The sequence below is a fragment of the Neovison vison genome, chromosome 13, assembly GCF_020171115.1.
Source record: "Neovison vison isolate M4711 chromosome 13, ASM_NN_V1, whole genome shotgun sequence".
Taxonomy (NCBI): domain Eukaryota; kingdom Metazoa; phylum Chordata; class Mammalia; order Carnivora; family Mustelidae; genus Neogale; species Neogale vison.
The window spans coordinates 83,936,023-84,066,762 of NC_058103.1; the positions used below are offsets into that span (position 1 = coordinate 83,936,023).

General features: G+C 45.0%; 4 protein-coding genes across 18 annotated transcripts; 2 read left to right on the forward strand and 2 right to left on the reverse strand.

The window, feature by feature from the left end:
- Positions 1-8,581: 8,581 nt before the first annotated feature.
- On the forward strand, positions 8,582-24,472 carry STRC (stereocilin). Its single transcript, XM_044232367.1, has 29 exons — positions 8,582-8,627; positions 9,363-10,145; positions 10,233-10,257; positions 10,989-12,243; positions 13,190-13,252; positions 13,331-13,441; positions 13,609-13,775; positions 13,972-14,158; positions 14,283-14,398; positions 14,662-14,794; positions 15,151-15,333; positions 15,623-15,661; positions 15,821-15,988; positions 16,137-16,202; positions 16,620-16,745; positions 17,056-17,114; positions 17,891-18,014; positions 18,128-18,240; positions 19,793-19,928; positions 20,343-20,539; positions 20,739-20,829; positions 21,041-21,197; positions 21,835-22,004; positions 22,565-22,720; positions 23,099-23,241; positions 23,435-23,583; positions 23,831-23,928; positions 24,024-24,171; positions 24,366-24,472. The coding sequence occupies exons 1-29, from the start codon at positions 8,582-8,584 to the stop codon at positions 24,470-24,472; spliced, it is 5,316 nt and encodes a 1,771-aa protein (XP_044088302.1).
- Positions 24,473-24,716: 244 nt separating this feature from the next.
- On the reverse strand, positions 24,717-30,891 carry CKMT1A (creatine kinase, mitochondrial 1A). Its single transcript, XM_044232240.1, has 10 exons — positions 30,598-30,891; positions 29,454-29,765; positions 28,625-28,823; positions 28,325-28,420; positions 27,711-27,932; positions 27,499-27,584; positions 27,255-27,378; positions 25,485-25,619; positions 25,160-25,285; positions 24,717-24,959 (listed from the first exon to the last, which is right to left on the reverse strand). The coding sequence occupies exons 2-10, from the start codon at positions 29,600-29,602 to the stop codon at positions 24,843-24,845; spliced, it is 1,254 nt and encodes a 417-aa protein (XP_044088175.1). The 5' UTR covers positions 29,603-29,765; positions 30,598-30,891; the 3' UTR covers positions 24,717-24,842.
- Positions 29,878-78,890, forward strand: PPIP5K1 (diphosphoinositol pentakisphosphate kinase 1). Of its 14 annotated transcripts, none has more exons than XM_044232228.1 (32): positions 29,878-29,900; positions 36,751-36,846; positions 37,309-37,483; positions 37,945-38,140; positions 38,563-38,653; positions 38,880-38,965; positions 39,296-39,450; positions 39,581-39,682; positions 40,127-40,288; positions 40,402-40,523; positions 41,787-41,888; positions 42,136-42,222; positions 42,340-42,415; positions 42,561-42,670; positions 42,756-42,838; positions 43,009-43,140; positions 43,307-43,428; positions 43,728-43,910; positions 47,370-47,511; positions 47,900-48,123; positions 48,436-48,563; positions 48,777-48,891; positions 49,054-49,161; positions 49,840-49,956; positions 50,112-50,276; positions 52,089-52,238; positions 52,859-52,949; positions 55,768-55,893; positions 56,608-56,670; positions 61,230-61,367; positions 72,368-72,481; positions 76,895-78,890. In XM_044232228.1, exons 3-32 carry the CDS (start codon positions 37,337-37,339, stop codon positions 77,839-77,841), a joined length of 4,584 nt encoding a protein of 1,527 aa, XP_044088163.1. In that variant the 5' UTR covers positions 29,878-29,900; positions 36,751-36,846; positions 37,309-37,336; the 3' UTR covers positions 77,842-78,890. The 14 variants fall into 14 exon arrangements, with proteins under 14 accessions (XP_044088163.1, XP_044088160.1, XP_044088174.1 ...); XM_044232225.1 differs by lacking the exon at positions 29,878-29,900 and adding an exon at positions 32,475-32,573; XM_044232239.1 differs by lacking the exons at positions 29,878-29,900; positions 52,089-52,238 and adding exons at positions 32,475-32,573; positions 59,545-59,727.
- A 952-nt stretch (positions 78,891-79,842) lies between these two features.
- On the reverse strand, positions 79,843-99,968 carry MAP1A (microtubule associated protein 1A). Of its 2 annotated transcripts, XM_044232223.1 has the most exons (7): positions 99,701-99,968; positions 98,642-98,743; positions 90,796-90,878; positions 90,390-90,530; positions 81,992-90,152; positions 81,621-81,841; positions 79,843-81,421 (listed from the first exon to the last, which is right to left on the reverse strand). In XM_044232223.1, exons 1-7 carry the CDS (start codon positions 99,936-99,938, stop codon positions 81,266-81,268), a joined length of 9,102 nt encoding a protein of 3,033 aa, XP_044088158.1. In that variant the 5' UTR covers positions 99,939-99,968; the 3' UTR covers positions 79,843-81,265. The 2 variants fall into 2 exon arrangements, with proteins under 2 accessions (XP_044088158.1, XP_044088159.1); XM_044232224.1 differs by lacking the exons at positions 98,642-98,743; positions 99,701-99,968 and adding an exon at positions 93,835-93,844.
- Between the last annotated feature and the right edge of the window lie 30,772 nt (positions 99,969-130,740).

Sequence of the window (130,740 nt, forward strand, 5' to 3'; positions counted from 1 at the left end):
TTCTACCAGAATGGAACTTTATTCAACAAATATTTGTTGAGTTCCTATGTTCCAGACACCGTTCTAGGTATTAGTATACATCAACGAATGAACAGGACAGAAATCCCTGCCCATCCTAACTGGGTCCTCGTAAGATCACTAGGTAATAAATGAAGACTGACTTTACTTCTTCTCATTTCCCCCAAATTATCCTTCTAGCAGCCCAGAGCCGTGTGATAATAGCTGTACAAAACCAAAAATGAGCAAAATCTTTTCTGACTAAAGACAAATATTCTTAGGTTGAAAAACCAAGCCCCACTGGTAATGAAGCCATTACTCCTCTCCCTCCCTCTTTATCCTCGCCCTGAGTATCCCTTCTGTAGGAATACCCTGCTATTCCAAAGGAAGAGATTGAAGCTCTATGCCAAATAATAATGAGCATTCATCAGGAACTTTTTGCAAGTGAAGTTACAACTTAGATATTGCTGTGATATAACAAAATTAAAATTTTTTCATATATGGTTTGTATTAAGCTTTTATTTTATAACATAGTTTCTCCCTTTGATCTCTTACATCTTCAAATACCATATTGGAACTCAAGCCAATGCATTGCCACTTGGAAACAGAAAAATTAATATTTGCTTTATCATAAGGTATATAAAAAATAAATCAAGGAAAGAAAAGTTTATAATAACAGTACAGCTTCTATCTACTGTATTACTGTAATAACTTTGACTTTCACTTTTTTAATGTTCAACGTGGATTTTTAGTTATGAACCTACATTAATTTTGTTTTATTATAATTCTCTATATTGTCACTGTGTCTTAAATTTAATATGAATGTTTTAAATTAAAAAAAGTTTTTATTATATTTTCAAAGGTTTAAAACGTCAGAGAATCAGTAGGTCTCAATCCATCTCTTTCTTGTGACTTTGTACTAGTTGGCCTAATGTTCACAAAAGCATTTGTTTTTTAACAAGTGTTTTTTAAATATTTTTTCTTTAAAGATTTTATTTATTTATTTGTCAGAGAGAGAGGGAGAGAGCACAAGCAGGCAGAGTGGCAGGCAAAGGCAGAGAGAGAAGCAAGCTCCCCACTGAGCAAGGAGCCTGATGCAGGACTCTATCCCAGAACCCTGGGATCATGACCCAAGCCAAAGGTAGCTGTCCAACCAACTGAACCTCCCAGGCATCCCATCAACAAAAGTTTTAAATTTCCTTATGTCCCGGCCATGATGTTCAGTTTTAAGGATAGAAAAACTGTTCAGGGGGCACCTGGGTGGCTCAGGGGGTTAAAGCCTCTGCCTTCAGCTCAGGTCATGATCCCAGGGTCCTGGGATCAAGCCCCACGTCAGGCTCTCTGCTCAGCAGGGAGACTGCTTCCCTTCCTCTCTCTCTCTCTGCCTGCCTCTCTGCCTACTTGTGATCTCTGTCTGTCAAATAAAGAAATAAAATCTAAAAAAAAAAAGAACTGTATAGTATATGAATGCAAACCTTTTTATAAGTCACTTTTGGAGAGATTTCTGTTTTTTACTATGACAAGTAGAAATCTTCACAATGTTTTACATTTGTATTTTTCCTATTTAGGTGACTTAGGGTAGAATAAACATTTTTAACTTTTTTATTTTTAATTTTTAAGAGAGATTGAGAGAGCACACACTCATGAGCTGGAGTGGGGGCAGGAGAGGGCTAAGGGAGAGGGAGAGAGAGAATCTTAAGCAGACTCCACACTCAGTGCAAAGCCTAACACAGGGCTTGATCTCACAACCTTGAGATCATGACCTGAGCCAAAATCAAGAATTGGATACTTAACTGACTGAGCCACCCAGGTGTCCCAAACATTTTTTAACTTTTTATTTTAAGGTAATTTGAGATTCACAGAAGAGATGCGAAGATATTTCCTAGGTACCTGTCACCCAGCTTTCTCTAATATTAACACCTTACATAACCAAGATATAATGGTCAAAATTAATAAATTAACATTGGTAATATGCTATCAATTTAGGTACAGACTTTACTAGGATTTAATCAGTTTTTCCACTAATGTCTTTTTTCTGTTCTCAGTTCCAGACCAAGATTCAACATTGCATTTAGTTGTCATATCTCCTTAATCTCCTCTGGTTTCAATAGTTACCTTAGTCTCTTCTTATCTTTCAAGACCTTGATATATTTGAGGAATTCTGGTCAGGTATTTTGTAGAATGGGTTCTTCTGATGTTTTCTCATGATTATATTGAGGTTATGAACTTTTAGGGAAATACCAGTGAGATGAAGTGGCCTTGCCAGACCACATCAGGAGGTACATCATAGTGATATAGGTCATAACTGGTGAGGCTAACCTTGATCGTTTCATTAAGGTGATGGCAACCAGCCTTCTCCACTGTGAAGTTAACTCTTTTCCCCCTTCATCAGTAATAAATACTTGGAAGGAGATACTGTGAGGTTATGCAAATTTCTCATTTCTTCTTAAAACTTTACCCCAATAATTATAGCTCATCAGTGAATCTTGTTTGCAGTAATTACTAAAGTGGTGTTCTATTTCTCTTGTTCCTTCTATATTTATTAGTTGGAATTCTTTTTTTTTTTAAAGAATTTTCCCTACTCTGAGGTGAACATTTTAAGTCTTTATCTTAGTGGAAGTAGCAATCTCATCACCATGGTAGCCCCTATAATATAGGTCAGGAATGTGTGTGGTAGAATGAATTTATATATTTAACAATGCTTTTTATTTATATATAAATAAAAAGTTAAATATTGTTATAAATAAAAAATTGTTAAATATTGTTAAAAATTGTTAAATATTGTTTATATATATATAAACAATATATATTATATATATATAACAATATTTATTTATATATATATAAAACAATATTTAAAAATTGCTTAATACTATGTGCCAGTAACTGTTAGGCATTTGGGGTACAACAGGTGTAGTCTCTGCTCAAGACTTTATATTCTAGTCTAGCATAAGATGATACTTAGATTTCTGTATTGAAGACTGGTTTCCGCTGAACATATAACATATGACCCCACAAAAGCCTCCATAGGACCAAATAATACTTTATCTGACTGACTGATGTCCTTATTTTTAATATTCTCTTCAATGAGGACAAAACTGGACTTCGTCCCCTCAACCTTTGTGTCTCCCCCTCAACACTTCTAAATGAAAGTCTTCACTGCTTCACCTCCCCCACCTGAATCTCATACAAGTTTCTCTTGTTGGCCAACCATCACATGGAGCCATACAGGGAAAGGAATTCTGGGAAATCAGTTCCAGTTTAGCTAAACTGACAAAGTTCAAAGCCACTATAGATCATTTGACCATTGTACCTTCATTGAAAATTTCTCCTCCTTTGACTTCCTGACAGCACTCCCTTCAGGTTTTCCTTTGGATTTCTTCCCTTCCATTTTTGTTGCTAGCCATCTTCTTCCCAAGCTTTAAATGTGTGGTCCGCTGTTTTTGCTTCAAACTCCACAAATTCTCACTAACTAGTTTTGTCCACTTTTATGGTTTCCACTACTGTTTGTAATGCTAATGACGTCTAATTCCATTTCAACCCAGACCTCTCTTAGAAACTCCAGGAAAAATAATCATTTGTCTATCCTTAGGCATTTCATTTGTCTATTCTTTGGTGCTTCATTTCTAATATGTTCAAAATTGAATTATTACCATCCCTTCAAAACTGTTCTTCCTCTTCTAACCCCAATAAGGCCTGCCAAGCAATTTTCTTGGATTGGGGGAGTCCTCAATGACCCCCTCCCTACTTTACTCAACTAGTTCTCTTAAAACACTGCTTCTTGGGACACCTGGGTGGCTCAGTCAGTTGGGCATCTGCCTTCGGCTCTGGTCATGATCCCATGGTTCTGGGATCAAGCCCCTGGGATCCATTCCTGGGGAGGACCCTGCTTCTCTCTCTGCCTCTGCAGCTCACCCTGCTGTGCTCTCTCTCTGTATCTCTCAAATAAATAAAATCTTAAAGAAAAAAAAGCACTGCTTCTCATACCAATTTTGGTATTAAGATTCTTAGTGGCAAAAAAATTTATTTTAAGCTAGTCTAATCGTAGTAGTAGTAACATTTAGTGGATTTGTACCAGTGCCTGGCACATTATAGGCACTTTAAAATGCAAGGGCACCTGGGTGGCTCAGTTTGGTTAGGTGTCTGACTCTTGGTTTCAGCTTGGGTCCTGGTCTTGGGGTTGTGGGATCAAGCCCCTCCCCCCATCCAGCACTGTGCTCAGAGCAGAATCTGCCTGAGATTCCCCCTCTCCCTCTTCCCCTCCTCCTGCTCATGCATGCACATGCTCACTTGGTTTCTCTCTCTCAAATAAGTAAATAAATCTTCAAAATGCAAGGGAATTAATATAATTGGATTGATGAGTAATATCTCCATTTTACAGATGGGTGAATTATATAGACACTTCTGATTACAGAGGTAATAAATATCAAATTGCAAACATAATTTTAAAAAGTATCTTAATCAAGGGAAGCCTGGGTGGCTCAGTTGGTTAAGTATCTGCCTTCTACTCAGGTCATGATCCCAGGGTGCTGGGATGGAGTCCCTCATCAGGCTCCTTGCTCAGCAGGGAATCTGCTCCCCTGCTTCTCCCTCTGCCTGCCGCTCCTGTGGCTTGTGCTATCTCTCTCTCTCTCTCTGGCAAATAAATAAATAAAATCTTTTTTTAAAAAATGTCTTAATCAGGAAAGTCAAAGACTATACTGCAAAAACAAATTAATCCCAAAACCTTAGTGGCTTAACACAAGAAAGGTTTATTTCTCACTCACTGGGCAACTAACTCTTCAAAACAACTACTGTTGATTTTTATTACTTGCAATAGTTATGTTCTATAAAGAAACTCTGAATTAACAAATACTAAACCATTGCTCTTAGGGAAGATATGAGGTTAGGTTCCTACAAACCTCTGGTCACAGCATTTTCCTCAGTAGATGGATATATAACCTTGCTTTGTATATTGTGTTTTATATAAGGTGTTTCTGTTTGAAGACTCCTTATTTAATGTATGTTGTTGATTCATTAGTACTGGCTTCTTTTTGTCAGCAGCACTGCAACTCACGCCTGAATAAAGTTCATATTTTCTCTGTAAGTCACATCACAGGTTTCCTGTGCTTAGGAGCACTAGAAAGAACCTGAGCATTAAGCGTGAGGGCCATTTTAAACAGCAAAATCACCAACAAAAAGAACAAAAATGCGAAACTTGTGGCTCTAAACCGATCATGAAAAGGACATGGATTTCTAGTATGAGAAGGCAGTGGAGTATTGCCTTGAGTAATCTCAGCTGGGAACACGCACATCAGGGGACTCAAAGTTTTCACCACTCTGCCTACATCTGTGAGTGATTATGAAAAAACCCAGAAGTTTTTATTTAGGTTCACAAATTTTAATGAGTAGGCTAATTCACAAATACAGAACTCATAAATAATGAGAATTGATTATACATGTTCTGTGATAATTTGGAGCTTGAGGCTAGTTGGTCTTGTGACACTGCCATCTCAGCTTGCAGTTTCTAGGAAGAGATTACCAGAGTAACATTCACTAACTCTTAAGTTCTTTGGTCATTTACTAGTCACTGGCCAAAACTAGTCACCTGCCCCTACCCAACTAAAAGACATCTGGAAAATGTGGGTGGGAACTTCTTGGATATCTAGTGAACAACATATAACTCAGTTACAAAAGGCAAATCAAAAAGGGAGAAAAATAATTGTAATTTTCAAAGGGAGGAATGTGTTTTTATCAGACAGAGTACCATAGGACAGGTTTGGGGCAGTGAGGATGTTTCAGATTTCCCAACTTCTCTGGTTCCTTCTGGGTACCTCCATTTCAGTTGCCAGATTACAGAGCACTCCAGTCATCCCCACCAATCTTATCCATTTCACTTTAGCAAGATACGTTAATTTCCTATTCTGGACCTCTGTAATTTCAGTTTGTTTCCGTTTTTCTCTCTTTCTGTTTGATCATTCATAGATTGGAACTCTTCTCACTCTTGTCACCAGAACACAGCTGACTCTTGAACAACATGGGTTTGAACTGTGCAGTCTACCATTGTTTGGTTTGTTTGTTTGTTTAGATAAATATAGTACTGTAAGTGTATTTTCTCTTCCTCATTATTTTGTTAATAATATTTTCTTTGCTCTAGCTTATTAGAAGAATATGGTATATTATATATACAATATATAAAATATACATTAATTGATGGTTTATGTCGTTGGTAAGGCTTCCAGTTAACAGTGGGCTATTAGTAGTTAAGTTTAGGGGTAGTTAAGATTTTTAACTGCACGGTGGGTTGGGGGATGGTGCCCCTAATTACCTACCTTTTCAAGGGTCAACTGTATAAGCAGTAACCTGCTTATATCAAATAGTTTGATACATTAGCTATAAACCCCAAACACTTTACCCTCAGTTGGCACATAGTCTGAATCCTTGGTGGCAACAGGATTGCTTAACTGATTACTTGCTCCATCATCATATGGACTGCCAAGAATTTCCCAACCTGGGTTGAGGGAGTACTCATTGTTCCTCTCTCTGTTTGAGCCAACTAGTTTCATACCTGTTCTCAAGGTCTTTCAGTCAAGACACTACTTCCTGGTAAGAATCTCTGTATTAATTAGGGCTCTTTAGTTTCAAATAAAATAATTAATAATGAGTTAGTCTGATAACAATAGTAGCAACATTTAGTGAATGTTTATTTTGTACCAGTGCCTGGCACATGAAAGGTGCTTATTCTTTGTTGGACGAATGCCACATACTGTGCTAAGTATATTAAGTGCATTATCTAATTTAATCCTCTCAATAAGTCTATACTAGTATCTCTCCTTTTTATGGAAAAGAACACTATGACACAGAGAGGTTAGAAATTGCCCACAGGCGTGCCTGGGTGGCTCAGTGGGTTAAAGCCTCTGCCTTCGGCTCAGGTCATGATCCCAGGGTCCTGGGATCGAGCCCCGAGTTGGGCTCTCTGCTCCTCGGGGACCCTGCTTCCTCCTCTCTCTCTCTGCCTGCCTCTCTGCCTACTTGTGATCTCTGTCAAGTAAATAAATAAAATCTTAAAAAAGAAAAGAAAAGAAACTGCCCACAGCACACAGCTAGTAAACATTGGAGCCAGGATTTGAACCCAAGCCATTTCAGTTTTGGGGCTATGTTAGCAAAAAAGGAGAATTTATCATAAGAGGGTTGTTATACAACCAAGGGCAGAAATTCAGATGGATTGCGGGATGGGCTGGAACCAGGAGATAGAAAGCTATTGGGAATCCAGGTCTTATTCTTTGATTCTCCTCTCTGCTTTCCAGACTGGATGTGGTAACTTTGATGGGTAAAGGGAAGAGATCAGCTAAGGGGTACAATAGATCATTTCACTAATCCTGAATTTTTATTTGTCTTGGAAAATTCTAGCACTATCCTCAACTTTGGAGGCCTGCCCAAGTCATTCCATTTTGTGTGGGGGGGAGGGAGGGGTCTCAATTTCCTCATTTACAGAATGAGAAGTTTTTACCACAGGATTCCCTCAGGTCCCTTCCAGTTCTAAAATTCTATGATCCTAAGTGAACCTCCTAGGGCAGAAGCTCATTAATAATAGATTTGAATATGTGGGTTTGGGGGATAGAATAGAAGAGGGTTCTGAGGAAAGAGGGACAGAATAATTGTTTAAGTGGAGCCTCAATGTTGAATTACTATTTAGAGTTGGTATCAGGTAAAAGCCTTTGGGCTTTTAAATGGAGGACAGAAAAGACTTCTTGCCTTGACCAGACCCAATTATTCTGAATGGGATCTCTCTGATCTATGAGCAGTACTCTCTCTTTCTGTGTGTGTGAGCCTGCCTGAGTGTGTGCATTCCTGTATGTGTGAGTGTGTGAAGTAGCCCCCTTGCACAGTGATGTAATCTGGCTTATATCCCTCTTCTCAACTCAGAATTTTCTACAGGGCTTTAACCTAGGCCACAGGAAGAGAGCCAGAACGCAAACCCAAACATTTGAATGGCCCCTTGAGCAAGTCGCACATCCATAAACTGAGAGGTTTTGTCTATGTAACCTCTGAAGTCCTGCCCCATTCTGAGCATTTTGTGGTTCTTGGACTGAATTGAAAGCAGCTTTCCTCTTCCTAAATGTTATGTCCTTGGACCAAACCTTGGTCTTTATTCCTCTTCTCTGTTTATACCTGGCTGCCCAGTTTCTTTTTCTGGGTCCCCTTTCTTCCTTGACTCCTCTGAATCCTACTTGCTTTATAACTCCTTTGGATCTTCTTTTTTTTCTTACATTTTTCTGCAGAATGCCACCCCCCTACAAGATTACACCCTTATCTGCATCCTGGCTCTCAACTGAGGCTGTCTCCTTAGGCTCCACCAAGGGCCCCCTGGGATCCCCTATAACTGGTCCCTTTCACAGAAGCACACCTTTTTCCAAAGCCAGAGGATCAGGTATTCAGAGGCTCAGGTGACAAACCTGTCAGGTTACAGATATTGTTTCCTGAAAGACCACACTATAGTGTCAGTGGCAACTCGGGCTGCCTGTGGTGCTCTGCCCTTACCTGGCTATCCCACGCAAGGTGAGAATAACCAGAACTCACCTCTTACCGGTGCTCACCTGGAAACATGGCTCTGAGCCTCTGGCCTCTGCTGTTGCCGCTATCCTGTGCAGGTGAGAGGAACAGCGAGCAGGGCTGGGGATGAGAGGGATGGTTGCTAAAAAGAGACTTAAGAATGCAGAGATTAACTGGTTTCTATAAAAGACAAAGGAAGGCGTACCTGGGAGGCTCAGTCAGTTAAGCATCTGCCTTATGCTCAGGTCATGATCCCAGGGTCCTGGGATGGAGTCTGCATTGGCATTGGCAATTGCTAACTAAGCAAGGAAGCCTGCTTCTCCTTCTCCCTCTGCCACTCCCCCTGCTTGTGGCTATCCTGTTCTTTCTCTGTCAAATAAATACTAAAATCTTTAAAAAAAAAAAAAAAAAAAAAAAAGGAAGATGGGCAGAGACTGGAGCTAGGGAGAAAGCGAAGGTTAAGAAAGCAGGTCAAGGGGCACCTGGGTGGTGAGCCTTTGGCTCAGGTCATGATCGCAGGGTCCTGGGATTGAGCCCCACATCAGGCTCCCTGCTCAGTGGAGAGCCTGCTTCTCCCTCTTCCTCTGCCTGCCACTCTGCCTACTTGTATTCTCTATCTCTGTGTCAAATAAATAAAACCTTAAAAAAAAAAAAGAAAAGAAGAAGAAGAAAAGGAAGCAGGTCAAGACTTCCTGTAGGCTGATTCAGTAAAGGGACTCAGCTCACCAAACCCTGAGCTTCATCTTCAGATCTAAGCTAGGGCTGGGTTCCAGGGCAAGGCTGAATTGGGTTCTAGGCTCTTCCCCTTGAGTGAACTGTTTCTCTCTTTACAGTGACTCTGGTCCCTACTGGGATTCAGTCCCTGGACCCTGGGCTCTCCCTCCTGAAGTCATTGCTCTCCACCATGGACCAGGCTCCCCCCGGGTCCCTCAGCCGCTCACAGTTCTCTGCACTCCTAGCCAACATTTCTTCTTCCTTTGAGCCTGGGAGAATGGGGGAGGGACCCGTGGGGGAGCCCCCACCTCTCCAGCCCCCTTCCCTCCGGCTCCATGATTTCCTAGTGACACTGAGAGGCAGCCCAGACTGGGAGCCAATGCTTGGGCTGCTAGGGGATGTGCTGGCACTGCTGGGACAGGAGCAGACCCCCCGGGACTTCCTGGGGCACCAGGCAGGTGTGCTGGGTGGACTCGCAGAGGCGCTGCTAGGAGCCTTAGTTCCTGTGGGACCCCCTACCCCTACCCGCCCCCCATGCACCCGTGATGGGCCCTCTGACTGTGTCCTCGTGGCTGACTGGTTGCCTTCTCTGCTGCTGCTGTTAGAAGGTACACGCTGGCAGACCCTGGTGCAGGTGCAGCCCAGCGTAGACCCCACCAATGCCACAGGCCTTGATGGGAGGGAGCAAGCCCCCCACTTTTTGCAGGGTCTGTTGGGTTTGCTCACCCCAGTGGAACTGGGCTCTGAGGAGGCTCTTTGGGGAGGCCTGCTGCGCACAGTGGGGGCCCCCCTCTATGCTGCCTTCCAGGAGGGGCTGCTCCGTGTCACCAACTCCCTACAGGATGAGGTCTTTTCTATCCTGGGGCAACCAGAGCCTGATGCCAATGGGCAGTGCCAGGGAGGTGAGTGCTGTCAGGTCTGCTGGGCTGTGGCAGGGCAAAGAAGGGGTGAGACTGAGAGAGTTCTCTTCCTTATTGTTTCCCTCCTAGGCAACCTTCAGCAGCTGCTTTTATGGTAAGTAACTCTCTTCCCAGGAAAGGAGTTCTGATTGGGCCTGGGAAGTCATCAGTCTCCAGGGTGGAGGAGAGAACTGACGGGAGGGGTATTGTTTAGTGGCTTTAGAACGTGACTGACTAGGTTGGTGTCCCAGCTCTACCTTTACCTAGCCATGTGACCTTGAGGAGATTACATTCTCATTCTATGCCTCAGTTTCCCTACTTATAAAATATAGATAGTATTAGCCACCATAGAGTGAGATTGAATGGGTTGATACTGTACGTATAAGCCACTTAGAACTGTGCCTCGCACACGTTTCATAAATTTTACCCCGTAGAGATGGGATATGGGAAGAAAGGACAAGACTGGATTCCTCCATCGCTTACTATTTCAGCACAACAATGCCAGAGCATGGTCAGATTTCCTCAGTTGCTCGGCAGACTTCCTGAAATGAGGCCAACCAAGGGTTGAACCTAAGCTACCTAAAAGCATATGAAGAAAGGAGAAAGAAAGAAGCCAGGTGGACAGAAGGGACTCCAACTGGGGCTCCTCCTAGATGATTTCGTACCTTGGCAGGACAGATCTCTCTCCCATTTCCACCTAAACCAGTAACATCTATGGTCCCTGGGACCTTTTGGAAAAGCCTATGCTTGCTGCCCTCCTTGCAGGGCTCTGGGCCAGGGTCAGAATGTTCAGCTGGAGGAAATGTAAACTGACCAGATGCTGCCTGCTCCTCCCTCTACACCCAGGGGCATCCGGCACAACCTTTCCTGGGATGTCCAGGCGCTGGGGTTTCTGTCTGGATCACCACCCCCACCCCCTGCCCTCCTCCACTGCCTGAGCACGGGTGTGCCTCTGCCCAGGGCTTCCCAGCCCTCAGCCCACATCAGCCCTCGCCAACGGCGAGCCATCTCTGTGGAGGCGCTCTGCGAGAACCACTCAGGCCCAGCACCACCCTACAGCATTTCCAACTTCTCCATCCACTTGCTCTGCCAACACGCCAAGCCGGCCACCCCGCGGCCCCCTCCCAGCCCCGCTGCCATCTGCCAGACAGCTGTGTGGTATGCAGTCTCGTGGGCACCAGGTGCCCAGGCTTGGCTCCAGGCTTGCCATGACCAGCTTCCCGATCAGTTCCTGGAGGCAATATGTAGCAACCTCTCCTTTTCAGCCCTGTCTGGCCCCAACCGCCGCCTGGTGAAGCAGCTATGTGCTGGCCTGCTCCCACCCCCCACCAGCTGTCCTGAAGGCCTGCCCCCTGTGCCCCTCACCCCAGAGATCTTCTGGGGCTGCTTCTTGGAGAATGAGACTCTGTGGGCTGAGCGGCTGTGTGGAGAGGCAGGTCTGCAGGCTGTCCCCCCCAGCAATCAGGCCTGGGTTCAGCATGTGTGCCAGGGCCCCACCCCAGATGTCACTGCCTTCCCACCCTGCCACGTTGGACCTTGTGGGGAGCGCTGCCCAGATGGGGGAAGCTTCCTGATGATGGTCTGTGTCAACGACACCATGTATGAAGCCCTGGCACCCTTCTGGCCTTGGCTCGCAGGCCAGTGCAGGATAAGTCGTGGGGGTAATGACACTTGCTTCCTAGAGGGGCTCCTGGGCCCTCTTCTGCCCTCCCTGCCGCCACTGGGACCATCCCCATTGTGCCTGGCCCCAGCTCCCTTCCTGCTTGGCATGCTATCCCAGTTGCCACGCTGTCAGTCCTCTGTACCAGCCCTTGCCCATTCCACACGCCTACACTATCTCCTGCGCCTGCTGACCTTTCTCCTGGGTCCAGGGGCCGGGGGCACTGAGGCCCAGGGAATGCTGGGGCAGGCCCTGATGCTCTCCAGTCTCCCAGACAACTGTTCCTTCTGGGATGCCTTCCGCCCAGAGGGCCGGCGCAGCGTGCTGCGGACGGTCGGGAAGTACCTGGAAGAGGAGGAACTGCCAACCCCGCTGGGCTTCGAACCCACTGAAAGCGCCAGCTCTGTTACAAACAAGATGGAGCTGCTGGCTTGCTTCAGTGTGAGTGATCTGCCAAGGTGAAGGCCCTGGGAACAGAGGGAAGGACCTCCAAATGATTTCTCTAATGCTGAGAGGATAATAGTATAGTATACTCTAGTGGTTTAAGCACATAGCTCTGGAGTCAGTCAGGCTTGGGTTCACATCTGAGTTCTGTGATCGACCTTGGACAAGTTACTTAACCTCTCTGGGCAATACTTTTTTTTTTTTTAATCTATAAAGGAGGGTGAATACTCATGCCAATTTTTTGGTAGGGTGGCTGTAAGGATTACATAAGATAAGACATAAGACATGTTGTGGGTTATGTATATAGCAAGATACAGAAACATGCAATAAATGTATCTCATTATTCTGACTCTGACTCTCCCCCTTTCTGCTCCAGAAGGGAAAGGGATCATGTTGGAGGGCCCTCATTTTGTCCCTAGAGAGTGAGACTCGGAGGCTGGCAAAATAGAGGAAGATTAGGCAGAAATAAGAAAAATTCAGGGCAACTACAGATCGGAAGACTTGGGTTCTGGGGTCAACTATGTTACAAATTAGGGTGGTGTTAGGCAAATAATTTAATTTAGGTTTTCTGGGCTTCTGTTTCTTCTCTGTAGAGTGAGGGGACTAGAATACATAAATACCATAATTCCTTACTCCACGTTGGGGTCCACCTTTCTCAAGCCCTGCATCCAGTGAAATGATTTTAGACAGATTCTTAGCAATTTGGTTCTGATCTCCAAGTATTTATTTATTTATTGAGCCAGCAATGGGCCTGGCATGGAAAGGGATACAGGAGAAGTTAGAGAAATTGTCCCTGGCCTAAAAGAATTCAATATCTGAGGAGACACACATCCTAGCTTCAGACGAAGGACAAGCATCCTAGGAAGAGGAGTTGGAGTGCCTGGGGAAGCTTTAGGAGGGACAGAGGAAATATCTCTTGGTATCCTATCTGTCTCCCCACCAGCCTGTTCTATGGGATCTGCTCCAGAGGGAGAAGAGTGTTTGGGCCTTGCAGATTCTAGTGCAGGTAACTGTTGGAGAGGCACATGGGTGGTCTGGGTCACAACCCCGTGAGGCTGTGTCTACCATAACCTCCCACTCCTAGGCATACCTGCACATGCCGCCGGAAAATCTCCAGCAGTTGGTGCTTTCAGCAGAGAGGGAGGCTGCTCAGGGCTTCCTGACACTCATGCACCGTTCCTGGGCCCAGCTGCAGGTGGGTATTGAGAGAGGGGAACCAGGGTGGAGGGAGAAATCTAGGAATCAAGGGCACTTAGAACCCAGTGTGCAGAGGGCTTGCCTAGTGGAAGGAGGATCTCGAGAGGAGATCGCAGGGATACTGAGCATTTCCAGAGCCAGCATCCATTCCTGTGCCCCCCACAGGTACCACCGTCGGAAGAGCAGGCCCTGGGTCGCCTGACAGCCTTGCTACTCCAGCGGTACCCACGACTCACCTCCCAACTCTTCATTGACCTGTCACCACTCATCCCCTTCTTGGCTGTCTCTGACCTGATGCGCTTCCCACCATCCTTGTTGGCCAACGACAGTGTGTGAGGACCCCGCACCACCCCTCCTGATCCTCCTGGGGTCAGGCTGACCCCACTAGCCTAGGGCAACTCCTTTCTGAGATCCTCTCTGGTAAAATTAGGGAGAGTCTCCTTCTTGCCTATGATTGTAGGGCTGCAGAGAACTAGGGGACAACTGTTTGGAACAGGGCCAAGGGTTGAGAGCCATTTCTCTCCCCAGCCTGGCTGCCATCCGGGATTACAGCCCAGGAATGAAGCCTGAACAGAAGGAGGCTCTTGCAAAGCGCCTGCTGGCCCCTGAGCTTTTCGGGGAAGTGCCTGCCTGGTCCCAAGAACTTCTGTGGGCCGCGCTGCCCCTGCTCCCCCACCTCCCTCTGGAAAACTTTCTGCAGCTCAGCCCTCACCAGGTAGGACATGACCCTCTTAACTTGACCAGCCCATCTTGTGCTAGGTGGGACAGGAGTCCTGGTCGGCTCCTCCCCACAAGAGTCCCACAGTGACCCCAATACAAGCTGCCCCTCCTCATCTCAGATCCAGGCCCTGGAGGATAGCTGGCCAGCAGCAGGTCTTGGGCCAGGGCACGCTCGACATGTGCTACGCAGCCTGGTGAACCAAAGCGTCCAGGATGGAGAGGAGCAGGTGCGCAGGTGAGTGGTTGTGGGGTCGGTGATCAAGGTCACATTGGGAGAGCGGCGAGGATGGCTACTGGATAGGTTGGGGTCCTAGGAAGGCAGGGGCAAGAAAATAGGCAAGGGACACAGGCAGTATTGGATTCCGGGACAGAGTCCTATCTATGGCACCCGTATTTCCTAGTTGAGTGGTCAGAACGCCCACTCGCTGTACCCACGTGGTCCCCACCTTAGTGCCAGCTTCCGTGACCACATGAAGGCCAGCTTTGTGCCTTTCTTAGGCTGGGGTCCCTCGCCTGTTTCCTGAGCCCTGAGGAGCTGCAGAGCCTGGTACCCTTGAGTGATCCAATGGGGCCGGTGGAACGGGGGCTGCTGGAATGTGCTGCCAACGGGACTCTCAGCCCACAAGGACGGGTGAGCCCCTTGGCACAGGCCTACAAGACCCCAGGCTTTTCTTGAGTCAGTGTGGAGGGCTCACCCAGTCATCTCAACCACACGTGAGCACAATAGTGCCAGCCCTCCTGGACCTATGCCACCTCTGTTCCTTTATCCATGGTCATTCTTATCTGTTACCACCTCTTCCAGACCTATGCCATTTGGTTTATGAGACCCCACACATACCCTCTGAGATCTTCAACCCAATCTGTTCCTATCCCAGCCCTGGTTCTAAGTCCCAGACCAGGCCCTAGGAAATCCAAATGCGGGATCAGACAGGAAGCTTAAAGTTCACTTATCTTTCCTCTCCAGTCCCAAAACTTTTTTGGTTACAGGTGGCGTATGAGCTTCTGGGAGTGTTGCGCTCTTCCGGAGGGGCTGTGCTGAGCCCCCGGGACCTGCGAGTCTGGGCCCCTCTCTTCCCTCAGCTGGGCCTCCGCTTCCTGCAGGAGCTGTCAGAGCCCCAGCTAAGAGCCATGCTTCCTGCCCTGCAGGGAACCAGTGTCACACCCGCCCAGGTGGGCCTGTCTTGCTCTCTGGTGTCTACCCTCCAGCCCTGGGAACACCAGTCAAGAGAATTACGGTCAGGGATACCATTAGTTCCTCTAGAGCCTCCTCCTTTTTCTCTGTCCCAAGGAGGGCCCCCTCATACCCCCTTCTTCAGATCAAGAAGATCCATGGCCAGGCTAGTCAGTGGGGGTGGTAGAGAGGGAGCTAAAAGTTTTAGAGGGTAGGCCCTCGGGACTTGTTTCAAACCTGGCTGCCAGGACCTGAAAAGCTGCTGTTTCCTGTCTCCTCCCACCTTAGGCTGTTTTACTGCTTGGACGGCTCCTCCCCAGACATGATGTGAGTAGCAGCCCCTTCTCAACATCCTCCAGAGGTCCTTGTCCCCTTTTCCCTGCCTCCTGCATCTGCCCCTTTCTTCCCTCCATGCTTCCTCACCTGCCACTTACTGTACTGGGTTTGCTGCTCTTCTTCAGGACTCTTGTCTCTCTTGCTCCCCAGCTGTCCCTGGAGGAACTCTGCTCCTTGCACCCTCTGCTGCCAGGTCTCAGCTCCCAGACACTCCAGGCCATCCCTAGGCGAGTTCTGATTGGGGCCTGCTCCTGCCTAGCCCCCGAACTATCACGCCTCTCAGCCTGCCAGACCGCAGCATTGTTGCAGACCTTTCGGGTATGAGAGTGGCAGGGAGGATGAGGCCCTTAAGGATGTGGGCTCTGGGGAAGGAGCAGGGAATCTTCCCTTTGGCCAGGGAAGGTCTCCCACACTTCCCCACTTTCTTACACACACACACACACACACACTGCCAATTCTCACGCAGGGGAAAGATGGAGTTAAAAACATAGGTACGACAGGTGCCGGTGCAGCTGTGTGTATCCCTGGTCAGGTACGTGTGGCATCTCCCAACTAAACTCCTCTCCCCGTCCAAGGGCGGTTTCATACGGCTGGTGCTGCTTCACACACTCCCCCCAAGAGTCCAGGCTGGCTCTGTGCCCCCCTCCAAGACATTAGTTGCCCTCCCCAGTTCCAGAGAACAGGAAAGCATGATCCACACTAGCCTAGAATGTCAAGGCCAACCACCCTGCTTTCAGATAAAGAGACCAAAGCTCAGAGAGGACTTTAGTCCACCAGGTGCCCAAATAGCAGCAAGACTTGCCCGCAGCTGCCTTGAGGTGAGGGCTCTCAGGCGTGCACCTCTCTAGTGGCACAGATCATCCAGTCTTATCCTAGCTGTGGTCCCTTCCTGCCCCCATGGCTCCCTTTACCTACTGCTGCACTGCAACACTCACATGGCCACTGGCAGCCTATCCCCACCACCTGGCCAGACTGCCTGCTTCCCCTGCTCCCACTGAAGCTGCTGCAGCTGGACACCGCGGCTCTTCTGGCTAACCGGAGGCGTTACCGCCAGCTGCCCTGGTCTGAGCAGCAGGTAATTCTCTCCACTTAGCCCAGGACTACCCACTGTGTCCCACCTCTTTTACCCAGCAGCCCTATATTGGGCACTTTAGCCTGAGCATCCTTTATATTTTATAATGTGACTTGCTTGGCTCATTTCTTCTCCCTCCTCCCTAATCCTCCATTTCTCTGTCTCTGTCTCTCTGTCGCAGAGGAATGTGCATTTGGGAGAGCAGGAGGCTAATGGGATCTACACGGTGGGGAGGCAAGACTGGGTCCAAAGCATCTTAAGTTCTTAGGCAACTATCTCTGCTGGGGTGCTGCTCCTCTTTTTTCTCTTGTAGGCACAGTTTCTCTGGAAGAAGATGCAGGTGCCCACCAACCTGACACTCAGGAATCTGCAGTGAGTAACCTGTGTTGCGCAGTGAGTTTAATTCGACTAACAATTTTTGAGCACTTACCATGTGCCAGATACCATGTGATGTGTTGGGAGATATAGGGATGAATGACACATCGTGCCAGCCTGTGGTCCCCCTCTTGGCTCTTTCTCCCTTTACCCTCCTGCCCTCCCACAGGACCACAACTACCCTGATGAGTCTATCTGAATCTACCCAGATTCAGAAAACCTGGGTTCATGTCCCAGCCCTGACATGTATTTGCGATCTTGGGCAAGTCACTTAACCTCTCTAAGCTTCAGTTTTTTCCTTCTATAGAATGAGAATTAAAATAGTACCTACCTCATAGGATGTGGTTATAAGGATTAAATGAGATAAGGCATGTAAGGGACTTAATAGAGTTGCTGGCCCTGTGCAAGCTCCCAATAGACATTTGCTGTTGTTAGTTTGATCCGGTTAGTTAATGAGAACCACTGGCCAAGGAGAATAAACAGGAATAAGTAAGTAGAAGAATCATGGTCTTCAGAATCTAAAGACTTAGCTCTAGGCTCAGTTTAGCATGTTTGTAGGAGAATAATGTGGGGAACTTCGCTCGACCTCTGTGAATGTTTATTTTCCTCTCTGATAAACAGTGATGATGTGGGGAGCCAATGAGAACATCCGTGGAAAATCATATCTCAAACTATAAGTTACTGTAAATGAGCATCTGTACTTGTGTTGATACAATGAGCAGACAGACCATGGCATGTGATGAATGAGCATCTGTCCACTCACACACCTACAGGGCTCTGGGCACCTTGGCGGGGGGCATGTCGTGTGAGTTTCTGCAGCAGATCAACTCGATGGCAGACTTCCTTGAAGTTGTGCACATGATCTATCAGCTGCCCACTGGGGTTCGAGGGAGCCTGGTGAGAGGGGGTGCTTAGGCATTAGTTGGAACAGGGAGGCAAGGACCCTTGATACAGAATCCGGTTCCCAAACTTAAGTCTGTCCTGACATGTTTCCCTACCCTGTCCTACAGAGGGCTTGTATCTGGGCAGAGCTACAGCGGAGGATGACCATGCCAGAGCCAGAGTTGGCAACCCTGGGGCCAGAACTGAGTGGGCTAGATGCAAAGCTACTCCTGGATTTACCGTAAGTGCTCTGACTAGAGAAACTGGCTCCTTAGAAGTCTCAACTTGGGGTAGAAGATCTGCCCTTAGGAAGTGCCCTTAAGGTGGTGGGTTGTTTTTTTTTTTTCTGATTGTTCCCTGATACCAGTTATAGCCCAAAGTGGAGGATTCTATTCAAAGTTGCTCTATGTCTTGACTGGTTCCCAGAACATGGTCCCAACATGGGACAGCTGAGGGTGGGTAACACGATGATGTGGCCTTCCAAGCAGTCATAATATAATAGGCTACATTAATAGAGATAGACTATCTAAGCTGAGGGAGGCAATGGTCCAATTCTGCCCTAGAGGATTATAGTCTGTTTAAGCAACCATGTTGTCAGTGTGTCAGTGGAGTACAGAAAGAGAACATGTATGAAACATGCATGATAAATGCCTTCAAATACCCCAAAGGCTATCAAATAGAAAATAAATGGGCATGTTTCTGAAGGGCCATATTGGGCATTGCAAGGACAAAGGAATAAAAATCAGAGTCTTGCAAAATATAAGGAAAATTGATGTAGTGAATTCCCAACATCACAATTCAAGAGGTGTTCAAGCCTAGGCTGGATGGTCCCATAGCAGGAATGTTGTACAGCACATTCAAGTATGGGTAAGGGTCGTGGGGAGAGAAAACTCATGAACCTGAGTCCTCCTAACACAGACTCTGGGAGTTTATGAGTAGCTCTCATAGGCCTCTTTTTCCATTTTACCCCCATCTCTACCCCATTGCCATCTAAACTGTAAGTCAGGGTAGAAAAAGGCTGGTGTTAGCCTTCCTAGGGATGAGGTGGTGGTCAAAGTGGTTGACTCCATCCTTACATTTTTATAGGTCTTTCCACAGATTTTGGCCCTTGTGCTATACAGCCTAGTTCCAGATTTGGCAGCCCTAGAGTATACAATATCACTCCCAATTTGGGGGCAAGAGGGCTTAAAAATAAAGCCATTCAAATCTTTTTAATTTAGATAATTTTAGAATTCCAAAGACCTAGATAAGGTGAAAGATCCTAGACCATGAGCTGGAAGACCTGAGTCCCTCATCTGTGAAAGAGTAAGAAAAATACCTTTCTTACCTCAAAATCTTGTCATAAGGATCAAATGAGAGAACACCCAAAAGAACTTGGTAAACTGTGTAGCATGATACAAATGAGAGAGGACCTCCTCCCAACAGGTAGAGGAAGGGTGATGCTGTAGAAGAGAGGAACTGGGAGTAAGATCCCACCATATCTGGGAACCCGTCTCCTAATCTATCAATGGGGTTGATAACTAAAGATAGTTGATATTTGGTGCTTTGGGTTCCATTAGATGGTAGGATCATTGGTCATTTCTTTTCGGGAATACTAGAAGTATGTCATTCCTTTTGTTCCCTCCCTTTAAACACTATGATGGGAATCGCATCTGGGGCAATTTAATATCAGATCCTGTCAGGGCCATAAGGTTTGTTCTGATGTTACCTCTTTTGTCTGGGCAATGTGGTGTTCTGTGGTCTTTTTTCAACAGAGCTCATTTCTGAGGGCCCCTGTTGTCAAATTGTTATAGGGTCCGGTTGATGGAGAGACTGTCCAATGAATCTATTATGTTGGTGGTGGAGCTGGTACGAGGAGCTCCAGAGCAGCTGCTGGCACTGACCCCACTCCACCGTGTAGCCCTGGCGGAGAGGGCCCTACAAAACTTGGTAAGAGTCCAACCTACCAGACTCAGAGTTCCTGCCTGGATAATTTTTACCTCTCAGACAATGCTTTCTGTCTTCTAGGCCCAGCCCCACACTTTTGATGCCAAACAGGTTCTTGTCCACAAGGCCCTAGCCCCTAGATCTACCTCCAGGTTCTATTCCTTGAGAACCTGCTTCTTATTTCCTATCCACATTCACTGGAGTCCCAGAAATCCTTTGGATTCCATCTCTTAGCCTTTCTGCCTCCACCTATCTGGGCTCCTGATTTAAGAAAGTAAACAATGGCAGTGAACAATATAGGGTTTTGAGTTGGGAGCTTGGAGGGAGAGAAGAATCAAAGGTTTTGGTGTCTTGATCAAAGAGTCTGGTCGTCTGAGTCAGAGATGCATTGTCCCAAGGCCTGATGCCCCTCTCTAGGCTCCAAAGGAGACAACAGTCTCAAGGGAAGTGCTGGAGACATTGGGCCCCTTGGTTGGATTCCTGGGGATAGAGAGTACACGACGGATCCCCCTACCGATCTTCCTGGCCCATCTCAATCAGCTGCAGGGCTTCTGCCTAGGAGAGCCATTTGCCACAGAGCTGGGATGGCTCCTGTCGCAGGAGCCTGTTCTTGGGTATGAACCTTCGGAAACTTCCAATTCTAACTCATCCTACACCCACCCTCTTAACCACCATCATCAGTGGCAGCTCATTTAATACACTCAAGGGTCCTTGGAGCCCTGAGTCCCCAATCCTAGCATGTCCTCTTTCCCCCTTCCTTTCCATCACAGTTCTCTCAGCATCCCAGCCCCTGATCTTCTTCCTGTCCCCCAGGAAGCCAGAGTTGTGGAGCCAGGGTGAAGTAGAACAAGCTGGACGCCTAGTACTCACTCTGTCTACCGAAGCTATTTCCTTGATCCCCAGGGTGAGGTGAAGGAACAAGGGAGGGAGTAAGGGCAGAGAGGGGACTGGTGAGCTGGTTCTGGGGAGCTAACGCCAAGGAGGTGTGGGGCAAGGGTTGTAAAGCCTGAATCTGGGGAAATTGCTAAAAAGAGACAAGACTTTAGAATTAGAGCTGCAGCAGCTGGCCCTGACCTTCCTAGGTCTCTGCACTCTCCATATCACTTCTCACACAGGAAGCCTTGGGACCAGAGACCCTGGAGCGGCTCCTAGAGAAGCAGCGGAGCTGGGAGCAGAGCAGAGTTGGACAGCTATGTGGCGGTCCACAGCTTGCGCCCAAGAAAGCCGCCTTGGTAGCTGGGATTGTACGGCCTACTGCAGAAGATCTCCCAGGTGAAACTACCCAAATATTCTTAAGTCTATTGGAGTGTATAGGAAAGAATATTCAGCAATGGAATCAGAATGTTAGGCTTTAGGTATGATGTGCCCTTTGAGAAGATTTACACACTTTCTGTTCTCTGGGCTTGGTTTTCTAATCTATAAACCAAAGTGGTTAGCGGATGATCGTCAAGGTCTTTTCTAGTTCTAGGGTTCTATAGCCCTAGAAATTTAGAACCCATTGCACTTTGAGCCCAGGGTTTCCCTTTTCCTATTTTCTTATCCCTGTTAACAGTGACCCAGCTTGTAGGCTCGACTCTATGCTAGAGTATGGAGCTGCTGGGAAGATGCTTAGGATGTAGGCAGGAGACCCTCTGGGACCTGAGACCTGGGTTCTGATCTAGACCTGCCATTAAATCCCTAGGCAACCTCCCTCAGTCTTCCATTTATATAATGTGGAGCTTGTCCTCTCTAATCACTTACTTGTTCTAATGTCCTTTGAGTCCTGTAATTCTCACACTAGAGTAATCCTTTGGCCCATAGTGTCCACATTGCCCTTTCCAAAGGTTGGAGGGGTCATTCCATCTATAGATATCTCTCGGGGCATAGTTTAGTTCCACACTGACTCCCTGTGCCTGCCTTACCTCTTCAGAACCTGTGCCAAATTGTGCAGATGTACGGGGGACATTCCCAGCAGCCTGGTCAGCAACCCAGATTGCAGAGATGGAGCTCTCAGACTTTGAGGACTGCCTGGCATTATTTGCGGGAGACCCAGGACTTGGGCCTGAAGAACTACGGGCAGCGATGGGCAAGGCAAAACAGGTTAGGGATGGAGAAGCCAACATGAGGAAGCTGGTTGGGTGCAGTGTGGAACACAAGGAAATGGATAGCCGGGTAAGAGGTGGGAGAAACAGGAGATTAAAGAATTAGAGAGTTTGGATCCTGAGTAGGGAGTCAGAGGAAAGGAAGCTAGTGCAAAGGGGAGAGGGAAGAAAGCAGTGGTTACCAAACTTTACTGTGTATCAAAATTATCCAGGGAGCAGGTTTTTAAAATGCTGATGCAAGGGTCCCATGCCGCTCACTGAAGAATCATCTTAGTGCTATAGGGATCTACATTTTAACAGGCATTCCCAGTGAGTCTGGTGCACATAAACGTTTAGAAATCATGGACTAAGAGTGTGCTATTCTTCCCTACTGAGACTCTAGCATCTTTCAGTAACGGCCTAGTCAGAGGAACCTTAAACCATCCTCATTTTACAGCTGAGGAATCTAAAGACCTAGAGAGGCAAGTGACAGCTAAGGTCAGAGGCGTGACTAAGACCCAGCATTCTGACTCCTAGACCAATGCTTTTCCATTCACATTGTTCTTCTCTTTCTCCTAGTTGTGGGGTCCTCCCCAGGGATTCCGTCCTGAGCAGATCCTGCAGCTGGGTCGGCTCTTAATAGGTCTAGGAGAGCGGGACCTACAGGAGCTGACCCTAGCGGACTGGGGAGTGCTGAGTACCCTGGGACAGATAGATGGCTGGAGCTCTGTCCAGGTAACACCTTCCCTTTTTCTACTACCTTCCAAACATCCATTCCACAGGTCCAGGCTTCTAGGTCACCTAAAGCCCAAGGAATGTTTTCCTGTCACCCTCCCTGGCCATTCTTTCTATTTTTAAATACCCCATACTTGTGGCACTAGAAACTCTGTGATTTATTCACTTCGAGCCCCTGAACAGGTAAAACTCCCTCCTGCCTATTTTCCCTGGCCTTCTACTTTTGGATCCTCAACCTTCCCCATGGCTAGTGGAACTTCTGGTCTTAAGAATATAAGTATATAATCCAGTAGCACTTGTCACTTCCCTAATCACTTCCTCTTCCAAGAATTCCCTATGATTTCTCTCCTTATTCTTTGCCCTCCATCCCCGTATCAGCTCCGGGTTGTGGTCTCCAGTTTCTTGCGGCAGAGTGGCCGGCACGTGAGCCACCTGGACTTCCTTCACCTGACTGCCCTGGGTTATACGCTCTGCGGACTTCGGCCAGAGGAGCTACGGCATATCAGCAGTTGGGAATTTAGGTCACCTGTGGGGGGAGGTGTGGGTGGTGGTGCTGAGGTAAAGGTGGATTCACTGGGGTTGGAAGGCTCATGAGGAGTGAGTGGTCCCAGGGAGGAAGGGACCTCACTTGAAGCAGTCTCTACTCCCATCTCACAACCATGCGCCCTATCACCGTGGCTGAATCTTCCTCTCTTCCACCCCACTCTTCCACAGCCAAGCAGCTCTCTTCCTGGGCAATCTGCATCTCCGGTGCTCTGAGCAGCAGCTGGAAGTTCTGGCCCAGCTCCTTGTGCTGCCTGGTGGTTTTGGTCCCATCAGTAACTGGGGGCCTGAGATCTTCACTGAAATCGGCACCATAGCAGGTAGGGAGGCCAGACCACTGCTGGTTCTGGTTGTCATGGGTTGGTTTCTATACCATGGCTGGACTGGGTGGAGGCCTGCTCTGGAATTCTTAAGGTGGGAGTCTGAGAAGGTATTTAGGTAAGAGGTTGGAGATGTGTTGGGGAAGGTGTATGGTACTTTGGGAGAGGTTGGAGAAGGTCTGTAGGTTTGAAGGAAGGGGGGAGGGCGGTATACAACAGCGTTTGAATGCCCATCCTACTTTAACAGCAGGGATCCCAGACCTGGCTCTTTCAGCACTGCTGCAGGAACAGATCCAGGGCCTTACCCCTCTTGCTATTTCAGTCATCCCTGCTCCTAAATTTGCTGTAAGTATTGATGGGCTGGCGTTTGAGGTGACCATGAAGAGCCAGGGCCCACCAGGGGCTACAGTGGATGCACTGATTCCTGTCCCCACCCCCAGGTGGTGTTCAGCCCCACCCAGCTATCTAGTCTCACAAGTGTTCAGGCTGTGGCTGTCACTCCTGAACAAATGGCCTTTCTGAGTCCTGAGCAGCGACGAGCTGTGGCATGGGCCCAGCACGAGGGGAAGGAGAATCCAGAACAGCAGGGTGAGTTCCCAAATGCACAGCCTGACCTCCAACTCCTGACCCAGAATCTGACCCTGGACTTAGTTCTCTCTGGCTTGTAAGACTCACTCAGGGAGATCCCTGGAATAAAGGGATCTAGGCAGATAGCTGCCATCTATTAGTGGTTCCTGGGGAACAGAGGTATAATATTCCTCCTATTTTCTGTCTCATTATAGGTCGAAGCACAGCCCCGGGCCTTCAGGACTGGTCACAACCCTCCTGGGCCATGGCGTTGACCATCTGCTTCCTTGGCAACCTACTACAAACCTGTCTCTACAGTTAAAGAGAGAGATTGTTGGGAAAGAAACTTTATAATAAAGTGTAAATGGAAATGCATTCTAATTATCTTCAGGAAGCTGATGAGGAATATGGGTAAAATGCTAATGCCTTCCACCCACCTGAGAATCAGTGTTCCTGGCATGCCATATCTGGAGACTTCTTTCCATCATAAATAACCCCACTGCTTCTTTTCCTTTCCTGGAGGCTAGTCCCTTTTCACCCCAACCATGAGAAATAACACAGACAGCTAGAGCACAGCAAGGAGTCTTTACTAGGACAGAAGGGAGTTGGGGGCATCCAAGGCAAGTAGAATGGGCCACGTTAGAACGAGCAGAAGTCTTGGGGATCTTGAGTCATCTTCTGGGGAGGGGGATTTAATGCTTATTGTGGACAAGAGGAGGAGGGATGCGGATATCCTGGCCTCTCTCCAGACGCCGTTCACAATCAATCAAATAGTTCACGCCATCGATGACCAGCTGCACCAGCTCCACCTGAAGGACACTAACCCTTTATCTCTGCTTCCCATAACTTGAGTTTCCTTCTTCAGCACTGATTTGCCTGCTCTAGGAACTCCTTTCCAGTTGCCTCCCCACTCAACCTGAATTTCATTTCAGATTCCTAGGGCCCATTCACCATATTTCAACCCCCACAGACCTATACCTCTCCTCACCCTAATCCCTAAGGATCTCACCTCTGACTTGCCCAGTCGGTCCAAATTAGAGATGTCAAAGACGCTGCCTGTGGCAGCTGTGTCCACTCCTCCAGTACCACGTTTCTGGAGCCTTAAGTTCTCCAGGATCTTTGGGAAGCGGCTATCCTAGAGAGGAAGATATAGGGGTTGGGGGCAGGGTCAATAGGGGCAGAGACTGGTTATGCCTGGAATGAGCTCAGAGCCCTTTCCCCTGACATTTCTAGCCACAATATGCCTGGCACCTTTCCAAAATGCTCACCCCCTCCCAACCACACACAGCCACTGTCCTCACTCATGCTCCACTCTAACCCCACAATTCCTTTACTTTGCTTAGCAGAGGCAGTTTGATGTGCACTCCTGCCCGAAGTCCAGTGCCCAGGTTAGACGGACAGGTCAAGATGTATCCCAAACGCTCATTCCACATGAACTCCCAGCCACGCTCCTGGATCAGCCGCTCCACCTGAGTCCATAAAGGCTCTGTTAGTGAAAAGTCAGGGATATGCGAACCCTCCCTTAGCCAGAGCTACAGGAACTCTATAAGTTTATCTAGAACCAGAAACTTGGGCTGTGAGAGAATGACACTGTGGGGTGTGTGTTTGTGTGCAAATGGTTTGTCATTATCATGCATACAAGGTAATTTTGACGTTGCAAGCCCATAATGGTGTGATTACAGCAAAATATCTTACATGTGAAAGAGGAGAAACTTGGGAGAATGATGCATTTGGGATGATCTAAGGAAATGAGTGGGGGTGGTAGACTGAACTGAGAAAGGGATGATTATTCAATGAGCTCAGCATACATGGATTATCTTTGCTTTGCTAATGAGCCTAGAGTTTGGAAGGGTTCTTTCACACATAAAATGAGGGTGTAGGCTTTGCAACAGGAAGAGGCAAGAAAGCCTTCTGTGAGCTGTGGAAAAAGCACATGTGAGAAGGCAGAGAGAAAGGTGCAAACAGTCCAGAAGAGCCGGACTCATAGTTAAGGGTGTGCGTGAGAGGGTTGGGAGGGAAGTAAGGGAAGGGTATTTTGTTTCACTTGAGCATCCTAATCATGGAGATGGCCATTAGAGTTCAAGACACAGGGGATCTGCCAGGGTACTGGACATGAAAACTACCTGAGTAAAGTGGACCCTATTCATAGTTCAGAAACAAAACAGAACAGAACAGAACAAAACAAAACAATGGTATAGGGGGCATATTTAACAGGCTGGCCAAGGGGAAACCCTTCATCTAAAAAAATAATAATAGGAGCTAACATTCACTGAACATTTATTATGGGCCAAGCATTTTACATGCATTATCTCACTTAATCACCACAATAACATAAAAATGTAGGAAGCCTTATTATCCTAATTTTACAGATGAGACACCTGAGGCATATCATTTGAAAAGTACTTCCCTCCCCACTGACAGAATATGTTATCTGTTATTTGCCAAAAATAATAAAAACTTCCCAGCTAGAATCTAAAAGAAGAGGAGCTGTCTTTACAAGTTCAAAATAGAATTGTATATAGGAAAACATACAATAAGAACTGGGTTTATAGGGATTTTTAATCTAGAATAGAATATGGAGACCTAATCCATATAAGACTAAGGAATTCAGTAGAGCCACACATTCTGGAACTTATGCCATTCCATCTTCCATTTTCCCCAGTCTTCCTCCTGCTCTCAGCTTAAAATCTAGACATGATACTTTAGTGAAAATGACAGAATCCAGAGCCAAGACCTACCTTGGCTCAGAACTGGGTGGTTACATTGGAATCATGGACACACCAATCTTTTACACCCTACCTTGATCCAGGCTCAAACTTTTCCTTATTTGAACACTCCACATATCCCAGGCACTGGGTTACTCCTTTGTCTTATATGGCAACTGCTTTATTTACTACCTTGTACTCATGACATTCTCTCTATTCTTGTGTGACCATATATCCTGGTTTTCCCTCGAGAGAGTCCTGATATATTGTCCTGGAGTGACTGATGATAATCCCCTTTGCTATCAAAAGTGTCCTCAGTTGGTTGATAAATTATATAGTCTAGTCTTTGGTTTTTCCTTATGTCCTCCCACATAGTTCCCTTATATACTCTTCTCCAACCTCTTTGAGGCCTCGACAGAATCTTTCAAACACTTTCTTCATGTTGCCACCCTTCTCCATAGAGATGACCCGTGTATGATCCTCCTCATTCACCCAGATCAAGAAGCTCTTCTCGTTGTTGTGCCTGAGAACGGAAAAGAAGAAAAGACAGGGATAGAGAGGCAGGTCCAGAACTGGAGGAGACAGAGGGGAAAAAACGCACTTAAGGGGCATGGGGACAAAAGAGGTAAGGTAAACCTCATACCAGATCCCACGAGCATCTGGCCAGTCTCGAGCCATTCCTGCTGCAGTCAGCAATGGGGACACAGGCTTATCAAATAGGAAGTGATCCTGAGGCAAGTAAAAGGACTTGGTTTAAGAATCTTCACAGTAGCCTCTAGGCCCTCTGGCCCACCCTCCCCTCGGATTCTTCTTTCCATCTGCTTCTCAACCCTGCTCCTTCTCAAGGCCCCTCACATCAATAAGCTGCTGCTGTTCAGCCTCCGTCATCTCACTGAGCCGATAGTAACGTCCAGCCAGGTCGCCCTTCAGGCCACTCAGTGCATCTACTACAACACGTTCCACCTCTCGTCGCTCTGCCCGAGTGCAGGCTGGAGGAAGACTGAGTCCGCGGATACTTCGGCCAGTTCTGACTCTCGAGGACAATACATACCTCTCATCAAAGTAGCCAGAACGTATCTAGGGAATAAGAGGAATTAAAGTCACAGGAGCACAGTGGAAACTGAGGGCCTTGGGGAAGGAGAGACCTTCAACTGTAAGGATTCTTACTGCATGCATTGGTAGGAGGAGTCCAGTCAGCAAGTACTCCAACGGAAGGGGAAGGGGGCATTAGGAACCCTCCCTCAAACCGCCTACTTTGGGGTATGGTCATTCTCATCCACCCTCTCCTCTCCTCTCCATATCTACCTGCTGCTTCTTAAGATACAATTCCTCCCTGCCCCCCCCCCCATCAAGACAAAAATCTCAACAGTCTAATGACTCCAAGTCAGGAAATGATTAAGGTGAAGGGATTAGAAAACAGAGTGTTTTACAAAAGGCAAAGCAAATCAGAAGGGGAATGTCTGACCTACCTTGCTGGCATCCAGGTCAGTGGTATGTTTCATTGTTCGGGGGTCATATCCATTATGTCGCTCTTGTATCACAGGATCAAACAGCTCAGCAAATACCTGATGAGGAATTAAGAGGGAGAGGGTGGTTAAAGAGAGGGGATCCCTTTCCAGGCTTTAGCTGTGGACTGATTTCACTGGGTCAGAAAACGTGCGTATGGAAGGTCCAGCCTTAAGGGAAAGTGAAGGGTCTGTAGGGGGAAGGAGCTGGGATTACTGGGAAGATGAGTTGGGTCACCAGGGAGACTCTGGGGGGCCCCCTACCTCATAGGTCTCCTCATCTCCAGCTACCATGCCCACAGTCTTGATGAAGGGGTGGCCGGGGTTGTCCACGCCAGTCTGGATACACTGATCTAGCGTCCAACCAGTGGGTGTGGTCTTGTCGCAGAGCCGGGCATAGACTGCTGGGGTCAGGTGACTGGCCATGCAGTTGTTGTGCTTTCGGAGGTCTGGGTACTCAGCGCTAGGGAGGGGGCACCCAGTAACCATGGAGGGAGAGCACAGGGGGCCTAGACCCAGGGCAGTCAGCTGGGAGCTATCCAGTTAGTCATGACTGGCTTTGCTCCTTGGGAGGAGGGGAGATTAGAGGGAGCCTAAACCTTGGTAATCTCTTTACGGACTTTCAGGGTCTATTCTTTCCCAACAGTTCTAGCTTCCTCTTGCTAACCGGCTCAATTCCCCCAGATTTGCTCAGTTCTTTCCTACCATTAACACAACATTAGGGATGGGGGAGGGGAAAGACCAAGGAGGGGAATTCAGGAAATTGGGGGAAACAGCAGGAAAGCGGAAAGGATAGTTCCTGGTTTCTCAATTAGGGATTTGGGCAGAGTGGGTGCAGCCAGAACTCACAGGGCTAGAGCGGGTCTTGGGGGCGGGGACTGCGGGTTACAGGTCCCCAGGAATGCGTTTAGCCTCACGGTTTTGGCCTCAATCCCTAACCCACTGAGGTCTCCAGACTGTACAGCACTCCACTCCAGAGCCTTCGTGATTATAACCCTTCTCTGTTGCCCGGGTCCTCATCTCCATCCCCATCTTCGTTCCCGTCACCATCTACCCCCCCCACCCGACACCCCTGCGCCTCAGACACTGATACCTCGGGGGATACAGCCTTCGTCGTTCACTGGCGGCTCTTACAGGTTCCGGGCGGAGCAGAAACCCAGCGGCCAGGGACCCAGCTCCAGCCAAAGCCAGGAGCCTAAGCCCCGGGCCGGCGGACAGCAGACGAGAGAAGGGACCAGCCATGCCTTGAGGGTCCGGCTACTCAATCCCGGAGAGGGAACTGGCGGAGGGCAGGAACGAGGAGGGAGGATGCAACCCAGAGGATTGAGGACCGGAACTCGATGCGAGGCTGGAGCCGAAATGGGGGCCGGAGTGGAGGCTGGAGATGGAGCGTGTTCCAACCAGGCTGCAGGAGAGGCGCAATGAGCTAGCGGCGGGTGGTGGAGGAGAGGGAGGCCCCAGCCGCAGTCTCCAGGGGTGGGGCTCACGCAGGCTCCGCCTTTCCGCCTGCGACCGTGCTAGGTGTGCGGGGGCAGAAAAGGTAAGCTCCGCCAGGTAGATTAGGGGACCCGAGCTCCCCAACTCTAGGCCAGGGATGCGGGCCCACTTGAGAGGAGGTCGCCCAGATTTCAGCACCAAGTACAGGACAGCACCCGAGGGGACCCGAGAAAGCCGAACACCCTTCCCCCAAGCTTCTCCACTTAATCGGGAACCCGATTCGTCGCTCTGGGTGTGAAAGGGTGACATTGCACAACCCCTTCTCTAGTTTTTGGCCTTCCCCAGTAACCTCTTCATATTCTCAGGGGAGGCGGCCGCTGGAGAAACCGCAGAATAAGTACAGATACCAGAAAAAGACAGGAAGAAAACACACAGAGGCAGACACTGGAAAAGACGCTGGTGGCTCAAGGTCACCTTTTCCTTAGAACCAGGAAGAGGACTAAGGAGCCCTTCTGCCACCCCTGTGCTATTCTTACAAGGTTGTGGAAGCACTCCCTAAGAGGAACCAGAGAAACATTAACTCTCGCCCATTTATATTGTGTTCCCTACCCCCACTCAGCCCCCAAGCCTGAAGCCCTGTCCTGCCTCCACTTCTCATGATCTCCCACTTTTCTCCCCCCCTCTCCTCCCCAACCTCTACTTCACCTTTGATCTTTTAATTCTTCATGCTTTATTCAGGTTCAGAAGTGTTTGCTGCCCATGGGGCTCCCTCTGAGTATTCTCTGCAAGCTTAGGCCTACCTGTTGGTTGCACTGGATATGGAGCTCGGAGTTGGGCTGGGAATCGTTAGTTTCCTCTTTCTCTTCTCCCTTCTCTTCCCTCTTTGTAGCTTCAGTTCCTGGGCTGGAGGAGAGTGTAAGGTGAAGTGAAGGGTGTGGTAAGATGACGAGGTGTAGGAATGGGACAGGCAGGCACAGGTCTCCAACCACCACAAGTGCTACTTTCTTGGCTCCCTAATGCTATTTAATACAGTGTATAAAGGGGAGTGGTGTTCAAGGGCCTAAGGTTGCCAGGGAATCTCTCCCTTCCTACTGGTCCTCTCTCCTCTCTTCTCAAAAGGTGTATATTCTGATTTGAGAGGGTGTGTTCCCACAGTTCAAAGTGTGACTTGACTTAGGTGTGACTTGACCTTTGTTCTGGCAGGAAAGAGAATGAATGCTGGAGCCAAAATAGAGATGTGGGGCTTCAGTATGGAAGTCAGTTAAGGTGGGGTGGGTATGGTGGTGTTAGTCCCTTATCTCAGCTATCTTGGTGTGCCCACAAGATAGTAAGATACTTGGAAATCTTATCTGAGAAAGAGAAATTCCCTTCACAGGGTCCTCTGGCTCCACGGAAGAGACCCTACTGAGATTCCCTTCATTTCTCTCAGGCTTTCCTTGTGTTCCTTTTTCTCCCCTTCTCATTTGCGGGTATCCTTAGAAGCCATCCACCTTTCTTTTGTGTCTGTCATTTAATTTTTTCTTCTGGTAAGAGAGCAAGTATCGGAGAACAGATAGAGTTCTACAGTTAAGAGTCCCTTTTGGAGAGATGGAAAATGTTACCTGTGGGCTCATTGTCTAGGTTAAGGAGTAGTCATGAGCAAGCAAATATAATTACTTGGAATGGTGTATATTTACCCAGATAAAAAAGGGAGATAATTTTCCAGAGTGGTAGGGTTGTTATTTGATTGAGAGGGTGGTTACTATGATTAAAGAGGTAGGAAACAAGAAGAGAGAATTACAGAAGGAAAAATAAGACTTGCCCAGAAGAATAGAGAAAGCACTCAAGTTTGGAGACTAGCCGTTCAAATTTGAATACTAGCTCCACTGAGAAAAGACATGATGTGTGTACTTTTCTTATTCCCTGTGAGCCTCTAACAGTCACATTAAAGCTCACTTTAAAAAATTATCCTATGGCATGCAGGAGGTAATTGATATATATGTATTTGATTTCTTTAATGATAATGATACCAGTACTACTTAACATTTATAAAGCACTTTACAATTATAAAGAATTCTTGTATGTGTTATTTCATTGAATTGGATTGTTCCAATGGATGACCAGGGACTAAGCCTACATTTTTCAGGGTGGGGTGAGAAAGACAAGTTAATTACCTAGAAGATGGTTTAATAACTTGATTGAAGGGTTGGAGTGGTGGAGAGAACACGAGCCTGAGTAGAACTCGGGAGGATTCTATTTCCCTTAGGGATGGTCCTTAGAATCATCCCAATCTCATTCAGGATGCCTTGGGGTCAATATAATGAGGCACCTGACTGAAAAAGTGGTAGGTGAGGTTGCAGAAGAGAAACAGGGAACTTGGAATTGTCTTGGCCAAGGAAACCTAAGTAAGGGTGAAAAGATAAGAATAAAAATGCAAACACATACAAAATGCTTTCATATAACCAGTACTGTATGATTAGTTTTGGTTTTTTTTAAGATTTTATTTATTTATTTCACAGAGCAAGAGAGAGTGTGAGCACAAGCAGTGGGAGTGGCAGACACAAGGAGAGAGAGAAGCAGGCTCCCCATGGAGCAGGGAGCCTGCTGTGCTCCATCCTAGGGTCCTGGGATCATGACCTGAGCCAAAGAAGACACTTAACTGATGGAGCCACCCAGGCGCCCCTGATTAGGTTTTTAAGCCACTCTCTTTCAGATGAAGAAATGGAGGCTGTTGGAAGTTCAGTGGCTTGTCCAAAGCTGCACAGCTATTAAAGGCAAGGCCAGGATTCAAACCCAGGTTTGTCTGGTTCCAAGGCTGGAGGAGGGGTAAAGAACGAGCCCAGTGTGGCGATCAGAACCATCTTGTCCAGTCTTCTCTGTCCATCCATTTTCTTGTCTCCTCCATAATAAGTCTCTTTGTTCCTTTCCTTTCTGATTTGTTTTTCTCTTTGTATCTTTTTGTCTCCAGTCTACTCCTCTATATCTGTTAACATTTATCGGCTAAGTATGTCATATTCCTTTTGTTTAAACAAACAAACAGAAAACCTGCTTTTGTTTTCAAGGACGTGCAGTGGCAGAAAATGTACCTCTTCCTCTGCATCTTGCTTCTTTCCTGCTCTTGGTCTCCCTGTAAAGTTTCTGTCAAAAACCAAGCATCCGGGCTGTGCCGTGCCAACGCAGTTAGAAATCGGAGGAAGGGGAGCATCAGGTTGCATTCCCTCCCCACTGCCGCTAGGGGCCACCCTCCTCCACGCAGAAGTGCGGGCCAACGCAGCCTGACTCTGTTGCCGGTGCGCGCCCTTCGCTGATTGGTGACACCGCAGGGAAGCCGCGCTTTGATTGGGCTGCTGTCAGGTGTCGCTGACGGCAGGTTCGGCTGCGCGAGCGCAGGGAGGCGGGTGAGCGAGGGCCGGGGGCGGTGGGGGAGTGGCTGGGGGCTGGGGGCGGTATCTGAGGGGGTGGGCTGGGTAGAGTGGGCTCGGATGGTGCTGAGGGCAGTGTTTAGTACCCGCTGGGGGCAGCTTCGGAAAGAGGCCGGGCGGAGAGGCCTCAATGTCAGCGTAGGGAGAGTAAGGCGGGGGCGGGCGAAGGCTGGTGGAGTCGCATCGGAGGGAGGTATTCGTGACCGGGAGCTGTGTGAGGAGAGACACCCGAGGGGGTCACCGAGAGAAGAGCCGGGTTTGAGGATTTGCGGGAGGAAGAGGGAGTCCTGCGTGAGGAGCGGAGGCAGCAGTGGAGCGGTTCAGGGTGGGGAGGTCGGCAGGTTCGAAGGGTGGAATGGAGTCGACGCGGGAGAGGATCGCTAGAGGCAGGGGTTGTTGCAGAGAAGAGGGGACCCTGGAGGAAGCTAGTGTGAGGACGGAACGGATCGTAGGCATTCTTTGTGGGGAATCATTGAGGGTTCGATATAGATCTGTTACCAAGGGTAGTGACGACTCTGCGGGTTTCGAGGGCTGCTTAATGCTGGAGAATGACTTGAGTGAGAGGATTAGTTGGATTATTAATTGGATTAGTTGGTCAGTGGTGGGGGGAGGGGCAGCAGTGTTGTGAGTGGTTGGGGGGGTCAATGGAGAGTCATTTTTAGCAAATTAGTGGAAAAAAGAAGTATGATTGGGTTGATAGAACAAGGGCATCGGCACAGTACATCAGTGTCAGAATATGGGTATGTATGAAGTAAGCATTGCAGCTATAGGGAATTTAGGTGGGAAGAAGATCGTGTTGGTGGCCTGAGGAGTTTTACCTTGTTGGAAATACTCTGCCTGAACTGTGTATTAATGTTTCCCCCTTTAGCACTAATGGTGCCCTGTATTAAGTGCGTGTTGATTAAGGAAATTAGAGGACTCCTGCAAACAACCCCGAATTCTAAGGGATAAAGAAGTTAGACAGTTTACCCTCTCTTCTGCTTTTTTGGATCTGATTTAACATCCGTGTTTCTGAGATTACCCATCCGCCTCACCCTTTCTCCTTACCTACCTACCTTCTCCCCACCTCTGACCCTCCCTTCTTTTCCGTCCATTTGCATTGATTCAAGCTGGCGTTAGGCCGCCCTTTAGCCCTTTTGTAGAGCTTGAAGTTTTCTTTTGTTTCGCAACAAAGTATTGAAGGAGAGGGGGATGGGGAGAAGGGCCCAGAAAACGGGAATAGCTCTTGGAATACCACATCAAATCCCAGCCTCTCAGAGGTACATCTAAATAAATCCTGGCTTATATCATAGCTATTTCTGCCAGGCTTCTATCTTTGCTTTGTTAACTATGAATTTAGGCCTTTCCATTTCTCTTTAGCCCCATGCTTGTGAACAGACTCTTCCCATTCTATTACACTCCACCCTGCCCAACCCCATTTTAAAGTTATAATAGAATTTCAGAAAAATGACTCTATACATTCAGTAGAAAACCAGGAAGGACTTAATGGGAAAAAAGGGTGAAGGATTAGGACTCTTAGACATGAGGGAAAACCCCTGCTTCAGATAAAGGATAAAGGGTGCAAAAAAATTCAGCTTACTTAAACTACACAGGGACCTTGGGAATGCCATAGAGCATGGAAGTTGGGTCAGTTCACTAAAAAGGAGTCAAGGAAATAGCGTATTAATCAGGAGGGGGAAGTGTATGTGTAAGACCTGCAAGAGACAACTGGAAATGTGGCAGTGGTGGTGTTTCTTTTAAGATTTTGTTTACCTGAGACAGTGCGTGAGAGAGCATAAGCTGGGTGAGGGAGAGGGAGAAGATGATTCTCCACAGAGCAGGGATCCCTATGGGGGGCTCAGTCCCAGACCCTGGGATCATGACATAGGGCTTGGTCCCAGAATTCTGGGATCATGACCTGAGCTGAAAGCAAACGCTTCACTGCCAGCCACCCAGCCTCCTGAGTACTGGAAATGTTAAGTACTGGAAATGTTAAGTCGAAGGAGCACGTTGTAGTTGAGTAGTGGAGTTAAGCAGATGGTAAAGACTAGAAAGGTCAAGGTCTGCATAAAGGTTAGCTCTAACTTTCTAATTGCAGTGGAACGATTTAAAATAAAAATATAAAGTAATTGTTGAAGACTATTTAAAAAGTCCATAAGATGAAATCCATTTACTTATGGTGTTTGTGGCTTTCATTAGAGTCATTGGTTAGTATTTCTGAGAACTTTTAGAAAATGTGAAAAATTGCTGCTGGGTGACTCCATTATATTTTTGGAAAAAAGCAGTATATACTTATCCCTGCAAGTTAGTATTAACAAATGTTAACCTTTTGTGTATTTGCCTTAGATTTTTTGGACATGTTTCAAAAAATTGAAGTAAACATTACAGATAAATTTGTAAAGTTCCACTCAGTTCCTTCTCACTTCATTTTCCCCTCTCAGAGGTAACTATTACCATGACTTTAATGTCTTTCTTTCCAGTCCATATTTTTAGGCTTTTACTAATTATGCATACAGTCATAAATTTATGTAATATTTTTTACTTATGCAAACTGAATTGTACTGCATGTGTATTTCTGCAGTTTGCATTTGGAAATTGTCCATATTATTACAGCTTTGATTCATTTTTAAAAACTGCTGTTTTAAAAATTGCTGTTATCATTTGTATTACTACACTGTATTTATCCATTCTACTTGTGATCTCTGAATTTTCAGTTCTTCCTGTTACCAGCAGTAAGGTTATGAACATCTTTGCCCATGCCTTGTTAGGTGGAAGAGTTTTTTCCTGCAGAAATTCTCAGCCTTGACACTACTAACATTTTGGATTGGATAATTCTTTGGTGTGGGGGAATATCCTATGCATTTTAAACTGTTAAGCAGCATCCTTGGCCTCTACTCATTAGATGTCAATAGCACCAGTTGTGACAACCAAAAATGCTTCCAATCAAACGTCCCCTGACCAGCATAATCACAATTAGTTAAGAACCACTGTGGCAGGTGTATGTATGGAGGAGTGGAGCTACCACATTGTTCTAACTCAATTGTAAGTTTTAAGATACTCTTACTGATGATGGCTCTAGACAAAATTTTATCCTACTTGAGCTTCTGGTGTAAGGAACTTGGCTTAGAACAGACTTGGGTCTGTAGTACCAGGACATGGTAGAGAGAAAACTGATGTTTTGGTCTAATAATGGGTTAGAGGCTATTGTATGGATGCCTGTATCCTCAACCTCCCAGTCAGCACTAGACCTCTTTCCTTGGCAGATTTTTCTGGACTTGGGCATTTGTCTTTTTAAAGTAGAACACGTGAGGGAGGGACAGAGGTTATAGAGGATTTTAATGTTCTGATATAATGCTAAGGACATAGGGTTCCCTCAATAAATCTTTTTTGAGTTAATCCTTGGTAGGAATGAAGATGGGGCTTAAGGTCAAAAGCAGTTGAGTGCTCACATTCCCTCCGCCCTTTAATTAAATTTCTGAGTTCAGCACTACTGTGGGGAGATGGTAAAGGGATAGGAACATTTTGGAATGAATCCAAAATGTGAAATGTCACTCTAATCTTTTCTTCTGGTAGGAATCAGCAGTAGCCTTCCATGAGGAACTGCCTTTTCCACTTGCTGCTGGAGTTAATGGTGTTTCCTGTTGGCAGAATCGGGGACATGCCAGCACTGTAAGGGTTAACCTGCTTATTCTCTCACCAGTCTCATGGTTGGGAAAAGGAAGACCTTCCTTTTCTCTTAGGCATCTTTAGTCATGTAAAGTCATAGTCTGTCAAGTCATAACTCATGTGCCTCCTTTCCTGTTGCTCCTTCCTTTTTTTTTTTTTTTTTAAGATTTTATTTATTTATTTGACAGAGAGAGATCACAAATAGAGAGGGGTGGGGGAGCAGACTCCTTGCTGAACAGAGAGCCCAGTGTGGGGCTCAATCCCAGGACCCTGAGATCATGACCTTAGCCAAAGGCAGAGGCTTAACCCACTGAGCCACCTAAGCACCCCCCTGTTTCTCCTTCCTATCTTTTGTTTCGTTTCCCCTAGTCTCCTTGTGGTTCCCTCTTTATCACTCCACATGCCCCATTCCCACTACTGTAATGGTGTTTGGATTCTGAGCTAATGGGATACCCTCCATTGCAGAGCGGGATGAGTGGGTGCTCCGGCGGGGATGTGGTCACTGCCGGCCAGTGAGGGCGAGAGTGCCACAGCCCACTTCTTCCTGGGAGCTGGAGATGAGGGCCTGGGCACCCGTGGAATAGGCATGAGGACAGAAGAGAGTGACAGCGAGCTCCTTGAGGATGAGGAAGATGAAGTGGTAAGACTAAGGAAAATGATATAACTTGGTGTTGGGACCCTTTTCATAGAGAGTTGAGATTCCATTGGTTGGAGACACTTCTCTGCTCTCTTGAGATGCATAGGTTTCCTGTTATAAACAGGCCTTATCCCGATTAAGTGGAGAGGCAGTAGAAATTGGTTAGATTACCTCTTTTTCAATCCCCTGCCATTAATGCTCTCATCCTGTTGTATCATTGTTACTGGTTCTCTGGCTCTTTTGCCTGACCACACATTTCCTACCATGGAAAGACTCCTATTCTTTAGGCAGTAGGAATCCCTACATGTACTCCATTCTAGACTGAGTTAGGAGACAACATTTACTCCATAGGTCCAAAGTCCTGACAAGGAACTCTGTGCCCAGAGGAGATGAGATGGGGTTTCTTAATAAGGATGGTCTCAGTGGAAAGTTCTTAAGTTCCTGACAATACTTCTTCTCTATAGCCTCCTGAACCTCAGATCATTGTTGGCATCTGCGCCATGACCAAGAAATCCAAGTCCAAGCCAATGACCCAAATCCTAGAACGACTCTGCAGGTTTGACTACCTAACTGTTATCATACTGGGAGAAGATGTGATCCTCAATGAACCTGTGGAAAACTGGCCATCTTGCCACTGCCTCATCTCTTTCCACTCCAAAGGTTGGAGTCTGAAGGAAAATGGGAGGGAATAGAGTTGGGAATGGTGGACTGGGAAATTACTGTCAAATAGTACAGAGGTCGTCAGCTCTTCCTGACCTACTGGAGAACAGTGCAGAAAGGTTTGCTTTCCCAATATCATGGAAGAGTTGCTGGAGGTGGCTTAAAGGTCTCATGTGAAGCTCAGAATCTAAGTCTCTGAGGGTCTCTGACTGCACTGTGTCTCTGGAAGGACTCTAAAAATAATACCTTTTTCACTTTTTCCTGATATTCTAGACTTGGGAAGTTGGGCAGAAGGACAAGTAGTTGGTTGGATGGGTGGAGGAGCTTAGTGGGAACTTTAACTTTAATACATCTATTTCTCTTGATCTTTTTTCTCTCTCTTTCACATTTTTTCTTTGATCTATTTCCTTTGTCTATCCCAGGATTTCCTCTGGACAAAGCTGTTGCTTACTCCAAGCTTCGAAACCCCTTTCTTATCAATGACCTGGCTATGCAGTATTACATCCAGGATAGGTATAGCTTTCTGTTGATTGGTGGGATGGTTGGCCCTGAGATCATATCCGTTTATAGAGCCCTCTCTGGGAGGAGCAAAGTCAAACAAACATGCCTAATTTTTGTATCATGCCCTCTTGAGTTCTCTACCCTGATATCTACCAGTTCCTCAGCAAATGAAATCCCTAGCCTCTTCCCTTGGTCACCATTGCCCACCTCTCCCAGCTAATTTATTTGGGGGCAACAGGAGGGAGGTTTACCGGATCCTGCAGGAGGAAGGCATTGATCTGCCTCGGTATGCTGTGCTCAACCGGGACCCTGCCCGGCCTGAGGGTGAGTACTTGGCTTTGTCCAGTCCTGCCCTGCCTTGCGTTCTATGACTTAACCCAGTTGTCCATCCTCTAGACATCTCCATATACTACTTATCTCAGTGAGCCTTTGGTTATTGGGTTATGTGAGAGTTAGAGCTATGGGTCTTTTAACAGAGCCTTGGACTTCTTATGTAGGTACTACTATATTTATATGCCACATAATTATTGCTGTACCCATTACTAACATGGTCATAGAAATTGGGGGGTTATGGAGATTAAAACTCAGAGAAATGGGAGTTGGAGGTATTCTACAATTCTCAACCCTGGAAATGACCACATACCTGTCTTTCAGAATGCAGCCTGATAGAAGGTGAAGACCAGGTAGAGGTAAATGGAGCTGTCTTCCCTAAGCCATTTGTGGAGAAGCCAGTGAGTGCAGAGGACCATAATGTTTACATCTACTATCCCAGTTCAGCTGGAGGAGGAAGTCAGCGCCTCTTCCGTAAGGTATGGGAGACATTTGAGCATTTGGGGAAGTCAGATAGGTAGAAGGACAAGAATGTGGTTGTGGGGAGGGAAGCTGGAGGATGTGAGGACAATGTGGAGGCAACACTTTTTCTTCCTTTTCTTCCTGAAGATTGGCAGCCGAAGCAGCGTTTACTCTCCTGAGAGCAGTGTCCGAAAGACAGGATCATACATCTATGAGGAGTTTATGCCAACAGATGGCACAGATGTCAAGGTTATGGTGGATATAGGGATTTAAGAAGTCATAAATGTCTGGGTGGGATGGGGTGCTTGGGAAGCAAGTAGAGGTGTATAGAGAGAGTCATAGAAAATAAAGCATGAATGTGATTTGCTTTTGTATTCGGGTGAAGATAGTGAGAGAAGTGGACCTTTACATGTTACTCTCAGAACAAGGGCAAGGGTAGTGTGGAAAATGGTATAATGGTAAGTTATTTCTTAACGAGGACTAGATAATAGATCTGGAGACCCAAAGAGAAACCTTCATAAAGATATTTTGGTGGGACTCAGTGAGAAAAATGTTGGTCTCCTTGTTCTTTGTACTCAGGGTTTTTTATTTTTGTTTTTACTCTTGAAACTAGTTTTCAGACCTAGTGCTCATATTATCTTCTCATATGCAGGATGAGCGGTGGGCATACTCAGTGATGCTATGTACCTGCAGGTATATACAGTGGGGCCTGATTATGCCCATGCTGAAGCCAGAAAATCTCCAGCTCTGGATGGGAAGGTCGAGCGAGACAGTGAAGGGAAAGAGATTCGATATCCAGTCATGCTGACTGCCATGGAAAAGCTGGTGGCCAGGAAAGTCTGCGTAGCTTTTAAGGTGGAGGAAGGCCCATGGTGGGTGGTGCTGTGGAATGAGGGCACGAGACAGGAGCTGGGGTCTGGGAAGAAAGAGTGGCTCTCTTGTTTTCATCTTGCCTCTTTCCACTGCAGCAAACAGTTTGTGGTTTTGACCTTCTTCGTGCCAATGGTCACTCCTTTGTGTGTGATGTCAATGGCTTCAGTTTTGTCAAGAATTCAATGAAATACTATGATGACTGTGCCAAGATTCTTGGGTAAGGGGCACAGTGGTCTGGACCGGGCAGAATGGGCTTAGAGAAGAGAGTTAGAAAGCTTTTGTTTTATTTTAAATATTGTAAAAAGGACTTACGAGTGAGAAAGGAAAACAGGAAAAGGGCTCCTTACCTTCTTGCCTTCCTAACGTTGCACTCCCCAGTTAAAACTGTAAACAATTTTATACATACCAATGTGTCTTCTTCTCCCATATATAAGCAAACTATATTTATTATACTAAATGTGATCATACTATAATACTGTTTTGAAACTTTTTTTTTAAATTTATCACAAGTTATTTAAAAATATGGAAAGAATGATGAATATGGTGAGTATTCATGTGTTCACTGTCAAGCTTTAGAAATAGAATATTAAGTATTGGGGTACCTGGGTGGCTCAGTTGGTTGAGTGGCTGACTCTTAATTTCTGCTCAGGTCATGATCTCAGGGTCCTGGGGATCGAGCCCTGTTTTGGGCTCCACGCTCTGTGGGGAGTCTGCTTAAGGATTCTCCATCTCTCTGTGCCCCTCCCCCGTTACATTCTTTGTCTCTAAAATAAATAAATAGATTTTTTTAAATAAGATTTTATTTTATTTTGTTTGATAGAGAGAGACACAGTGAGAGAGGGAACACAAGCAGGGGGATGGTGGGAGAAGAGAGAAGCAGGCTTCCTGCCAAGCAGCGAGCCCAATGTGGGGCTCGATCCTAGGACACCGGGATCATGACCAGTGCCAAAGGCAGCCACCTAACATATGAGCCACCCAGGCACCCCTAAATAAATAGATCTTAAAAAAAAAAAGAATATATTTGAGGCCCCTACCGTCCCCTTGCTAGTTACATCCCTTTCCCTCCCACCCAGATATAACCACAATCCTTAATTTGGTGTTTGTCATTCCCATGCATTTTTTTTTTTTTTAAGATTTATTTAATTTAGAGAAAGCGAGAGTGTGAGAGAGAGAAAGTGGGGGAACGGACAGAGGGAGAGAATCTCAAGCAGACTCCCCTGTAAGCACAGAGCCTAATGTGAGGCTCTGTCTCAAGACCCATGAGATCATGACCTGAGCCGAAAGTGTCAGAAACTTAACCAAACAAACTGCCCCTGTCATTCCCGTGCATTTATTAATACTTTACTACATCTTCGGGGAGTTTGGGGGGCATGTTTTTAGACTTTATATAACGTATTCTTCTATAACTTGCTAGTTTTTGTGAGCTTTATTCACATGTGTGGTGCCAGTTCATTCATGCAATTATTCATGTTTCTCCTAGGAACACCATCATGAGGGAGCTTGCTCCACAGTTCCAGATCCCATGGTCCATCCCCACAGAGGCTGAGGACATTCCCATTGTCCCTACCACATCTGGCACTATGTGAGCAAAAGTATAAAATCTGGAGTAACGTACTTAAGGCACCTGAGTCAGACCAGTGGTTACTTTCTGACATTACCATCTGACTAGTGGAGCCTGGGTATCTTCCAGGCATTTTCCTTGACTTTGCCTATATGCCTAATCTCAGATAGTTTTTCCTTTGTTCTTTGACATGTCAAATAAGATGAAATGATGGGAGTTGGCATGGGGTGGGTTAGAGGAGAGGCTCTAACAACATTCCCTATCTTAGGATGGAACTTCGTTGTGTCATTGCAATTATCCGTCATGGGGATCGTACCCCCAAACAGAAAATGAAGATGGAGGTGACACATCCAAGGTAGGAAGAATGTCCTAATTTAGACAGATACATTCTTGTGAAGGAGATGGGGATGGGGCAGCTCCCCAAGGTTTTAACTGTCTCACTCCATACTGAAGCTTTTCCTTATTTCTTCAGATTTTTCAGTCTGTTTGAAAAACATGGTGGCTACAAGACGGGTAAATTAAAGCTGAAGCGGCCTGAGCAGCTACAGGTAATGTGGTGACTCTAGATGGGAAGGAGCAGTACTACAGAAAAGATTGAGAAAATAGGATTGGGTGCCTCAATGAGAGGCCAGGATGGAAGAGTAACTTGCCAGGACTTGGGCTCCTGCATGGATGTCCTGTCATTTCCTCTAGGAGGTGCTGGATATCACAAGGCTGTTGCTGGCTGAACTGGAGAAAGAACCAGGTGGTGAGATCGAGGAGAAGACTGGGAAACTAGAGCAGCTGAAGTCCGTGCTGGAGATGTGAGAAAGGGAATAGGAAAGGGGAGCCGATGACAGTGAGAACAGGATGCTGGGGTACAGAGTAAACTGTGAGTTTATCCTACAGGTATGGTCATTTCTCTGGGATCAACAGGAAGGTGCAGTTGACCTACTATCCTCATGGAGTAAAAGCTACTAATGAGGGGCAAGGTAAGATATAATACCCCCTTCCCATTACCATTCAAGTCTCCTCTTATTCTTAAACCTTTAGATGACTTCTACCTCAAATCACCTTTCTGGGCTCCTCAGAAGTCCTGACATTTAGACATCTCCACTGTTTTCTTTAGATGAGACCTATTCTTTGCCCCTTATTCCTGCAGACCCACAGCAGGAGGCCCTGGCCCCATCTCTACTGCTGGTACTGAAGTGGGGGGGAGAACTGACTCCTGATGGCCGTGTTCAGGCTGAGGAGCTGGGGCGAGCTTTTCGCTGCATGTACCCTGGAGGACAGGGTGAGTATTTTGGAGGTAAATAGCAGGGCCTGGGTAAGATGGTTAGAGAATAAGTTGATGGAATGAACATTTAGAGGCAATGGGGAAGTTAATGGGGGAAAGAGCATTCTTTCTTCCATGTGGGTATTTATAGCAGTCCATTCCTGTTCCTCCCCTTTACCCTCAGGTGACTATGCTGGCTTCCCCGGTTGTGGGCTACTTCGTCTCCATAGCACTTTCCGCCATGATCTCAAGATCTATGCCTCTGATGAGGGCCGTGTCCAGATGACTGCTGCTGCCTTTGCCAAGGTGAACACTTAACAGTTCTCCCACAGTCCCAGCTTCCATTAGGTAGAGAAACCAAGAGTTTAGAGATGTAGTTGGAAAATGTTAGGGTGTTTATGTGCTGTCTCAGAGAAGTTTCTGCTTATGTCTAGCACATTTTGTACTACTGAGAATAAGCTGAGAATAATTAGTGGGGATGGGCCCCTTGACCTATAACCCTCCTCTCCAAGCCAGCTCCCATTTGATCTCTGGGATCTAGGCCTTCTAGGCCTAGAGGAAGTAGTCTGGAAGGAAAACTAATAGATGTCATGCTTCCTCTCCAGGGCCTTCTGGCTCTAGAAGGAGAGCTAACACCCATTTTGGTACAAATGGTGAAGAGTGCCAACATGAATGGGCTCCTAGACAGCGATGGTGATTCCTTGAGCAGCTGCCAGCATCGGGTGAAAGCTCGACTGCACCATATTTTGCAGCAGGATGCACCTTTTGGTCCTGAGGACTACGATCAGGTCAGGCTCTCCCTATTTTTGTGCCCAACCTACCCCCATCCCAAATTCCTAGAATTCTAAGTAGTAGTAATCGATAATGGTAGGCACTGCTTTCTGTACAATATCTCCATTAATCCTTACCCTTTGAGTTAAGTATAGGTCTATAATCTCTTATCTACAATTTCAGAAACAAAAAAAAAGATTGGGCACCAAAACCTGATATGATAAGACTATTTCTAATTCCTGTTTATTTTGTTTAGTGTAAATAGTCATATATTGTGCTGCAGAAATATAAATGTGTTTAGTTATGCCCTAAGCCCTGTTGGAGGTATTATATGTATGTGGCATATGTACTGTATTAATTTCCTAAAGTTTGAAAATTCTCAGTTCTGAAACTCAGCAGGTTACAAAGTTTCTGAATGAAATAATGTTTCAGTTGTTTATTGATGCATAAAAGACTATCCAACTCAATGACTTAAAATAATATCCATTCTATTATCTTACTTATAATCCTAGGCTCAGCTGGTCTTGACTGGGGTGTCCCCTTTAGGGACAATTTTAATTGCCCTGCTATTTAATTGCCCTGCTATTGGCCAGGTTTTGGGGCTGAAACCATCTGAAGGCTCAACTGGGTTGCTAAGATAGCTGGACCATCTCTTTCTTGTTCTCCCTATAGTCTTCTCCTCCTTCTTGCTCTCCCTATAGTCCCTATAGGGGATCAAGCCCCTGTGCTGGGCTCCCTGCTCAGCAGGAAGCCTCTTCTCCCTCTCCCACTCCCTCTGCTTGTGTTCCCTCTCTCACTGTCTCTCTCTGTCAAGGAAAAAAAGAAAAGATCTTTTAAAAAAAAAAGATTTTATTAATTTGTCAGAGAGACAGCACAAGCAGGGGGAGCAACACTCAGAGGAAGAAGTAGGCTCCTCGCTGCACAAGGAGCCTAATGTGGGACTCAATCCTAGGACCCTAGAATCATGCCCTGAGCCAAAGGCAGATGCTTAACCAACTGAAACACCCAGGCATCCCATAGCCAGACTTCTTAAATGGTGGTGTAGGATAGACACCGCAGAAGCAGAAGCTTCCAAGCTGTTTTGTTTTTTTTTAAGGATTTTATTTTTTTAATATTATTTTTAAAATTGTATTTATTTATTTGAGAGAGAAAGCACACATGCACATACTTGGAGGGAGGGGCAGAGGGAGAGGGAGAAAGAGTTTTTTAAGCAGATTCTGTCTGAATGTGGGGCTCAAGCTCACAACCCTGAGATCATGACCCAGCCAGAACCAAGAGTCAGATGCTTAACTGACTGTGCCACCCAGGCGCCCCTATTTTTTTTTTTTAAGATTTTATTTATTTATTTGACAGACAGAGATCACAAGTAGACAGAGAAGCAGGCAGAGGAGGAAGGAAGCAGGCTCCCTGGTGAGCAGAGAGCGCAATGCAGGGCTTGATCCCAGGATCCTGGGATCATGACCTGAGCCGAAGGCAGAGGTTTTAACCCACTGAGCCACCCAGGCGCCCCAAGAAAATACCTTTTTTAAATTGTAGTACCACTTGAATCATTTTTTTAAACGATTCTTTTTTAATTTTTTTTTAAGGTACTCTTTACACTTAACGTAAGGCTTGAAATCACAACCTTGAGATCAAGAGTTGCATGCTCTTTGAGCCAGTGGGCTGCTCCCCACTAGAATCATTTTTAAGCATACAGTTCAGTGACATTAAGTATATTCAGAGTATCACGTAACCATTTCTGATAGGTTCTTCAGTGAGCTAATAGCTGTGCACATTGCCTGGAGAATGTCATCTTTTGTGTTTTTCTCTGAGCAAGACTTGATAAGGGCAGGACCTTGCTCTCTTATGTTCCAATCCATTGCTCAATGTCAAACTCAAAAAGCTAAATCTCCCTTGCTTCTTTTTGCTAGCAAAAAGGACCTGGGTTGAATATGTACATTCTACCCACAAGCCTCTTGTCCCTTCCCCATTCTTCATTGACTATTACTGTCCTGAAAGCTTGAGCTGGAGCCTCACTCTGAGGCAGGGCCTTTGCTCTAGGTCAGGCTAGCATTTCATTAAGAGGAATAAGATTTTATTATCTCTGTTACCCATTAATGAAACATTCTATGGGGATTTTGAAGGGTTTTGGTTTAATCTTTATTCCCCAGCACTTCCCTTCCTTCCTTCCTTCTTTCCTTCCATTCTTTTTTTTAAAAGATTTTATTTATTTATTTGACAGACAGAGATCACAAGCAGGCAGAGAGGCAGGCAGAGAGAGAGGAGGAAGCAGGCTCCCCGCCGAGCAGAGAGCCCAATGCAGGACTTGATCTCAGGACCCTGAGACCATGACCCTAGCCAAAGGCAGAGGCTCAACCCACTGAACCACCCAGGCGCCCCTTTCCTTCCATTCTTAATTTATTCATTTCTTTCTTTCTTTCTTTTGAGAGAAAGAGAGCGCACACAAGCAGGGTTCAGGGGAGGGGCTGAGGGAAAGCAGAGGAAGAATCTCAAGCAGACTCCATGCTCCATGCAGGGCTTCACGTGGGGCTCAGTCTCAAGACCCTGAGATCATAACCTGAGCTGAATTCCAGAGTTGGACACTTAACTGACTGAGCCGCCCAGGTGCCCCTTCCAAGTATTTTCCATGTGTATTTTTTAAATTATTTATATATATGGGGCTCCTGAGTAGCTCAGTGGATTAAAGCCTCTGCCTTCAGCTCGGGTCATGATCTCAGGGTCCTGGGATCAAGCCCCACATTGGGCTCTCTGCTTGGCGGGGAGCCTGCTTCCCTCTCTCTCTCTGCCTGCCTCTCTGCCTACTTGTGATCTCTGTCTGTCAAATAAATAAATAAAATCTTTAAAAAATTATTTATATGTATATTTTTAAAGATATCATTTATTTGTGAGAAAGAGAGGTCGGGGGAGAGAGCAGGAGTGCATGAGTGGAGGGAGGGAAAGGGAGAGAGAATCCCATGCAGGTTCCATGCCCAGTGCAGAGCCCAATGTGGGGCTTAATCTCACCACCACAACTTGACTGCACATCAAACCAAAACCAGGAGTCTGATGCTCAATCAACTGAGCCACCAGGTGCCCTGACTTTAGTTCTTTTACTGGGGGTTCTAAAATACACTTGGGTGGGGGGCACACGTGCTAGACATAGAGCCATGGAGCCTGCTTAAGTTTCTCTCTCTCTGCCCCTCCCCAACGCTCTTTCTCCCTCTCTTAGAAAAAAAAAAGAGAGCCTAGGTCTATTTGATTTCCTCTGAATTCTAAGACTTTTGCCCTCAACCCTTCTTAGATGACCATATGTTAGAGCAGTCCCCTCGTCCTAGAACTGATAGTATGCCCTGTAGCCTAGGAATCTTCACTAGAGTGAACCTACAAAATGGATCTTACTTGCGGGTAGTTTCTGTAATAACCTCACAGGATTCTGGTCAATTTATTACCAGTTTATACAGAGCCTATCTTGCTTTTCATCTCCCTGTTCCCCGTAGCTGGCTCCTACTGGAAGCACTTCCCTCCTCAACTCCATGGCTGTCATCCAGAATCCTGTGAAGGTCTGTGATCAGGTATTTTCCCTGATTGAAAACCTCACTCACCAGATCCGGGAACGGATGCAGGACCCCAAATCTGTAGGTGGGTATTAATAGTACTATCTTCCCTTCAAGGTTTCAGGTATGGATGGGTTCCTCAGGCACTCCTGTGTCCTCTCCTAAATGTCTGAGACAAGGCAGTCTCATCCCTCTGATTTGACTGCAGATTTTTTGGGGTCTTTTTTTTTTTAAGATTTTATTTATTTGGTACACAGATATAGAGGGCACAAGCAGGGAGGAAGGGCAGAGGGAGAGGGAGAAGCAGACTCCCCACTGAGTGGGGAGCCCGATGTGGGGCTCAGTTCCAGAACCCTGGGATCATGATCTGAGCCAAAGGCAGATGCTCAACTGATTGAGCCACCCAGGCTCCCAGGGTCTTTTGTTAAGAAATAAAATCTTCAGATCATTCTGACTGTCCATCTTCCTTCCAGACCTGCAACTCTACCACAGTGAGACACTAGAGCTCATGCTACAACGTTGGAGCAAACTGGAGCGTGACTTTCGACAGAAGAGTGGGCGCTATGATATCAGTAAGATCCCTGACATCTATGACTGTGTGAAGTATGATGTGCAGCACAATGGGAGTCTGGGACTTCAAGGCACAGCAGAGTTGCTCCGTCTCTCTAAGGCATTGGCTGATGTGGTCATTCCCCAGGTGTGTGTCCTAGCTTAGGGGTACGGGCACTGGGAAAGGAAGGGGAGAAAAGCAGAAAGGAGGGATGGTGCGGGGCCCAGGGGCAAGAAACTTAAAGAAAGAATAAGTTGAGTTGCTGTAATTCTCAGGCTCTGCTCTGGCTCTGAGTAAGTCCAAGAGGCTAGCTGAGAAACCTGGAAGAGGGGGAATGTGGTGGATATGAAAGAAACCCTAGACCTGAGGTGAAGAAAAACATCATCTTGGGCCTAGGAATATGAGGCAAGAGGGACACAAGATTCACTGAGGTACTTATTCCTGGCCTGTGGCCCCTAGGAATACGGGATCAGTCGGGAGGAGAAACTGGAAATTGCTGTGGGCTTCTGTCTTCCACTGTTGCGGAAGATACTACTTGACCTGCAGAGAACCCACGAGGATGAGTCTGTCAACAAGCTGCATCCCCTGTGAGGGAGGGCTGGGAGGGGTGCTGGATGGAGGGAGGGGTGTGTCAGGGAGCCCTTGGGGGAATATAGGTTGGGACAGCTTGGGGAAGGAACCAAGAATAGAAGAGATCCTGGGGCAGAAAGGAGAGAAGTATTTGAGATGGGAGGAAGGAGTTTGTGGAAGGGTGGGAAGAGGATTATGTGATGGTGTGAATGACTTAGCTCTTATCTCAGGTACTCCCGAGGGGTGCTCTCCCCAGGCCGCCATGTTCGAACACGTCTCTATTTCACCAGTGAAAGCCATGTCCACTCACTACTCAGTGTCTTCCGTTATGGGGGTCTTCTTGATGTAAGGATCTTTTCTCCAATCTATGAACGCTTTTTCCAGCATTTTTTTACTCTCTTCATGTTTCTCTTTTACTGCAAGCTTTCTGTATTCTCTTTGTCTCCCCGCCCCTTCCTTAACTCCCTTGTCCTTGGGCATTAGTTTTCCTCTTCTTGTGTTCTGTAGGAGACCCAGGATGCACAATGGCAGAGAGCTTTGGCTTATCTCAGTGCCATCTCAGAGCTCAACTATATGACCCAGATTGTCATTATGCTTTATGAGGACAACACACGGGTGAGGAGCTAACAGGGTGGGGTGAGGAGGGTGCCCCCTCTTTCTCCTCCTTCCCATTTTAGAAAGAAACTTTCAAATCCTTATAATTTGTAGAATTCGGTGAGGTTTGATACGGAAGCACAGCATGTCACAGAGAGGAACCTGGAAGTTCCTACTGGAACAGAAAGTATTTGGGGATGTTGAGTTAATATCCATCAATATCCATGAGCCAGAGAGATAACATAACTCTGCATTAGGGAGGGTATAGAATTTGGGTTGATGATATAATGAGTCTTTTTCTTTCAAACATTAACACCTTTTTTAATCTGGCTCCACAAAGATAAGTGTGGTGTTGTATGGATGTGTATGTTGTATGTATGTGTTAAGTGTGCTATTGTGTGTACTGTAGCAAAGCTGAATGACTGTGGGAGATGGATGGAAAGAGTTGTGGAAATGGGGGTTAGAAAGTCATGTGGGGTGGTGGATCTCAAATGGTGGAGGTGAAGGAATGAGGATCCTTTAACACTAGACTATAGTTAAGGGGAAGATATAGTAGATCAGCCCCAGAATGGAGTAAGACATTGAAACCTCAGCCCTGGGAGGATGTATCCTCTGAGTTCCTTTCTGTTGTCCCTGCTTGGTCTTCCACCACCATATCCAACTTTTCCCACTGCCCCTTCATCTGTTGATGCCCCATAGGATCCCTTATCAGAGGAGCGGTTCCATGTGGAGCTACACTTCAGCCCTGGAGTGAAAGGTGTTGAGGAAGAAGGCAGTGCCCCAACTGGCTGTGGATTCCGTCCAGCTTCTTCTGAGGTGGGTTCAAGTGCTGGGATTTCAAATTAGAGGACTTAGGAACCAAGTGATGGGAAACTTGGAAACAGTGTAAGGAACTAAAAGGATTGGGGAGTCTGGGATTAGGAGGCTAGAGGCCATAAACACCTTTCCGATCTGTTCCTGTTTTTGGGTAGAATGAAGAGATGAAAACAGACCAAGGCAGCATGGAGAACCTGTGCCCAGGGAAGTCGTCAGATGAACCAGACCGGGCATTGCAGACTTCACCCCAGCCCCCTGAGGGCCCTGGGCTCCCAAGGAAATCACCCCTCATTCGTAACCGAAAAGCCGGCTCCATGGAGGTAATGGGAGGGGCTTGAGAGAAAGAAGTGGTGGAATTGCTCATAGGGCAATATCCATGAATCCTCTGAATGCCCTTGGGGGATTCTTGGGTCCTTAAGCAGAGTCCTCCTGTCTCTGGTAGACATGTTTTACTTCATTTCTCTTTCACAGCTGGTCTCCCAGTAAAGCTCCTTAAACTGGCTGCTACTTCTGAGATTAAAGAGATGCTAGTGAGTGGTACTTGAGATTAGGATTTTAAAAGATTAGATTGAGGAGGAGGCCTCTGGATGAATGTGAAAATGCTGTTCTTTAAAAGGAAATATAGTAGAAACAGTATGAACTCTGGGCTGAACTCCCAGTCTGATACTTATAAGCTGTGTGACCTTGGACAGGTTACTTATCCAAGCTTCAGTTTTTCATCTATGAAACACAAGCAGTATCTATCATATAGATGCTTAGTATAACAGTAACTATAATAATAAATCAGTAGCTATTAAAGACCAGGCTGTCTCCATCTCTTTATTGCCTTGAGTAAAATTATAGCTCAGATAGGAGCAATTACATGACACTTTAATATCATCCTTTTAGGGTTATCTGTACTCATCCCAGGAAGGGATGTTCTTCCCTCTGTTCTGAGGAGGATGGTTATCGGCCTGGACCTATGTCCACTGTTTTTGGTGTCTGTCTCTAAGACTTGATTCTAGTTCTCTAGCCTAGAAGGAGGAACTATTATAATGTCACATTGTGTCCAGCTAACTCTGCCGATATTTTTGTTCAGGTCTTTTTTCTTGGAAAGATTTTTTTTACCCTCTTTGACTCAGTGACACTCTTTTTGACCCCATGATTTATCCCTGTCTCAGGAAATTTGTCTGATTGGGGTCCTGCTTTGACAGATAAATCTATTCACCTGGCTCTGTACCAGCTCTCTGTCTTAAAGGAATTGGTGTTTCATTTAGGAGTATCTCAGAAGAATCTGTAACTAGCTTATATAGGTTCAGCCAGGTTTACAGTTCAGATTTTGGAGAAAGCTAAGAAGACAAACTACAGTCTGTTTATTCTTTTCTTCCTGATTATTTTAAGTAGGTTTGATGTTATGAATACTTGGAGCTTCTTTAGGAGGGGTAGGCATTGTTTTCTCTTTGAGGTGTAAGTTAACTTAGTATCTGCAGTACAGTAGTCCCCTACTGACTAACGTGGATCAATCAAGTGGACAAGAATGATGTGTAATCTTCCATCAGTAAGCTGCTTCTCCACATCTAAATGTCTTCCCCATTCACATGGTCTGCCAGTCTCTCTGGCACGGTTGTGCTTAACCCTTTTTCTTCCTCTGGTTTAATGAGTCGAGAGACAGGCAAAGCAGAGCTCTCAGACTTGGTGAGTTGGCTTTTGTTCTTTGAAGCCTACAGAAAGCTTCCTGTTGTAATCACATTTCTTCGTCTTTTCGTCTTAGTTCCTTGTGTTGCTTCTACTATGGCTCATCCAGGATGGTGGTTGCCCAAGACATGCTCCTCAGCTTTGCAAGAAAATCTCCTCTCTACTCCTTGGTCACACAGCCTTTTAATATTAATATTTCCTTTTCTTATTCTATAGGTATAGACATTGCTGTTCTTATCCTTATCAACTATAACCCTCCCCCACGCATCCTTTCTCCTCTCGTCACTTCAAATTTTTGGACAGTTTTAGAATACAGAATCTGTGCCTTCAGTTCAGCTGTGCCCTAGGTGATCATCCTCTCCAGACTTAGAACTAGCTCTGCCCAATGGGCACTGGGGCTTTTGGGAGCCTGGGAGTTAAAGGAGCTGTGACCGGCTTTCCACCCGGTCTGATTGCAGGTCATGAACATGCAGTGCACGGGGAACCTGGACCTGATCCCCTTGCGGGGACGGCGCCGCAGGAGGTCAGGAGACCTCCCCAGGCCTTCCCCAGCCATCGGCCTACAGCCCCGGGCTGTGTCCACCACTCACCTGGCATCCTGCACACAGGTGTCCTCCCCCCTACTTCATCTTCCTTTCCTACCTCTGTCTTTGCCTTTTGGGACCTAGGAATTCTGAACACTATCTGGGGGTGGTGGGGTATGTGTGTGTTGTGTTTCGTGTGATTAGGCCCTTGTAGCCTTTTTAGAAATGTCTCCAGACATGGAAGGGAGGGTTTCCTGGTACAGATAAGAAACCGAGTGTGGTTGCCATAACCACAACTGTCCCATGGAAAGAGGAGAAGGTAGCCAGACTTTCCTTCTTATCACGGCTCATTTATTGTGATTGGCTTTCTGAGTCCTGTGGAGGGATACATAAGATTAAGGAACCCTTCTCTGCTGACTACTGAGAATGGTTGAATAATCATTTCTCAGATTTGGGATAGAAGGGCTGTGGGGACAGGCATCTTGGAAATACAAGTGCCATCTGGTATATAGGATTCCCTGGACAGTTCCGTCTGCAAAGTATGCTCTACATTCCCTTTCCATTCTTTCTCCCCATTAAAAAACCTTTGGTTCGTCCAGATTTTCTGACATTGCTTGGCTTTATAGGGGCAGGAATTCGGGACCTGGGTTTTAGACGTCTTGGTTGAGGTGGCAAAATGATAATATAGAGTCCTTTTTCTCCAGGTGCTTTCTGAGACTTCATCTTCGAGGCCTGGTGGCTACCGGCTCTTTTCGTCTGCACGGCCACCAACAGAGATGAAGCAGAGTGGCCTAGGTATGGTTTGCCAGCATTTCAACTGTAGTTGGGAAAGGGTGTCTGTCTGTTCTAAAAGGTTCTATTGTGGGAAACCTTAGTTACGGGTGTTGGGGTCATCTAGTCAATGGAATTTTGGGGTGGGGCTAGGGAGGATGAATTGGGAGAAGCCAAGTTTAGGTGTGAACTTTGATCCCAGGTGATTGTTTCCATTCCAGAAAGGTGTTTGTCTTTCGGTTTTTTACACCCACTTTCTCTGGCTCAAGGGCATTTTTCTGGCTTCCCCTCTCACTCCTTATCTGTCCTCCCGGTCTAGCCCAGACCTTAAGGGACCATGGAGACTCTGAAACTTCAGAGTTATCAGAGACAAAACTATAGAGGTACTTGTGACCTCCTCATAAGTGTCCTGTTGTTCATTTGGAGAACTTGTGCCATGTCTTCCTCTGAGACCTATGTTTATTATATCCCTGCTCTGGCCCCTCCTACCTCCATGCCCTCTCCTTCATCCTCTCCTAATTCTGTAATTTTTTTTCCTTCCTTCCTGAAATTTGAGGGACATATCTGAGACTGGTGTAGTGGCAGAGGCTTCTCTCAGGACTTTGAGGGAATGTCTCTTGATTTTTTTGATTCCTGGAGAGGGGTGGAGAACATCATTCAACCTTTCCTAAGAACACAGACTGCAGGAAGGACCAAGCCTCAGAGGGTATTGTATTCTTTGGGAGTGGGGAGTGGTCCTTGGGAGGGGCTATCTTTGAATACAGGGCCTTGTGAGCCAGTAAGTAAAACTGGCAGTTTGAGACAATTGTGTGGGGTCTGGACTTGGTCCTCTGGCTTCTATCTTGTCCTATTATTCTTTATCTCCTTTCATTTTTCTGTTACTTTTGTCCTTGACACCCAATTTCCTGGCTGCAAAATGGTTAGCTTTTACCAGCAAGGGGGAAAAAGGTTTTTGTAACTTTCCTGGCTAATTATATGGGAGTAGGTTGCCTTCTGGATCCCTGAAATGAGGTAGATGGATTGGGGCATGAAAAATAAATGACAAATATATAGATCTGTGACATGGACTTCTCTTCCCAGAAGTTTCAGTAAAGAATTGGTTTCAGGTAAGCTGAAAATGAGGATAGTTGTGTCTGGTCCAGTTAAGTAGGAATGCTGTCAAGAACGAGACCGAAGTATGAACGTGGGACTGGTTGGCAGAGGTGGTGGTAAGGTAGACACTACTGTCTGAGATGATCCTAGGCCTGGACAGGGCAGGATTGGCAGGACTGCACCAGAAAATTATTTAGTGAGGGAAGTAAATGTAGAACAAAGCTTTGGTCATCTGAGATAAAGCCAGTTAGTTTCAGCTTCTCTGAAGAAAAGTAGACATATTTAACAGTCTTTATTATTCTCTGGAACCCCATTCTAGAGCCAGTTTACATGTGAAAGGTAGGAAAAGTTGCTGCATAGAGCAGTAATCTTGAATTCCAGATTATTAGCCATCAAAGTTTTCTTGATTTCTATAGTGGTCTTGAAATGCTGAGACCCCTGAAACCATGACCTGCCCCTTGTGGGCTCAAAGGAATTTGACCTTCTTTCCATTCTGACCATCTCTGCTATGTTAAGTTCCCAAGCCACACCCAGGTTCTTGGCTAAGATGGATTTGGAAGTAGAGGGCCAAGTCCCATAAACTTGGGTATCAGTCTCATCTCTTCCTCCCACTCTGTCCTCATGACCTAGAGTAGAAGAGAGGACTATAGAGTCCCAACCCTGTTCTCAGTCGTATTTGGAGCATTGACTAGTTTATTTGCTTCAGAGATTTTTAAAGTTTTATTTACTCCTCTGATTGGCAGTATACTCACTTTGCTTTCTTTGAACTTAATGTGTAGGCTTTGAGCACAGGGCTTATAAGGCTTATAACTTTTGAAAGTAGAAAAAACATGGCTTTTTTTTATTGTTTCCTATTTACCAGGACTTCCTCCTTATTAATAGGGCCCTCAGCACATAGTAGGCATGCTCTCCATGTAATCACCGGACTCCTCACATGTCTTCAATTTGTGTCTGTCTTCACTTCTTTCTTCTTGATGAAAAAATAGTTGTTTCTTTTCTGACTGAACACAATTGATCTTCAGAATCAGGAGACCCTGGATTCCAATCTAGTTTAGCTTCTGGGAAACTGTATGAACTTGAGCAAATGAGATCCCTTTTGAATCTCAGTTTCTTTACCTCTAAAATGAGGAAACTGTACTGGATGATCTTTGAGTCCCTTCCCGCTTTAAAAATTCAGTGAGTCTCATACATACTTCTTTTCTTGAGAAAAGTGAAAAAGGCCTGAAGAGAGATAGAAGGAAGGGAATGGAAGGACTTAGGAGGAATTGGAACTTACGTGAATTTGGAATTTGAGTTGAGTGCTCAAAACCTAGTCTCTAGTTTCAATCAAAGTTCTTTCCTTTTAAGTCTATAAGGGGACTATAATTCTAACTTCTTCAAACTCTATATCCAGGTTAAGGAGCACTGAATTAAATCTAGAGAGATCTACCTATTCTTTTCGTATTCCTAAGTTGTACCTGGAGAGCAGAGTCTACCCCTTTCAGTAACTTTGACTCCCCTAATATGACTAACCCTGTATTTGTAGTGACCTCTTGTATCTACCATGTAGATCTTCAGCAGAATCCCTACCTTGCTTGCCCAGTGGAGCTATGGACAGTAGTGAAATCTGTTTGTGGTTATGCGTAGTGGCCACATATGGGTGGTTCTGAGTGACTGTGTGTGTGTCTTCATGTTGGCATGTGAAGTTATGTGTACTTCTGTGTGGTAATTGCAGCTTTGTGTGGCTACTAATGCACTCCCGGCCTTGCAGGCTCACAGTGCACAGGGCTGTTCAGCACCACAGTGCTGGGCGGCTCCTCCAGCGCCCCGAATCTTCAGGACTACGCCCGCAGCCATGGCAAAAAGCTACCACCTGCCAGTCTGAAGCACCGAGATGGTATGTGGGTGGGTTTTGGGGGGCAGCTCTTTTCTTCATTTGTCCCCCAGCACAGATACAGCTCAAGAACCATTCATACTTAAGATGGCACTGACACTGGCCTTATAACAAGTTGCTTCATCAATTATAGAGGGGAGAAGGAACCAAGACCCCATCCACCCCTCCATTTGCATTCCCTCTCAGTGCAATAAATACTACTTATTTACGCTTATCCCTTCATAATCTCCCACATACAGCCCTGCTACATCAATTTACTCCACCTCTATATTCTTTCCTGGATTCTGGCCTGTAGGAGTAAGGACCAAGGATGATGATGATCCATGGTCAGGAAAAATGCAGTGGAGTCTTGACTCAAATCTAGGAAATCAGGGAAGGGGAAGTTGGTCAGTCAAGGCAGGAAAGATGATACGGAAAGAGATTGGGGGAAGGGATGAAAGGTTTTGTACAGATTTTATTTCCAAATGACCAGAAAGAGGATGTGGTGGTGAAATTAGGGTTGTCTGTGGAGCCATATTGTGGTAGAGATGACACACAGATTCCTACAAGAAGATTATTCCAAAGGAGAAGATTGAAATGTGGTAGTCAGGAATCCGAGGGGGGTGTTGGAGCAGGTCATATACTAACTGTAAAGAAAAGAGTATATTGCGGGCAAATTCCAGAGCAGAGGGTGGGGCCAGGAGTGGGTATAATCCCCATGATGTCTTTTCTCCCCAGAGCTCTTGTTTGTCCCGGCCGTAAAACGATTTTCTGTGTCGTTTGCAAAGCATCCGACTAACGGTACGTTTGCTTCTGACTCAATGTCATTCCCCCTCATCATGTCACCTCCAGACACTTAACCTCTGAGTTCTGACACTGACTTTGCCTCTGCCTTCCACTATGTTGACAACGTGCTGTCTCTGAATGAACCGCTCACTACGTGTCCCTCTTGGGGCATACCCTTTGTTGTGACAAACTTTAGTCTTGGCTGCAGCCTGGCTGCCCTATCTGTGTGGCAACTCAGGGACTTATGTCCATGGTCACCATCATCACCATTCTGTCACTTTTTTTAGCATCATCCCCAAAACATTAATTAAACCCTTCCCTTTCCCATCACATGACTGCTGGGTTTTATACAAATTAAACAGTGGTTCTCCTTCATAGGAAGAGAATAGTATTTTCTTTATCATCTCCATGTCTTCATTTTTCCCCTTACTCCTCAGCTTATACAATTTTGATCTTTCTGTTTTTTTCTCCAACTCCTTGTTGGAGTGAATGATTCATTTGTTTCTCTTAAATGGAGCAGTGCTGCTGCAGTTCCCCATTCCCAAACATACCCCTATGGGTACTGGTCTTGAGTTTATGGTTTTCCATCACCATATTCTTAACCACCTATCACTGTGTGTACTTTATGTGGCTTTATGTGGCTCTTGTGCTCCCGACATCTGCTTTAACTTAGGGTCTGGGCCTAGAAAATAGGAGCCCAGATTGATTTGGGATAAAGAAAGACAGGAGTAGGAGGCAGTAGGTAAAGGAAAAAGGGATTGTAACCTGAATTATACAGCCTAAATTACCATACAGTTTCCCTGTAGCCCCAGCCTACCTAAGACACTGGTATTTCAGAGAAGCTTGAAGTGCAAGTTGAAATGTCTCCTGGGAATTTGGGGGGGGGTGCTTGGGAATGAATAATATTTCAAAAATATTGAAGAATTGGTCTAGCCATACTAAGGTATGAGAGTTTAGAGATCTGTGTAAACTAAAGGGCAGTGGTCTCTGTGTAGGGTGTGGCAGGGCTTACTCCCTGTTTTATCCTTTATATTCTTAGTTTCTCTTTGCCTTGTATCTTGTTCTCAAGGTAAATCCAGTTTTCTTATACATGGTTTTCTTCTGTCCAAGTACTAAGTTTCTTCAAAGGAGGTAAAATTAACTTGGCTTCCTGGCTGGAAAAAACTCCTTAGCCAGTGGCAACTGCTAGATTTTAGCCCAATCAGGCCATACCTCTCCACTAGGCACTGCCAAATTTTAAGTTGCCTAACCCCACCCCCCATCCCAGCTCCCATTTGTGCCTGTAATAGGAGCTCCCCTTTCAGAGTGGCGTGGCTGTGCCTCCAGATATAGTTTCAAATTCTTCTGGCCTTCATGTGCCCCAGTCATCGCCAGAGTAGAACCTCATGCACCAGCCCCAGCCCCACAGCTTGGGACTTGGACTTAGGAGAAGTGTTACTTAGAGTATAGAATCTAGTACTGGGAACTTGGGCTCCTGAAATCTGAGTTAAATCACTGATCTTCTAGTTCTTAGGCTTTGTGAGAAAAGATCCAGATTCATAAAACAGATCCTCAAAGCTATTTATCTCCAGTTCCCTGAGGCCTTGATTAGCAGCCTCACCGATTAAAGAAGAGATGAATTAATTCTACCAAAAGGAAGAGAAGAAGAAAGACCTGGATAATTCAGTAGAGTACAGGAGAGTAAATTCAAGATCTCCTCCAACACCCTGCACACTTGCTCAGGGGCCTTCTGGCCATTCTTCTCCTTGTACTTGAGTTTGGAAGCTAAAGTGCTTGAGAAGCCAGAATCTGGGATCTCCCTGCTGGTATCAGGAGAAATGTGGAGCTATTCTGTCACTTGCTGAAGATTACCTAGACTTAATTTGTTCCTAAGGACAATAGGAGGGCTCTATCCCATGGTCAAATCTTGCTTGACTGACCTAGCAGTTACAGAGGGGATGCTCTGTCTGCAAATACTTATGGCACATTAGTGACATATGCACCCTACTGTCCCATTGCCATCATCTCTTTGCTGTGCTGTCTTGCTTTGAAAGAGCAGCTGGAAAACCTGGACCTAGCTTTGGAAAGGAAGCAAGGCAGTGCTGTCTCCTTACCTTAATGACAGAACATCTCTCAGCCATCCCTGCTTCAGTAGTGGATACAGAGTCCCCTGAATCCTGATATTTATATGAACATTTCTTTAAAATCTGTATATTTGGACAACAGTAAAGGCTGATTAGTCAGTATCTTCATTTTCACATACTGATTCTGTTTTTTACATACTCTGTTTTAAAGGACCTTTATACCTGGTGTCCCGTCAATCTCCTTTGCCATTTGCTTAACACCAGCCCTGTTTATGGCTATTGTAGAGTCGTCCAGAAGACCTGGTCTGAGCCTTTTTAGCTTCAAACTTGACCTTAATACCCGATACCATTCTTGACCCTCTTCTCTAAGTGACTTTGAATCTTTGTATCTCTATACCAACTTTATAAATACATTGGTTTGTGAAGCAGGTCATAAGTAGGGTTTCTCTAGGAATGAACAGGGGCTCTAGAGCGCTAATCAAGACTCCAGCTACAAAACTGCCCGCTTACCCCCATCCAGAATGATGTGATTGCTGTCTGTAAGCACTGACTTAATTATGCACAGTGAAAGAGGGGAGGGCCTTGCTGTATGATGATGTCTCACTAGTCCCTTCTTTTAGACTCCTTGTGATGCCGATACTCTTCTTCCCTGCAAGAGATACCCAGTTGTTCTGACCATCTCTGCTTCTCTCTTAGCTCACCTTGGAGCTGAGTGGCCCCACCTCCCAGTAATGCTTGTGCCACTCAGTGCCCCCCTCATTGTCTCTCCCTCTTCTCTTTCTTTATCTTTGTGCTTCCTGCCGTGGTCCTCCCCCATCCCCTCCAGAGCTGCTGGATGACCAGCACCCTGTGGTCCGGTTGCTGCGCAGTTTTTCCTCTGACTGTCCAGGGGGCCGGCCAGTCTCCTTGGATGCCACGCTGGCGCATCACCTGCACCAGTGCTCCTACCACCTGCGCCTCTTCCGGAACTGGCTGCGCTCAGGCCAGGATGATCCCGAGTGCCTCTACGGTACCCCCTGCCACCAAGCTGGCTGCTGTCACTGCCCTGGCTGGGACTGACTGCTTTGCTTATTGCACTTCTGGCAGGAGAGCCCACCTATTCCTTTCTCCTATTTACCCTAAGGTTATGTGACTTGCATTTAGTTGCTTGGATATGGGATTGGAGCCAGACTGCCTGGTAGCTGTAGCATTGGCTGCTCTTCCCCTTACTGTTTTCCTTCCTTATTGCCTCCTAATGTTACCCATTCCCAATTCTGTTCGGTGTAGGAGTAGTCTCTTGCCCTGAAATCTGTTCTTGTCTCTATAACCCGCTGCTAATTACCATTTTCAGATGCAAACGTTTTTCTAGTAACCATGCTGAGGATCTAGAGACTGTACTCCTCTGATGCTCCTGCCACAAGAGTACGGGGGGGTGGGGGTCGGGGCACGGAATTGAGGCACAAAGGTCTTAATTGAATCTTTGAAGCAAACAAGGGCCAGAGTTAGAAGATGGTCAGGTATAATCCTTTCTAATTATAGGTTTTACTCGTTAGTGAACAGGAGGCTATGTCTTACATAGATATTGCTGTCCTGCCTACTATTAGTTTCTTTAAGGAGTTATAAAGAAACATAGGAAAGATTGCAGGCTGAAACAATGCTTAAGATGACAATGCTTCTTGATCCTCCCATGGAAACATTTTTTTTCATCAACACTCTCTGGGATTAGGGTTATATTTAGGTTTACCCTTTACCCTAACCAGACTGGTGAACCTACATTGGGATTGTTAGGTTCAGATAGAGAATCAGGATTTATTCTTCTTCCTAGAGATTTTCCTCATTTTCCTGATGGAATAGAGAAATCCTAGCAAGTTGGGGGTTTTCCAGTGAGAGCAGAAGGGAGAAGCTTTGATGTGATGGAAATGACCAAGAAAGAACTTCCATCCCCCAGCCTGTTCATGCATGTTTTTTCCCTTGGCTGAGCTTCATGTGTATTGCATGCTCTCCAGCTTGCTTCCAGATATTCTAGCCTTTCTACCCATATCCCAAATCTGCATGAATCCTTCTTCAGATTCCATGCCTTCCTCCTTAATCCGGTTCTCTTTACACAATTCCTAAAAGCTACTGTTTCTTCCCAGCTCCATGACCTCCCTGCCTCATTTAGACCTTCAGTTTCACCCCTTACCTCTGGACTTTTGTTTTATTCCCCTAGAAAGAGCAAGAGCAATATAGGTGCTTACCCTATTGGAATTCTGTTGGTTTTTCCATGGGTCATTACAGGCTCTCCATGGGTAGGATGAGAGGTGATTTGATTCACTTGGAGGCCTTAGCAGCTAGATTTCTTAGGATTCTGGAGGTGAGAAACAGACACCTGTAGGGGCTCTAAAGAGTTCCCGCTCCTGAAATCTTGGATACCCCATACTCCAAAAGCCACGGATTCTCCTGATGGCTCTCAGGGACTCTCCATGCTTCCTTGGACAGTTGGGGTATATCTGGCAGGAATAACATTGACTTTGCCCATCTCTTTTCTAATAGGATTTGAAGGGTGTTCCATGGTGCCTACCATCTACCCCTTGGAAACACTGCATAATGCCCTTTCCCTGCGTCAAGTGAGTGAATTCCTAAGTAGAGTCTGCCAGCGCCATACTGATGCTCAAGCACAGGCATCTGCAGGTATGGAGAATACTCTCCTTATCTTGTACCCCTGTCTCTGTTCCTACTCCTGTCCTTCCTAGAATGTGAGTAGTAAATTAAAAAGATAGGTGCTCCAAAAAGACACAGAACTAGCCTTGAAAAATTATTTAATTGCATAGGCCAGTTCAACATCATAACTTCCTAAGTTAATTTATAAATTTAACATGATTCCAACACAAATTGAAAAGTTTTGAAAAGGTGTTTTTTTTAAATTTTTTTTTCATTTGAGAGAGAGAGAGAGTGTGCGCGCGCGCGCGTGCGCGAGCTGGGGAGAGGGGCAGAGGGAGAGGGAGAAGCAGCCTCCCTGCTCAGAGAAGGGACCCAGGGACTGGGTCGATCCCACATGGGGCTCAATCCCACATGGGGCTCGATCCCAGGACCCTCGGATCATGACCTGAGCTGAAGGCAGGCACTTAACCAACTGAGCCACTCAGGTACCCCAGAGTAATGAAAAGCTACTAGCCCTATCAGATTTTATAACATTCCATAAAAATTCTATAACGAGGGGCACCTGGGTGGTTCAGTGGGTTAAGCCTCTGCCTTCAGCTCAGGTCATGATCTCAGGGTCATGGGATCGAGTCCCACATCGGGCTCTCTGCTGGGCAGGGAGCCTGCTTCCTCCTCTCTCTCTGCCTGCCTCTCTGCCTACTTGTGATTCCTGTCTGTCAAATAAATAAATAATCTTAAAAAAAAAGTTCTATAACAAAAACACTGTTGTATTCATACATGAATAGAGAGAGACCAATCAAACAAAATAGAAGACCTAGAAGTAGATTAAGTTAGCATTTCAAAATATTGGGGGAAAGACAGACTTTTTTTTTTTTTTAAGTTTTTATTTGTTTATTTGAGAGAGAGGGAGCGAGCACGAGGGGCAGACCAAGAGGGAGAAGCAGGCTCCCCACTGAGCAGAAATCCTGATGCAGGGCTCAATCCCAGGACCCTGTGATCATGACCTGAGCTGAAGGCAGACACTTAACCAACTGAGCTACCCAGGTACCCCAAAATTTTTCAGTAAGTAAAGTTGGCACAGCTAAGTGGTCATTTGACAAAAATTAAAATTGAATTCATACTTCATGCTATATATTAAGATATTTGTTCATATATATGGAGTTCATATGTTTCAGAAATCTAAATGTAAAAATTAAGCAATAGGTTGCTCCAAGGGTTTGTCCTTCACAGAAACACCAAAAAAATCAGTCAAAAACTATCAGAATCTGCTTTGTCAGACCTCTGGAAAATAATCAAAAGTTTGCAGCAACAAGAAAAATGCTAAATCAAGAAAGAGGCACCCTAAGAATGGCAGGAAGCTTCCTATCATTTTTCTTTCTCTTATCCTACCCTCTCCCCCACCTCAACAGCAGTCTTACAGATAGCAGAGCATGGTGTCAGTGTGAAACTCTGGTCCCTAGTTCCTAAAGGAGCAGAACAGACTTTATTCTCAAAGAATTATGTTTATCTAACTTAGCTACTATAACTTGTCTGACTTGAAGAACTGTTACAAGGTGCTTACCTTTGTTTCATTGAATCAGGGCAGGAAAGTAGCTATGCAGAAAGTGTTCCCTGAAAACATTGTAAGGCAAATGAACAACATACTGCTGCCTGGGACAAAAATTATAATTGAGGCAGACAATAAGTGTGCTGAAAGCCTGGGGTGAAAACTTAGGTAGAGAGTTTCTTTGGAAAATTAAGGCATTCAAGGGATGCCTGGGTGGCTCAGTCAGTTAAGCGTCTGCCTTCAGCTCAGGTCATGATCCTAGGATGAAGTCCCTCATCTGGCTCCTTGATCACCCGGGAGCCTGCTTCTCCCTCTGCCTGCTGCTCTCCCTGCTTGTGCTCACTCTTGCTTGCTCTCTCTCTGACAAAAAATAAATAAAATACATTAAAAAAAGGAAAATTAAGGCATTCAAAAGCCCCCACATATACTAGGGAAGTTAGAAGCCATGTGCATGCCTAGGGAGGGACTCAGGAACAGAAAACACATGAGACTACCCTAAGATTTTTCCTCTGCCCGAATTCTAGACACAGCACAGGCAAGAATTGAAGACTAAGAGGGATTTATAAACAGTCTTGCTAAATGTTGAAGGAATACCTCAACCAAGAACCAATCTGCAAAGACAGAGAATTCCCCTCCCCTCCCTTTGCCTCCTTTCCCCTCATCTTCCACTTCCCTTCTTTTGGTTCTTGGCAGTCAAGGAAATTCTTGTCAGAATACTAGCTGTGGGGCACCTGGGTGGCTCAGTTGATTAAATGTCTGACTTCAGCTCAGATCGTGATCTTGGGGTCCTGGGATCAAGCCCCGTGTCAGGGAGTCTTTGGGGAATCTGCCTCTCACTTTATCCCTCTCTCTGCCCCTCTCTCCCTGCTTGTTCTCTCTCTGTCTCAAATAAATAAAATCTTAAAAAAAAAAAAACAAAAAAACTTAAAAAACACTAGCTGTGAAATAAGCTAAAGGAACAGAGATTTCAGAGACTACATATGACAAAGACAGACTTAACAAAAATAGCTTAGAAAAGTCAATAAACAGCCACAGCCCACAGCAAACAAGCCCTGGCGGAGGCTAGGGGGAATACTCTGATATTCAGAGTTAGCAAAATTACAATGTTCAAAATGTCCAGTTTTCAATAAAATATGCAAAGATACAGTACAGTATGGTTCATTTTCAGAAGAAATGAACAGAAACAGTTGCTAAAGAAGCACAGATGTTAGACTTACTGGAACAAGGAATTTAAATCAGCTATCTTAAATATGTTTAAAGAGCTAAGGGGAATGATAGAGAACTGAATGAAATCAAGAGAATGATGTCTCAGCAAATACAGAATATCATTAAAGATATAGAAAATATAAAAAGAAACCAAACAAATTCTGAGAGTGAAAAGTATAACAGAAATGCAAACTTCACTGGAAGGTGTCTTGGAAGATATGAACAGGCTAAAGAAAGAGTCAGCAAAATTAAAGATAAGTCATTTGAAAATGTCTAGTCTGAAGAGGAGAAAGAAAAAAAGATCAAGAAAAAAAATTAACAGAGCTAAAGAGATCTGTGGGACACCATCAAGAATATGAACATACACAGGTGCCTGGGTAGCTCAGTCAGTTAAGCATATGCCTTTAGCTCAGGTCATGATCCTGGGGTCCTGGAATCAAGCCCCACATCAGGCTCCCTGCTCCTCAGGGCTCCTGCTTCTTCTTCTCCCTCTGCTGCTCCCCCCAGCTCGTGCTCCTTCTCTTTCTCTGTCAAAAAAAAAAACAAAAAAAAAAAAACCCAAAAAACCAACCCAGCATATGCATGATCAGAGTCTCAGAAGGAGAAGACAGAAAGAGGCAGAAAAATATTTGAAGAAATAAGGGCTCTGAAGAGCTCTTTCTCAACTTGGATAAAGACAGAAATCTATACATCCAAATAGTTCAAACACCAACAAGGATAAATTGAAAGAGATCCGCACTGAGATATACTATAATCAGATTGTCAAAAGACAGAAAATCTTGAAAATAGCAAAAGAAAAGTAACTTATCACATACAAGGGATCTTTAATAAGATTAACAATGAATTTTTTTTGTAAGATTTTATTTATTTATTTGACAGGCAGAGTGAGAAGCATGCTCCCTGCTGAGCAAGGAGCCCCATGTGGGGGCTTAATCCCAGGACTCTGGGATCATGACCTGAGCCAGAGGCAGATGCTTAACCCACTGAGCCACCCAGGTGCCCCTAACAACCAATTTCTCATCAGAAATCACAGAGGTGGGGTGCCTGAGTGGCTTAGTGGGTTAAAGCCTCTGCCTTCGGCTCAGGTCATGATCCCAGAGTCCTGGGATCAAGCTCCTCATCAGGCTCTCTGCTCAACAGGGAGCCTGCTTTCCTTCCTCTCTCTGCCTGCCTCTCTGCTTACCTGTGACCTGTGTCTGTCAAATAAATAAATAAAAACCTTTAAAAAAAAAAAAAATCACAGAGCCCAGAAAGCAGTGGGATGACGTATATTAAGTGTTAAAAGAAAAAAAAATGTCAACCAAGAATTCTTTGTCTAGCCAAACTGTTAAGAAATGAAGAAGAAATTAAGACATTACCAGGTAAACAAAAGTTGAAGGAGTTTTTCACAAGTAAAACTGGCTTACAAGAAATGCTGAAAGCTTTTTGGGATGAAATAAAACAATACTAGATAGTTACTTGATACCATACCAAAAAATGAAGAACCCTGGTAAAGGTAATTACATTGGTAAATATAAAAGACAGCATTTCTGTATTTTTGGTTTGTAACTCCTTTTTTTGTTTCATGTATAACTTAACACACAAATGAATAAAATAGTCATTACAAGTCTGTATTAATGGACATGCAATGCATAACGATATAATAATTTGTGACAATATAAGGTGAGGACTGAGCTTTATAGGAGCAGAGTTTTTATGTTACTGAAGCTAAATTTGCTATCAATTCAAACAAGATTATTATAAATTCAGGATATTAATTGTATCTCCATAGTAACCACTATGAAATATCTAAAAAATGTACAGAAAAAGAAATAAGGGAATCAAAATGATACACTAAAAACATCATTTAAACACAAGATGAGGGGTGCCTGGATGGCTCAGTCAGCTGGGTGTTTGCCTTCAGCTCAGGTCATAATATCCAGGTCCTGGGGTTGAACCCTACGTTGGCCTTCCTACTCAGCAAGGAGTCTGCTTCTCTCTTTCTCCCTCTGCTCCTCCTCACTACTTGTTCTCTGTCTCAAATAAATAAAATCTTAAAAAAAACAAAACAAAACACAAAGATGTTAATAATGGAGGAAATGAGGAACAAAATACAGTCTAAGATGTATAAAAAATAGTGAAATGACAGAATTAAGCCCCTTCTTATCATTGACTAGTCTACAATGTAAATGAATAAAACTCTCCAATTAAAAGGCAGAGATTAGCAGAATGGATGGTTTTTTAAGAATGGATTTTTTAAAAGATTTATTTATTTATTTTAGAGACAGAGAAAAACTGAAGATGGGGAGTGGGGAGGGACAGAGGGAGAAGGAGAGAAGTCCCAAGCAGACTCCCCACTGAGGGTAGAGCCTGATGCAGGGCTCAATCCCACCACCCTGAGACCACAACCTGAGCTGAAACCAAGAGCAGGATGCCCAACTGACTACCCCCCAGGCACCCCAGCAGAATGGATTTTTTAAAAAATCATCCAACTGTATGTTGTCTACATAAAACTCCCTTTAGATCCAACAGTACAAATAGGTTGAAAATGAAAGAATAGAAAAAGATATTCCATGCAAATAATAACTAAATGAATGCTGGGATAACTATACTAATGTCAGACAAAATAATCTTTAAGTCAAAAATTGTTCTAAGAGACAGATGTCATTATATATTGATTAAAAGTTTAATTCATCAAGAGCATACAAAAATTACGAACATATATCCACCAAACAACAGAGCCCCCAAATATATGAAGCAGACATTGACAGAATTAAAGGGATAAGTAGATAGTTCTACAATAACAGTTGTAGACTTTAATATCTCACCTTTAGTAATAGAGACGTGCTCGCTTCGGCAGCACATATACTAAAATAGTAATAGAGAAAACAACCAGACAGAAGATCAGTAAGGAAACAGAGTTTCAGTAACACTCTAAACCAGCTAAACCTAAGAGACATAAAGAACATCCTACCACCAACAAAATACAGATTCTTCTTAAGTGCACATGATACACCATATGGTAGGTCACAAAGAAAAATTAAATAATTTTAAAAGATTGAAATCATACAAAATACCCTCTCTAGCACAGTGGAGAATGGCGCTAGAAATCATTAATGGAAGGAAAACGAAAATTCACAAATATGTTGAAATTAAACACATTCTTAACCTTCTTCAGGTCAAGGAAAAAATCACATGGGAAATTAGAATATACTTTGAGATGAATGAAAGTGAAAATGCAACATTCCAGAAGTTATGGAATGCAGCAAAATCCGTGCTAAGAGAGAAATTTACAGCTGTAAACACCTACATTTAAACCCAGGAAAGATCATAAACCAAAAACCTAACTGTATACCTTAAGGAAGTAAGAAAAGAAGAACAAACTAAACCTAAAGCTAATAGAAAGATTGAAATAATAAGGATTAGAACAAAGAAGTAAAGAATAGAAAACAGAATCAGCAAAACCAAAAGTTGGTTCTTTGAAAAAAAATCAACAAAATTGACAAACCTTTAGCAGACTAAGGAAAATTGAGTGTTGATGCAAAATAACCAAAATCAGAAATAAAAGTGGAGACATTGCTACTGACCTTACAGAAATAAAAAGAATTATAAGAGAGCACTATGGGGGCACCTGGGTAGCTCAGTCAGTTAAGAATTTGCCTTCAGCTCAGGTCATGTTCCACACATCTGGCTCCCTGCTCAGTGAGGAATCTGCTTCTCCCTCTCCCTGTCCTCTCCCCCCCCGCCCCGCCCCCACTCATGCATGCATGTGCTCATTTTCACTCTCTCAAATAAATAAATAGATTTTTTTTTTTAAAAGAACACTATGAACAGTTACATGCCAATGAATTACATAACCTAGATAAACAAATTCCTAGAAGCACATAAACTATAAAAATTGACCCAAGAAGAAGTGGAAAATCTGAACATAATCTATAACACAGAAAAAGACTGAATCAGTAGAAAAACTTTTAACAAAGAAAAATCCAGGATAAGATAGCTTCACTGTTGAAATCTACCAAACAGTTCTATGAAGCCAGCATTACCCTGATATGAAAGCCAGACAAAGACACCGTAAGAAAACAAGAATTCCTTATGAATATAGAAGCAAAAATTTCCTGTATTTTTTTGGGTAGGTGCCATGACCAGTGAGGGGCTTGAGCTCATGACACTGAGTTGAAGACCTGAGTTGAGGTCAAGAATCAGATCTTGAACCGACTGAGCCAGCCAAGTGGCCCAGAAGCAAAAGCTCCCAATAAAATACTAGCAAACCGGGGCGCCTGGGTGGCTCAGTGGGTTAAAGCCTCTGCCTTCGGCTCAGGTCATGATCCCAGGGTCCTGGGATCGAGCCCCGCATCGGGCTGTCTGCTCCGCGGAGAGCCTGCCTCCTCCTCTCTCTCTCTCTGCCTGCCTCTCTGCCTACTTGTGATCTCTGTCTGTCAAATAAATAAATAAAATCTTTAAAAAAAAAAAAATACTAGCAAACCAAATCTAAGAGCAAGTTGACAAAGTGAGGTTTATCTCAAGAATGCAAGGGTAGGGGCGCCTGGGTGGCTCAGTGGGTTAAAGCCTCTGCCTTCGGCTCAGGTCATGATCTCAGGGTCCTGGGATCGAGCCCTGCATCAGGCTCTCTGCTCAGTGGGGAGCCTGCTTCTGCCTCTCTCTCTGCCTGCCTCTCTGCCTAATTGTGATCTCTCTGTCTGTCAAATAAATAAATAAAATCTTTAAAAAAAAAAAAAAAGAATGCAAGGGTGATTCAAAATAAGAAAACACTCAGTGTAATATACTATATTAAAAGAACAAAGGGAAAAATGCAAAATCATCTTAATTTGGTAAAATTAAGATTTGATAAAATCTTAATTTGATAAAATCTGCTACCTTTAATTTGATAAACTCTACTACCCTTTCATGATAAAAACAACCAGCAAACTAGGAATGGAAGGGAACTTCCTCAACATAATAAAGGGCATTTATGAACAACCCATAGTGCACATCATACTCACTGGTGAAAGACTGAAAGGTTTTCCCCATGATAGGAACAAGACAAGGATGCCCACATTCACCACTGCTGTTCAACATTGCACTGGTAATTTAGGCAGAACAATTAGGCAAGAAAAAAATTGGCATAGAAATTGGAAAGGAGAAAGTAAAGCTATCTCTATTTGCAGAGGTCATGGTCCTATGTAGAAAATTGCAGAGAATCCTCAAAAAAACTTCCAGAACTAATGAACAAGTTCAGCACAGTTTGCAGGGACAAGATCAACTCACAAAAACCAATTTTGTGTCCCTATACCAGCAATGAAAAGTCCAAAAATGAAATTAAGAAACAATATAATTTATAATAGCATCCACAAAATAAAATACCTGGGAACAAATTTAACCAATAAGTTTATTTAAAGACTTGTACACTGAAAACTACAAAACATTGCTGAAATAAAGATGATCTAAATAAGTAGAAAGACATCCAATGTTCACAACACCCTTCAGTCTTTTTAGACATTCTTTTCCTTAGTAACCTTCCCACAGGAAATTTTAATACCACAAATATACACATATATGTCTGTTTATGGTCCATGGCCATGTGATGGACCACAAACCAATGGGATACGTAAAAAATTTTTTGTCCTCACCAAGAACCAAGTTTGTTGAGAATACATGGTCTAGGGCAAGGAAAGTACAAGGTCATCCTGAGGCATGTTGTAACAGAAGCAAGGAAGCAATCAAGCCTGAAGAGGCTCTTACTGACCACAACTGGAATATTTTACACTTGATCTTAGCCAAAAGGCCAAGAAGTGATACAACTAGAACATTTTAGCATTCAAAATAATAAGTTACTATAATTGACTAAAGGACACTGAAATATAAAAATCCACAAGCTCATAATAAATTATAAGTAAATAATTCTACAAAAAAGAAAGCAAAAATAAAATTTTAAAAATTAATTAATTAATTAATTAAAAATTTAAAAAATCTGCTACATCTGGAAAATACTTTTCACCGCCTCTTTTCTCTGAAAACTAATTAAAAGGAAATAAACACTTATTCTACCTTTTCAGTAGGAACTGCATTTCTGTGTAATCAAATAGCCTCAGAGGGAAAGCTCTTTTTTACAGAAAATATACCAGCTAATAAATGTTGGAGGATTGATAGAATTAGAAAATCACCACTTGGGGTGCCTGGGTGGCTCAGTTGTTGGGTGTCTGCCTTTGGCTCGGGTCATGGTCCCAGGGTTCTGGGATTGAGCCCCATATCAGGCTCTCTGCAAAGCCGGAGGCTTGCTTCTCCTCTCCCACCCGCCCTGCTTGTATTCCCTCTCTCCCTCTCTCTTTCTGTCAAATAAATAAGTGGAATCTTTTAAAAAAAATAGAAAATCATGACAAACCATAAGAGACTCTTAATCTCACAAAACAGAGGGTTGCTGGGGGAAGGGGATAGGGAGAGGGTGGTTGGGTTATGGACATTGGGGAGGGTATGTGATATGGTAAGTGCTGTGAAATGTCTAAGTCTGACAATTCACAGATCTGTACCCCTGGGGGAAATAATATATTATATGTTAATAAAAATAATTTTTTAAAAAATTAAAAAATAGAAAATCACCACTTAAATACTAATGGATACTAACTTAAATACAGTGGATACTAACACAATTAGGCAAGATGTTGGTGGGATTGCTTGGTGCCGAAGGATTACCTCTAATGAGAAGGGGAAAACTTTATGGTGAGATCTTGTGGCTACCAGTTTAACCCAGTTTGTAAACTTAGCTTTACTTAATGGGACAGTGAGACATTATGTTCTTCTAATGTGATATAAAAGTACATGGGATCAGCTATTTGGTATTTTTACCAAAGTTATTTAAATTGAATCATCTAATCAAAACTTTTATGTATAACTTCCATTTTATAAGAAATATAAGCAATAGTGAAACAAGGTAAATGATTCTATGAGGGAGCAATCAGACAAATCCAGAATGTGAGACATGATAGTTCTATGAGACAACTGATCTGTTCTTTTCAAAAAGTCACTCTGAGGGGCATCTGGGTGACTCAATTGGTTAAGCATTCAACTCTTGATTTTGGCTCAGGTCATGATCTCAGGGTCATGGGACCAAGCCCAGCATCAGCTCCATGCTCAGCAGGGAGTCTGCTTGAGATTCTCCCCCTTCTCCCTTTGCCCCTCCCCCTGCTCATGTGCATATGCTTGCTCTCTCTCTCTCTGTTTTTTTAAAGATTTTATTTATTTGACAGAGAGAGATCACAAGTAGGCAGAGAGGCAGGCAGAAAGAGACAGAGGAGGAAGCAGGCTCCCTGCAGAACAAAGAGGCGGATACAGGACTCAAACCCAGGACCCTGAGATCATGACCTGAGCTGAAGGCAGAGGCTTAACCCACAGAGCCACCCAGGCATCCCATGCTTGCTCTCTCTCTTAAATAAATAAATCTTTAAAAAAATCACTTTGAAAAAAAATCACTTTGAGGAAAATAAATGGTGCTGGGGGAGATAATATTCTAGATTAAAAGAGACTTTGGAGATGTGACAAAATGCAATGCATTGTTCATATTTGGATATTACTATAAAAGACATTTGTTGGGGGGGCACCTGGGTGGCTCAGTCGGTTAAGTGTCTGCCTTCAGCTCAGGTCATGATCTGGGATCAAGCCCCATATGGGGCTCCCTGCTCAGCGGGAAGCCTGCTTCTCTCTCTCCCTCTGCTGCTTCCCCTGCTTGTTCTCTCTCTCTGTCAAATAAACAGATAAAATCTTTTAAAAAATAAAAAATAAAAGACATTTGGGAATAATTGTGGGAGATTTAAATATGAATTGGGTATTAGATGATATTAGGGTATTTTAAATTTTGTAATGTTTGTAATGGTGTGTGGCTATGTAGGAAAAATTCCTTATATTTTAGAGCTGCATATTGATGTATTTCAAGGTAAAATGTTTCATAATGTCTGTCATTTTTTAAAAAGAACTTTCTTATGAAGAAATGGGTGAAACAAATATGGCAAAATGTTAACACACTGATGTGGTAAATATAGGAGATGAAGATATCAGTATGGATTGTACTGGTCTTCCAACAACTTTTTTTAAAAAGGGGGAATGGGAAGAGAGCAAAAATTGTTTGAAAATATTCATAATATAAATTTTAAAATATTAAAAACAGTTCATATGAAGGGTCCTTAGGAAATGCTACTTTTCAGCCTGAGAATGTGTAAGTTCGTTTTGACTTATGTTGAGAACGGTGACTCTTGAATGCTTCCTCAAACTCTTTTTTTCCTTCCTTATTTCTCCCCTGTCTATCCAGCCCTCTTTGACTCTATGCACAGCAACCAAGCCTCAGATAGCCTTTTTTCCCCACCCCGTACTCTTCATTCACCCACCCTACAACTCCGGCAGCGCTCCGAGAAGCCCCCTTGGTGTAAGTAATCCTTTTGGAACTGCCTGGAAAAAGGCCAAGAGGGATGGAGGGATTGGTGAGTGAGAGACCTGTCTCATGAGGGAAATAAAGATGAGGGTTGAAAGACCAAGAATAACCAGCAGGGAAACCAGTCTCATCTGTTTCCAAAGTGAGGGAGGATCTGTTTACTCTGTCTCATTATCTCCATTCTCCATGACACCTCTGTTTCATTGGAGAGGCTCCTTAAAGGTAGTGTCCCAGAGGGTACTTTGGGGGAACAAAGGACAGAAACTTCATTCTCCTCAGATTCCCATTTGGTCTCTATACCTTTCTCAAGTACAGATGACTTGAGAGGATACCTGAGTATATAGAAAAGCTGGGAGAAGGAAACTAGAATTTGCTACTACTTTCTACATCCCTTTTCTCAACTTGTCTGTTCTCAGCTGTTAGTTCAAATTGAAGTGCTGCTTTTTCTCATCTCTTCTTTATAACTCTAGCCTATCACAAGGACCCCCTGGGTGGTACAGTTGGTTAAGTATTTGTTGTATTAGGCTCAGGTCACGATCTCAGGGTTGTGAGATCGAGTCTGCTTCAGAGTCTCTCTCTCTCTACCTCTGCCCCTCCCACTAGTGCTCTCTAAATAAATAAATAAATAAACAAATGAACAAATAAAATCTCTAGCCTATCACTAATTTTCCTTGGTAACAGTGTGAATAGTGGAGTCACAGGGACTTCCTAGTGTAATTGTAGGGAAGGGGAGATCCTGGTGACAGAGAGAGGATAAGGACCTGAGACACCAGTGATGGAAAAATCCTTTCCTTATTCAACCTGCCTCCAGAAAATAACTAAAATCAAACATGGCTTTTATTACTTCATTGGATAGGAGTGAAGCAAAGATTCATATTTCAGCATTGGGTTAAACAGTTGCAGACTGGCACCCTGTATGCAGAAGAAACATTCTGTTCCGACACCAAGAGCTCTTCCCCTGAATTTCATATTATCTTACATTCACCTTGTCATTGCTCCTTTTATCTCTCTCCCGGAATGTTTACAGGTTTTGTGCCCCTGGAAATCTTCTTTTTAAATAATACATACATTTTAAAATTTGAGTATAGTTGATATGCAATGTTATACAACATACTAGTTCAACAAGACTATACATTATGCTGTGATCACCACAAGTGTAGCTACCATCTGTCACAATACAATGCTAGTACATTACCATTTACTCTATTCCCCGTGCTGTACCTTTTGTTCCTGTGACTTACTCATTTCATAACTGGAAGCCTGTATCTCCCACTCCCCTTCACCCATTTTGCCTAGCCTCTCACCACCCCTTCACATCAGCTTGTTCTCTGTATTTTAGGTCTGATTCTGCTTTTTATTTGTTAGTTTATTCTTTTTTCTTCTTTTTGGAGTCTGCATATAAGTGAAACCAGTGGTGTTGGTCTTCCTTTATTTCATTTAGCATAATATCTTCTAGGTCCATCCATATGGTCACAAATGGTAAAATCTTTTCCTTTTCATGGTTGAGTTATATTCCTGTGTGTGTGTTTGTGTGTATCTTCTTCTTCTGTTTTTTTTTTAATGCTTCTGCTTTATCTATTCATCTGTTGGTGAACACTTGGGATACTTCCATAACTTGGCTATTGTAAATAATGCTACAATAAACATAGGGATGCATGTATCTTTTGAAGTTAGAGTTTTCATTTTCTTTGGGCAAATACTCAGTAGTGGAGTTATTGGATCATATGGCAGTTCTGTTTTAATTTTTTGAGGAACCTCCATACTGTTTTCTGCAGTGGCTACATCAATTTACATTCCCACCAGCAGTGCACAGACTTTCCCTTTTTTACACATGCTCTCCAGCACTTCCTATTTCTTGTCTTTTTTTTTTAAGTTTTTATTTTAATTCTAGTTAGTTAACATAAAGCGTTCTGTGTTATTTCTTGTCTTTCTGATTCTAGCTGTTCTGACAAGTGTGAGGTGATTTCTCACTGTGGTCTTGATTTGCATTTCCCTGATGATTAGTGATAATGAACATCTTTGCATGTGTCTGTTGGCCATCTGTATGTCGTCTTTGGAAAAATGTCTGTTCAGGTCCTCTACCCAGTTTTTAATTGGATTATTTGGGGTTTTTTGGTGTTGAGTTGTGTAAGTTCTTTACATATTTTAGATGCTAACCATTGGATATAACATATGCAAATATCTTTTATCATTCATTAGGTTGCCTTTTTGTTTTGTTGGTGGTTTCCTTTGTTGTGCAAAAGCTTTTTATTTGAATATAGTATAGTCCCAGTAGTTTATTTTTGCTTTTGTTTCCCTTAGCCTCAGAAGACATGTCTAAAAAAATGTTGCTACCGCTGATGTCAGAGAGATTACTGCCTGTGCTTGCTTCTAGGATTTTTATGGTTTCAAGTCTCACATTTAGGTCCTTGATCCATTTTGAGTTTATTTTTGTGTATGGTGTCAGAAAGTGGTTCAATTTCATTCTTTTGCATGTAGCTATCCAGATTTTCCAGCACCATTTACTAAAGACTGCTTTTCCCCCTGCTATATTCTTACCTCCTTTGTCATAGATTAACTGACCATATGAGCATGGGTCTCTATTCTGTTCCATTGATCTATGAGTCTGTTTTTGTGTCAGTACTGTTTGATTACTACAGTTTTATAGTATATCTTGAAATCTGGAATTGTGATACCTCCAGCTTTGTTCTTCTTTCTCAAGATTGCTTTGACTGCCTCTGGAAACTTTATCTTTCTCCTGCTTCTGCTTTTTTCTTTCTTTGAGAGGGAGAGAGAGAGAAAGCATGAGGTGGGAGAGGCAGAGGGAGAAGCAGACCCCCTGCTGAGCAGGGAGTCCCATGTGGCGCTCCATCCCCGGACCTGAGATCATGACCTGAGCAAGAGGCAGATACTTAACTGACTGAGCCACCCAGGTGCCCTTCCTGCTTCTGCTTCTGTCTGACCTCTTTGATTTGCCTGAATCAAACCACTAAGTGAATATTAAGGCTACTTCTATCCTTGGGTAACTCTTTCTTTTTCTTCTTGTTCTTAATCTACTATCACATCTTTGACTCAGTATGAGGTATGAAGCTTCATTGGTAAATATTTTCTTTAGGGTTTGTCTGCCGTAAATAGGCCCTGTTGGCCCAAACCATGTTCCTTTTTCTTCTGCTTGAAGCATGCCACCTGTGGCCCTTTATAGAAGAGAGAAAACTGGCATGCCCTAAACTCAATGGCTGATTCAGCCTTTGCAGGCTCAGGCTTGCTAGCTTTCCCAGGTTCTCTTTGATGACAAGATATTCAGGTGCCCCCTATACCAAATTCGATCATTATTTATATTAGAATACTTTGAATATAAAATTAGAATACCATTAATAAATACATTTATAAAATGAAAAGTAGATTAGTCCCCTGCTAGAGGTCATTGAAGTAGTAGAGATTGGGGTAGGAATTGTACCCCAGTGTAATTGAGCCCTTCATTTTATTACTGTCAATATGGGATAATTAATTTCTGTGTTATATATATCTGTCACATCCACAAGCCTCTAACATTGTGTGTCCCAAGACTTAGAAGGTCTTGACCTTGGATCCATGGATGGATTTCAGGGTAAAGTCTTTGAACCCCAGGAATTATTTGTGAAGATTAGTACGAATATCCATATGTATATTTTTCTGGGAAGATTGCCCATGACTGTCATTAGAGTTTCAAAGGGTTCAATGACCCCCCCCCCAGGAAGATTAATTAAGAAACTTTGCTGTTTAGAGATTCCATGGAAGTCTTCAATCTTTAGGTAATTTTCCTTCCTGCTGTTTTCATTCACAAGATTTTTCTACATTCTCCTGCTTAACTGCCTCTTGGGCTATAAACAATGATTACCTTTGCCCCAGAAATACATCGATTGCTTTAAAAAAATAATTCTTTACAAAAGATGTACCTAGGATTTAATTGGGAGTATTTCAACAGAATTTAATTGGGAGTATCTCAACAAAAAACAAAAGGCCATTAGACCTCATTCCCTCTCCACCCCTCATGTTTACCCTAAACCTACAGAATTAGAATCTCTATAGATGGAACCTTGAAATTCATATTTTTAAAAATTACCTCATTATGAACCACTGGGATACAGCTTGGTGTGCTTCCAAAGTAAGAAGTAGACCATGTGAATTCAGAGTTGGGTTGGGAGTATATTTTTTAAAGAACTGGATGAAGTGGGCCTTATCACTCTCTCCTGAAGTCTTAGATGTACCTTAGCACTCCTGCGTACTCCTGTAGTGTACATTAGGTCAGAGTAACAGTTCCTGAGCTGGGCTAATTGAGCAATCTCTGCATAGCTTGGGAAGAATTCACTCTAGCATTTAAATTGCATACACAGAATAGAGCCTACTCTTCCAAGTTGCCTGACTTGGTCTCCTGACTTTGTTTTACAGACAGCAGTGGCCCTTCCAGCACTGTGTCCAGTGCTGGTCCTTCCTCCCCGACTGCAGTGGATGGTAACTGCCCTTTTAGCTTTAGTGATCAACCTTCTGTAAGTTCACACATGATTGAAGAACATCAGAGCCTTGGGATGCTCCCTAGGAATGGAGAACAAGAGTTCCCCACTGAAGGGGTGCAAGAGCCTTTTGAACCAAGCCAGTCTTCACAGGAACCACCTGTGGAAACCAGCCAGCCATGCCAGGAGGTTGCTGAGGTGATCAGCCAGCCCTGCCAAGAGGTTCCTGACATCAGCCAGTCATGCCAGGACATCCCTGAAGAGGTCAGCCAGCCATGCCAGGAGGTTCCTGACATCAGCCAGCCATGCCAAGAGAGCCATGACAACGTTGACCAGATATGTCAGAAGGTTCCTCAGATCCACCAGCCATGCCAGAAGGCGAGCCACCCGTGCCAGAAAATCTCTGATGAAGCTTGCCAGCTTTGCTTGGAGAACCCTGAGGTCAGCCATCCATCCCAGGAGGTCCCTGTGGAAGTTGGCAGGCTGGCCCATGGGTTCCCTCGAGGTGTTGGTGACCTAGTCCAGGAAATCCATATGGAAGTTGGCAAGCCAACCCAAGAGACCCCTGAGGAGCTCAGCCAGCCATGCCAAGAGTTCTTTGCAGAGGTTAGCAGGCTGACCCAAGAAGCTTCTGCAATCAATCTTTTGTCTCAGGACATTCTTGAGGCTGATAAACCATCCCAAGAGTTCCCTGGAAAGGATGATCTGCAGGTCCAGGAAGTCCCTGAGGCTAATCGGAAGTCCTGGGTGGCCTCTGAAGTGATTGACCAGCTGCCTGGAGAGGATATTCCCCAAGCCCAGTATCCATCTAGTGATCCAAACCCTCAGAGCCAGTCTTTAGCCCATGACCAGTACTCAGCCCTCCCACCAGCAACATGTGATTAATCATGTTCTCATTAATGGTATCACACTATACCAGCTATTTGAGCTAGCAACTTCTTCTGTTGGCTAACTCACCTGCCAGTGTAAGACCTTGGATCTCACCAGAGGTGTCTGAGGAAGCAGCCCTCTTGGCCTGAAGCCAAGAACTGTGCCAGAGCTGGGCTTGAGAAGGAGTCGGTTTGATGCTCAAAGCAGCCATTGACTCCTCACTTGACCATTAGACTGGAATAGGATTTCCGTCAAGGGGTGGGCTGATCTATCATTACCCAGCCTCCTCTGAGCATCCCAGGAAATTCCAGATTGTTAAAGGAAATGCCATTTAACTGCTGAAGACACCATCCAGGGACAGCAAGTGCAGAAGAGGGCTTCAAGGTCTCCACTTTTCTGGGGAAATATTCACAACTTCACAAGGTACCCTTAGACCATATGTTCAGGAGGACTCTTGTGTTTGCTAGCACTCCTCTGGTGGGCCCAGCACGTCTGTCTGAAATGTCTGGGAAAAAAAGAGAGTCCCCTTCCCAACAAACATCCACTGTGGCCACTGATCTTTAGATTGGGCTTATGGGTGTTTTGTTTATCATCCCAAATTGCCCCTCTGCCCCAGACCTGTCCCAATAGCTCCAGGGAATAGTAGGTATTAGATTCCTGTGAAAATTTAAGAATAACTACTTAAAATGCTCTCGGGGTTCTTGGCCAATCTGTGAAGCTGGGCCTCTTTTTGTTGTGGGGCTACTTGGCTTAAAAGATGATGTAGTAGAGAAAATCAGGTTCTATTTTAAGCAATCTGCAGAGATCAATATTGTACAGACATGAGCAGAGATTATATATATATTTCTGTAGTGGTGCCAGGGACAGACTGGCCAAAGACCAAACACTCCAGGGTCCCCAAGAGGTATTTCCTTTTGTCATTGTGTCTTTAGGGTCAGATGTGATTATGAAGCTTTTCCCAAAGATATGGGGATGGGAATGGGTGTGGGTAGGAGGAGTAATGCAGTCACTGGAGTGGGGTGGCCGGAACATTATGAGTGCTCAATAAATATGAAATAATAAGAGTGGTGATGGTGGTGATGATGTCCTTTTGAGTTCAAGAATATAAATCCATCCTGTCTGTGACTGAGTTAATCAGAACCACTCAAAAACTGTTGTAGTTGAGTGGAAAGGGACCATAAGATAAAGAGATCAGGCATCCTAGAAGGTCCAGAGGTCTCTGTGGCAGTCAGCCCACCATCCCAAAATGTCATCTGAGTGGTGGTGTCAGAGGAGAGTTTCTATCTCTATGAAGCACCACTGAGTACTTGCCTTCTCACCAGACCCTTGGAATCACCCTCTTAGTTTTTCACTCTGATGCTTTGGAGTGTCTGGAGGAGTTGATATAAAGGGGTTATGGTCTTTCTGTGTCTCCTTGACATATTTATATTGGGAGAGCCCAGAATACTGGGAGGACTGCAATATCCCCTTTCCCATATATTTACATTCTCAACCTGGCCTCTCCTGACATACCCAGGACTATGAAGGGTTTCCCTGCAGGGCAAAATTCAGCCTTGACTCAGTACAAGTCCTAACTGCACAGGTAAGTGCTCTTTACAACCTCATTAGACTCTGGATCTCTTAGGGCTTCTCAACTGTTTGCCTGTTTGGTGTTCCCTTATCCAGGGTATTTAATGGTGGTTATTCAGTCCTTGGCTCTTGACCCCAAAGTAGGTAGATCCTCTTCCTAGAACCCCTGCCCCTCTTCCCTCCCCCAAACCAAATGTATCTCCCCATCCTAGGCCCCTCTTACTCATACTCTGGTGTTCTCATTTTCAGAAATTAGCTGGCTCCCATATCTTTTTCTCCCTTTGTCTACCCTATGTTCTCTGGCCTCCCTGGGTCCTGGAGCTGCTTTCAGTTATCAAAGACATTGAGATAAATGACAGTGGTGGGAGAAGCAGAGAGGTAGAAGCCAAGGGCTAGCAACTAAGCAATGTATACAGTCAGAAAAAGCCTAAGCAGCACTACAGCATCTGTAATGAACTTGATTTTATTGTTAGAATTGGAGGTGGCTCCATTACAGCAGCTGGGAACTATAGCAGGGAAGTGTGGGGAGGAGCAGAGCACAGCAGCACAGGGAGGGTGGGAGCTAGGAAGAACACAGGCCGGCTCATTTTGGTTTCCACACAGTCATTTGGCAGAGAGCGCCCTGGCGAGTGTCTGGATTTCTCAGTCCGGCAGTAGTCTGGCAGGGCTGCTCATTGGCTTGCTTGGGGAGAGGTCCTCTCCTGGGGTGTTTTGTGTTTTTTTGTTTTTTTTTTTTTTTTAGCCAGTTTTCATCTTATTCAGTAGGAGTTCAGCTTTAGCTCAGCTTCGTCTCCTTTCCTTCCTCCCTCTCATCTTCCCCAATTTCTCTGGCATGGCCTCAACCTCCCAGATCCTCTGTTCAAGAGTTTGGGGCTGGAAAGGCAACCAGTGTTCCCATTTCAGCTGCAGGATGGCATAGTGGAATGTTGGGGGAGTCACACATTGCTGGGGTGTCAAATGTTGGGGTGTCAGGCAGTGGTTTATTTTTAACCCATTACACACCAGGCCACAGCAGATGACCACATGCAGAGAAGCCAAGCAGGGGACGAAAAGGGATGAGGATAACTGGAATGGGTGGGTGAAAACTTCAAAAGGTCAGGGAGCTTGGACGAATTCAGGGATTGGGGCTGGACTCTCCTTGCCCCTTTGTGCTGCCCAATAGGCCTGGTCTGAGCACAGCTCTGGGATGTGAATGGTATGAAGCAGGGACTGGGAGGATAAGCAACTTTCTTCTCTCACCAGTCTATTGGTCAAAAGAGCTTCAAGTTTTGGACTGAGACATTCAGATATGGAGGGAAGCAGTGGGACAGAGTAGCAGCGGTGGACCCCTGGACCCCTGCTGGAACCTAGACCCTGGTGGGTAGGGGAATGGGAGATGGAGGAAAGAGCGCAGCTCTGGGCACCTCACTGACAGAATCCTGCCCCCCAGGTCACATACATTACTACTGGAGATCCTTCCTTAAGATGCTAAATAAATAGAGATAAAGAGGTCCCCGGGTCTGGGGATATGATCTCACTCCATGAGGGAGGAGGTTGCTGAGATCCACCCTTCCTCCCCCCCGCAATACAAACTCTTGGTAGTGTTAAGAGAAGGGGTACTCCGGGTTCTCAGGCATCGGATGATCTCCTATCCTAATTTTTACCCTCCTTCTACCCTCTCCCTGTTGCCTTTGGTTTTGAAATTCCTTTCAGGTATGGATGAGGGGGAGGGACAACCCTTCCACTTAGCCCAGCCCAAGTTCCCACAATAAGACATCCTGTCCCATCTCTCCCACCCCAGCTCCCACGTCCCTCAACCCCAAAGGACTCAGCAATAGCCATTCTCTAAGGGAGCTGGGGGAGCAGATCCTTGGGGAAAGGAAAGTAGTTCTCAGAACTCAATCTTGCAGGCTGGGAAGGACTCATCCTGCATGACCACGGTGCTGCTGCTAGCCAGGACCAGGACGTTCAATTGTTGCTGCTGCTCATGAGTCTGCTGGTACCACTCACGAGTCACCTCTGTGTCATGAGTAGGGATCAGAGTCACCTAGGAAGGAGACAAGAAGTGCCTGATGTGACAATGTGAAGAGAAGTGAGGAGGATGGGTCATCATGCCTGATGGTCTAGGAAGTAGTCCCACTGTCCACAGAAAGGGCTCAGTCCTTTTATGAATAGAGACTGTGTTCCACTATTGCCTCTGAGTAAGCTTCGACCAGACCTCCTCTTCAGCATCCCTTGCCACTCACCTGAAGATTCTCCCCCCACTGGGCCTTGCCCTCCAGCAACGCATCCAGCACAGCCCGGCTCGGCTCTCCATTGACAGGGTCATTCCCACTGACCACATAGTAGGATGCACGCACTCGACGGAAGAAGTCAAGGTCAGCAGTCTTGCCACTGCAATGATTTGGGATATAGGCGAGATCCACGTACACAGGGGGGCCAGAGCCTCCTTTGGAACCCAAGGCGGCTGTAGAGATAAGCCAGGACTCATTGGAGAGGTAAAGTAGAAAACTTTTATCAATCTTCTTCCTCCCACAGTCCCTCTACTTCTGGAGTCTTTGACCAGCCACACCCAACCCCAACCCACCAACTCTCCCACCTTTCATTTTATACTTACATGATCCTGTTTTGAGTCCATTGACTAGGCCTTTGGACATGGGGCTGTGTCCATCCTTTTCCTCTGCTGGGGTGACCTGGCTTGGAGTGCTGCGTGGTCGGGGTGGGACCCGGGATGCTCGATCTGCAGGCCCTTTACCAGGGGTGGGTGAGCGTTTTCCCCGAAGATCCAGACGCCGGGCAGGAGATGCTGGCTTGGCCCTGCCTGGGGCCCTGCGCCCTACTCTCCCCTGTGCCTTCTCCTTCTCCCGTAGCTTTTCTACCCTCCCAGATTCTGAGCTGAGCCCCTCGGGGTCAGCCATGCACACATCAGGGCGAGGAGGGGATGGGCGGGGGTCTGGTTGAGGGATAGGGGGTGGGTCATGGCCAGGCCTGGGATGGTGAGTTCCACTGACCCCCCCAGCTTTGTCCACAGGCAGGAAGTCCCCATCTTCATCTGAGTCGAGGGCTGCCTCAGCTGTGATGGACGGACACTCCTCAGTTTCTGGTGGAACATCAGAATCTGATTGTGAGGAGCCTGAGTCACTGGCTGATGTTGGGGGTGTCTCATCAGCCACAGGGCATGAGCCCCCTGTGGCCCCTGGGCCCCCTGCCCGGCGCCGTCCCCCTCTCCCTACTAGCCGAGCTTCTTCACTTGAGAGGTCACCTTCATCAGTGGATTGGGGCAGAGGTGGGTTCAGAAAGGATGGGGAGAGTTCCCCACGGTGTGGCCGAGGCTCAGCAGCACATCCCTGGGGCCCAGCCTCAACCTCAGGGGAGACACTCCTGGGTTGACCTCCAGAAGCCCCACCAGGGCACAGTGGCTGCTCAGGGGAGAGTAGCGTCTCAGGCCGGGAACTCCTCTCTGCTCCCTCAGGCCAGTCCCCACGTTCCCAGGCAGGGCAGGTCTCAGCTGCTGCTTTCTCAGCCTTGGCCAGGGCAGGGCCTGGGGGATTGGGGCTGGTATCAGTTGGGCCATTGGTGGCACAATCGCCAGAGGGACTCTTGGAGGGGCTTGACTTCTTGGTGGGGGTCCCTGTGCACTCCAGGTGGCAGGGCAGAGTGCTATCATCCGTGTCTCCAGGCAAGCTTGGAGCTGGAGCTGGGGCCAAGTCCAATGAAGGTGGGGGTGCTGGGCTCAGAGAAGGGAGATCCCAGATGCTGTGGGCAGCTGGTTCCATTCCTGGGACCAGCTCTCCGGACCCCCGTTCCGCAGCCTCCAGGCCAGGAGGGAAGCGCTCAGCCACACTTGAAATCACAGGTGTGGTGGCCTCTGAGGAGGAGCCTTCAGACAGGGCTGGTGAAGCAGGTCGTGGCAGACTGGAAAGGAGACGGGCCTCGGGAGAGCTGGGTGATGGAAGCTGGGGCAGCGAGGAGTCCAGGCTGGGGGCCTTGGTCACTTCTAGATATTCATCATGCCGGGCTCTGGTGGGGGGCCCCGGAGCCAGAGCCAGAGCTCGGTCCCCGGAGAAGGCGAGGGAGCCACAGGGTGCCGAGCGGGGTTCAGCAGGAGAGGGCAGCTGTGGAGGAGCTGGCTGCAATGAGGAGAAGCCAAAGGCTGAAGCAGGGAAGTCCAGGCTGGGTCGGGCAGGACCTAGGTGTGAGTCTGAGGGAGGGCTGGAATGTACCTCACTTTTAGACCACAATGTGGGGGGCCCTGCAGAGACGGGGTGAGGGGGACTTGGGGACTGGGCCTCTTTCTCTGGCTGTTCCCGAGCCCCCTTCTCCAGCTCCGAGTCACTAGTGCTATCTTCCCAGTGACCCTGGCCTGATTCCTTGGGGGATGGGGTTCTCCTGTCTGGGCTACAGCTCAGGATATTACCATTAAGAGCAGGGCTTGGGCCTTTGCTCAGTGGGATAGGAACACGGCGGGGCACTGCAGGTGGGGTAAGGCTGGGCTCCACACTCGGTCCTGGCTCAGGCTCCTGTCTGGGGGGTAAAGTGGGTCCTGCCAGGGCTGCATAGCTAAAGGTTGGAGTGTCAGATTGGAGACTCTTGGGTGAGACAGGAGATGAAAGCTCCTTCTCTGCAGATGGGTTTCGGCCAGCAGCCTCCTCCTTGGCTGAGATGTGTGGCAGCCAATCCCCAGCTGCCCCAAGCGGAGGCTCTCTGGTGGGGCATGCAGGACCAAGCCCAGTGAGCATCATCTGCTCATAGATGTCTGCATACTGAAAACTTCTCTCATCAGGATAGGGTGTGGGCTCTCTCTCCTCGGGCTCCATCTGCTCAGGCTCCTTGGTGGCATGGCTCTCGCTGGCCTCTGGGACCTTTGATTTTTGAGGGCTGCTGCCAGGAGCACCAGTTCCACCTTCTTCTTCCCTTTCTCCTTCAGCCTTGCGGTAGTCCTTCCCCAAGGGGGAGTATGGCCCACCTTCCAACTCCGCTGCTGCCTCTTGCACTGCCGTCACCACACTGTCATACTCAGCTGTGCCCCAGAAGGGCGCAGGAGTGTGTGGCTCTGGGGCAGGTGTCGGGGGAGCTGGAGCTGGAGAGAGGGGTGCAGGGGGCAGGGGTCTGTCCTTGGGCACCCATGGTGGGATGTCAGCCAGCCACGAGGGGGTAGTGGGTTCGTTCCTCACAGGAGGCATGGGCTCAGGCTCTGGGATAGGGCTTTCCTGTCCTGGGGCTGGAGGAACCCTCTGTCCAACCATCTCAGGTGGGGAGGCCGGAGGAGAAATGATCTCAAAAGGAGAACGGGTCAGCTTGTCCTCTTCCTCTGGTGGCAGCCCAACTGGTGACTCAGCAAGCCAGCGCTCCACCTCCAGCCCCTTCTGTGGTGAGGGATCCTGGAAACCCTTGAAGTCTGAGGCCCAGGGGCTCTGGGGCGCATGCTCCAGTGGGCGCACTTCTTGTTCATCATCTGGCCCTTCATCGAGGAAAGTGCTCTCCCTCTCTTCTGTGTACCGTGACCGGGCCCCCTGCCCATCCAGCTCATGAGGAAACCATACCTTGCGCTCACAGCTCAGCTCCCTCCAGTATGTGTCCTGTTCCAGGCCCACATCCTCTCTGCCCCTCCAGTACCTGCCCTCCTGCTCAGGAGAGGTGTCCTCCCATGTCCGAGCAGCCTCTTTCTGTTCTCCAACTGGCTCTACTCTGGACAGGGATGTTTCTTGCCACTCCTGGACCACATCCCGCTCCTTCCCATACTTTTCTCCCTGATCCCGGGCCTTGTCCTCCTGCACTGGGCTCTCTTCCAGACCCAGAGCTCTGGTATTTTCTAGCAGATCTTCTTCCTTCTGCTGTATGGCCTCAACTTTTTCTGAAGATTTTTCCTCTAGGATCTTCTCCTTTTGTTTCATGGTTTTATCCTCCTGCACTGGGCTCTCCTGCTCCTGAGTTTTGTCCTTGTCTTCCAGAGCCTTGTCTTTCTCTTCAGCAGCCTTATTGTTTTGTTCCAGAGCTTCAGCCTTCTGTCCCAAGGCCCAGTATTTTTGTTCTAAGGCCTCATCCTTCTTTTCCCAGGCTTCGTCCTCCTGTTGTAGAGTCTTGTCTTTTTGTTCCAAGTCAATGTCTTTTTGTTCTAAGGCCTTATCCTTCTGTCCATGAGCCTTGTCCTTCTGTTCAGGGGCTTTGTCTGTCTGTCCTAAGGCTTTGCCCTTCTGTTCAGGGACCTTGTCCTCTGGAGCCTTGTCTTTATGTTCAGTGTCTTTGACTTTTTGTTCTAAGGTTTCATCTTTTTCTTCTAGGATCTTGTCCTCCTGTTCTAGAATTTTGTCTTTTTGTTCTATGTCTTTGTCTTTTGTTTCCAGGGCCTTGTCCTGGAGTCCTAGGACTGTGACCTTTTGTTCTAAGTCTCTGCCTTTTTGTTCTAGACACTTATCTTGCTGTTCTACAGCCTTGTTCTTTTCTTCCAGAGCCTTATCTTTCTGACCAATGGCTGTATCCTTTTGCTCCACAATATCCCTCTGTTCCAGAGTTTTGTCCTGCTGTAGGACTTCATATTTTGGTTCAGGCCCCTCATCTCTCTGCTCTGGGGTTCTGTCTTTCAACTCTGAAACTTTACCTTCCCATTCCATGGCAATTCCTTCCATGGCAGGGCTTGGCAAAGACTCAGGACTCTTGGTGAGGGAGCTATCAGGTGTCAGAATGTGTTCACTCGGGCTGCTGAACACACCAGGTGAATGCTTCCCATCTCCCAACAATGTAGAATGAAAGAAGGGGCTGGCAGGTAATTTCCTATCAGGGCTCTCATCTGTGGTGTCTGCCAGAGCAGGGTATGCAGTGGTCCCATCTGGGAGAGGCGACAATGGGGCTGCATGGGGTTCTGGAATAGATGCAGGCACTAGATTGTGAGAAGTGTCCTCAGCCTGCATTAGAGGCCCCTTTTCTTCCTTTCCAAGGCTTAGTTCCCCAAACTGGAGGGTGCCGAGATTTTCTGGAGAGAGCTGCTTAGAAGAGATATCCAGAGAGGTCTCCTTGCTGGGACTCTCTTCTGAGAGAGAAAGTGACTGGGTTTCTTCTGGAGATACCTCTGGCCAAAGGTCTTTGTGTAGCTGCTGCTCTGTCAGGCCAAAGGGAGACCTGGAGATGGCTTGTTGGTGGGCTGTATCTGGAGAGACCACACTGAGTATAGATACGGACTCTGCATCTTCAGGGGAGAGGCTTTGGTCAGGAAATTGGAGCACTTCATCTTTCTGAGTTTCACCAGGTTCTTGGAGTGATGTTGTCAAATCTCTGGGAAGGGCTTCTGTTCCCATAATTAGGCCTGGGGGCTCTCTTGCCTCCACAGTCTCAAAGACTATTGCTTTGTCCTGTTCTGGCAACAACTGGATAGTGCAGCCTGTATGTCCCCCAACAATGCTTACAGGTGCTTCCTGGGCAGGGGGATTCCTGGGAGAAGGCAACTTTCCCTCCTCCTCTAGTGTGACCTCTTCAGGCCCTGGCTTAACTACCTGCTCTATAGCATCTTCCTTGCCCACACCTGGTATATGCCTAGTTCCTCCCCAGGAGCCTGCTTCCTGGAAGTCCTGGGGCTCAGACTTTTCTTCCACTGGGGACTGATGAAAGGGTGTGTGGGTGGCACTGGGTGGGCCAGATGGTGGAGGAGAGGCCATCTTCACTGTGCTATCATCTGGGCTGAGGCAGCGCTCCTCCACTTCTCCAAGGATTGGTTCCCCTGGATGTAGGGTATGCCCAGGGGCACCAAACATCGGAGCTCCAAATTGACTAGAAATTTTCTCAGACTTCTCTGCATTTGTGGTCTCCTCCTCTTCCTCTTCCACAGCTTTCTCTCCAGGCAACCCTCTCCCTGCAATCTCTCCTTTCTTCTCTGACTCCCCAGTCACAGAGAAATCCTCACAGGGTGGTGATTTGAAGCCCTTGTCTTCTTCCAGTGAGGAGGTGGGTGAGATGGTTCCAGCCGATGGCACATAGTCCAAGCCCTGAGTGGCTTCAGTGCGGGATGAGGGGATGCTTGTGACCGTGTCAAGCAGCAGGGAGCTCTTGCCTGTCTCCTCTGTCTGGGGAGCTGTGAGCGACGCCACAGACTGGTCCTCAGCCACGGATGTGGCAAAGGAAGAAAGCTTGTCACACTCAGTGATTGAGGTGGCCGAGGACACATGCTCCTCTTCAGCCAAAGGGGCGGCCACCATGTTGGGGGGGTAGGTGAGTTCAGTCTCTGGTGCTCCGTAGCCTTTGCTAGAGGCAGTAGGAACAGCACTGTCTGTAGGCTGGCTAACTTCAAAGGGGCCAGGACCTTCAGCCCCAGGGAGGTCATACGTACTTATAGGAAATCTAGGTGGAGCTGGGCGCTCTTCTGGCTCGTCATGAATCTCCTCATCTGAGATGGTCTGCTCTGTCTCTGAGTAGCCAGGGATTGTTTCATCCTGGATGTAAGAGACATGCTCAGTGGCTCCTGCAGGTGTGGCCAGGCTGCTTAGGAAGGACGAGGTCTCCTTCTCAGGAGCTTTGCCCTGGAGTCCTACATCCCGGCCCCCGAGGGCCTCCCTGCCCCTTGGAGTTACCTTCAAGGCTTCCTGCATATGTTTTTGGTAAAAACCCTCAGCCTTTGTCTCTTCCTCTTCCTCCTCATCTGAAGGGTGCAACTCCTCCATTTCTTCTAACTCGGCCTTCTCTATCACATCCTCCTTTACCTCGGGTTCACTTTCCTCTCTGGCTTCTGATTTATCAGGGAGCCTCTCTGTTTCCTTCTGCTTCTTTTCCTCCCAGGTCTCTTTCTCTTCCTCTGTTTCAGCCCCAGAGTCTGGGCCTTTATCCTTGCTTCCTTGTTCTTCAGGGACATCTGAGACAACCTCTTTCTCCTTCATCATAGGTTCTTCATGTTCCAGCTGTGGGACAGAGGGTGGTATCCCCTGGCCATTTGTGCTCGGGGGTCCCTCCTCTGCAGTGTCTGGAGGGAATGGTTTCTCTCCTAGTCTTGTGTCCCTTTGTTCAGCCAGCAACCCCCTCTCCTCACGCTTCAGCTCCTCAAAGTCCTGTGTGAGGTCCTCTGGTGAAGACAGAGCCAGTTCCCTGTGCCCACTGACTACTGGGGGTGGTACAGCCCCCTTCTGGGCTGGGGGTGTCCGGGGCTCAGAAGACAGCTCCTTCTCTGCACGAGCAGCCCGACTCTTGTCCATTTTGACCCTGCCAGGGGCCTTGGCTTTGTAGAGGGTCTTACGAACCTCAGGGGTAAAGGGCTTAAGGTCTGGCTTGGAAATTTTCTTGACCTCAAGTTTGGTATCTTTCCTCTTCTCCTCCTTTTTGGCATCCTTCTTCTCCTCCTTCCTTCCTTCATCCTTCTTGAGCTCCTTTCTCTCCTTCTTGATCTCTTTTTTCTCTTTGTCTTTTTTTTCTTCCAGCTTTGATATCTTTTCTTTCAGGTGCTTCTTCCCCACCTTGTCTTTGATCAGCTTTCGCTTCTCTGCCTTCAGGGCCTCACTCGACTCTGTCTTCACCCTCTCGGGCTTCGTAGGCTTCTCTGGGGGCTTTTCAGATGACTCCTTTATTTTTTTCTCTGTCTTGGCTAACTCCTTGGCCAGTTCTGAGCGAGCTTCCTTGGCTCCCTCTTCAGCCACCTCCTCCCGTTTGGCCAGCTTGCTTACAGCTGGTTTGGCAGTGGCCTTGAGGCTCTCCTTGCTGTCAGCCCGCTGTTTGATTTTGCTGGGTTTGAGGTTGGCAGGCACTGCACCAGAGGCCAAGTCCTTCTGTGTAGCCACAGGGTACCGCAGGAAGTCCAGGTGCCTCAGCTTTTCCAGGCCTTCCAAGATCTTGTTCTGGGGAGCATTCCCTGGAAAAAGCACACGTACAATCTTCTCAGTGGGGTTGGCTGGTAGCCAGACTACCAGAGCAGTGATAGAGGTCAGGTAGGGCACCGAGATCTCAGCCTCCTTCCCATTAGCCAGCACAATGCCTGTCTTAGCTTTACTGTTGCCTGCCCACTTTTGCATGAGGAACTGCATCTCCTTGCTGTCCTTGACAGGGTTGAGGACATACATGTCCAGCCGGCCCACACCCATTTTGTGAAAGAGGGTCAGTGGCTCAATGGTGTTGCTGACCACACGGTAGAGAGGTTCGGCCTGGATGCCCAGGCGGTTTAGGTGTTGCAGAGTGAGGCAGGCCTCCTCAATGCTGCGCTTGGCTTTCCGGGAGGCATCAGGCAGCCGCAGTTTATCTGGCACGTTGAAGAAGACAACTCCAAGCTCAGGGGAGATAAGATTCTTCACCCAGTCGCTGTAGCTACTAGAGCCCTGGGACTGCTCCTCCTCCAGTTCTGCCACTTTGCGCTGCAGGAGTCCATTGATGCCTGGCAGGTTGTCTGCCCCGATGTGTGTGAGCAACACTGAGTCAATGCGGTCCAGGTGCCGCACCAGCTTCCAGAAGCAGGACTTGCGATCAGAACCACCATCCACCAAGATGTTGAAACCATTGACGGCAAAGAGGGCAGAGTCCCCGCGGCCACCAGGGAAGATGTAGCAGCAAGGCTTGGAGAGCTTGAGGAAGCCCCCTGAGGTAGGGGGCTCTAGCAGGTCAAAGGGAGATGGCACATCCACAGTCTCAGAGACATACTCGGAGAACTCGGCCACACCATCCATGGTGGGCAGCGTGGGCTCAGGGTTTAGTCGGAGGTGCAGGGTCTCTTGGGAACTGGATAGTCCCAGGTGGCTCCAATCACCCTCCCCTAAGCAGGAAACAGTGAGGAAGGCCTGGATCCCAGGGTCTCTATTGCTGAGCAACTGGGCAATCTAGAAGAATGGGAGACGAAAGGCTGATCAGGTCAGGTAGAGACCTGGGGTTGTCTTAACCCAACTTAGATTCAATCTGCTAGTCTCCATCGCTTTGTGAGGGGATTTCCTTCTACCTTTCTGCCAGCGTTCCCTCTGGTCAAGCAACCTGAGATTTTCCCATGCTTGGATCCCTCCCCACAGCTCTAGTCCTACCCCATATTCTGTTCCTCCCAGATATGCAGATATGGAGCTTACCTCTGGGTTGTGAAGGACCTGGGCAAAGTTTTGATAAGAGTAGGTACCGCTCTGAAGGATGAGGTCTCCCCCGGGCTCTAAACTTTGCCCACTCAAGATTAGTAGTTTGTGAGCTGATGGACTGCTAAGGAGATGGTGAACCTGGAAGGGAAAGATGGGAGTGTTCACGGATGGAGGAAACCCAGGGAAGGGCCCTGGTTATTCCTGCTTGCCTTCAGTACTGCTAGGACAGATTCCCCACTTGTAGTCCCACAACATCTCTAGTGTGGGGCTGGGGATCATAAGGCAACTTAGATGGTTCAAAGCCAAGTCTAGGCACTTTGGGCCTTCCAGCAGTAGTACTGGCAGAGGCGGGTTATAACATTTCCAGTGAGCCCTAGTGGCAAAGCTCAGGCCCTGATCTTACCTCAGAGCTGATGCTGTCGGCACTGGGGTTTACCAGGATGATGGTCTCTAGGATCTCACTCTGGTGGGAGAGGGTCCTCTGGCCTGAGGGAGGAGAGATGCAGGATTTTGTATTGAAGAGAGTGGGTACAGACTAAAAGGGAGAGGCATTGTGTGGGGCAAGAGAGAAAAGAATATAGTATCATAAAATGGGACTAAGGGGAAAGAGAAGCCCAGCTAGCCTTAGATCCTGCCACTCTGGATACTGCTGAGTAAGGTCTAGGAACTGGCTCCTCCAGCCCTTCCCTTTCAGGGTTTCTTCCTCCCCTCACACACTGGCAGTCTTCTCACTCCCTTCATCTGCCACACCCTCTGCCTGCTCAGTCTGGTACCCACACCCCCTCAGCCCGGAACTTCTGCCTCAGGCTAGCCTATTGACAAGAAGCTTTTGTCCCTCTGGAGCACTAAGCTCCTGGTGCTGCCTGGGGATGGGGGGCTCCGCTGGAGGGAGGGCTCCCGGGATCATGATCCTTACTCAGCTCTCTTCTCACTAGCCTGCCTCTGTCCTAGGCTTTCATGCCAGTAGAATTCCTGGAAATAAGGACATAGATACTTCTTTGCAGTGTCTACAGACTCCCCATCCTCCTTTCCATCCCCTATCCAAGGCCAGAATTCCCATTCCAAAAGACTCAGTTTCTATCTCTCCAAACCTTTGGGGTTTTACAATTTAAAAAGGAGAAACAGGACTGTAATTTCTCATTCTGTTTTCTACTTCCTCAGAGGCCAAGCCTGCACTCAAAAACATACACACAATCATACTATTGCCACCACCATTCCCTCTCCCTCCTCACCTCCATATCCTCAGGCACAAGAGAGGCCTGATTCACTGCCCCACAGCCCATCCCCTGTGAACAGTGTCTCCTGTCATCCTTACCCCTCTCCCACGGACTCTTTGCCATGGAGACGGAAAGCCACAAACTGGAGTTAGGGGCCCACCAACAAGAAACAACCAAGGATGGAGAGATTCAGGGTGTTTCCCAGGCCATGGAGAAAGACAAGACAGCCTCAACTCCCCTATCTACTTTCCTTCTCCAGACTCATGGGAAACACCAAACAGTGCAGCAAAAAGGTGGCGGGTTCAAAGATAAGGGAGGAGGATGTGGCCATCCCCTGCTCTGGGCCTTCCTAGCTGCTGCATGCAGACTTGAACACTTGGCCTGCAAGGGGGCTATCTGGGAGATAAGGGTGGAAGAGCTCATAACCTTCCCCTAGATTATGTGATCCAGCTCTCTCCTCTTTCTGGGGTTTGGATGAGAGAAGCCTGGGGCCAGGGCCTTTGTTAGGAGGACAAGCCCTAGTGCCAGGATCAGGCAGATCTGGCAGCTTGGGGCCAAACTTGCAGCTGCAGGGAAATGAGCTGTGGATGGGGTCAGAAGAACAAACCTCATGTATGGTGGGTGTGGGTAGGGCCCAAAAGGAGTTCAAGGGTTCTTTTCTATTAACTTGGCAACTGAAGGAAGCTTTGAGGTCAATTCAGAGGATGAGAAACACATTAGAGACAGGCTGGGGCAGGGCTTGGGCTGGTGAGGGGTACCAAGGTTCAGGGAAGGGCCAGGCTAGCCAAGGTCTGATCATAGGCACAGGCAGTTCCTGCACTCCCCACAACACAGATGCACAGGCCCACACAGTCAAGCTAGGATGGTCTGAAGAGAAATATCTGTGGTACAGACTGATTTGCTTTCCTCTTCCTCCCCTTAGCAGCCCATTCCTCATAGTCCCCTGTGTATGACCATTAGACTTCTCTGATCCCTGTTCCTGTCTTGGCGAAAGACCCTGTTCCTCACCCATGTGCTCTCTAATTCTGACTGGCAACGAAATGGTCTGTATCCTGTACCCCTCCTTTTGAGGCCTGGGAGAAAACCTGATTTCTCCCTTCTGCTCCCTCAGCAATCCCACCGAAGGGAGTGGACTTGTTTTTCCTTTTTCTTTGGAAGGGACTTCTTGTGAGGCAGGGGCGCTTGCCTCGGCCAATGCTGGGGTGGAGGCGGGCCCGGGTGCTGAGGCTGAGCAGGCAGGAGGGCAGGTGTCTCCGCAGTGAGGCAGAAGGGGAGGGGGGGCCGCTTGGGCAGCTGCAGTGTGCCGCAGTGTGTGAGTGTATGCGAGTGTGCGCGCTGAGCTCAGACTCCAGCTCCGCCCCCACCCCCCACCCCAGCATGACAAGTCATTTTCTTGGCTGCCTCTGCATGGGGTGGGGGGGGGGGACGCAGAGAGAGAGAGAAGAAACTGGCGCCTCTGTTCCGGAGCCCCCATCTTGGGAAGAGAAGCAGAGATGGGGTGGGGGTGGGGCTGAGACTTGGAACCTGTGAGGTTGACAGGACTTGGGAATGCAGGGCAGCTGCTGGGGAGGGAGTGCTCGCAGCCGGAGGGAGCCAGAAGTGGGGGCTTAGAGCCTCAAGCTGGCCGCAGGGAATGGGAGCGGGGAGCCCACTGTGAATAGGTTGGTCTGCGAAGAGGCGAGTGCCACGTCTTAATGACCCTTTACTCCCTTTCCTTCCCCCCGCCCCAGTGCTCCCCACCTTCCCTTACTTGGCAAAAGCTCGCTATTCTGCTCACCCCCAGCATAGAAGCAGTTGAGCAATCCAGCAGCTGACACCAGAGACCCTCCCATTAGGCGCAGTCCCGTAACATCCGCCCTTCCTTCAGATTCTTCTGCTTCTGCCCAAAGACATAGCCCCTAAACTCCTCCAGCACCGCGGGCTGCCAGACAGAGCGAGGGACACCACCCTCTGCTGCTGACCCTTGGGTGATGTCTCCCGCCCCAGCCCAGCCTGAGAAGGGACTGTCACAGTCCCGGGTCCAATGGCCTCCACCTGGTCATGGGTCCAGGCCGACCCCACAGCCAGTAATGTTCATCTTCCCTCTCGGTTCCCCCACTTTGCCCATCGTGCTGGGCTAATTCCAAACAAACCAGATTAGGTATCAACTCCTTTCCCGTTACTCCTTTGGCAGCATCCCCCCCCCCACCCCGCCCCCATGCAAAGCCCTTTGGTTAGGTTCTTACCCTGGGGTGTGGGCGGGAGCCCCTCATGGAGGCTGCAGCTCCGGCCTCAGCCGGCAGCTTCAGGGAAGAGTCTGCCGCACTTGGGGTGGGAGTGGGGGGGGGGCGCTTGATGGGGAGGGCGGCGCCTGGGCGGGGACGAGGGGCTGGTCCATGACGAGGCACTGGAGACTTAACTCTTTCTTTGCCTTCATCATGTCATGCTCTGGGGCTTCTCTTTGGCTCCGGGGGGCTTAGGAGTTGTCTAGCAGTTCAAAGAGCCCAGGTGGTTTCCAATGGTCCACAGGGCCCTTCTCCCCCCGATGCTGTTTAGTCAAGAAAGACCCCTTTTAGCATCAGTCAACAGCCCTGTTCTAGGGCACACTGCAGGGACACAGGAGGTATGGGCTGCCTGGCCCTCCCCCTTTCCTCAGGAACCATCTGCCACCTCTCCCTTCAGACCCAGGGAATGACCTTCAGTTCCTGGAGGAGCAGGAGACAAAGGGACTAGGGACACGCAAGAATGAAGAGTGGGCCACTTGAGATGAAGGCTGGGAAAGGGTTTGTGCTGAGCTCTGTGGGCTTCTGAGCCACAGCTGCAGAAACCCGGGGAGGGTAGAAATAAGTCTCATTTTAGATTGCAGGGTAGGTTGAAATTCCAGAGTGGACACTTGTCCCTAGCCCATCCGGGGTGGGGCACAGGGATCCTGGGAGCTGCTTGTAGTTCTATGTCAGTGCAACACCACACAGTAGCCACACTAGCACTGATACTTGGAATTCTTGGGTCATTGGATCTGAAGAGGCTGGGTGGTTTCTGCCACTCAGTGGCCATTCTGCCACTCACTGCCATTCAGTGAAAGAGTTAACAGGGACCAAGGAGAATCACCATGGTCCCAGGCCCAAGCAAGATTTACTTACTATAGGCCAATTATTAAGTGCAGCATAAAGTATGTGTTTGGGTTAAAAAAAAAAAAAAAAGTCTTATGACTTTGTAGGGTCTTGTGTCCCTGTACTCTCCTTGTCTCTGTACTTTTTTATTTCTCTCTGATGTCTCTTTCTTATACTATCTTAATCCTTCCAATGTTGGTCCTGTTTCCCTTAGTCTCTACCCCTGTCTCAGGACTCAGAAGACTCAAAGGGAGGCTCTTGAGAGCTCTAGCACAAGGTTCCAATCCAGTGATGCTCACGTTCGCACAGAGTCCTTCCTCGCCCTCTTTGCATCCATCAACCATCCCCAGTCCTGGACAACTCCTAATGCCTTCCACACATTGACATCCACCCACTCAAACCCCAGCACCAGCCCCACCCTTGCCCCAGACTGCCAAGAGCTGCTTTTGAAGGTCAGAGAAGCCAAAATAGTCTCTGCTCTCAGCATCCCCCACCCCCCCCCCCCTTAACTGTAGCCAGAGGAGAGGAGGAGCTGAGTCACCAGAACTTGGTTGGGGGGGGGGGGGAAATAAGGGAGAACAGAGGAGGAGGAATCCTTGCTCAGATCCGGAGATGCAAAGCAGCAACATGGCAACAGCCCCATTTGGATTGAGGAGGCCATCTGCAGAGATACACAACACAAACCAGGCTGAGTTCTGAGCATCACAAAAGGAAAACTCCTCCCTTCTTCAACTTCATATTTCTTATTTCTTCCCACCTCAAACCTTCTATCTTCTACCTGCTTTCTAGGGCTCTCTGGAGTGTGCTAAGAAGGAAACTTAAGTAAACATTTGGATTGAGAACAAAATAACATATCCCAGCCCAATGCAGAGCCCACCCTTATTCTCAGCTGCTGCCCCTAAGGGCCACACCCTGGGCATAGTTCCAACTCATACTAGAGTCTTCCTTCAGCCCTCACCCTCTGAACAGCCGCCCATCACAACTGACCCTCCACCTGCTGTATTCCTAGGGTCTCAGCAATGAAACGGTCAGATGCCAAAGAGAGAAACGCCTGAGCTCAGACTCAAAATGCGACTACAAGTCCTGGATTCGAGACCTGACTCTACCATTTTATTAACCATGCTGTTAAACAAGCCACTTAACCTCTCCAAAAGCTTGCTTCCTGAACTATAAAATGAGCATAGTGTTAATACCATCTAATAATGCAGGGAAGAATGAACAGCATAAGAGATGAAAAAGTGCTTCATTCCTAGAATCCTGAACCTGCAGTGCACAAATGCCCCTGGAAGTCTGTTTCTCTTTCATGGAGAATTTATGACCAGGGAAATCCTAAATCAGAATCTCAGACCAGACCAGCTCTAGAGTATACCCTTAGCTCCCAGGCAAACCCAGAATTGGAGATGTCTGCAGGAAGGGATTTAAAATACTACTCATGTTTACTGCTTTCCCTTTTCAGACAGCAGTGCAGACCCCCAGTTGTAGGGGTTAATGAGCTACTATATTAATATAGAATGGCTTTCATGTTTGCAGAATAACAGAACTAACACCTTCAGAGCATATCTGTGGAGAGTCACACAGAAGGCCTACAAACTGATCCTTCAGTATGTTTCTTAAAGTCTTAAAATATCAATCATGAATTATAAATTTTGAAAGTCTCTTCATTTCCTGTAGGTGCCCAATAGAAGTATCAGAGTGTTGTTTAAACTCAGTTTTCCATGTCTTAATAGTTTCTGGGCTTGTTTTACAATGCTTGGAAGCTCCAGATTATCTGCAGAATTTAGAAAGGAAGGCTCCAAGTCACCATTGGAGACTTTCTGGCGCAAAATTCACCTTGTAAAGCCTTTACCAGATTTGACCGCTAGAAGGAGCTGGGCCACTGACTGTCCATCAGTGGGTCCTTCCTTGTCTGTGTTCCAGCAGTGAGGAGTGGATAGTGGATAGGAATGATTGCACTTGCCCTGATGCTGTAGGATACATGTTTGTCCCTTTCTCGGCCTTTTGTCCCAGGGTTGAGGAGAGGTGAGAAGTAAGGTGGCCTCGCCTGTGGGGGTGGGAGTGGGGGCAGAAAGGATTAAGTCATAACGGACTAGCATATATCCTTAAGCCCATCCCAGCAGCCTGGTTCCCCTTGCCTCTCTTCTGAGGGGAGGCTGAAGGGCGGGACAGTATCTGCAGCTGCTCTGAGCTGACTGTTGTTTGTGGGGACAGCTGAAAGAGGAGCCAGCAGGGGTGGGGCTGTGGCTGTCTTGAGCCCTGTGGGTTTTTCCAGGAAATTCTCCACTGTTCTCCAGGGACATAGGCCACCATGAAAATGTCCACACCTAAAAAAATTCAGTATGCTAAAGTGAGCATTGGGACTATTGCCCTATGCTCCTCGGGAACACTATGGTAAAACTCTTTGATTAAAAAAGGTCAAGTAGGTGTTCATATAGTAGCGCTCATTTCTGAAAGGTGCCTGAGGGTAACTATGCACCTCTCTGTTAAGTTTCTTCCCAAGGATCTCCGAATGTTAATCTGAAGAATGGGTAAGTGTTTTGATTTAAGTTCTGTTCATTCTTACACCATTCCAGAAAGCAGCCTACTCTTAAATTTCTGTTTGGAGGACAAAGTTAGAGAATTCAGTGTAAATTGTCAACATCAGCAGATAACCCCCAAACTTCAATACAGTCATTCATTTCAACTGCTGTCATCTCCTTATCCAGCTTACACCAGAGATCCTAGAAGTAATAAACAGCAAAACTGTCGATTTTCAATCATCAGTGCTAATGGAGGGAGCCATGACATGACTAATTCTAAAGAGAAGGCAGTCTCAAAACAGCGAGTAGCTAGCTTCACAGGAAGCCAGTCACATAAAGGAGATGCCAGCTTCATTTTTTTAAATGCTGCACATACTCCTAGGATAATGGAATGTTAGTCATATTAACCCTCTCATAGCCTCTTTCTAGGAGCATCTCTAGAGGAGTCAGTGATCAGGGAAAAGACTAAAGATGGGGCAGTTAGCAGGAGGAGTATGAAGAGAAGGGGAGGTGATATCCACTACACTGTCTAATTGAGAACTCTCTGTATAAGATATGATTTCAGTCATTTGGTGGCAGTGACTTTTGAGTGATCGGATTTTACATTCCATAAAGGCACTGGCACATGAACTGGTGTGTCAGCATTTACTGATATCATGACCAGATGCCCACCACTTTTATAATGGGATATAGGGCTTTCTGCAGTCACCCTACAGATACTGACATGGAATGATAACTCCTAAAATATTTTCTTAAATCCCTAACCCATTTTTCCCACCCAGCAGAATGGGAAACTGAATCCTGTGAACTTTGATCTCAGAGCCAAATCTGAGTGTGACCAGCCCTTGTGGCAGCAAATCCAGGAGACCCTGCTTCCACCCTGGATTTGATGGTGCTCATCAGCCTTTGGTACCTGGATTCTGCTCTGCTCTGGAGATCTGTTGGCTGAACCAAAGAAGGAACCAGAAATCCTGAAACCATAGGCCGTGCAAACTGAGGGAAAGGCACTAAACAAGGACCTGGGAAGGTGACTGGGGGACTCACAGTTCTCTATAAAGGGAAGCAAGAAGGCTAGGATATACAGAAAGGGGAACACAAAAAGAGTGGATTTTTGCATGGGAGATGATTGATCACTCAAGAGAAGTACCTCATTCCCTTAGTGCATGTCAACAGCTTTCCTTAAACCACCCTCTTCTCAGGTAGACATTCTGTTCTTCAGGCTCCCTCCACCATTATACCATCTGTCTGCAAAGGGTACTGGATATGCAAGGATAGCTTTGGAGCTTTGCAACTTTCCCCTCAAGAGTCCCTCCCTTCTGCCCAACCCAAACCTCTCACAAAGCCAGCTCTGCCAGAGAGACTGGAACTCTGCTCTTCTATAACCAACCCTCACCCAAAGAACTGAAACAAATGACACTAGTCCTAACCTTTGACCTCTGAGGAGAAGTGAGCTAGGTGCCGAGTGATGAAGAGTCTCAATTGTTGGTTCAAGTCAAAGGATGATAAGTCAATGTTCCAGGAGAGAATCCCTGTGAGAGAGAGAGAGAAAAAAAGAGGGCTCTAGATAAGATCAGTGGAGGTGATCTTAGGGGAGTACTTCCAAAGCTCACAGAAGGGGCAAGGACAGTGAGAGGGTAAGGATTGCCATGATCAGCCTCAGTGACGTCTTTAAGAAAGGTGGCTGGTACCTATGTCTATTTTCCATCTCGTGCCTTTCTTGAGCTTTGCCTCAGCCAGAGAGAGAAGGGCAGAGTTTAGGCTAAACTTGGTCATTAATGAGTTTGTATATAGTCATTTTCTCTCAGAGTTGCCCAGTTGGGATAGAAGTGACAAGGGCCGGTTCCCAGATATTGGGGGCTGCCTTCCTGGTCTTTACAGTTAAATAATATTCTAGACTCTCCTTCTATGCCCTCTCCTTGCCTCCACCCCTCCCGGGCTTGCTTCCACCCGCAGGTGGCTCTGCAGCACTGCGCCATAGGCAGGCAACTAGAGAGGGAGGTGAGGACTGAGGAGCTTCTGGCCAGGAAGGTCACTCTCAGGTTTACCGCTGGCACTGAGAGATTTAAGATTTGTCTGCGGCGTTCAGAAAGCACCTTGTTCCTGTTCAGAGACCCTAAAGAAGAAACTAAGGTAGGAACATGGACTCTGCAGGGGATGGTGAGGACCCTCAAGACATTTGACCCGAGACACTGCTAGTGGGAGGGGTGTGACCAGGGTGGCCCCAAGGGAGCAGAGCTCCCTAAGCCTCCAGGAGATTGCAGAACGCCATGGGATGTGCGCCAGGGATGAGGAAGCGAATGTTAGTAGCTAGAGATGATATGGACCCACGACATGAAAGATGCAGGTGACCGGGACTGATGATACAGATTAACAGGGAGAGCAGATCTCAGTCCGTGAAACCTAGGGATGGAGAATGCAGACGTACACAGATGGCGGGGAAGCACGGGATGGAGGATGCCCCAAGCAGGGCCAGGACAGCGGCTCACCTTGTTCAAGGTGGGCCCGCACGGCCCTCAGCTGACTTTCTGTACCGATATCACCGATCACGATGAGCAAAGAGTGTTTCCGCAGGTCCCAGCGTGCTGCCGCCACTGCGGATCCGGCCTCGCACAGTGGCTCCGCGGGGTTCTGAGCCAGGAGAGAGCCGGGGCTTCGGAGCCCCAGCCCGGGACTTGTCTCCATGGCAACGCCGCTAGGCCGCCCAGGCCCAGCCTCGGTCTCCATGGAAACTCCGCTGGAGTGCTAGGCCGGCAACCTCCGCTGCAGGGAGAGTGTGCGCGGTTCTTAAAGGCCGGCGGCAGGACCCTTTCATTGGCTGCTGCCTGTCAGGGGGTGGAGCCCTGGCGCCGCAGGGGCCGGGTTGGGGCAGCGGCGTTCTGGCCCTGCGGACTCCCGCGGCGGCGGGGTGGTGGCTGCCCCTGTCATCCCCCTCTCGTTTTTTCCTTACAGAGCTCCCACCCCGACTTGGGCAGGGGTGGGGCTCTGAGGGACCGGGTGGAGGGGCGAGTCGATTGCCTCGGCGCCGGAAGAAGCTTCTAGTTAGGATGTTTCCCGAATAAGTACTGTCTGGCAATTCCGCAGCCTCGCCAGAACTGAGGGGAGCCATATTGTCCCTCCTGTCTGTCTCCCAGTTTGTATCGTTGTCTCCATCTGTGCCGGTGTATTATCATTGTCTGGTGCATTTTTTTTTCCGGTCCTAGATTCCATCCTTAGTTTACTTGTCCTCATCGCCCCAGGCCCGGGGAATGCTCAGGAAGGCTGCGCAGTATTGGAGGGACAGAATGACCTTCCAGCCCTGAGTCCCTGGTGAGTTGTTATTCCGAAGATAGTGGTTGGCTAGTCTCCATCTCTGCTGAGTGCAGGAGTCCAGTGCAATGAGCTCAGACTGCAGCAAGGGGGATTTGAGTAAAACGCAGGAAAGACCTTCCCGACTACGAGTAATGTGACACAGTGAGTCTGGTAACCTTGGGAGACAGTGGTGTTACTTCCCCCAGGGATTTCTCAAAACAGAAGGGGCAATGTTTGAACCGAAGAGGCTGACCAGTCCAAAACCCAAGAACCGGGGATGGGAAAGAGGACTGAGGAGGCTGGCACTGTTAGATGACTGACTAGAACGTCCTTAGGAAAACGGTGTGTGCTGTTTAGTCTTACCTCCCCGTTCCTCAGTGTGTCCCCATCACTTACTCTGCACTCCAGCATCTTTTACCCAAGATTTGGAATCATTCTGTACATGTATGTATCAGAGAACCTGTCTTTTGTGCTTGGGCTCCAGCAGCACTTTTGGGGGGTGGGGGGATTGGGGGATAGTACAGGGTAGAAAGGAGCAGAGTTCCTGATTCTAATCCCCCTCCTCTCTGGAGGCCCTGAGGAGGACTAGACAGTGCCTGAATATTAAGTACCTCACTGCAGCCTTAGTCCTTATCATGGGGCATGTATGAGAGCAAAACAGCCAGTCTGCTCTGCAGTCTGTTTGGATATGCCCTTACTTGGAACTAATATTACATGTCAATTATATCTCAATTTGAAAAAAATGGACATGGCCCTGAAAATCCTTTCCATAGCAGAGAAGGAGAAATAAGAGTACTAGCAAAATATCAGATGGTGGTGGTGCTTCACCTTGTGTGACACATGAAACAATGTTCTGCTACATCTCCGCCCCACCATTTGCAGATCTGAATCTGGCAAAGCTTGGAGAAGAGATGTGCAGGCCTCATCTTCTGCAATCAGATAAGAGTGCCACGTGGAGGCAGAAAGCCAGAATAGGTTGTAGGGAGAAGAAGGGGACAGTTTCCATGGCAACTACAGAGATGAGGGCTTTAGCTAGCGTATAGCCTCAGTATAAGGGTCAGCAGCAGTTAACCACAGGCTCTGCTTCCATCGAGTCTGACAACGAGGTTAGACAATAGATCTGAAAGGTATAGGGAAGGACCACACACTGATCAGATGGATGGTAAGGGTACAGATTCAGGTCTATGATCTCAGGCCCTGCTAGAATTAGGATTTGTTAATTACAGCTGCAAAGGCAAACTATGATAATACTGAAATTGCACATACATGCTGGATGAGCATTCAGCAGGCTGTTCTTTAAAAGACAGAAAATGTCCTAGAAAGACTGACTGGGAGTATCTCTTAATTACCCCACTCTTTTCTTGGTTTCGTGGTTTTCTTGGTTAATCCCAGCCATTGGGTGATGATCCCAGTGTCATCATCATATTATCAGAAAATATTTTCAAGCATCAAATGGCACACAGTACTGTGTACACAATGCTCTATAAAGAAAACTATGGTATTTAGCATCAGTATCTATGTTCCAGAATTTTAAAACTGAAGACAGAAAACATGCACATATGTAAAAGGCACAGAAAGCTGAATAAAAATATTGAAGAAATAGATGCATGAATTGCAAAGTACATAAAAACCCATTTTGTGTTTAGGAAGAGGGTGCTATGGCAGGAGCCTAATAATAAAAGGATGTCACTCAAAGACCAGTCCAAAGGGATTATTGGGCACCTGTGTTATGCATGATTGTGAGGAACACCCATTAGTATGTGGTGGTTATAGAGCCCACTTCGGTATTTCCTTCAACGATGGACCGCTGGAATGACAAAATATGATTTTTTAAAAAACAGTTTATTTATTTATTTGTCAGAGAGAACAAGCAGGGGGAGAGGGAGTGGGAGAAGCTCCCCACTGATCAGGGAGCTTGACTCGATCCCCAGTCCCTGGGATCATGACCTGAGCCAAAGACAGATGCTTAGCTTCCTGAGCCACCCAGGCACCCCAATATGATCCCTTATTCTGTAGTTTCTTCCACACTCTTGTCGTGTAGAATTAACAGATGTAGTGATTATAACCAATGCTTTTCAAACTATTTGTGGTGAAGGGCTCTTGAATTGCAGAAGGGGTCTCTAGGGACCTACCACTGAAAGGGGAGGTTAGAGGAGATGCAAAAGGAAGATACTAAAAAAAAAAAAAAAGGAAGATGCTATAATAGGCTCTTTCCTTAGGTGTGTACTGCAGTGGGCATAAGGCAGAAAACTGTATAAATCTGGAATAGTATGAAAGGTAATTGTAGCTTTGGCTAAGTGTAAGCCAGTTAAAGGATTCTCAGAACTTCACCAGTTCATAATATGTAGTGATAAATTATCGAATGGGTGAATTATGCACATATTTAACAAAGTAGGAGGGCTATATTTAAATATTTTCTGGAAACAATTTCATATTTGGCTTTTAAATTAAATTTAAAAGTTTAGTTGTCCTCTTAAGAAAATTGGAACTTTGTAAAGATTAATTGCACTCATCCTAAATGATGTGTATGTGGGAGAGGAGGGCTTTCAATGCTTAAGGTCTCCACAAGACTTAAGCCGGCTCTGGTAATTCATAAAGAAGAGACACTGACTCCTCCCTTACTTCTAGCCTGATGAATGTCATTAGTTTTTCTGAGGATCTGAGCTCATTTGGCAGAATTCCAGCCTGCTCTTCTGGATTGCATGGTCTTATCAACTAAAATATCCAAAAGGAGATGCATGCAGCTCAGATTCCCACCCTGTACTCTGTTCTGCCTATAAAGCATTCTTTACACAAAGAGAGGAGTGTTGGATTACAGGATTGCTGTGTCAGAGTTTTATCCTTGGCTTTTGGGGAAAATAGTGTGCTCATAATGTATACTGGCAGCCATAGGGTCACCTCTTAGCATGAACAGCTGGTTTATCTGCAGAGGCACTGAGTAGAATCATCTCTAAAAAGGGGGAGAAACTTACATTTATTACTATGTCTGGCACACAGAGGAGGTCCACAGTAATTATCTGTTGGATAATTTTCCTAATTGCTATTTGCTAACATTAAATAATGGGAAAAACACAGGCATTGGATTTATCCTCTCCCCAAAGAACATTGCAAAAGGACAATGAAGATATTTACCCCTTTTTCTCCCTTACTTCCCTCATTCTTTTGTTGAAGAAAGTAATTCCCAAGAGTAAAAAAAAGCAACATTTAGAGATACTATTTTCCCTTACCCATTCCTTTAGCCTGTGAGATGGAAGTTAGTGTTGGTCTGTGGTCAGTACTTTTCTTTCACCTTCTGAGCAAAGCTACCTCTTACTACAGGAACTCTATGGGTTTTCTTGGGGTGGTAGAGATGCTGGTCTTAAAGGTAATTCAAATTTAAGTGTATAACTTAGTTTTGAGGCCATGCCTGTGTGTGAATCAAATTTTACATCATTTTTAAAGGTATTTGTAGAATAGAGTTACTTGCCTTGAAGGAGTGCTTGAGTTGAAGAAGTAACATTCCCTTCCAGTATCACAAAACCACAATTACCCTTTCCCTTCCTTCTTAGTTCTTTCCTTATCTTCCTTCATAATATACCCTAACTTCTCTTTCTAATATTACCTCTTTATTTTTTTAAGATTTTATTTATTTGTTTAACAGAGAGAGAGAAAAAAAAACAAGCAGGAAGAGTGAGAGGGAAAATGGAGCTTGACCCAGGACTCTGGGGTCATGTCCTGAGCCAAAAGCAGATGCTTAACTGACTGAGTCACCTAGGTGCCCCTCTAACATCACCTCTTGCAATACGTTGCATTAATCCTTAGTCAGTCAATCTGAACCACTTGTGTTTCCTTCACTCTTTCTTTTTTTTTTTTTTTTAAAGATTTTATTTATTTTAGACAGAGATAGAAAGCATGAGTGGGGGTGGGGGGAAGGAAAAGAGGGAGAGAGAATCTCAAGCAGACTTCATGCTGAGCGTGAAGCCCATGGTGGGGCTTGGTCCCACAACCCTGAGATCATGATCTGAGTCAAAACCAAGAGTTGAATGTTTGACCAACTGAGCCACCCAGACACCTCATCCCTCAGTCATTCCTCAGAACTTTCTGTTCAGGCTGTCTCTTTTTCCTTGGTTGCTTTGGTTCACCCTCATTCTCATTTAGTGATTTATTTACTTTACCCTTTTGATTTGCTTTGTTTATAGAACAAGTCCCATCTCATTCCAAAAAGTATTTAAGGAGTATGACCAAACTCAAACACAGCTGCTTCTATGAAACTAACTTCCACAATTGCCAACTGTGTGAACTTGGGCAAGGTGCTTATCCTCTCTGTGCTTTAGTTTCCTCTTCTGTAAAATTATAATAATTACATCCCACCTTATTGTTATTTTGAAAATTAAGTGGGACAGTCTCTTGAATATGCTCAGAACAATGTCTGGAATTAATTTACTTATTCATTCCTTCAGTAATATTTATTGAGTACTTACCATGTGCTAGTGCACACAATACACAAAGACTCCTGTGGGGCTTACATTCTAGTGGGGGAGACAGATAATTAGTAAAGAGGTAGATGATATAGTCTGTCAGAAGTGATTAGTGCTGGGCGCCTAGGTGGCTCAGTGGGTTAAAGCCTCTGCCTTCGGCTCAGGTCATGATCTCAGGGTCCTGGGATTGAGCCCCACATCGGGCTCTCTGCTTGGCAGGGAGCCTGCTTCCTCCTCTCTCTCTGCCTGCCTCTCTGCCTACTTGTGATCTCTGTCTGTCAAATAAATAAATAAAATCTTAAAAAAAAAAAGAAGTGATTAGTGCTGTGGCAAAAAAGAAGATAAGGTAAGTGTGACTGAGAATGCTGATGAGGCCTGTGGTCATGGGGAAGAATGGTGAAGGGATAGGAGAGGTTGCAGTGTTTTGTTTTGTTTTTAAGATTTTATTTATTCATCAGAAGAGAAGGCACAAGCAGGGGAGCAGCAGGCAGAGGGAGAAGTAGGTTCCCCACCAAGCAAGGACCCCGATATGGGACTTGATCCCAGAACCCTGGGATCATGACCCAAGCCAAAGGCAGATGCTCAACCAACTGAGCCGCCCAGGCATCTTGAGGTTGCAGTTTTAAATGGGCTAAGTGTTATTGAGAATATGAGACTTGAGCAGATTTGAAGACAATAAGGGAGATAGCCACTTGAATATCTGGCAGAGGAGTCTTGTAGAAAAAGAGGATGGCTAGTACAAAGTAGCGGTGTGCCTGGTACATCCAAGGAATAGCTGGTGACCACTGTAGCTGGAATGGAGGAGTAAGAGAAAGAAGAGTAAGAGATGAGATCAGGGGAATAACAGGGACCAGATCACATGGGCTTTCCCCCCTTTTTTTTTTCTTAAAGATTTTATTTATTCATCTGTTTGAGTGAGGGAGAGAAGGAGGACAAATGGGTGGAGGGGCAGAGGGAGAGGGAGAAGCAGACTCCCTGCTGAGCAGGGATCCTGATGTGGGATCTATCCTGGGTCCCAGGGATCATGACCTGAACAGAAGGCAGACATTTAACCAACTGAGCAACCCAGGCACCTCTCTTTTTTTAAGATTCATTTATTTTAGAGAGAAAGCACTCAAGTGAGCATGGGGGTAGGGGTAGGGGCAGAGGGAGAGAGAGAATCTCAAGCAGACTCCTCACTGAATGTGGAACCTGAGGCGGGGCTTGATCTTACAACCCTGAGATCATGACCTGAACTGAAATAGAAAGTCAGATGCCTAACTGATTGAGCCAAGCAGGTGCCCTCATAGGGCCTTCCTTATAGGCATTGTTGGACTTCGGTTTTTTTCTCTGAGTGAAATGGGGAACATATGCAAGCTTTTAAACAGAGGGATGAGGGGCACCTGTGTGGCTCAGTTGTCAAGTGTCTGCCTTTGGCTCAGGGTCCTGAGATCCAGCCCAACACTGGGCTCCCTGCTCAGCAGGAAGCCTGCTTCTCCCTCTCTCACTCCCCCTGCTTGTGTTCCCTCCCTGGCTATCTCTCTCTCTCTGTGTCAAATAAATAAATAAAATCTTTTAAAAAATAAAAATAAACAGAGGAGTGATATGGCTTGACTTAGATTTTTACAAGATCACTTTGGCTGCTGTGTTGAGAATAATAGACTGTAGATATTGTAAGGGTTACAGTGGGAAGTCTCTCAGGGATCTTGCCATGATCTGGGTAAGCAATGATGTAACTCAGACTAGAGCATGTCAGTGGAGATGGTAACAATCGGTGAGATTCTAGACATATAGTGTTTTAAAATTTTTAGTATTTTAGTATTTTAAAATTTTTTTAAATTTTTATTTATTTGACAGAGATCACAAGTAGGCAGAGAAGCAGGCAGAGAGAAGGGTGGAAGCAAGCTCTCTGCTGAGCAGGGAGCCCAATGCGGGGCTCGATCCCAGGACCCTGAGATCATGACCTGAGCCAAAGGCAGAGGCTTTAACTCACAGAGCCACCCAGGTGCCCTAGACGTATAGTATTTTATTTATTTATTTATTTTTTAAGATTTTATTTATTTATTTGACAGAGAGAGATTACAAGTAGGCAGAGAGGCAGGCAGAGAGACATAGGAGGAAGCAGGCTCCCTGCTGAGCAGAGAGCCCGATGCGGGACTCGATCCCAGGACCCTGAGATCATGACCCGAGCCGAAGGCAGCGGCTCAACCCACTATACGCCCTAGACGTATAGTATTTTAAAGGTAGATCCATCCTGATTTCCTGTCTGGTCAAATGAAAAATGAGAGAGAAAGAGAATAATGACTCCAAAGATAAACCAAAAACTTAAAACCTCCTACTCATAGGAAGACAGAAGAAGCAGACTGTGAGGCAGCGAGGGATAGGAAGGTAGACTTTTAAAAAATTAACTTATTTTGTAGATTTGACTTTGAAATAGAAATGTTTTAAAGAAGTATGAGCCAAAATGAACTCAAAATGAACAATCTGACAAATAACGTGATCAAGTATATTTTTTAATCTAGACATCTATAAAGGAAGATAACCCAATTATAAAGTGGACAGTTTGAGTGGACATCCACAAGAGAAGATGCACACATGGCCAATAAATACAGGAAAAAGTGTTCATCATCCCTAGGGAAAGGCAAAGTAAAACCACAGTGCAGGGGCCCCTGGATGGCTCAGTGGGTTAAGCCTCTGCCTTTGGCTCAAGTCATGATCTCAGGGTCCTGGGATTGAGACCCACATTAGGCTCTCTGCTCAGTGGGGAGCCTGCTTCCCCCCACCTCCACCCCCTGCTTGCCTCTCTGCCCACTTATGATCTCTGTCTGTCAAATAAATAAATAAAATCTTTTAAAAATTAAAAAAAAAAAATAAAACCACAGTGCACTATCACTTAACACCCACAGAATGGCAAAAGTTAAAAAGACCTATGGCACCAAGTGTTAGCAAGGTTGTAGAACAAGTAGAACTCTCATACACTGCTACTAGTAGTATAAAATGATATAACTACTTTAGAAAAGTATTTGTAAGTTTTTTGTAAAATTAAACAAATACCTGTCTTATGACCTAGTAGTTCCATTCCTGGACAGTTACCCAAGAGAAATGAAAATACATGTGTCTGCAAAAAGAGAGTTGTGATGGCTGTTTATAGCAACTTTATTCATAATAGCCCCAAACTGGAAACAATCCAATGTCCATCAGTAGGAGAATGGATAAACAAATTGTGGTATCATCATGCAATATAAAGATAAAAAAGAAACTACAAATGTACACAACATAGATAAAAAGTAAAAAACATCATTCTGAACAAAAGAAACAAAATACAAAAGAATATTGTTAGTTGGTCTCCTGGGAAAATAATGCCAAGACATAATTAGATGTGCAAAAGAGAGGTGCCTCGATGGCTCAGTTGGTTAGGCAGCTGCCTTTGGTTCAGGTCATGATCTCAGGGTCCTAGGATCAAGCCCTGTGTTGGGCCCCCTGCTCAGCAGGGAGACTGCTTCTTCCTCTCCCTTTGCTACTCCCCCTGCCTGAGCTCTTTCTCTCTCTATCTTTCTCTTTCTGTCAGATAAATAAATAAAATCTCTTTTTTTGGAATTTTAAAAAATTATTTCTTTTCAGCGTAACAGTATTCATTGTTTTTGCACCACAGCCTGTGCTCCATGCAATACGTGCCCTCCTTAATACCGACCACCTGGTTCCCCCAACTTCCCACCCCCTGCCCCTTCAAAACCCTCAGGTTGTTTTTCAGAGTTCATAGTCTCTCATGGTTCACCTCCCCTTCCAATTTCCCTCAACTCCCTTCTCCTCTCCATCTCCCCATGTCCTCCATGTTATTTGTTATGCTCCACAAATAAGTGAAACCATATGATAATTGACTCTCTCTGCTTGACTTATTTCACTCAGCATAATCTCTTCCAGTCCCATCCATGTTGCTACAAAAGTTGGGTATTCATCCTTTCTGATGGAGGCATAATACTTCATAGTGTATATGGACCACATCTTCCTTATCCATTCGTCTGTTGAAGGGCTTCTTGGTTCTTTCCATAGTTTGGCGACCGTGGCCATTGCTGCTATAAACATTGGGGTACAGATGGCCCTTCTTTTCACTATATCTGTATCTTTGGGGTAAATACCCAGTAGTGCAGTTGCAGGGTCATAAGGAAGCTCTATTTTTAGTTTCTTGAGGAATCTCCACACTGTCCTCCAAAGTGGCTGCACCAACTTGCATTCCCACCAACAGTGTAAGAGGGTTTCCCTTTCTCCACATCCTCTCCAACACACGTTGTTTCCCGTCTTGCTAATTTTGGCCATTTCTAACTGGTGTAAGGTGGTATCTCAATGTGGTTTTAATTTGAATCTCCCTAATGGCTAGTGATGATGAACATTTTTTCATGTGTCTGATAGCCATTTGTATGTCTTCATTGGAGAAGTGTCTGTTCATATCTTCTGCCCATTAAATAAATAAAATCTTAAAAAAGATGTGCAAGAGATTTATCTGGGGAGTATATTGGTTATCTATCAATTTGAAACAAATCAACACAAAATGTAGCAGCTTAAAATGGCAAATATTTATCATCTCACATAGTTTTTAAGGATCTGAAACCTAGGAGCAAATTAGTTGAGTTATTTTGGCTTAGGATTTCTCATAAGGTTATGGTCAAGTTGTTGGTTGAGTTTATAGTAATCTGAAGGCTTGACTGAGGCTGGATATCTCCTTCCAATATGGCTCACTCACATGGCTATTGGCCGGAAATCTTTAGTTCCTTCACCATGTAGGCCTTTCCCTAGGTCTACTTGAGCACCCACATGACATGGCAGCTGGCTTCTCTCAGAGTAAATGAACAAAGAGAAAAGAAGGAAGGAGACACAATGCCCTTTTATGGCATAGTTTTGGAAGTTAGACACCATTACTTCTGTCTTAGTCTATTTATTAAAAGCAAGTCATTAAGTCTAGTCCACTCTCAAGAGGAGGGAAATAGGCTCTGCCTTTTGAAGGGAATGTCAATGAATTTATGGGCATATCTTAAACCACTACAGGGAAGGATCAGGGAAAGACAGAGAGAGCCTTCAGACCAAGCTACAGGTCTGACATCTGTGGAAGGAGAGAAGGAAGAAATAAATCTTTGAATGGAAGAGTCTTGTCCTACAGCATCATTCCAAGAAAGGTTTGGACTGATGAAGAACCTTTAAGTCAGGCAGGTGGGCAAAATGGTTGAAGGGAATTAATTGAATGGTGATGGATGGTAACACCCACTTATTGATAAGTGAATACTTTGTAATGTGTACAAATATTGAATTATTGAGTTATTGTATTATATTGAGTAACATATACAAATATTGAATTATTGTGGTGCTTGGATGGCTGAGTCAGTAAAGCACGTGACTCTTGAGATGGGCATTGTGAGTTCAAGCCCCAAGTTGAGTGTAGAGATTACTTAAAGATAAAATTATTTTAGAAACCCCAAATACTGAATTATTATGTTGTATACCTGAAACTAATATGTCATACACCAATTTTACCTTCAAAAATGTGAGCAAATCTATTGGCTTAATGTACCAATTAACCTAAAACCTAATGAATATTAAAATAGCCCTGAAGAACAGGCCCTGGCAAGAAAAAAACAATTCAATAAATATTACATCCTTAAAAAATTACCTTCAAGTCAATGGGACGCCTGGGTGGCTCAGTTGGTTAAGCAGCTGCCTTCGGCTCAGGTCATGATCCCAGCGTCCTGGGATCGAGTCCCACATCGGGCTCCTTGCTTGGCAGGGAACCTGCTTCTCCCTCTGCCTTTGCCTGCCATTCTGTCTGCCTGTGCTTGCTCTCTCTCCCTAATAAATAAATAAAATCTTTAAAAAAAAAATTACCTTCAAGTCAAAAGCACCTGTTGGAGGCATCTTGCCTATCACAGCATTGGACCTGCTTTTATAGCCCTGCTGTGCTCTGTCATTGGCTGGGATCAGCCTGTGGGAAGTGTGGCTTTGGTGCAAATGCGGTGGTAGATCCCAAAAGGCAGCAGGTGGGGTCATTAGTTATTTATGCCCCCAAACACAGATTTCAGTGGTGCGTTTTCATGGTCACTACAACTACATACTGCATGGTTAAATTTTTGTGTAATTCCAGAATGGGCGAAACTAACCCACAGTGATAGAAAGTAAGAAAGTGGTGGCTTGGAGTTGGGGAGGGTGTGATAACTGATTGCAGAGGGGTACAAGGGAACTTTTGGAGAAGGTGAAAATGTTCTATGTCTGATTGTAGTGGTGGCTACACACACACACACACACACACACATATGTCGAACTTATTAAAATGCTACACTTAAAATGGGCACATTTATTGTACATAAATGATATACAAAGTTAGTTAAAAAACACAACGAGATAGGACTTTACCATGACAATATCAAATGGTAGTGAGATATGCAGCACCTAAATTTCTCACATGTTGTTAGTGGGAGTAAAAAATTATACAGCCTTTTGGAAACTTTGGCAGTTTCTTACAAAGTTAAGCAAATGCCTATCCTGTGGCCCCACTGTTCCACTCTTGGATATCTATGTAAGAGAAATGAATATATATGTCCTTGAAAGACCTATTTGTGAATATTGCAAAAGTTTATTTATTTATTTACTTATATTAACATATAATGTGTTATTTGTTTCAGAGGTACAGGTCTGTGATTCATCAGTCTTTTTTTTAAATTTTTTTTTAAGATTTTATTTATTTATTTGACAGAGAGAAATCACAAGTAGATGGAGAGGCAGGCAGAGAGAGAGAGAGGGAAGCAGGCTCCCTGCTGAGCAGAGAGCCCGATGCGGGACTCGATTCCAGGACCCTGGGATCATGACCTGAGCCGAAGGCAGCGGCTTAACCCACTGAGCCACCCAGGTTCCCCTTTTTTTTTTAATTTTTAAAGATTTTATTTATTTATTTGACAGACAGAGATCACAAGTAGGCAGAGAGGCAGGCAGAGACAGAGTAGGAAGCAGGTTCCCTGCTGAGCAGAGAGCCCGATTTGGGGCTCGATCCCAGGACCCTGGGATCATGACCTGAGCCAAAAACAGAGGTTTTAACCCACTGAACCACCCAGGAGCCCCGTGATTCATCAGTCTTACACAGTTCACAGTACTCACCATAGCACATACCCTCCCCAGTGTCCATCACCCAGCCACCACTCCCTCCCATCTTCTTCCACTACAGCAACCCTCAGTTTGTTTCCTGTGATTAAGAGTCTTATTGTTTGTCTCTCTGGTTTTGTCCCATTTCATTTTTTTCCTCTCTTTCTCCATGATCCTTTGTTTTGTTTCTCAAAATCCGCATATCAGCAAGATCATATGATAATTGTCTTTCTCTGATTGACTTGTTTCACTTAGCATAATACCCTCTAGTTCCATCCATGTCATTGCAAAAGGCAAGATTTCATTTTTAATGGCTGCATAGTATTCCATTGTATGTATTACCACTTCTTCTTTATCCATTCATCTGCTGATGGACATCTAGGCTCTTTCCATAGTTTGGCTATTGTGGACATTGCTGCTATAAACATTCAGATGCACGTGCCCCTTAGGATAACTACATTTGTATCTTTGGTGTAAATACCCAGTAGTGCAATGCTGGACTGTAGGGTAGCTCTATTTTCAACTTTTTGAGAAACCTCCACACTGTTTTCAGAGTGGCTGCACCAGCTTGCATCTCCACCAATAGTGTAGGAGGGTTCTCCTTTTCCTGCATCCTCACCAACATCTGTTGTTTACACACTTGTTAATTTTAGCCATTCTGACTGGTATGAGGTGGTACCTCATGTGGTTTTGATTTGTATTTCCCTGATGCCAAGTGATGTTGAATATTTTTTCATATGTCTGTTGGTGATTTGGATGTCTTCTTTGCAGAAATGTCTGCTCATGTCTTCTGCCCATTTCTTGATTGGGTTTTTTGTTCTTTGGGTGTTGAGTTTGATAATTTCTTTACAGATTTTGGATACTAGCACTTTATCTGCTATGTTATTTGCAAATATCTTTTCCCAGTCCGTCGGTTTTCTTTGGGTTTTATTGACTGTTTCCTTTGCTGTGCGAAAGCTTTTTATCTGGATGAAGTCTCAAGAGTTCATTTTTGCCCTTGCTCCCCTTTGTCAAATGCATTTTCTGCATCTATTGAGAATATCATATGGTTCTTGTCCTTTCTTTTATTAATGTATTGTATCACATTGATTGATTTGAGGATGTTGAACCAAACTTGCATCTCAGGAATAAATCCCACTTTGTTGTGGTGAATAATCCTTTTAATGTACTGTTGGATCCTATTAGCTAGTATTTTGGTGAGAACTTTTGCATCCATGTTCATCACAGTTATTGGTCTGTAATTCTCCTTTTTGATGGGGTCTCTGTCTGGTTTTGGGATCAAGGTAATGCTGGCCTCATAAAATGAGTTTGGAAGTTTTCCTTCCATTTCTATTTTTTGGGACAGTTTCAGGAGAATAGGAATTAATTCTTCTTTCAATGTTTGGCAGAGGGCACCTGGGTGGCTCAGTTATTAACCGTCTGCCTTTGGCTCAGGTCATGATCTCAGGGTCCTGGGATCAAATCCTGCATCAGGCTCTGTGTTCAGTGGGGAGCCTGGTTCTCCCTCTGCCTGCCTCTCCCCCTGCTTGTGTTTTCTCTCTCTGACAAATAAACAAATAAAATCTTTAAAAATATAAATGTTTGGTAGAATTCCCCTGGGAAGCCATCTGGCCATAGGCTCTTGCTTGTTGGGAAATTTTGATTACTGTTTCAATTTCCTTACCCGGTTATGGGTCTGTTCAGGTTTTCTATTTCTTCCTGGTCCAGTTTTGGTAGTTTTTGTTTGTTTGCTTTGTTTTAAATATTTTATTTACTTATTTGAGGGAGAGAGAGCATGAGAAGGGAGAAGGTCAGAGGGAGAAGCAGACTCTCTGTGGAGCTGAGACCCCGATGTGGGGCTTGATCCTGGGACTCCGGGATCACAACCTGAGATGAAGGCAGTGGCTTAACCATCGGAGCCACCCAGGCACCGAGTTTTTGTAGTTTATACATCCATTTCTTCAGGATTGTCTAGTTTGTTGGCATATAGTTGCTCATAATATGTTCTTATAATTGTATTTCTTTGGTGTCAGTTGTGATCTCTTCTCTTTCATTCATTATTCCTTTCTCTTTTCTTTTTGATAAGTCTGGCCAGTGGTTTATTGATCTTATTAATTCTTTCAAAGACCCAGCTCCTACTTTCATTGATATGTACTACTGTTTTTTGGTTTCTGTTTCATTAATTTCTGCTCTGATCTTTATTATTTCTCTTCTGTTGGGTGTAGGCTTTATTTGTGGTTCTTTCTTCAGCTCCTTTTGGTGTAGGGTATTTGAGACCTTTCTTGTTTCTTAAGAAAGGCTTGTATTGCTATATATGTTCCTCTTGGGACCACTTTTGCTGCATCCCAAAGATTTTGAACTGTCATGTTTTCATTTCTATTTGTTTCTGTGAATTTTTAAAATTCTTCTTTAATTTCCTGGTTGACCCATTCATTCTTTAGTGGGATGCTTTTTCACCTCCATGTATTTGAATTCTTTCCAACGTTCCTCTTGTGACTGAGTTTGAGTTTTAAAGCATTGTGGTCTGAAAATATGCAGGGAATGATCCCGGTCTTTTGGTACTGGTTCAGACCTGATTTGTGACCCAGGATGTGATCTATTCTGGAGAATGTTTTATGTACACTAGAGAAAAATGTGTATTCTGATGCTTTGGGATGGAATGTTCTGAATATATCTGTGATGTCCATGTGGTCTAGCGTGTCATTTAAAGCCCTTATTTCCTCATTGATCTTTTGCTTAGATGATCTGTCCATTCAGTGAAGAGGTATTAAAGTCCCCTACTATTATTGTATTATTTTTGATGTATTTTTTTGATTTCATTATTAATTGACTTATATAATTGGCTGCTCCCATGTTAGGGGCATAGATATTTTAAATTGTTAGAACTTCTTGTTGGATAGAACCTTTTAGTTTGATATAGTGTCCTTCCTCATCTCTTATTATGGTCTTTGGTTTAAAATCTAATTTGTCTGATATATGGTTGCAACTCTCTGAAGTGAAGAAAATGTTTTATATCTTGATTGATATATATGTTTCACAGATACATTTGTTAAAACTCATCACATTATATGACTAAGCACTGTGCATTTCACTGTATTTAAATTTAATCTTGGGGCACCTGGGTGGCTCAGTGGGTTAAAGCCTCTGCCTTCGGCTCAGGTCATGATCCCAGGGTCCTGGGATCAAGCCCCACATCGGGCTCTCTGCTCGGCAGGGAGCCTGCTTCCTCCACTCTCTCTGCCTGCCTCTCTGCCTACTTGTGATCTCTCTCTCTGTCAAATAAATAAATAAAAATCTTAAATAAAAAATAAATTTAAAAAATGAATTTAAAAATGAATTGAAAAAAATCATTCATTTCAAAATTCATTCATTCATTTCAAAAATTGAAAAAAATGAATTAAAAAAATGAATTTAATCTTAGTTAAAAAAGTAAAAATAGTCACTAAAAATAAAAAACAAAATGAAATAAATTAACCACTGCATTAAATTAGTAGAATTACTTCAAATGACTCTAAAATACACTAATTTAACTGTACTGGTTTTAAAAATTTTTATTGTAAAATACACATAAAATTTACCATCGTAGCCATTTTTTTTTCCATTATAGCCTATTTTAAGTGTCTGGTTCAGTAATACTAAATATATTCATAGTGTTGTGCAACCATCACCATCTCTATTCCTCTTTTTATTTCATAAGACAGAAACTCTGTACCCATTAAATCAAACCTCCCCATTCCTCCTCTCTCCTCAGATCTTGGCAGCCACCATTTTACTTTCTGCCTCTATGATTCTGACTACTCTATATAATTATATAAGGTATATAAGTACCTCATATAAGTGGATTTGTCTTCTTGTGATCAACTTATTTCCTGTAGCATAACGTCTTCAAGATTCATCCATGTTGTAGCATAAGTCTTAACTGTACATTTTTTATGAGATGTACCTTAAGGAAAAAATTAAACTGGAGAGGAATGCTAAACTTTTTTCATTAATTGTCTCATTAGTAATAATATTGGCATTTTTCTGAAATGATTTTATATATATATATAGAGAGAGAAAGAGAACAGAATAAAGATTAAAGATAATGTTAACATTATCAGGAACCAAGTTGTTAATCATAAGAGAGATACAAATATAAGATCAAGAAACTTTGGTAAGGGCGCCTGGGTGGCTCAGTGGGTTAAGCCGCTGCCTTCGGCTCAGGTCATGATCTCAGGGTCCTGGGATCGAGGCCCGCATCGGGCTCTCTGCTCAGCAGGGAGCCTGCTTCCTCCTCTCTCTCTGCCTGCCTCTCTGCCTGCTTGTGATCTCACTCTGTCAAATAAATAAATAAAATCTTTAAAAAAAAAAAAAAAAAAGAAACTTTGGTAAAATCCCTGAAATCCTAAAATTTAATTGGAAAGAGCAAAACAGTGACCAATCCAATGTTAGCAATAAGCTTTCCAACCATCCAAATTGTGGTCTTTAAATGTGATTTACTACTAAAATGAACCAAGGCTTCTCAGAACCTGCAGCAGGAAATGAACAAGGTGAACTTGGAACATCTTCTTACAACAGAGAACAAGCAAGCTACCAAAGACCACTGGAATAGAGTCAGAAGGACTCTGGAGCTAATCTGAAGGGATTTCCACAGTCCAAAGATGTGATGATATGCATTTTAAAATGAGCAATAACTGCAATGTATTGGATATGCTAAATGTGTTAAAATCCATGAGTTCATAATGGGACTAAAAACAAAAATCTCATTGGTCATTTTTGGAGTATGCTAAAGAATTTCATCATTTGGAGAGCTATTCTCTATTATGTAGAGAAGCTCAAGTCATCAATTTGAAAACTAGCAAATCAAAAGAAAGAATCAAGCATTTATTCTGCCTTTCCTTATGTAATCAAATGTTTGATGAAGGAAAATTTCTTAGTTACAAGAGAATTCCAGCTAATAAATGAAGACAGTATGTTAAAATTAGAATATCACTATTTTGCAGCTCTTAGTTAAATAATACACCTAGGTGATGCTTACCTATGACTGCTAAACTATCAAGTAAAAAAAAAAGTCACATTTGAGCCTACTTATCCATTGTAACAAAACAAAAATACATTCAACAAGATGTTATATGTCTCCTGATAAGATGCAATAGGAAGAAACTAATGATGTAGTGTATGTTGGCTAATTGAATTTAAATTAAAAAAAAAGATGCAATAGGAAGTAAATGATAGCACCTATGAAGTATTCTTGCCAAAAAAGAAAAAATGGAACATAAATCATAACAACTCTATATCTAACTGTCCATTTATAGGAAATAAGAAGAGACAAAGAAATACATCAGATGACACCATGGGGATGCAATAAAAAGAAACCCACACTACTGGAAATTTTACAGAACAAATGACCTAGTTTCATCAACAAATATATAAATTGCAGGAAATAAAAATGAGGAGAGATTTACAGATTAAATGGTAGCTAAGAAAAGAATCATCCAAATGCAATGTGTAAATCTTGTTTTGGAACTGCAAAAAAAAAAAAAAAGAGAGAGAGAGAGAGTTGGAGAAATTTGAACACTATATATTTGGTAACATTAAGAAATTAGTTAATTTTCTTTGTGTTAGTGATATTTTTAAAAGATTCTCTATATTTTACAAACAAATACAAGTATTTATGGATGAAATTATATGGTATCTGGAATTTGCTTAAAAATAATCAGTTGGGAAAGAAGTGGGAAATTGGATGAAACAAGACTGGATGTTTGTTGATAATTGTTGAAGTTGGTTGATAAGTACATGGTTATTTATTTTCTTTTTCTATTAAAAAATAAAAAGAATATCTCTAAGCTTTTTGTTATAAGCAACAGGAAGGATGAAGTTTCATCCCCATCACTGAGATGGGGAAGGCTGCAAGTGGAGCAGGTTTAATAGAAAAGATGAGTTAAATTTTAAGCATATTGAATTTGAGATGTCATTTGAACTCCAAATGGAGATACTGAATAGGCAGTTAGATATATAAATTTGGGATTTGGGAGATAGGTCTAGGCTGAAGATATAAAGTTGGGAGTCATTAACCTGTAATGACATTTATAGCAATGAGTTTGGATGAGATCAAAAAAGGAACAAGAGTAAACATAGTAAGTGCTCAATAAATATTCATTATAAATATGATTAAAACTATCACTTTTGATTTCTTTCCTCTCTGAACTCCTACAATACTTTTATTGTATTCTGTATTATAGTTACTGTAATATATTTACATATTATATATATAAATGTGGGAAATACACACACACACACACACACTTATTTATTTATTTATTTATTTATTTTTAAGATTTACTTATTTGGGGCACCTGGGTGGCTCAGTCAGTTAAGCATCTGCCTATGCTCTGGTCATGATCCCAGGTCCTGGGATCGAGCCCCATGTTGGGCTCTCTGCTCGGTGGGGAGCCTGTTTCTCCCTCTCCCTCTGCTGCTGCTTCTGCTCATGCTCTCTCTCTCTCTCTGTGTCAAATAAATGAATGGACTCTTAAAAAAACAGATTTACTTATTTATTTTAGAGAGGGAGGGAGGTGTGGGGAGGGGTAGAGAGAGAGGGAAAAAGAGAATCTCAAGCAGACTACCTGCTGACCATGGAGCCTGAGGCAGAGCTCAATCTCACATCCCTGAGATCATAACCTGAGCCAAAATAAAGAGTCAGATGCTTAACCAACTGAGCCACCCAGGCACACTGTGGGAATTGATGTCTTAATCATCCTTATATATTGCTCTCCTTCCACTACCACCATGGAGCCAGAATGGTGTCTTGCATATAACTGACTTAAAATCAATAAATGAGCTAGAGTTTGTAAAGAAATTTCTGATCAGTGCTATGGATTTTCTGGCTTCAGTTTCATGAGACTCCCTATACTGATGGGCTTATATGTTAGCAGGGCCAAAGTGTGTTACTGTAGCTCTTGCTAATTAGCACACTGGCTCTGTATAGCCTAAATCAGCATTTGGGATTTAGCCCTATCTAAGACAGTACAGAGGAGAAACAAAATCATGATTATTTGGTCAATTAATCTTTGACAAAGGAGGCAAGAATATGCAATGGCAAAACATCTCTTCAATAAACGGTGCTGGGAAAACTGGACAGCTACATGCAAAAGATCCAAACTGGACTACTTTCTGACACCGTACACAAAAATAAACTCAAAATGGATTAAGAACCTAAATCTGAGACCTGAAACCGTAAAAATCCTAGAAGAGAGCCCAGGTAGTAATCTCTCTGACATGGGCCATAGCAACATTTTTCTAGATATGTCTTCTGAGGCAAGGGAAACAAAAGTAAACCTAAACTATTGGGACTCTATCCAAATAAAAAAGCTTTTGCACAAAAAAGGAAAACTTCAACAAAACCAAAAGACAACCTATTGAATGGTAGAAGATAGTTGCAAATGACATATCCAATAAAAGGTTAGTATCCAGAATATATAAAGAATTTATATGGGACATAGGGGTGGCTCAGTTCTTTAAGTGTCAGCCTTCAGCTCAGGTCATGATCCCAGGGTCCTGGGATTGAATCCCACATTAGGCTCAGTGCGCAGCAGGAAGCCTGCTTCTCCCTCTGCCTGCCGCTTCCCTTGATTGTGTGTGCACTCTCTCTCTCTGACAAATAAATAAATAAAATCTTAAAAAAAAAAAAAAAAGAACTTATAAACTCAACACCAAAAAACCCAAGTAATCCAATTTAAAAATGGGCAGAAGTCTTGAGCAGACATTTGTCCAAAAAAGACATACAGATGGCCAACAGACACATGAAAAGACACATGAACAGACACATGAAAAGATGCACTCATCAACAGGAAAATGCAAGGCAAAACCACAGTGAGATACCATCTTACATCTGACAGAGTGGCTAAAATAAAAAACACAAGAAACAAGTGTTGATGCGGATGTGGGGAAAAAGGAACACTCATGCTCTGTTGGTGGGAATGCAAACTGAAGCAGCCACTATGGAAAACAGTATGGCGATTTCTCAAAAAACTAAAAATAGAACTACCGTATGATCCAGTAATTCCACTACTGGGTATTTACCTAAAGAATGTGAAACACTAATTTGAAAAGATATATGCACCCTTATGTTTATGTAGCATTATTTACAATAGTTAAATTATGGAAGCAGCCCAAGGGTCATCAATAGATGAATGGATAAAGAAGTATATATATACAATGGGCCATTACTCAGCCATAAGAAAGGATGAAATCTTGCCATTTGCAACAACATAGATGGATCTAGGGTGTATTATGCTAAGCTAAATAAGTCAGTCAGAGAAAGATAAATACCATATGATTTCACTCATCTGTGAAATTTAAGAAACAGAGGACCAGAAAAAAAGAGACAAACCAGAAAAACAGACTCTTAACTATAGAGAACAAACAAGCAGTTAACAGGGAGGAGGTGGGTGGGGGATGGGTGAAATAGGTGAAGGGGATTAAGAGTACACATTTTTTTTCTTTTTTTAAGATTTATTTATTTAGGGGCACCTGGGTGGCTCAGTGGGTTAAAGCCTCTGCCTTCGGCTCAAGTAGAGCCGCCACACATCAGGCTTTCTGCTCAGCAGGGAGCCTGCTTCCTCCTCTCTCTGCCTGCTTCTCTGCCTACTTGTGATCTCTGTCTGTCAAATGAATAAATAGAATCTTAAAAAAAAAAAGATTTATTTATTTATTTATTTGACAGAGAGACAGTGAGAGACAGAACACAAGTGGCGGGAAGTGGGAGAGGGAGAAGCAGGCTTCCCGCAGAGCAGGGAGCCCAGCTCAGGGGCTCAATCCCAGGACCCTGGGATCATAACCTGAGCTGAAGGCAGGCGTTTAACTGACTGAGCCACCCAGGCGCCCCCTGAAACGAATTTAACACTGCATGTTAACTATACTGTAATTAAAATAATAACTAAAGGGGTGCCTGGGTGGCTCAATTGGTTAAGCATCTGACTCTTGGTTTCAGATCAGGTCATGATCTCAGGGATGTGAGATGGAGTCCTGTGTGGGGCTCTACCCTCAGTACAGAACCTAAATGAGATTCTTTCCTCCTCCCCTCTCCCACTCCCTCTGATCCTCCTTCCCCAACCCTCAAATAAAGAAATACACAAAATCTTTAAAAATAATAATAGTACTTGAAAAAAAGTACAGAGAGGGGATGGAGACAAAGAGTGGCATGAAGGACAATATGACATAGTGATATGGGGAGTAGGGTACAAAATTGACACCATGTATATGATCTTATATATACATACACTTACCTCAGAGGATGAGTAAATGTTTTATGGCTTAGTCTCCCAAGCATGAACAGGAATTAGCTTGGTGTCCTTGTCCACTGAAGTGTTTTATTTTCTTCTTATATTTCTCAGCTCCAGAACATTCTCCCCATTGGGACTTAAGAATTCAGGAATAGCTTTTTGTTTTTGTTTTTGTTTTAATCTGCAAGATGACTTTTCTCATTTTCTCATTACCATCCTGGCTCTCATTCCTGGCAGTTTCCAAAGGCTCTAAGAATATTCCTTTTCTTGCTCTCATCCTATTCCTATGTTGGGTTCAGGTAAAATTTTCTTGTAGTTTTGGTTAGTACGACCCCTGCTCAGCTCCGATGTTGGATTATTTGGTATTGTTGCAGGATGGCAGGGTCCTTGTCTCAGGGAGTCAAAGAATGAATCTTATGGACAGAAAAGGGTGAAGTGAAGTGAAAGTTTATTAAATGAAGGTGAGAGCAGAAAGGAAAGAAAAACTCTCTTGGGGGCCCTGGGTGGCACAGTCAGTTTGGCATCTGCCCTCGGCTCAGGTCATGATCCCAGGGTCCTGGGATTAAGCCCCAAGCTGGGCTCCCTGCTCAGTGGGGAGTCTGTTTTTCTCTCTCCTACTCCCCCTGCTGTTCCCTCTCTCCCTATGTCTCTCTCTCGTCAAATAAATAAATCTTAAACAAACAAACAAAAAAACCAAAAACAAAACAAAAACGAGGGCACCTGGGTGGCTCAGTGGGTTAAGCCTCTGCCTTCGGCTCAGGTCATGATCTCAGGGTCCTGGGATGGAGTCCGGCATTGGGCTCTCTGCTCAGCAAGGAGCCTGCTTCCCCCTCTCTCTCTGCCTGCCTCTCTGCCTACTTGTAATCTCTCTCTCTCTCTCTCTGTCAAATAAATAAATCTTTAAAAAAAAAAAAAAAGAAAGAAAAAAAAGAAAAAGCTCTCTAGAGTTAGAGGGGTCCCAAATGTGTTGCTACTAAGGGTTTTAAGGGCCAGTCTTTTTTTTTTAAAGATTTTATTTATTATTTGGCAGAGAGAGATTACAAGTAGGCAGAGAGGCAGGCAGAGAGAGAGAGAGGAGGAAGCAGGCTCCCTGCTGAGCAGAGAGCCCGATGCAGGACTCCATCCCAGGACCCTGAGATCATGACCTGAGCCGAAGGCAGCGGCTTAACCCACTGAGCCACCCAGGTGCCCCTAAGGGCCAGTCTTTTATTGAAAACTTGACCAGGAAACTTGTAGCCTTGAGATTTTTCTGCCATCGTGGTTTGAGCAGGGACTATTGGTAGCCCCATTAATGACTTACCTCTTTGAGGTCTGGTCATTTTCTATGATTTTAGTGTAGCCGCCAATGAAAAATACTCCCTAATATCCAGGGCCAGGTGGTCTGCTCTATTCCCTTATCTATTTTTCACTCTGTCTTAGAGCTTCTGCCTGCCAGGAATAGTTTCCAGCCTAGTGAGGGGCCCCCATCTCTCCCTGCCTATACCTTAACCCTTTCCTAACTCAGTACCACTCTATTGTCTCCTTCTTTCTTTTCTCTCTCTCTCTTTCACATCAAGATCAGGAAAATAACATTGATTCAATAGTATTATATGATCTACAGACCTTATTCGGCTATCATCCGTACTTCCACTGAAGTTCTTTATAGCAGAAAGAAAACCAAGTTCTTATCCAGGGTTTGGTTCTGGATATCATGTTGCATTTGATGGTTTTGGGTCTTATCTCCTTAGTCTGTTCAAATCTGAGTTAGTTTCTCAGTCTTTCTTTGTCATTCCTGATCTTGGCATCTCTCTCTCTCTTTCTCTCCATTTCTTATGTCTCTAATTGAGAAATAAGGGCTGGTTATTTGCACAGCATCTATCAATTTAGGCTTATCTGATGTCTCCTTAGGGTCAGATTAAGGTAATGAATTTTTGGCAGGAATACAATTAAAGTGATGTTATGCCCTTCTCCGTGCATCGTATCAAATGACACAAAATGGTATTTTATCCCATTATTGGTGATGTTAACTGGAATCACTTGATTAGGCTGGTGAATACCAAAATTTTTTTTTCACTGCAAATATACTACTTTATGTTTGTAATAATTTAATACATTTTAGGGAGATACTTTGAAACTAAGTAAATACCCTCTTTTCCACCAATTGTTAGTTTTAGCACAAATGATATGTACTTACGTCATCTTTATTGTGAAATATAACACATAAAAATGAATAAAATATATACATAGAAAGGCATGAATTATTTTGAATTATAAATTGTATACCTGTTAATGCCCCTGGTAATAAAAATAGAACATTTCCAAGCACCTTGCTTGCCTCTTAAAGAGTTAAAACCCCGTTACCCCTCTAAAATTAACCACTAGTCCTGACTTTTATTGCAATCATATAGTTTCTTTGTTATTATTATTTTTTGTGACCCAGGTGCACATCTTTAAATACTGAAATTTAGTGTTGTCTCATTAAAATTTCTTTTTCTTAGAGGCAAGGGACAGAGAGAGAGCACAAGTACTTGTGCGGGGATTGCTGGGGGCAGGGCAGAGGGGAAGAGAGAGAATCCCAAGCAGGCTCCCTGCTCATCATAGAGCTGACTCAGGGCTCTATCCTATGACCACAAGATCACAACCTGAGCCAAAACCTAGAGTTAGATGCTTAACTGACTGAGCCACCCAGGTGCCCCTCATTAAAGACCTTTTAAACTAGAGAAGCCTGGGTGGCTCAGTCGGTTAAGCATCTGCCTTTGGCTCAGGTCATGATCCCAGGGTCCTGGGATCAAGCCCCATATCAGGCTCCCTGCTTAGCGGGGATTTTGCTTTTCCCTCTGCCTGCCACTTTCCTGCTTGTTCTCTCTGAAAAATGAATAAATAAAATCTTTTAAAAACCTCCTAAATTGTAGTACAAGACATATAATATAAACTTTACCATTTTAAACATTTGAAAAAAAATTTTATTAAAAATTTTTTTTCAGTAATCTCTACACCCAATGTGGGGCTAGAACTCACAACCCCAAGATCAAGAGTCACATGCTCCCCAAACTGAGCCAGCCAGGTATCTGCATTTTAAACATTTTTAAGTATACAGTGCAGTAGCATTAAGTACATTCACCTTACACAACCATTACTACCGTACATCTCCAGAACTCTTTCGTCTTCCCAAACTGCAGCTCTGTATCCAGGGCCAGGTGGTCTGCTCTATTCCCTTATCTATTTTTCACTCTGTCTTAGAGCTTCTGCCTGCCAGGTATAGTTTCCAGCCTAGTGAGGGGCCCCCATCTCTCCCTGCCTATACCTTAACCCTTTCCTAACTCAGTACCACTCTATTGTCTCCTTTCTTTTCTCTCTCTCTCTTTCTTTCTTTCACATCAAGATCAGGAAAATAACATTGATTCAATAGTATTATATGATCTACAGACCTTATTCGGCTATCATCCATACTTCCACTGAAGTTCTTCATAGCAGAAAGAAAACCAAGTTATTATCCAGGGTTTGTTTTTGTTTTTTTAAAGATTTTATTTATTTATTTGACAGAGAGAGATCACAAGTAGGCAGAGAGGCAGGCAGAGAGAGGGGGGGGGAAGCAGGCTCCCTGCTGAGCAGAGAGCCCCATGCGGGACTCAATCCCAGGACTCTGAGATCATGACCTGAGCCGAAGGCAGCGGCTTAACCCACTGAGCCACCCAGGTGCCCCCTTATCCAGGGTTTGGATAAGATAACTCCCCTTTTCCTTCCTCCCCACAACTTCCAGAAACCACTCTTCTGCTTTCAGTTTCTAAGAGTTTGCCTACTCTAGGTACGTCGTGTAAGTGGAATCATACAATATTTGTCTTTTCATGTCTGGCTTATTTCACTTAGCAGAATGTTTTCAAGTTCTATCCATGCTGTGGCAGGTTGGTATCACTCTTAAGTCTTTTCTTGTAGTACCGAATTCCAGGGAGTTATGGATTGGAAAGAGAGCAAGCAAGAGGGAGGAGAACCAGGAACTCTGGAGTCACTGAATGAGAATTTTAAAGAGAAGGGAATCAGCAACACCATCATACACTGTAAAGGTCAAAGCTAATGAGGTGATTTGACAAGAAATTTTCAGAATCGATTATTAACAATCCTTTTTAGAGTAACTGCTTTGTGCTTGGAGCTGTACAAGGCACTAGGTTTATGGACGCAGAAGCCAGATTGCAAAGGATTACAGAGTTACTGGTATGGAGAAAGCCAAGTTTGGAGGGAAGTAAAACAGAAAGCCTGGGAACTTGATAAAAAGGTAAAATGGAGAGGAGATGCTACCGGGATATGGATATTTGAATACTTCTGAGGAATAATCTCTGCGGAATAATTCTGAGGAATAATCAGGGTAAGGATTGCAATCTCCGTCAGTATTCAGATAGGCAAGGATTCCACCTCCTCCCTGCACCCCACCCCAATACCACAATTTTCTGTTTCTGTTTCCAGGTAAGTGGCTCAGAGTGGAGTTAAACTCTTCAGACTGAAATCTGAAAAGGTGGAAGACAGAAAACTGCAGCTAATACCGCAGTCACAACTGTGTTTGGAATTGCCTATTTGAGAGAGACTCAGGCTGGTAAGAAGGCCTACAGCTGATTGGCTGGCTGGAAAATGAAGCTAGCCGGAAGGGGGCAGTGTGCTCAGCTCATGTCCTTCCATTGCTTCATCTGTGGCAAATTTGGGGCTCTGGGGAAATATGAAAAGTGGGTAAAAATGTACAAGGATGACAAAGAAAATGTGATTTATACAGGGGCACCTGGCTGGCTCAGCTGGTAGGGCATGCGACCGTTGATCTCAGCGTTATGAGTTCAAGTCCCATGTTGGGTGGAGAGATTACCTAAAAGTAAAAAAAAAAAAAAAAAGTGATATGTACATATAATAGAATACTATTCAGCCTTAAAAGGGAAGGAAATTCCTATACATGCTTTTAAAATTACAATATGGATGAATCTTGAGGATATTATGCTAAATGAAATAAGCCAGACACAAAAGGACAAATATTGTATGATTCCATTTATATGAGGTACCTAGAGTTGTTAAATTCATAGAGACAGAAAGTAGCATGGTGGTTGCCAGGGACTGGTGGGAGGGGGGATGGGGGAGTAACTGTTTAATGAGTACAGAGTTTTAGTTTGGGAAGATGAAAAAATTCTGGGGATGGATGGTCGTGATGGTTGCATAACAACGTGAATGTACTGGGACGTCTGGGTGGCTCTGTTGGGTAAGCGTCTGTCTTTGGCTCAGGTCATGATCCCAGAGTCCTGGAATCCAGACGCACATTGGAAGGGCCTTAGCGGGAAGCCTGCTTCTCCCTCTGTCTGCTGCTCCCCCTGCTTGTGCTCACTGGTTCTTTCTCTCTCTCTCTGACAAATAAATAAGTAAAATCTTTTTTTTTTTTTTAATAAGAGTGCATTAGTTTTTTTTTTTTTAATATTTTATTTATTTATTTGTCAGAGAGAGAGAGAGAGAGCGAGAGCAAGCGCAGGCAGACAGAGTGGCAGGCAAAGAGTCAGAGGGAGAAGCAGGCTCCCTGCTGAGCAAGGAGCCCGATGTGGGACCCGATCCCAGGATGCTGGGATCATGACCCGAGCTGAAGGCAGCTGCTTAACCAACTGAGCCACCCAGGCATCCCAAATAAGCAAAATCTTTAATAAAAAAAGTGAATGTACTTAATTCCACAGGACTGTACCCTTAAAAATGGCTAAAATAGCAAATGTCATGTTTTATGTATTTTATCACAACGAAAAAAATTGAGTAGGAGCAATGTGGCAAAATGTTAATGTGTGAATCTAGGTGAAAGGGTTTATGAGAGGTCACTTTACTATTTTTATTATACTATTTTTGCAAGTTTTCTGTTGCTCTGAAATTCTTTTCAAAATAAAAAGTTTAGTTAAAATGAACAGGAGGCAGTTTTATAGAGATAAGATAAAGACCAATGGGCTTGCTTCTACTTCTACTGCCTGGGTTGCAGGTATCAAGTCTGCCAGGCTCGTGTTAGGAAGTTTATATAGTACCATAGGCAATTATTGAGTACCTTAAGAAATTTTCTCTCACATTTTAACTACATCATCACCTCTTTGTTGACTTAACTTCTTCATAAGGATGTAGAGTTGACAACTTTACAATTTTTCCTCTTTTTTCTTCATATTTTAATTATTATGAATTCCTAGTGCACTAGGGACTGTGTTCAAATTCTAACTCTTACTAGCTCTAAGACACTATGCAAATTATTTCATCTCTCTAAGCTTTAGTGTCCTCATCTGTAACCCTCAGAGAGTATGAGGCTTTTAGGTGGGAGAATGAATGGAAAACAGAGCACAATACCCGCTGCATAGTAACAATGTAATATGTGTTATTAGTTAATTATATCATTGGTATATGACTGGACATGATTGTATAGGTCCAAGTGCAACAGAAGGTATCCCAGGGGTCAGAATCAACTATACCTTAAATGTAAGTTGAAATGTAATACTTTAATATTGCAGCTTAAAAGGGATCTATAATAGTTTTTCATTAAATTCAGTACTTGTCATATTGTCAGTAAAGTTCTCTGCCACTGAATGCCCAAACTGAGTTTCTAGATGAAAACAATAAAGCAAAATTTTAAAAATATTTTATTTATTTATTTGACAGATAGAGATCACAAGTAGGCAAAGAGGCAGGCAGAGAGAGAGAGAGAGAGAGAAGCAGGCTCCCTGCTGAGCAGAGAGCCCGATGATCATGGCCTGAGCTGAAGGCAGCAGCTCAATCCACTGAGCCACCCAGGCGCCCCAATAAAGCAAATTTAAGGGTTGGTGTATCCCAGGACCCCGAGATCATGGCCTGAGCTGAAGGCAGCAGCTCAATCCACTGAGCCACCCAGGCGCCCCAATAAAGCAAATTTAAGGGTTGGTGTATTCACAGACACCACAGTGTCTGTGAGGTGGGACTAAATCATCTGGGGTTCTTTTGCTTAGAGAAGTCTGTGATGAGACCTCAGAAAAAGACTAACAGGGGCACCTGGGTGGCTCAGTCACAATCTCAGAGTACTGGGATCAAGCCTCTCCTTGGGTTCCCTGCTTGGTGGGAAGCCTCCTCCCTCTCCCACTCCCCCTGCTTGTGTTCCCTCTCTCGCTGTCAAATGAATAAATAAAACCTTAAAAAAAGAAAGACTAGCAAAGGAAGTATATAGCACTTATATTTATTGTTTGATTGGCTGAAATATATTATAGAATTATTGGACTAGATAATTCCAGCCTTATGAAAATTTATCCAGTTTTTAAAATTACCAATTAAAGACAATAGAAGAGGAAGTAGCTTTAAGTTCTAGAATAAAGGATTTAGATTAGATGATTAGAAGAAAAATTTCTGACAATGAGGCTTACTAAATTTTAAAGTGAGTTAACATAAAGTCTGATGGGGTTTTCTTGTCTTCAGAGGTAAATGAGATTTCTCTCTCCCTGAGGTGGCTTAGGTAAAGATGCACCTGCAGGTAGGTAGCCCAACTGATGGTCCTTGACAGCCTGAGTCAATAAAGGTCTTCGGCTCACCTAACCACAATTAGTCGCAGTCTCAGTGGGTAACCATCTTGCCTGCATTTTCTAATCTTCTTGGGTGATTTAATGATTAATTTGTTATACTGGCTACCAAGGAATTCACAGTTTCTTGTTTTGTTTTTGTTTTTTTTTTTAACACACACACACACAGAGCCTGTTCACGTGCTCACATGAGGTGGGGCTGAGGGGCAGACAGAGAATTGTAAACAGGCTTAAGTAGTGGTGGCTTAAGTAGGTAGACTCCACTCCCAGTGTGGAGCTCCAGGGTAGTGCTCCATCTCATGATGTTAAGATCATGACCTGAACTGAAATAAAAAGTTGGACACTGAACTGACTGAGCCATCCTGGTGCCACTCACAGTTTTTCTTCACAGTTTTATTTAGTAATGGGAATGGCTCAGGTTTATTTATTTATTTATTTTTAGCTATGTTTATTGAGGTTCAGTTTATCCTTTTTGGTGCACAGTTTTGAGAGTTTTAACAAACATATATGGTTGCTTTTCAAATAATCAAGAAAGACTGTTTATTTATGTCTTGCTTGGGGAGGGATGCGATAGTAAGACAGAAAAGAGCAAATATATAGTGACTTTTGGGGTATTTTTATGAAAATCGAGGTCAAGATTTGCCTACAGTAGGAATTGATTGCTTGAGCTCTCACAAGTGGAACAGATGAATTCACTTAAGTCTATCTTGTGTTGTTAATATTGACCTGCCCTGGTCCTTTTAGAATTAAATTTATGTGGTCATTGGTCTTCTGCAGCATTAGGAGCGGAACAAAGGAGGAGCCAATTATAAATGATTTCAAGATTAAGAAGTAGGTGGTGTCTCTGTGTGTTCTATTCCATTTTTGTTCCACTAGTAAAACATTCCAGGGACTCTAATTATATTCTAATTACAGCAACAATAGATTCTGGATTTTTCAGGACAGATTCATTTCAAAGATTCTGTCCTGTTGTTTCCATAAGTAACGTAAATTCACATGATATACTTTGGTTGTTGGCTTAAAAAATGTGATCACTGTAATTTATAACAGCAGGGAGAAGACTGGTTTATAGGAAGCTCCACTTCCTCTTAGCCTGTATTAAGTGCTAAACTGGGTATTTACAGGGTTGGAAGATCGTGGTTGGGCTGTACCTTAGTCATTCTGAGCCTGGGGTAGAGAGAAAGAGCTACCTCCTATTGAATGCCTGCTATGTGTATGCTTGTCAGAGTGTTAGGTGATTTCCCTGTTGACAGCTGCTCTGGCTAGAATTCGGTTCCAGATGCAACCACCACTTAAATAAAACAAAACACGTATTCCTCATGGTGTCTAGTTCATTAATACAAGTCACAGCTGCCACACCCTCTATAAGACCCTGGCACCATAATTAGGTTACTAGAGACTCTTAAGGTTTGAAGGGATCTTTGAGGTCATCTAGTTAAAGGGGTGGCAGCTGTTCTCTTCACCTCGGAGTCTGCAAATCAATGTGCTCAATTCTCTCAACAGAAGTACAAAAAATGTCTGGGGATATACTCTCCTTGGGTGTCAAGTTCATATAAAAGATAGAACAATGATAAGCAAACGTGAAGCTCGAGCTATGTTCCAGACTGCAAAAGGCAATAGGGACCAAAAAAAAAAAAATTTTTTTTTTTTTTTTTTTTTTTTTTTACTGGGGCCCTCAGACAATAATATAAAGGAAAACAACAACAACAGCACAAACAAAAAACCTCCTAAAACCAACCCCAAACTGGTGGAGACGTAATGTGAGGGCCTGGAATTCAGTCAGAGGCCCACATAAAAGGATCCTGAGGGACACAGGTAAAACCCAAAGCATCCTCCCTTTCTTTAGTTTTAACAGCTCTGAAGTACTAGGCATCCTGGATCCTCTTCTTCACCCTTTTATTAGAAAGCTGGGGAACCCTCTCCTTTTCTACGGAAG

What these genes read in the sequence shown, in the direction of transcription:
- PPIP5K1 (XM_044232239.1), top strand. Translation starts at nt 37,337, where the DNA reads ATGTGGTCACTGCCGGCCAGTGAGGGCGAGAGTGCCACAGCCCACTTC. An exon ending in AGGATGAGGAAGATGAAGTG is followed by an intron (nt 37,484 to 37,944) that starts GTAAGACTAAGG and finishes TCTTCTCTATAG; the next exon opens with CCTCCTGAACCTCAGATCAT. An exon ending in CAGTATTACATCCAGGATAG is followed by an intron (nt 38,654 to 38,879) that starts GTATAGCTTTCT and finishes TGGGGGCAACAG; the next exon opens with GAGGGAGGTTTACCGGATCC.
- MAP1A (XM_044232223.1), bottom strand. Translation starts at nt 99,938, where the DNA reads ATGGAGACCGAGGCTGGGCCTGGGCGGCCTAGCGGCGTTGCCATGGAG. An exon ending in AGGTCCTTCACAACCCAGAG is followed by an intron (nt 90,153 to 90,389) that starts GTAAGCTCCATA and finishes CCATTCTTCTAG; the next exon opens with ATTGCCCAGTTGCTCAGCAA. An exon ending in AGTGGGGGGAGAATCTTCAG is followed by an intron (nt 81,422 to 81,620) that starts GTGAGTGGCAAG and finishes TCTCCTTCCTAG; the next exon opens with GTGACTCTGATCCCTACTCA.
- STRC (XM_044232367.1), top strand. Translation starts at nt 8,582, where the DNA reads ATGGCTCTGAGCCTCTGGCCTCTGCTGTTGCCGCTATCCTGTGCAG. An exon ending in CTCTCAGCCCACAAGGACGG is followed by an intron (nt 14,795 to 15,150) that starts GTGAGCCCCTTG and finishes TTTTGGTTACAG; the next exon opens with GTGGCGTATGAGCTTCTGGG. An exon ending in CTGTGTGTATCCCTGGTCAG is followed by an intron (nt 16,203 to 16,619) that starts GTACGTGTGGCA and finishes GGCCACTGGCAG; the next exon opens with CCTATCCCCACCACCTGGCC.
- CKMT1A (XM_044232240.1), bottom strand. Translation starts at nt 29,602, where the DNA reads ATGGCTGGTCCCTTCTCTCGTCTGCTGTCCGCCGGCCCGGGGCTTAGG. An exon ending in GAGATGAGGAGACCTATGAG is followed by an intron (nt 28,421 to 28,624) that starts GTAGGGGGCCCC and finishes ATTCCTCATCAG; the next exon opens with GTATTTGCTGAGCTGTTTGA. An exon ending in ACCGACTGGGCAAGTCAGAG is followed by an intron (nt 24,960 to 25,159) that starts GTGAGATCCTTA and finishes AGTGTCCTTCAG; the next exon opens with GTGGAGCTGGTGCAGCTGGT.